The sequence below is a fragment of the Parus major genome, chromosome 10, assembly GCF_001522545.3.
Source record: "Parus major isolate Abel chromosome 10, Parus_major1.1, whole genome shotgun sequence".
Classification (NCBI taxonomy): domain Eukaryota; kingdom Metazoa; phylum Chordata; class Aves; order Passeriformes; family Paridae; genus Parus; species Parus major.
The window spans coordinates 11,818,035-11,952,538 of NC_031779.1; the positions used below are offsets into that span (position 1 = coordinate 11,818,035).

Genomic DNA, 134,504 nt, shown 5'->3' on the forward strand with positions numbered 1-134,504 from the left:
GGAATTCAAGCAGACAAACTGGATGCAGCATTTTTTCCATGCAGAAGCATCAGTGTAGCTCAGGCAGCAATTTGAGTCTCCAACAGAAAAGAGACAAGAGAGCAGAAAGGCAGGATGGAGAGCAAGAATGGAAGAGAGGTCCTGATACAAAAGTGATCCATGACAGCAAACTGGTCCAATGTTCCTAAAAAGAATCAACAGCAGATGAAAGCATCTGTCCCCAGAACAGGAGTCTTCCAGCAGCCAGCACTGTATGAAGATGACTCAGCTGGCAGGAGGATTTCTCTCCTTTAAAAACTTACATTAATATGCTCAAGCATTGCAGAAGAACCAAGTTACTAGGTAAGAATGAGCTCATCTGAAAAAAATGCAGTATCTCATAAACACTGAAGGGCTCTATAGAGAAGTCATGGCGTTATCCAGGAGGCCATACATCCCACTTGGATAGTCCTCCTTCAATTCCCTGGAAACATTTCAGGTTTTTCTGAGTTACTCTAACCATTTCCACAGACTTGAAGAAAGACAGTATTTTCTTTTGATTTAAGAATCAAAACAATAGGCTCTGCCTCTGCAATGATATGTCTCGTGAATCATAAATAGGAAAAAATCCTACTTGGATAAACGACACTGTAACCTCTGTTTTTCCCCACCCCACAATAAGTGGAGAAAACACATACCAATTTTTTATTTGCTCAAAACACTGAGCTTTGTCACAGTGTGAATCTGCATATGTTTAAACATCTGCTTTCAAAAAGTGCCAAATTCACAGCTTTACAGAGAAACACAACTCTCCTGATGAATCTCCTCTCAATTATCCATTTTCAAGTGGATTCATCAAATATTCCAGCAAATACCAAGAATGATAAGTGGCAAATGGAAGATGACAGTCATTTCATGAAAGCAATTTATTACCTGAAAAGATTCATCCAGTATCTTTTCAGAGACAAGAAAACCTCAGTGTTCTGGCTTTTTTCTGTGCCTTTTTTATATTGGCACTCTTGACTTTTAAATCAGACTCATCTATTCCTTTCTTCCTAAGCATCCTCATCTTGCACATGTTCCTTTAATGAACTTTTAGCACAATCAATGTTCAACCCCCAGTAACAGTCAATATAAACCTAAGATGATTAAAAAAATATATAGCAATCACCAGGATTAACAGTACCATATGCTTTAGATCAGCAGACCACAGATAACTAGTTCAGAGCTTAAAAATCAAATTTCCTAGCCACAGCCTTTATCACCACAAACCCAGGGGCTAAATCCCTCTTCCCTTCTCCTAGTAAATACTACTTAGAATTCTGTACAATAAAATTTAGCACAGAGTCAAAGTTTCTTCTGTGTACTTCTGTTTGGTTGAAGTGCTTATAAAACCTGCCCTGTGCTAAGAAACTGAAAAGATAGCACAAAAAAAAGGTAATTTATTACAGAAATATCTATCTGCATTTAATGATTAGTAGAAACATTAAGCATCAGTAAACCTGTCTTAAAGCAACAAATGTCATCCTAAAAAATGGGAAGAGTATGTGTGTACATCTAGAAAAGTACTAACTTTCTGAAACTTAGATGAGAAAATTTAATCCTGAAACCAGGTCATGTATACTTGTTCAGCTCATCCAGATGTCTTATCTGGGATCATCAGAGTCTATGTGGTAAAAGACATTTTGACCAGACTGTGTGAATCAAGAGGTTTCAACAATGATCTAACAGCACACTTGGAGACTCCATTTTCTGCCAACACACCTTGTTAACAGGGCCAATTGCTTCTGTAGATTTTTTTAGTGAAAGACTTCTTTTTCCTCTCAAAAAAGGATGCTTACCAAGCAATTACCAGCTATGCCACAAGAAGCAGAAGTACCACAAAGTGGATCAAGGACAACTGTTAATGCCATCACTTAAGGTCATTATTTCAGCTGATGCTAAAGGTAGAAACTGACCTGCAGCTACATCTTAGCAATTTAAAAAATAAAAATAAGAAGAAAAGCAGCTTCCAGATGTTATTCACACCCCTGTTTGCCTCTGTCTCTGATGCAGTCCTTGTAAAGCATGTAGGCTCACCCTGCATGCAGTATCACCAGAGAACAACTGGTTATGCAGGAAAAAATGTTCACAATTCCAGCCCATGCCACACTGGCACTTAACTGCCTCCCAATAAACCAGCACAGCATAAAGAAGTCTTGTACTGCTGGAGTTTCTATTTTTGAAATAACAGATAACAGCACAGGGCTGGAAAAGAAGTGTATTAATGTCTATGTTACTACCCAAGTTGGCATTTGGCCATGTAGGTTTTCTGCAGTTTGCCATTTCACACATGGACACTTTCAGCTACAAGCTACTACTCTTTACTCCCCCAACACACATTTTTCATATTTCACTCTGCACAGCTCCATTTTACAGTTCCAATGGATGCACTGTTTCCCTTTCTCCTAATACCATAAAGCTTCCAACAGAGAGGCAAAAGAGAAATATAAAATGAGAATTTTAAAAATTTTTAAGGAGGAAGCCTGGCCAGTTCTACAGTGAAGAACAAGAAAGAACATAATTCACCAGAAACACCAGGAATAGTGGAAAGATGAAAAACAGAGTAACAGACAACAAACAATGCCTTCTAAATCCTCTGCACCTCAAAATTTCAGTAATTAAATGAGCTAAGTTTAAGCTAACACTGCTACCTTTGTTTCAAATTAACATGCAAATTAATGTACTAAAAAAAAAGAAAAATAGAAAATTGTTCTGAAAGTCAACCACAGAGAATAATAATCCTTAGTGCAGTTTCTTCTTCTGCTGAAATGCAACAAATTTAGAACTATATCCAGGTAAGAAATATCCACAATAATTAGGTTTTATGCTCTTTATTATGAATATTACAGTAGATTTTTGGATGGAAAGAGTAATTTCCTGAAATAATTGGAAGGTGCTAGATCCTATTTGTGTCAATAGTGTCTGTCTACACAAAATGATCTAGAGATCTTAGATGAGCTTTGACAGAAGGACATCCAATTTGAAAAGGTGGGATATTTGGCACCAGATTACTTCATCTCAGGATAGAAAAGAACTCAATAAATTAAGGTGAATTACAACCCACTCGCTCTCTACAAAACTCTGTGAACCTCTGGGATTTATGATGTTATTATCTTTCCAGATCTATCAAAAATTCAGATCCAAATTATCTTCAAGTACATCTTCCATCATCTTCATTTTTTATTAATGTAAATACAAATCAGAACAATTTCTTTTTCTAAAAGCCAGCTTTGTGCCTGTATTCCTTTACAGACAGTCATTTCTGCGTTATCAGATTGATCCTTAGTACAAATTTCAAAGAGAGGATAAAGAACTAATTGTAGTGGGCCTATGCACAGCAGTCTTTAGAAGTGAACACCACATTACATGAATAATTAGCGAGAGTTCAGGGGAGAGGGCAGAGGGTTTTGCTATCAGAGAAACAGAAGGTTGGAAGCTGGCAGAGATACAGCAAGTCAAAACCTTTTAGGCACATTGGACAGGCTTAGGGTTGAAACCCACTTAATATCTTAAACTGCTGTACTGACTCCTGAAAGGGTGCTGCTTCTTGCATCAGAAAGTGCTGCCTGCAACACATGGTCAACTCCCAGGGTATTTATTAACCAGTGTGAGCAAAGGTTACACGTTCATAAACCCCTATGCATAAAAATAGCAAAACTGTAGCTGAAACATTACCCCGCCTCTTCCCACAACTCTGGTACTTTTATAGTTTGTTCAGCTTGATAAGATGCTCTTACCCTGACTGAAACAGCCACATTTTCTGTAACATTAACAGACATTAAAGCCCATGCTTTACCAGAAAAAGACAAGCTTTTTGCAGTAGGGAGCTACAACAAAATATACTACAAACAAAATGTGTAATACAACTTAAAGATGGAAATTGAGGTGCATTTCAGTCTTAGCAGAAGGAGGAAACTGACTGGCTCTGGAGTAGCTGCCTCAAGGTAAGGATAGGGAACACCTCCAATGTAAATATTATACAAAATTAGCTACTTCTTCCAAAAACAATCCAAAACTACACTTAAACATACAAACACCTTTATGAGAAATGAAGTTCTAAGCAACAAATAGAATGCTGTAGAAGACTTTTGTAAATTGGCCCTGGAGAACATACTTCAAAACCAAGAGCATTTTCTTGAAAGATGCCACTTTCTCCAGGCTGTCCTACAGCTAAAATCCTACTTAAACAAATTCATCAGATGTTGGGGAAGACTAGACAGATTTGGGAAAATCATTAAGTTCTGTCCAAACTGGTCCAATGCTTAAGGCAGCAAGCTGACTTCTCAGAATTTCCTTTAAAGTATAAATGGATTTTGGTTACAAAGTGCTCAACAGAAGTTCACTTTGTATTGTTGTTGGCTTTTTTATTTTGTAGATTATTAAGGTTTGCAATATATTGTATATTGTAAGAGTTAACACAAAGTGTTTTGTTTAATTTGTTATAAAGAACTATTAAAATGCATGGAATAATGCTAAAATAATCTGAACTTAATCTCAGTTTATCTGCACACCAGGGGGGAAAAAAAAAAAAAAAGAAAAAACAGCTGGTTTTGCTTTTTTGCTGATGCTGAACACCATTTTTCCAGCTCTGTAAGGACATTCACAGCAAAGCTAACTAAAAGTTAGGAGCAATGTTTAGAAAGATTCTCTAATCTGACCAAAATCCACTATAAACAACCTTATTAAAGGAGAAACATTTCAAGTCATACTATTTTAAAGGGTGTTTTCCTGAGAAATGTGTTGAAGTTGGCCTTAGACTTCTCAGATTTGTTGGCTCCCATTATCCATTACTCCACAGTTGTTCTGCTGCACACAGAAAGAAATGGCCATGCACATTTGTGCCATGCACAAAGTTAAAATTAACTGGTCTTACATACTGGGATCTTGAGAAATGTGGCAGTATCCTGTAAGAAAATAATAATAAAATAATAATAAAAAAGAGTATCTTAGAGCTTCTAGCTGGCACTGGATGACTTGAGAAGGGTCATTTGCCAGACACTGAGCTATGTAGCTCATTTAGCAGCATGCCTTGGCTGATAAATAAGGCTCCCATGAGTCAATATTTCTATATGCAAGCAGCCTTTTTTAATAAGGCACAGTAACACTAATCTTCCTAAAAACATAGCCAAAACTATCCAACGTGACAATCAATTCCTAATCAAGAGCCAAAAATAGAATTTTCATCTTGAAGGTACACCTAGAAAGAACTTCAAGAGACTGTACCAATAAATAATATTACTGTCAGAAAAGCATATGTGACGTTTTTCTAACAAATTTGCAATACAAAATAAAAACCAGAGGCAATACTTTGAGATTACTTCTCATTTAAATTTTTCCCTCTAGACTTTGAGGCAAGTGTACTAACTTAAAACCTCATCTTCCACGTCAACATCATTCTTCATTTGTTAACCCCCATGGAATTCCCCTTTCTGAAAGTTGAGAGGTTTATTTCATGGTTATAGGGATTTTCCCAAAGACATACATGTGCTTATCAGGAGACATGAAACCAAGGGTGGGAAGGTGGGTGGGCATTGAGCCAGGTCCTGCTGTTTAGCCCAATTTTGTGCATTTGTATTATTTGGTTTCACAGTCAGCAAATCCAACCACAATGTTTAATTCTAACAGGAGAACCTTTGTTCTGTAAAGCTAACAGAGTGATTAAAAACATAAAGATATGGATAGAGATAATGCCATATAACTCTGTCATTATACAACTGACCTATGCCTGCACCTTTCTGTGATTGTTTGCAGGCAGCAGAGCTTAATGTGCAAATAACAGTAACGCATTTTTCTCAAATTAGCCCTTGGAATAAAGAATGCAAAGATGTTCCTCTGTCCTTAAGCTGACACTGTGCACTATTCATCCATCCCATTTTACATTCTTAGCCTCCTGTTAAAAGCATCTTTATTCTGCTGTGTTTATACAGCATTTCCTGGGTTTACAATCCCACATTTCCCATTGCTCCCAAAACCTGACACACTGAAAAATACCACTGCCAACAAAACACTCAGTTTTAGTCAGGAATGAAATTGAGCTTCATCATCAGATGTCAGGCTGAGCATGCAAGCCCAGTGTAAGTCATTCATCTAAAAACTGGAAAGCAGGGCAGTCAAGATGAAGCAGTAGCAAATGGGTCACTGCAACTGCTTATTCAATTCACCAGTGCTCGTCTGCAGCAATCTCAATTATCCACCACCAACTGACACAGGAGATACAGGGAGATACTGTCTATCACAGTTGGTTTGGTTTTGTATTTTAGGCCATACAAACCCAAGCTTTAAGAGTCAGACAAAAACCATTTCTTAATCATTTCATTTCAGACACCTAAGAGTCACCAGCATTCAAAAACTGTAAAATGATTTTTTTCCCTAGATTCAGGAAAATACAAAGAACCCCTCATCTTGTACACAGGTGGCTTTAATTCCTCTCAAGTTCAGTGTCAACTGAAGCTATATCCTAATCCACAGGAAAATATTTCTGATCTTCTTAGGGGCTACTTGGCAAAAACAAGCCTGTATGTACACAAGCATGTTAGCTACAACACATCTGCACCTTGTTTTATGACTCATTTCAACTGCTTCCAATGCAGCCTTGTAATTGATCTACATTTGTGAAGGAGGCCAGAAAGGGTTCTTAAGTTATTCATTAAAATTATTATCAGCTTTGGGAAAAAAAAAAACAAACCCTTATGTTATTTGTTCATTTTCCTTGCTAGTGCTGCATAATCTTGAGACTGTTTGCCTTAAAACCAACAGAGAATACAAGTAAAGTGTGGGACTTAAAAGTGGGTTTGGGGCAGGGATGAAAAGTCAGCATCACCACATTGGCACATCATATGAAAAGGAAATAGGAAATTCAGACCTTAGTCCAGGCAGTCAGGTTCCAAACAGCCAATACTTGGCATTGCCCTGGTACTAGTCTGTCTCCAAGTGAGGAAACATCACAGGACTGAAAAACCCCAGAAAACTGAAAAGGACCTGTTTTCTTCATGCAGTATGGAAAGAGAAATATCCATTTGCTGACTGTCAGTTTTTCCCACAAAGCCAGGTGCTGGCAGATAACAACTTGCATACCATGAAGTGGTTTCCACCTATGCATTCCCACAGCTATCTACAGTCCTGAATAGTGCTGCTGCTTTTTTTTCTTGCTCTTTTTACTTATGTTCACAAGTAATGAACCAATGTAAACTAAGCCCAGCACTTCAGAATGTTTCTAAGTAGCAGAGTAATATAAAGGATGAATTTTGGAGGGGTTTTTTGGTTTTGAGATTGTGATGGACTGGAGACTGACCCTTCAGAGCAAAGCCATTGAGGTTCACACAGTCCAGCTCAAATTCCCCTGTCAAGAACAAACTGAACAAATCTAAGAGCTACCAGCAACATGTACAGGTCAAACAGCCACAGCAGAGAAACCATCAGCTGAGCCTCAAAAGGTGACACTTCTCTATCTAAAGAGAAAGAACAAGCTGCCTTTCCTGAGCACCTCATGTAATTTAGTGCTAAAAAGCAGACAGTTACTTCAGCACGGAGGGTTAAACAATATGTTCCTCTAGGAATCTGTCATGTTCAATGCTCTGATGATGTTGAGAACCAGGTCCTACAACCTTGGTACATCAGGGTAAACCAATATCTCCAGTTCAGGCAGTTGAATTTCAGGATTATCCACACTCAGGAGAGCATGAACTGTTAGCCAAAGGCTTTTTGGCAGCTTATTTTTCTTCCCAAATAACACCAGTTGCAAAACATTCTTGACAGTGAAAAGTTTCCTTTTTTCCCTTTTTAAACAAGCTTTGATCTTGTAGTCCTGACAGAAACAGGGAAGTATTTAACAAAACTACTTTTGCTTCAGTGACTAAAAGACAAAATACAACACCAAAGCTCAGTGAACATTTTGAATAACTTTGAACATCAGAGCACCTGTTTTCAACAGTTGTTGGTATTTGTCCCAAGGACGCTCATCATCTGAATTAATCTCTGCTCATTGCATAGGCAACAACAGCAGAGCATTGTGTACGTGTCTATTTTTGCTCAAATTTATATGCAGCCTCTCTTCAAGTATTGACTATGGAAGGTAGAATAAGTTGAGTTTTAGAGGATAATAGCTTTAAACAATCCTTTGGAGACATTGTAAAAACGCTAGTGAAAAGCTGGTATGACTGAACAATGTACCAGGTGATGGCTCATGAAGGAAGGAAACCCTATTACTCCAGGACTATTAATTGTCACTCTGCCAAGCACTGCCTTTCATCATGTCAGGATTTAGTTGGTAACTTTTGATAAAAACCTTTAAGCATCCAATCTAAAGAACCCGACTTAGATCACACACAAAATATGGTGATGGTGAAAGAAGATTCTGTTGCAAAGAAAATTAAAGAAGAAATTGACTATTTTGATTAGGCAAGGTAAGAAAAACCTGAAGCTGTTATTCCCCTAGAAAGTTGTAAGCGCCTCATCACATCAGAATGGAGAGGAACTAAACTGACACAACCTCAGAAGATTAGTTATCACTCTGGCCTAATCCAATTAGGTGTGTTTCCTGATTTTACTCAATGTAAAACTTCTCCACCAGCTCCTACACAGGAAACAGCAATAATCTCCTGATAATCAGCACCACAAATAATAAATTTCCTGCATAATGAAAGGTTTGGTGTGCATTGTTTTAACATAAAATTTGGCAAAACAGTTAAGAAAACTATTTAAACATTCTATCTGCTACTCAGTGATCAAAAGCCCATGGATTTTACGACACCATTTCACAATTCAGTTCTTTCCATCATACTGTATTGACCCAGAAGCATAAAGAAAATTAAAAGTGAACCAATGCTCTCCTGTGGATTGAAAGACAAATTCAAATGCACCCTTTTTGAGAGTTAAGGATTTAAAAATTACAAAAATATCTATAATTTATTAAAAGCTTAAAAAAAACCCCTAGTTTATATTGTGCACCATGAAAAACAAATTAAGCTGTATCTTGTTAAATGCAACAAGAGCAGTTCTTCTGAGCTATTTATTAATTACATTTTCTTTCCCTCCTTTCAGGATCCCAAAGATGGACTAACAGGTTCTCCTCTTTGATACATTACTACAGAAGCAGAGGGAGTGGGGCAGAAGTGCCTTCCTTCTTTTGGCTGGGATTTTAAAACACTTCATCTACCTTCTCCAAATTTTCAGGGAACATACAAATTGATTTTAATATAAATAGCATGTGATTGACAAAGCAGCCATGGTTTTGTGCTTAAGCACTGAACTCAAGCCCTACATGTGCATCCTGTTTTTAAGTACTGTACATTGTCTTAATGTAAAAGTGTTAGAAAGTTCAACCTTCCCATGTGGGATTCAGGAAAGGGGGGAAGAGGAGGACAATCAAGTCATTTTGCACAGATGTTGCATTAAGACAATCAGATATTAGGATAAGAGACATCTGAGCAAAAAGCAGCAACTTAAAACCACACAGACAATGAGAGAAGACAGTCTGATATACATTCTCTTCAATTTGTTTCTAATTTTGAAATAAACAGAACAAAATCAACCCAACCTTCCTAAAATAAAACACAAAAAATATGATCTGTAGCAAGATGACAGAAAATTCCTTTTGAGAAGCATTGAGATACCAGATGGAAATTTGTTAATCAAGTGGAAAAAAATACATATAAAAGACCAAATTAATCACTGATCAATACTTGATACCGGAATGAAAACAACCAATGCTACAATTACAGCCTGTGAAGAAAAATCTATAAAAATTCAATTTAAGGGAACAAAATTGTATGTCAACATCTTTATTGGGCTGAAAAACAGAATTCAAAATTAGTAAAATTATCCTTTGAGATACAGTTTATTCATGAGAAGAAATATTAAATACCTTTAAATTGAGGAAAACAGTTTCCTTTACAAAGACTAAAAGAATGGGGAATACTTGAGACTGATTTTGCAAAGACAGGCTGACAATTGAAAATGAACAAAAGAATTTGATGATATTTTTTCATCCACTGTTTTCAGATAGTTTTATAATAATTTGTTATGTAAGGTTTGATTCCTAAACATGTATGTGATGGCAAGATCCTTGTTTCAGGACCTTGAAAAAATATAGTCAGAATCTACATCCATGATGGTAACTCCTGCCAGCTCACCATCGTTTCTAAAATTTGACAGCTTTCCCCAAGCACAGGGTTAATTCCCACCTTCCTCAAGGCAACTTGCAAAAACACACTAATAAATTAATGATTGCTAAGTATCAGTGGTACTTCAGAGTCACATCTTAAAAGGAAAAGAGTCTCAGACTTCCAACATTTTAATGATTCCTTTCTGCTGCCAGGTGGAAAGTCTGGTGGATTCAGAAGAGCAACAGCTTCCCACGGAACTTAGCACAGATGACTAAATGCTTTTGATGGCACAGTGAACCTCTATTTTAAGACTTCATTTTTAACTTTGCATTACAGTTCACTACCATATGACTGGAGGCCAAACGCCAGGAATTTGCATTAAGAATGAAAGCATACACAGTCTCCTGGAGCTACAGAGGAACTGCTGCAGCAGGAATGCTATAACATGACATTTTACCTCAAGAGGCATACTTGTATTTCTGCTGCAGAATATTTTTCTTAATTGTGAGCCACTTGGATTGAGGCTCAAATGATCAGTCTTCTAAAGTTCACACTGTTATTTGGAGAATTCATCAAAAGAAAGACTAAGGTTTTAGCTCGTACCTGTTACAGTCATCTGTAAATAGAATTGATTAACTTTCTATTGAAGCTTACACTTTACAGTGATCAACTTTTTTATTGGGCACCTAAAATACTGTAATCATAGACTCACAAAATGGATAGCACTGGAAAAGACCTGAAAGAGCATTGAGTCCAACCACTAACCCAGCATCACTGTGTTCACTACTAAACCATACCCCCAAGTGCCACATTCACATGAATATGAATGAACTTTGAACTATTCCAAGGGTGGTGATGCCATCACTTCCCTGGGCACCCAGTTCCAATGGGTTTTGGCTCCTAAAAACCAAACCAATGCTAACTACTCTAACTGTACTCTCAAGGTACACTAAAATGTGGGATTGACAAACATGGCAAAGTAGGAGTCGGGAAATTTCAAACCTCAGTTTAAGCTGGAAAGCAGAGCCTATATCTTGTATAAACCACTGAAAGGACATTAATGGAAAACTACAAACCTGACCAGTCACACTTCTATTGAAGAAGCCAAACTCTCTCAGAGCAAGCTGGGCATGTGCTGGCATCATCTACTGGGTCAGGCTTCTTAAAAGACTTAAGTGAAAGAACGCCTTGTTTCTGGACCAAGGTAGAACTTAACCATGTACTAAATGCCTGTCAGCAGATGTGTAAGTGCTTTTTCAGAGCTTGAGAAGGTTTAAATTAAAGGTTGCAGGTTTAAATAAAACAGTATCACCAACTAAACCATCAAGTAAAACAGACAGAAAACACAGCAACTGAAGGACAAACATTAACTAGGCTTGGTTTAGACATAGCACTTTTCCTCCCATTAATCTTATTTACATGACCCATATGTGTTGTACTGGCACTTAATAATTCATTATGCATACAGCATATCAAAATTACTTCTTTACATAAGACCATATTATTTATATTCAAGGAAACAAATATTTTTTTAAAGTCCTGGAAAATAAGCCCAAAATCTGGCTTGCTCACCAAGCAGCCAGAACACAGGCTATGGAAGGGTAACTTCTCCCTACACCTTTTTCCCCCCGCTCTTTGCTTGACTTAGGCAGAGCAATGTCAAAAGGCATTTGGACTCCACAACTAACCAATCCCTGGATTCTTGCAAAGCCAATTATCTAAATTAGTAACAACTCCTGTCACTATTTCTGAAACTGGCACGTATCCCCAAGATAGACATTAAATACGCATTTCATGCAAGCCAAGTTTGTCTATGCAACACCAGAGCCAAGAACTGAAAACGTTCATCACTCTTTTCTCTCGGCCTACTACAATTTAAGCTTTTTAAAGCTCTTTCTTTCAGGACATGTTCTGTGAGGTCATACTTTAAGAACCACTTATGCAACAGCAAAAGGAGCTCATGGTTTCTGTGGACAGAAGTGGGAGGCCCAGGGATGGCCATCAGTTGTAGCGAGGAGGTAGAACCAGCAGCTCTTCTCAGGATTTTCTAGAAGCCAAGGGCTCACTGTTTCCACTCACCGTGCTGCCTCTTGCCAGAGCCTTCTCACTGTTGCTCCAGCCCTTTTGATGCCGCATACTTTGGCATCTCCTGGCAGAAACCCCAGCTCTATTTCAAGATGTCAACACTATGTCCTTCCAGCCCACTACCACACGAATTGGATAACAGTTGTTGGGAGGCCAAAAGAGAAAGACATCTGTGTTGCAGGAGCTTGGATGAAACCCCAAGCATGTCATGCAACACCAGCAGTTTCCTGGTAAGCCCTAGCCAAGGCCACTGCCAAATTCAGTCAGAGCTTTGGCTCACCTGGGTTACCTCTAAGTGTAGACAGTGGCAGGCAAGTCTCGAACAACAGGTTTATTGCAGTCTGCAAGCTTAAACTGCAACCAGTGCAATATGTCCTACTCAAGATGGAGATTTTCAACGGTGAAGCAGTGGCTAACACAAATTACAGCTGAATAATCCTCTAAATCTAGAAAAAGCTAAAAGATGAAGGTTTGCCCATCATTTTAGCAAATGAAGTCATCCAGTAAATCACACTGTAGCTGTTCATAGAACATCTGGTGAGGCCACCAAAGTAATTGAAACCGTTTACAAACCCTTCCCTTCCACTCACCAAGGTTAACCGTGCAGACTTACTAGGATTAAAGGGAGATACAGAAATACCTCGTCCCCAATATCCATTTACCTTGTCCTGAGGGCCTGCCAGGCTGCATCAATGTCTGCATACAGGTTTTTCTCAGAGGGCTTGCCGGTGCTCACCCCGTAGCCGGAGTAGTCGTAGGAGAAGACGTTGCAGTTGATGCGGGAGCCAAGGCCAATGTAGAAGCTGCACATCTGGCCCAGGTCCACAGCATTACCGTGAGAGAAGAGCAGCGTGTACCGGCCAGTGGGGGCACAGCGAACGAACATGCAGCCCAGCCTGTTATCTCGGGCCGTGCGGGAGAAGAACACTTCCACGGCATCCAGTTCCCGCTGGGAATACTGCCAGTCGGCCCGCTCGCTCAGGTGCAGGCTGCAGGTGCCCGATCCCGTGGGGGTGCCCGCCCCGGCCGCCGCCCCGGGCTCCTGCTGCTGCTCGGGCTGCAGCACGGTGTACGTGGGCTCCGGGGGCAGGAAGGCCAGCTTGGCAGCGATGCGGCTGGGGCAGGGCGGGCAGCAGAACAGCCAGCACAGCTCGCCCAGAGAGAAACCGTTCATTCTGGGGCCTTGTTCTGGCATCAGAGACGCCGGAGAAAAGCTAAACCTCGCCTGGAAAGAAGTCACACGGAACCGACCCGGAGCCCTCCTCCGACGCGACCTGCCGCCTTCCTGCGAGGCCACCAGCTGCCCTCCCAGAACGCAAACAATGGCAACCTTGGAAGAACTACAGTTCAGCAACAGCAATGCAGCTCTTCAAAGCCTGGAAACTGCTTATACAAACCAAAAACACAACCCCACGAAATACAGAGGGACTACAACCAGCCCTCAACCCCTCCTCCCCAACTAACCCTACAGCAGATGTAACTCTCTAAAACACGACCCCCCTCACAGCACATGAGCCACACGTACACATTTACAAAATTAATTCCCCGATGCCACGGCTCAGTGCGGCGCTCCAGCCCCGGAGCCGGCCTCCCGCAGGGAACATGCAGGACGCAGGGAAGCACCTTCCCGCACACACCGCACCACGCGCGGCTCCACCCGCTCCGCCCCGGCCCCCGGGACGCCCCGCAAGGCAGCGAGGGGCCCCCGCAGCGCCACCGCCCCCGGCCCGGCCCCGGCAGCGTCCGAAGCAGGAGGAAGATGAGAAGGAAGAAGAGCACGAGGAGCAGGATGAGGAGGGTCCAGGAGGAAGGGGAAGGCAAGGTCGAGGCTCAGCCGCGCGCGGCCGCGGGCAGGGCCATGCCGGCTGCGGCGCGCAGGCAGGAGCGGGCAGCGGCCATGTCCCGGCTCCCCCTCCGCGCCGCCGCAGCGCTTCCGGGTTACGGGCGCGGAGCGGCGCCGCCGCAGGTGCCGGGGCGGGTGCGGGGCTGTGCCGGGCCCCGTCCGCAGCGCCGCCGCCTGGGCGGGGCGCCGGGAGGTGCGGAGGTGCGGGAGCGGGTCCCGCAGCAGCGGCCGGGACGCGGGAGCCGCCGCCGGGCTCTTTAAGGGACCCCCCCAAGCCCTCCGCCGGCCGCCCACCCTCGCGCGTGCGCGGCGGGGCCGGGGGCGAGCGGCGGCGCGCGCAGGGGCCATTTCGCGCCCTCTGAGGGGTCCGTGAGGGGAGCCCCGGCTCGGCTCACCCTGGGCGGTCACACCTGCGGCAGTGGCTGCCCTCGTGAGGGGCTCCCCGTGGCCCTGAGCATCGCTCCTCGAATCGCCCGAGTTGTGCGGCAGTGCCAATGGAGCTGCTCCTCCGCAGTGCCCAGCGCTCCGCTCCCCGGCTGCCCAGAGAGCTGCTGGCTCAAAAGCGCTGAAGTATCTCTGAATTGTCTCTGAATTTGCCACTGGTTTCAAGAGATACCACGGAAAACTTAAAATAGTGCAATTGCAAAAGCCTCATTTCCTTAGAAAATCAGGGTAATGATCCGTATCCCAAATAATTCGTTGAATAAACTAGCAAATTGTGTAGAGTGTATGGCAGACCCCATGGATAAGTGGTACTGTATCTAAAGCGTGCTTCGACCCTAAGAGCAGAGAGCAAAGATTGTAGCAAATTACGTTTATGTGTAACATTCTCTTGGTAACACAGGGTATACCTGCACCCCTTAATTAACCCGCTTTGCATGCTTACTGAAAAAGTCACATAGCCCAAGTGAAAATATAAGGAATATTACACCTCTGCCTTTACCCTGCAATTCTTACCAGTGTCCTGACTTTAAACATGGTGAGCAACCTTTGTATTGCTCTCCCATGGTTTGGCCATTTCCCTATGTGCTACCTATGAGGAACAAAGTTTCAAAAACTCCTGAATGGGGATGATTTCATAAGTTACAAACCTGAGGTGCCCTTCCCTTTCATGTTCGTTGGGTAACACTTGCCAACTCTAAGAAAGCTCAGTTCAAAACCTGCGTACAAGAAGTTGGTCATGTGTGATACTCCTTTGTCTTTGGAACTAGAACGTCAAAAATGAGTTCAGCCCCTATCCACAGCACTCTTTAGTTTTGCTAACAATGGGAATTTTAGAAATGCTAAAATCAGCCAGCAATAATTGTGTCTATGCTGACTGTTGAGGGATGAAATGAAAGGAAGAAATGCAGGGTGGGAGTGTTATCTCCATACAGCTTGAACTTGTGGCCTCTGGCATGGACAGACTGTTCCTCTAGAGAACAGAGAATACCCAGTTAATTACACGTGTCTCAGGCATGTCCCACTGAGAGGGCGACGGGGTCCAGAGATCGGGCAGGCTAATGAAACGTGTCCCACCTACTTGGTGCTGGGTTCCTTTGGGTAGCAGAGACAGCCAACGCACCCACACCCGTGTGTGGGTCAGGAAACGATGAAAGGGCCTCCTACTCCACAGACTGTGATAGGAAAACACAGAATACATAAATGAGGGACCCTGTGAAATTCCTTGAGGATGACAAACACCCTCAAGCTCCACCTCAGCTGTTACACAAAACACTATTGATAATCTGTGGGAAGAATGATACAACCCTGAGAAAACCCCGAATATACCCTGAGAAGTGATTTGGCTGAGGAGAGGTGAGAAGAGCCTGTCTAGTGCTGCTGCTATGCATCCCTCTCCCTGCACATACACTGAAATTAAGATAAGAGCTGGAATCTGGGCATCAGCACTAAATGAAACTAGTGTTTCTCAGAACCCTTTCGAAGGTTATATGACTTGCCCAGAGCCAGACAGCAGAAGTTGTTATATTGTAAATAGATTGATACTCCAAAGAACAGGGAATTAAAAGGACAATATTTCCCGTGCACCACCCTGGCCCTTCCTTAGGTCATGTTTGCAGTAGTGAACTAAAGAATTAAAATGTCCTCCTTCAAACAAAGGGGAAGTGTTATGAATTTTCTCCTTGAGCTAATAAAGCTGTGTAAACCACATTTACTATCAGCCTTTAAGTCATTTTTGATGGACCTAGAAAGATGCCTCAGGTGAGCAGGGAAGATCTTCAAATAGCTACCAAAAAGGCAAATACAGTAAACAGAATACACTGTAGCTGGTTATGTCTTGATTATTTCCATGTCCTGTAGTCTCACCATGCCTGTTGCAAGGGCAGAGCACTTCATACCACACTTCCTTTTCCTGAACACTGGATAGACAAAAGAATAGGCCAGAAGACATTAGACTGAAGCCAAAGAAGACAACACCTGGCAGCAGCTCTGTGAAGATTATGTATCCTAAACATTAACCATGCCTGACTTCCTGCTGCCGCTGGCCGACTGTGTGGCTGTCACAGCTGGATAAACACTCCACATCTCACACCTGCACACCTGCAACTGTCGTCTGCTTCACGACTGGTTACAAACACCAGACTCAGACCAGGAAGTTCCTCAAAGCATTTTTGCTTATTTTCTGGACAAATAGTGCATGAAGAGTGCAAGAATTATTTCTTACTGCTCATGTAATTTAGTAGCTGTGTATCCCAGGCCTGTTCTAGGATATGTTAAAGCAGTAGCAGCACTGACAAGCAATGGCTCTGTCAGCTGAAACACAAAGCAAGAGATCACACTGGAATCTACCAAGCTCAGGTGCAGGGCAAATAATGAAGCACTATTAATGAGCATACGTGGCTGTGTTCTCATCAGCCATGTCACTGTCAAGTTCTTTGCAGTCTCTGGACAAATGTATGCTTGAAGGAAGTATTTAAAATTGAAAAATTAGTTTGCTTTGGGAATGGAAGAAGACCCTCTCAAACACAAGAGAACCAAATGTAGTGGGAGGTGGTGTGTCTGGAAAAGAACACATGGGCAACAGAGGGTGGCATCAAGAGCTTACTGGAGACATACCCCTCTGGTGCTAGTGAGAAGATCATAGAGTCATAGTCATTTAGGCTGGAAAAGACCTTTAATATCACAGAGTCCAACCATAACCCCAGGACTGTCATGTCTGTCCCTAAAACATGTCTCTTAATGCCACGTCTACACATCTTCTAAATAAATACTTGCAAGGATGGTGATTGAACCACTTCTCTGGGCAGTCTGTCCAGTGCTTGACAACCCAACCCCAGGGAATAAATTTTTTCTAATATCCAATCTGAACCTCTCCCGATGCAACTTGAGGCTGTTTCCTCTTGTACTATTACGTGTTAGTTGGAAGAATAGGCCAACCCCCACCTGGCTGCAACTTCCTGTCAGATAGTTGTAGAGAACAATAAGGTCTCTCCTGAGCCTCCTTTTCTCCAGGCTCTGCTCCCTGTATAGTCCAAACTTGAAGATGTAACACCTAAATTAATCACCCAGGGTAAGCAAGCTAAATACAGCCTTCGGTAGATGGCCCATACTTCTGTTTTTAATGTTGGGTGTATCCTTCCCTACATTGTGCCAGCAGAAAGAACTTGGATTACTTATTTCTCTTTCTGCAGCTGAGCAAGACTGTAGCAATTTTCTGCCACATAAACCCATGTAGCAATAAACTTATGGGTCTATATGGATAAAAATGTATCAATTACTTTACCAGAATGAATAAAATAAAGGGAAAATAGAAAACTCATGGAGCTTGAATGATCAATTTCTTCAGAAGTGTGAGTCTGAGACAAAAAACCACTTCAGAGTTTAAAACAGCTTTCTTCTAGGTCTGCAGGGTTTTAGTCAAGACTCAGCTATCCTCAGATTTGCTGTGAATACAGTATGAGAAGAATGTGGAAAGGAAAACAAAGATGTACAAGCATCAAAACTTATGGGAGGGGTGGCGGGGGGAGGGTGAAGTGGCAGCTATGTGATAATATACAATGAGGGTTTAGAGTCTTGATTTTCAGTGACTGCACTTCATGCCTGTCACTGGCAAATTGACATTTTAAAGATATGTTCTTGACTGCTTTTTCTTGTCAGTATCTTTGTTCAGGCTATATCTAGGCTGATGAAAGGAAATTCAATTAAGGATGAAATCTTTTCCATACTGTATTGAAATGCACAGGGTGGGAGCAGAGGGAGAATGGAGCAATGAAAGCTCTATAGAGAGTTCTTTAAGGCATCTTGCTGACACAGGACAAGATAGTTTAAGAATGCCTGGGGCAGTGCACTCTGTAGTGGTTTACTGTGCCTTTACAAAGAAACAGTGTGCATTCACCTTGGTGCCTACTGCCTGAGGCCACATATAATTCAAACAGGGGGCTAAGGGTTTAATAAATCCCAATCCTCAAGGGAGTAGCAGTCTGGAGTCATTCAGGAGTGGCAGGGAGGGTGGCCACATAACCTGTCAGGAAAAGGCTGATTTTCACCCTCTGTGTGTAAGCAGGATCCTGGGAAATGAAAGGGGTTATAAATCTGCATAGTTAAAGCCTTAGGGAAAAGAAATGTGAAAAACAGTAAGACATGGATATGAAGACAGCTCATGAGAGAGAGAGAGAGAGAGAGAGAGAGAGAGAGAGAGAGAGAGAGAGAGGAAAAAAGAGAAAGACAATAGAAAACTGAGAGCAGGGGGAAAAAAGGAATACTAATTGCAGAAAACCACATCAAACCCACTTTACCCACCTACGTTGCAATCGCCTAATATTTGGGGTGAAAAACAAATTAGCTCCCACTGAGCACTTTCACAGAGACGTATTTCTCTTTGCATGCTTGTCCTTGTCCATCATTTTCAAATCCTATGTCATGGTGAGAATTTTTAGTTTGCTGATATATCCAGAATGCTCACCCAGCCCTTCCAGCTGGGCTCCAGCTGTCATGGTGACCTCCAGAGAGCAGCTGATCCACACTCCACTCCCACCCGTGCATTCAGAGTGGGTGTAACAAGGGCACTCCAAAGGCTCCTTAGAACCTCTGCGTGCACCTGTCAGCCTTCATTCAGGTCTGAAGCTGGGCATTGAGGTGTTACTGCTCAAAAACATCTGGACAGAGGCAGAGCTCTGTGTCACTGTAGCTAGACCCATAATCAAGCTATCAATTAAAAGTCAATTTGTGTATGTCTACAGCACTACAGAGTCATTAATGTGACTGAGGCATAGACCTACATTTCATTCACTACAATAATTCATCTATTAAGATGATCTGATTGATCAGCAAGAGCCAGAATGACTGTACACATGGTTTACACATGTCCAGTTTTTCAGGGCTGAGGCTGTCATTTATGAAATCTTGATCTGAGCATTTGTGTACAGCTATCAAATCCCATATATGTTACAGGAACTGAAGTGGAAAACTGCCAAATTCTCCTGCAATAATGTGGGAGCTCTGATGGTGTATCACACTGTTCCCTGAAAAAAATTAAAACCAACTGTTTTCTGTGTTTCCCCACTTTCCAGAAATCATCAGAAAACATATGCTTCATTTCATCATAAACCTCCAAGGCATTTTCAAGGTCAGTGGAGATGGAGTTCAGGCTCCCATTCATGAGTACTGGTCATGTAATTAAAATAGAAAAATGTATTTTGGCTTCTGCATGCTACTGTGTGCCAGAAATCAGCAATGCTTTCTTGAAGCATGTGAACTCTTCCAACTGAGTGTCAGTCTTCACATCCAAAGTCTGAACCATATTCTTCAGCTGGAATAAACCTATGATAATCAACTTGAATTTAATTTTTAAAAGCACAAGCACAGAAGGGCCAATGGTGATTATTTAAAATCTATGGAGATCTATTAGTTTGGGTTTATTTCAACATCACTTAAACTTGGTTTTCAGAAATCATACAAACCAAAACCACCATTAGTCTGAGACCATCCTTCCACTCTCTGAGAGATGTAAACTTGAAAAGCAGGTCACATGTTTTCACCTGAAACATGCATTTGAGACTGAAAACCAGACAGCCCAGCTCTCAAGCATTACCTATTCCTCCCTTCCTTCTCTTTAAGTTCTTATCTCCCCTATTCTCCATAGAAATCCTGGATAATGCCTGTTGTTCTGTTAACATGCTTTTATCAGTGTATGAGGAAGCAGAAAACTGAACTGGGGAATATATTCTCTCTTTGGTGCTGCTGGGCATTACTTTACCAGTCACTGGATGCTGGTAGAACTTTTTGCCTCCTGTGGCAACAAAGCTGCCTGTCCCAAGCATGATCTTTGATTTTGTAGTGCTCATCTGGAATTCTCCACCCTGATGTTTTGAAAGCAAAAAGGGAAAACTTTGAAGAGACACCCTGTCACAACAAATCTGGAGGGAAGAGGTGAAGCGACCAAAACTGCTGCAGTAAACCAGCATATACTTCACATGCAGCACTGGCTGTGTGGACTGGGTATGTGGGGCCAGTGGAAGAAGTAGGGTTTGAGACAGATGAGCAGAGATGCTCCTTTCTGTGAAAAGAGTGGTAGGAGACAGCAGAAATGATACATTCTGGCTTCGGTCCTCACCAACTGCCTACAACTATTACCATTACTTAAAATCAATTATTGTTCCTTTTAGCTCAAAGACAAATTCTGAGAACAGAAGAAGATGAAACAGTGAGCTGAGAGTCCTCTGTGCTGTCTCAGAGTCATTTTGCGGAGAAACTCAATTTCTCCACATTGCCTTTTAGTCATTGTGGTTTCCAAAAGGTCAGACTCTGATGTTCCTAGTCTAAGGGAAATTTCCTAGAGAAGAATTCTGTTTGGTCCCTAATGTCTAAAAAAGCAGTACAATTGCATCAAAGCACAGAAGCCCACCACTACTTTTCCTACAATTAGAATATTTTCTTTTCCTCTTTACTGCAGTTATTTAAATATTAATCATTGCCCCTATTCTGTAATTTCTTCAGATTTTTGCAGTTCCTTCTACTTTTTCCTTCTTCAGTTTCTGAGTCATTCTTGTTCTCTCTCAAGCTGACCCACAACTATTCTCAAATGCTGCAGGCTGGATATGGTACCCAACTGTGGCCTTACTCATGGTGAGCAGAATAGTAGGATGAGCTCACAGCTTGTAGACTGCACTTTCACTGATCTACCCCAGTATGATGTTTGCCTTTTTTTTTTCTTTTTTCTGTTTTAAGTAAGAGCTGCATGACACTGCTGGCTCCCATCAAGCCTGCATTCTCTCTCTCCCTTGCCTTTTCAGCTAACTCCTGCTTGCTCTATTGGCTCTTTACTCCATTTCTTTGCAATCGATTTATCTTACCAACACACAGACCATGACTGTTGTCCTTATCAGGTTGCAGTTCCCACTTCTAACACAACACACTCGGCACCTGCAGAGCTGCAAACAAACACTGAGCACAGATCCTTGGTCAAGTCAGCCCGGCCTTTTTAGGAAGCACTTAATATTCTTACTTTCAGACCCCTTCTTGTCTACAGAGGACAAGTGCTGCCATGGCTGTTGGCCAGCCAGGATGACTGAGAAGGTTTCCCTGGGAGCCCCTCATGCTGCCATGGGTGGGTAACTCCTGTGGGGCAAAGTGCCAGCCTTAGCCCAACCCATATCCTGTGAGCCAGCCCTCTGCTCCCGAGCTTTAAAACATGACAGGCAGAAACAAATCTTACATTTCTCCAAAGAGAACAAACATTTATTTTCTTTTTGACTCACAGGACATGAAAATAAAAAACAAACCATAGCAACTATTTACCATCTGATGAAAAAAACCCAACTATTTTTCAATTTTTTTGCTGAACCTGTGATTCAGCATCTGCTGATATATATGGGGTACTTCAGGTCATATGTGCTTACTCAAAAAATTATTTTTTCTGATGTGTATAAAGCTTTCCACAGATTTGTCCCCCATCTTCCAAAATCTCACACTGTTTTGTATGTGTGCACACATGTGAGGGCTGGCAATACAGAACATGCCTCATTGTTCTTCATACGTTTGTGTGACAGGGGTGTTTCAAGAGATGTGCTGCAGGAGTCTGGGTATGGAAGTACAAAGAGACTCATTACTTACTGGTGAAGCAGCAGCAATGAAATCCTGTGACAGTGACGTGGAGGCTAGACCCAAAAAGAGAATAATCCAAGCTACTGTGATAGCAGATTGATGTTAAGTATGTAATTAGAGAAGGAAAATGAATGAAAAAGGAAACAGATGTAAACCAGCTTAATAGTTATTTTGCATCTTCTTGCCAAACATATCTTATTAGGCTTCTGTTACTGCTGTTTTTAAATCTCTGCTGAACAAAATGTATCAGATATGGAGAGCTATGACATTTTCCTTCAGGGTTACAACCCTGGCTGTTCTGCCAAGCTCAGCTCCTTGCAAGAACCTGCCAGGATGCTAAATAGTTAATGAGGCAACAGAAACTACATTTATAAGAAAGAAAAAATGGTAGATGGTCAGTTCCTTTTGGTTGGAGTCTTCAGGTTTTAAAAATTAACACCAAGGTACTGATAAAATACATGGTAATTTCCTGAGGAAAGATTAGAGGCTTGTGCCAAAGATAAAACCCCCAAAGCATATGTTTCCCTGCCTGGGCTTTCATGTACTAATCCTACCTATATGGATTGATGATATAATTAGAACAATTCTGTGACAGTCACAATTTGATGAGCACCATCCTATAGCTAAGTACATATTCCTTATTCTCCCAAGACCACAGGTATCTGAATATCTCAGTGCTCTCACTTCATCCAGTATTAAAAGGGAGTTTGGTGCTCATGTCTGTCAGCAGGTAATAAAGACTGGTATCCACAAATGCCGTAAGAGATGATGCCTCACAACCCTCCAGAGCTGTGACCAGGCTGACAGATCTGCACTGGTAATCATGAGATGACCCTTCTTTCCCATAGCTCTCAGCCTGATTCACATCAGCAAGGCTTTCAGTGACTGCACTAATGACAGAGCTGCATCCTAGACCAGCCTCGATCAGCTCTGAAGTGATTTCTGCACTGTCAGGAGATGGTCCAAGACTGGCTCATTGCTCTGTGCATTTGCTGGTCCAACTGCACCATCTCTTTTCAGTCTGACCAAGGCCAGTCTTGGCTGGCAGGACAAGTATTGTAGAGCTGGAAAGCAGAGGAGGAAGGTCTGACAAGTTCAGTAAGATACAGGAAAACTTCCCTTGTGAAACAGAGCGTTTGCCTCTTCCTGCACATTGGTCACTCAGGGAGAACAGAGGAAAAAAACCCTTTGTCTGAGTCATTCACACTATACTAAGAAAAGCACTTGGAACTCTACTCCAGAGAGTGGCATTACACTAGGATAACATAGTACTTGGGTGAAGTCAGGTTCCTTCATTTTACAGCAAATATCACTACCTGAATGCTGCTGTTCATTTCCAGGCATTCTGGTGATTCAGCCAGGGAGGTGTCTCTGTTCACAAATTGCAATAATTTGCTATATTTCAAAAGGGAAACTGATACAATGCAGTGCTTTAGTTGCACTGAAATGGGATTAGTTTTTTTCTTTCAGAAATTGGATGAATTTTAGCTCTGATTAAGTACTTAATCTGGTGCTTAACTTGAAACAGTTCAGTACTTCCACTGGCATGAATAAAATTGTCCACATCCAGTTAAGTAACTTTCCTGTTTTTCTTGACTGTGTTCTTCTAGAACTGAATAGTTAGCTTAGTAAATACTAGTCTAAGCATAACAGTAGTCTAATCTAAAAAGAAAGGGTGTTTAAAGGGTAGATCCTCTGGCTTCTGTAATTTTTGGTTTTTTTAAAAGAAAGCTTTCTGCTTTCCACTTTGGGCCAAAATGTAATTGTTCAAAGCATGGAATTTCTCTCTCAGGTTTTATATTTCAACAGTGATGGCAACATTTGCAGTTTTGTTTGCAGTGATTTCTAACAGAAGGATTACTTCTCCCTCTTGGATCCATTTGTTTCTTGTAACACTTGATGTAGTGCATCCATTTGGCAATAAACCCCTCATTGGGGAATTACAATCTGTTGGGTTTCATTCTGTCTGAAGTTTCTCAAACAGAGTAAGTCCCAAGTTAAATTTATCTGAACCAACATTAGCATCATTTGCACAGATGTTAAGTCACCAGACCCTCCTTTTCCTCACAGCACCTCCTAGGTGTTCCTCCTACAGAAACCAATCATAAGTCTGCTGAAATTGGGGTGGAAATTCAGCTTCACATGTCAGCAAAAAGGCTCCTCTGTTAAGAGAGAGCTGAGGTAACCTCCCGCTGAAGCCTCAGTGTACATGATGGACGGTGACCCACTTCTCCAGCTTGGGAGGCTTGGCCAGTCTTCACAGAAATCAGTGAAACCAGGTCAATTAACCGCCCTGAAAGAACTGGCTAAAGGACCAAACAGGATGGAAAAGGGATAAAGTGATAAAGGAGCTAAACACAGCTTGAGCTGAAGTGTTCAGGGACCACAATTCATGTGGCCAGGGGATAAAGGTGAAGTTCAATGACAAGGTTCCCTGGATCCTCTCTTTCCCCATCTGCGCACTCTTTAGTGTGACCCAGTTTCCCCTTGGCTGTTGGCACTGGGTCCATTCTGATCAGGATTTTATTTCTTACCCCACTGCACTGAAAGGAGTCCCAATTTACACTGACAAGGTAACTGGGCCCTTGGGGTTAGATGGGGGCTCAACACCCCCTTTCTCTTCCCAGCAGCAGATAGCTCAGCAGGAAAATGGTAAAACAATTGGCTGGGCTGACAGATGTTCAGTCTGACTTCAGATGATGTACGAAAGCCTGGATCTGCAGATGTTGATAGTTTTCTGATTAAAAATCCTCTACTGACATACAGATAGATTAAAAAAAAATAATTCTTTAAAAGCACAGCAAAACATTGATTTATATATGCACACAGGAAAGTTGTCACCAGCTTTGATAGGCATTTCCTTCCCCAGAATCCCACCAACTGTGCAGGGCAGAGATCCAGCCTGTCCTCCACATCAGGGAAATGCTGGGATCTCATTACAGCCTCTCAGGTCGGGGCACTGGGCATTGCCTGTCAGTCCCTGCTTCAGCACCCTGACAGGAACTGCTCTGTTGAAACCCAAAGATGATTGAAATGTTAATTGCTTCCAGAACAGTGTCAGCAGCCTTGCCTGGCTGAAAGAAAAGCCCCAGGGCATTTACCTGAAGGTAGCCGAGGATCCTCCTTATGCCAGGTCAAAGCAGACCAACTCCATTAATTTCAGCCAAGTTTGGGCTTTTTCCCCTGGAAGAGTGAGAGCTCAGAATCTGTTCTGAGTTCATTAGTACAGCCTAACATGGAGAAACCAACTCCACAAGATGGGAAGTTAGCCATGAAATACACTGATAATATAAGTAAGGGAGCAGTGGCAGACATCAGAACTACTCTGCTATGCTTATGTTCTGGGAGATGCAAAATCCCAGCAGATCATTAGCAGGGGGCAATGAAGAAGTCCTTGAGCAAAATTTTGCCATTGCTCCCAGTAATTGCCTTTTAAGCAACTGGGAGTTTTTAGGTGAAAGGTCTTGTACAACCAGAATGAGCAGTTTATGACTAAATTTTTCTGACTGTAAATCAGAAGCACTGAGACCCCAAACACTCATGGTTTTGCTAATGCTAACAGAGCAACACGGTCCTTCAGGGGCTGCTTACCGTCATTTTGGTTTATGTTGTACAGCCAATAGACAGATCACACCAGCTTACTGAAAAAATATATTTTCATATACACAGATGGTATTAGAAAACAACTCTGTATATAAATTCTCCAAGTACACAATGAATTAGTGATCTGATACACAATAAATTAGTTTTCTGTGCAATCCTCCCAACAGGAAGCAACGTATGTCCAGTGACTAAAACCAATATTATTACTTGCTTAAATAGAGCAATGCATCCTGTTGTTGTGAAGGATAAGCTTTGATTGAAAAGGGCTGTTTTTGCAGCTTCAAATAATTCAAAACACTTTTTTTTGTTTTAAAAAAGAATAAAAAAGTAAAAAAAAAAAAGTTTTATTCACTTCTAAGCAGCAACTCTTGGCATATTTCCTTAGAGAAGACACTGTTGTGTCCGGCTATTACTCAACCACTAACATTAGAGACATTAAAGCTGCAGGAAACACAGTTCATCTTTTGCATAGTTAGAAAGGAGTTGGCTTCCCAATTACCCTGGAAACTGGACATGCTGCTGGGCAGAAAACCACAATTCACAGCGGAAAATAATAGTTGATATATGAATATCTACCTAAAGGCTAATCAGCAAAACCAACAATGCATGAGGAAGATGACCCACATGACGTTGTTTGGAGGAAATTAGTCATCAGTATTCTCTAGCTTCTTTTGTTTTAAAACATTTAATCCTCACCAGTTTAGATAAGAATGGGTTAATACAATCTGTTGAGGATAAGAAATCAAGCTGTTTTCAAGGGCCAGGCTGTATTTTACAATCGCCTGCTGTTGGCCATGTGCCTGTTGACTTCCAAGGGTCAGTGCTCCAGGCTAGTCTGTAATTCCAGATGTTACTGCACATCATGTGGTGCTAAGGGTCCCAGCAAGCATCTCCACCATGAAAGAAAGACAGGAGAAACTGAGGGTAGTAGAGTTGGATCAAGTTGGTGCATGGTCCCAACATATCTTCTGTGGTTTCCTGCTGAGCATACCTTTAAAAGTTTTCTTTTCTCCCACTTCCAGCTTCACTGCACACTATTTAGGGAAGATAACCAGGTAAAGAGCGCAGTGAGATAAACCTCTCTGGATCGGAGGTAACTGCAGTGACTCTGACTTCCAGCTTGATTACACCAATGCTCAACCAAGAGCAACAGTCCCTCTGCAGCCAGCTGTGTGATGTACAGGCAATAACTCTGAAAGGATATGTTTGCTTCCTTCTCCATCAAGAGACTACGCACAAAACATTCCAGAAATCAAGTACTAAAGGACATGTTTACCAAACAAACAAAGAATGCCAGGAGTCCAGGACCCACTGATGTCAATGGAGGTTTTTGCTGCTCATTTCACCTTGGCCAGTGGTTTTCCTGTCCCCAGTCCACACGGAAAGACAGGACAGAATGAAGCTGATGCTTGGGCCTGCTGGATGATGTGCCTTCTCCTTCAAGGTGGTTAACGCCTGTTTATTTTCAAAAGCCAGTGCATCCCTAAGTTGTCAATGCAGGCTGGTAGCCCCTTTGCCACTTACATTTTAATTAGGCTCTAAGTTCTATCAAATAAGCTTGATTGCAGATGTCCACTTAAGATTTAACTAACACATTGTTACAGCTTTCTGGCCAAAAAAAAAAATTTAAAAAAAATCCAGACTCTAGGCTTCCCCAGATCAACACATAAGCTCTGGTAGCTTCAGGTAGCTTTGTCCTATGCCCACAGTGCAAAGGCATGTGGCTCAGACTGAACTGGAAACTGCTGCCAAAACAGTCCATTTTGATGTGTAAACCAGAAGAAAGGTCACTGTTCTGAGGAGTAGACAGGCACCAATACCAGTGACGTGTGCAGGAGCTGGAAAAAGCATCAAGCTCTGTGGGTGAACAGGATGACAGGACAGTCTGGAGCAGGGCCGCTTTGGCCAGTCTCACCCACCAGCCCTACACTGCTTTGGGCTACCTGGTATGGACAGTCTGAGCAAAGAGCAGCTCTGGAACAAGTCTGGGGGTTGTCAGCCACTGGCTTTTGTTATCATGCTTTTTAATACGTAACTGTTTCAGTGAGAGAAAGAGAATATCCAAACAAAGAAAGAATCCTCAATCTAAATGTTAAAACTCTGTTTTAAAACTTTGAGAAAAATGCTACTTTCTTCCCCCCCGCAGGAAGTGACTCAGTTCTAGAGAAACATCCCAAAAAAATCAGCTTGTCTGTTAGTGTAAAAATCAATTAAAAAACCCCAGAACATGATATGAGCAGCTGGCTTGGCTGAATGTGTCTCCCAGCAGTGGTCTTCCCTTGTCTTGCCTGTTTCTCCTTTGGCCTCCTACCCCACAGCTGTATCTGCTCTGCTCCCTCTCCTTCCAACTGCTACTTCTTCGAACAAGTCGGTGCTACTGAGTCATGAAAAGGCCAGGCTCCTTTCTCTCTCACTCTTTCACCTCATCTCCTGGTGTCAGAAGCTCCTGTGGAGCTGCCTCTCTGAGCTCGTCTCCTCCTTCCTCTGCCACATCCCCCAGCACTGGAACCACAGTCATTTCAGTCCTGCAGGAGCTCAGGACAGAGTCAGGGCTGCTGCCAGCAGACCTACTGGGAACAGGACCTTCCCAGTTTGTCCTCAGGCCATGATTTGCCTGTTCCAGCAGCAGGCTGTCTTAAGCAACTACTTGCTGGTTGTACTCCATGAATATATCCTTTAAACCCCATGATTTTCATGGCCTGATAAACAATGCAAATATTTCCTGTGATCACAACCCACCCAACATTTTCAGCCTCAGCCATCCACCAGCCCCACACAAGGCTGGGCAGGATGACAGCAGTCCCCATGGGTCACGGTGCTCCCACACCGTGCTGTGGCTGGCTGTGCAGGGATAGCTGTGTGTGACCCGTGCAGCCACCACTGCTCCACACGGGGCCCTGGGGAAGGGATGCTCTGCCCCAAAAGAGACCTCTGGGAACGGGCCAGGTCCTTGCCAAGTTTGGCAGCTCCCCCAGCAGCTGTAGCTGCAGACCAGGACAGCACATCACGGGGTAATGAGCTTGTAGCAAAGTGTGAGTGTGCATCTGGTGTGGATCACAGGCCTGACTTCATTTCCTTCCTCCTGGCTCCCTTGTCGTGCTCTGCCCGGCCATTTGGCCCAGGCCTGGCTGTTATCCAGCCGGTACCGAGTTTCATCAGGGCAGAGCCACAGATAGCACTGGCTTCCCAAGGTGTGGGACAGCTAGTAATCTCTCCAGTGAGCCTTCATAAGCATATTTTCTTTCTCAGGAGCCACCAGGTCTCCCCAATGGCATCTGGAGAACATCCAGAGCTGATGGAGCAGTGAACAGGCGCTTCCCTGTTATACCTGCCTGAACTGGAGACTGCAACCAATACAACAGGGAGGAAGATTTCCAGTCCCTTGGCCCATGAGGCTCTCTTAAAAGCTGGAGACAGGAAACATTATCTGTTAGGCACTGATCAGTATTTGTACTGCAGGGGCTCTGGAGGCTCCCACTGACATCCTGCTCCTGTTATTCTGGGCACAGTCACCAGATTGAAAACAGCCCTGGCTGCAAAGCCTTTGCAGCTGAACTCACCTATGGGTATAAATCAGACCTACCCTACCAACAGACCTGCAGCTAAGGGCTTGGCTCTTCCTTTATAGCCAGGATCACCAGGGATCTGTGGAACCTGCCCAGCCTATTCCAAGCCCAATGTACCCATCCCCAACCTGGAGGATGCTACCGAGTACCTGGAAGGACAGCAACAAAGCTGAAGAAAATGCAGCCTCTTTCAGCCCTCATTTTCCTCCCCAGCAGCTCCTCATTTGATGGATGTTTTTTACTCTTAACCCCACCAGCTTTAGCAATTCCCACAGGTAACAATGTGAGACAAACACCAGGGATGGGAGAGAGACAAGGACCTTAGCTCGAGGTCACAGTGTCCACAGCACAGCCAAGGGCTGTACCCAGGTCATCTGAAACTCAACCCTGTGCCCAGCCAGCTGAGCAACACCACTTCTCATGCTTATTATTCTTGTGTTTAAATGACTGAAAAACTGTTTCACCAAAGTAGTTTTCTGGGGTTTTCAACTTGGAATAAGAAGCTTCCAAACTTGCAGACCTGCCTATATGGAACAGAGTGCTTCTTGTGCTTGAATGGTAAAGATCAAGTTAATTGCCAGGAAGTGGAAACTGTGCTATAATATCTTGGCAAAAGCATTTATGATGAAGAGAGTTTGCTCTGCTGGACTTGCAGTGTTAATAACACACATGTGTCTGCTGGACTCTGTGCCATCAGGAGTCAGCAGGAACTGGATGACCTGCATGGTATTGGATCAATCATTAATCAAAACCTGGCAACCGAGCCTGGGCTGGTGCAGTGAGGAGTCGGCTGGGACAGGCAGAGGGATGTACAGAGGGATGTGCAGAGGAATATCCAGAGGGATATCCAGAGGGATATCCAGAGGGATGTGCAGAGGCTCTCCACAAACCAAACACTGCCTGTGCTGATCTATCCCTGCAGGCAGCAGCAGTGTGAGACAGATCCTGTGCACACACAGACCTGGGACTGCCTGGATCTGGCATCCTTCTCTGGACTGAACAAGGACACCAGGGCAGAAATACCTCACCTTGGGATCAGTCAAGTACATGCATCTTAATTAATAAACTGTAACAAAGTGCTTATCAGTCCCTCATTAGTAAAGATTATTCTCCAATGTCTGCACCACTTGCAAAACCTGGAACTGGCTGGGTTTGTTCCTCCCTTATTCTTCCCAGGAGCTATACGTGCAGTCAGCACTATTTAACCATTCCCAGGAAGAGATGAGCTTTCCTGAAAGGAAATCAGCGTTTCATCTCCACCCAGAAAAATCAGCAGGACTGGATAAAATTCACAGTCCTGTAAGTAAGCCCAGGGGCACAGCTAGCGAGCAAGGCTTGTACAAGCACTTTTGGTCCAGATGAAAGGTTCATGAAAAAAGACTTAAGCCTCTGAGTTTCCGTACTTCCAGTGTGAAACAGAGGATGCCCAGCCTGGTTCTACTCCCCTTGATCTCTTTCATTCTCCTTGGCTTCCTGCCATTGTCTTTGGCAGAGCTAGGATGGCTGTGGGAGCGCAGGGAATGGGGGCATTTTCTTCTCTTGCCCATCACAGCAATTATTTGTAGCCCTTTTAGGTATTTTTCAGCTCAAGGGGAGCTCAAGTGTCCATATAAACACAGACATATGTATACACATTTATACATGCACACACACCTACTTTAGATATATATTCCTGCACACATTTTTATGGTGACCTTGGTCCATCAGAAAGTGTGGCAGACTCATTTCTGCCATGCTCATGTAATTCCATCAGCAGGCATTCAACTCCCAACGTTTTTCCTGCAAAATGATGACACAGAAGGACAGGATGAACACACCGTGGGAGTGTAGCCAGCCCAGTGCTGCCTTACACACTGACACAACAAGAAACTGGGGGGAAATGGGTGGCCAGACTGGTTTGATGGTTGTGAAACACAGCTTGTCACAGCTTAGCTCCTAATTGCTGTCCCCATCCAGGAAGGACTTGGAACACCTACATGACTTTTGCAACAGCTGGCCTTTAGGCCAGGCTCTGGGCTCATCGGGGCTTTGCTGAGCGCACCTGAGGGCCCTGAAGCAGCTTTCAGCACCCTCCTTCCCCTTTGGCAAATCCTGGAAGCACTTCAGCTCCTGGATGCTGTTTTATTTTGTGGCAGTAGCTCCAGTCCCCTCCACTGCCTGTACATTCCATGTTTTGGTGTCACAAACGTATGTCCTTTCTGGGCTTTTCTATTGCTTGGGAGATGCTGGGTGCTGGAGCAGGTTCCTGTAACTGTGGATTTTCAGGCAGCTGAGGTTGGTTTTTCCTCCCTTTCCCATTCCTGGGACAGGCCAAAGCACCTGGCTTTCATTAGTTTTGGTGCTCTGCTCTAGGAAGCAAATTCCAGTTTGAGAAGGACTTCTTGCTTTTCACATCTTGCTTTGAAAAAACTACTGTTTAAAGAAAAATGTTTTCTCATCCAATGTCATCACCGATAATGCTGAAAGGCTGCTTTCAGCCTGCCGGAAACTGGCCTCAGGGAGACCTCAACACCTGCTAAAATCCTGCCCTGAGCTGAGGCCTCTACAAAACTCCTCCACCACAGTCCTCGTCAGCAGAATTCAGAGCCAGTCCATCACCTCAGACAGCTTACAAGGCATCTCTTCCTCCAGCCTCAGCATCAGGGAGAGTGGAGGAGCCCCATGTGAGAAAGTCGGGACAGAGGGACCCACCTGCAGCCTCACCCAGCTGCCAACAGCTGCCTGCTCAGGACAGGGCTGGGGAAGCACCTCCTGTGAGCCAGGCAGGACTCCCCAGCCTGCCCGCTCCATGCACAGCTCATCCTCACTCCTGCACAGTGGGGAGACCCAGACTGCCCTCCCAGAGAGCAGAACACCTCTGTGGGTGCACCGGGGCCAGGAAAGAGGTTAATCCACCTCCCTGCTATCGCTGTCAGCTCCGAATCTCTGTTACAGAGGCAGGTACCACACTCAACACATGCACAGAGGCATTTTCTCACCCACCGGGTGGGGTCATACCCTGGAGACAAATCCAGCCCAGGGAGGGCTGGGGATGGGAAAGGGAAGGGCAAGGAGGAAGGGGAGAATCGTGGAAGCAATGGTCCCAGCAGGAAACACAGATAAGAAATAAGTAATGAGAACTCCCTACACATGATTTGCTCTGTGAGAAATATCCGCTCTCAGCACTGCCAACCCGGGCGTTTTCTGTAACATCCAATACTCAAACTTTCTTCCTGCCTGTACCAGGCATTCCTGCTTCATTAGAACACCTGGAATTTCTGAATCATCTGTGATTTCTTTCACTGTGAGAGTGCCTTTTGATTTCTATTATCCACTGCCCAACATGATAGCATGAGTGGGGATTGCAGGCTCCAACACGATCCCTTTGAACAAAGGATAAAATAATTCCTTATCAATGCTCAGAGCCCCAGCCTGAGTTGAGCTGTGCTTTTTGCAGTGCTTGGCTCATTACTTACTGCTGTCATTCAGTCTCCAGCCCCAGAAAACCTCTGTAGACCTTGAAGATTGTCAGACAAGTTTTCTGCAGGTGACACAGCAGGTGAATGTTTCTCTTTCCTGCTGTCACTGTGCAGTCAGCAGCAGAGGAACAGCGCTGGATCTCCAGCCCTGCATGGGTCCACCTCCCTGGGGAACCTGGCTCTGCATGTAACTGCTGGAGAGGAACAGAGAAAGTTCTACTGATAAGCACTGCAGAAACAACATGATACATATGTTAAGAGCAAAGCTGAGAGCTCCTGTGGTGAAAGCATTCCTGTGCTGTAGAGCGGAGTGTTGGGCCGTGGGATCAGGGAAATGCTGTCACTTAGCAACTGCATTAACACCAGAACCAGGACCAAACTGTCTGAAATGAGAAATGGCACTATTTCTCAGTGCAGCTGTGCCCACATGCTGGAGCAAAGGGAAGTGATTTGAGTCCTGGGATGCTGGTGCCACCTACACAGCCAAGAGAAGGGCCCATAACAGGGGCCCAAGGCAGGGACTGCAGCAGTAGTTTTCCTTTTAAGATGCGAATCCCACTACAAACTGAAACATTTTGTCAGAGGAATCACCCCATGCAAGTTCTGAGGCACTTTACTTATCCAAACCCACAGATTTTATCCTTTTATCCTCAGAGTGGTAGTAAATGGCAACCCATCCTCTGTTTTTTTATAACAAAACCCAGCAAAAATTCATTGTATTAAATGCTGCTACAAATGTGTTTGGGAGAATGGGTCACATTAGTGTTAAATGCATCCCTTGTTCCTCTGCATCCTGCAATGCACAGACAGAAAAGAGGCATTTTAATAAAAGAATAAAGATTGCTTGTTGGCTGTGTCCTACAGCAGCCAAAGTTTTGTCTTGTCAAAATAACAGGCAGAACAAGAAAACACAACACTGAGCATTGAGAGTGCTCAGACTCATTAACTGATAGCTCTGATTCTTACAGCAATATATTTTTAAGCAGGGGTGGTCATCAACTGAGGAAATCTCGTAAGGTGGAAAGAGGTGCCTTTACTACCCAGCCCATCTGTCCCCAAAACCAGCTCTCAAATCAGGAACCAGGCTGGAAAGCAGAGGTTGGTAGAGAGGAAGAGGCTCACTGCTCCAGAGGAAATTAACTTGGTCATGTCACCCATAGCCCCAAACATCAACATTTTCTGTAATGCTTTTGTTTTTCATTTCCTTACTTTTTGTTTGTGAAAATATCATCCTAGAGGAGGGATTTGGGATTTGTGCTTACAAATAAAACAGACTATAACTTGCCTAACGGGAGCAGTTCAGTTTTACATGGTTGTCTCTTGACATGTTTACACAGCTGGCCAGATACCATTAAAACATATTTTCTCAGGAGGCAGTGTGGTCTAGTGGAATGAGCACGGGCCTAGCAGTCAGGAACTCCCACGTTGTAATTTTGGGTCACCAGTGGTTTGGTTTGGTGCACAGTCATCTAACCCCTGTGTACATCAGTGTCCCAAAATGACAGCTCCTCATCACATGCTGAAGTGTTAGTTCTGGGGTGGGAGAGATCAGAGCCCTGATGTGGCACCCAGGGTCAGAAACACACAAATAAAGCCTGTAGAGGGATGGATTGGAGATGCTCCTCCATCTTCACCTCTGGTGGGTATGGCTTAGGCAGTCCCTGAATTGGAAATGATGTATCTAACATGATCCTGTGCAGGTTGTCCTGATCCAAACTGAGTCCATCCATGAGCACTCTGTAGAAGTTTGTCCCTCTGCCCTGCAATGAGCAAAACCTTCTTGGAAAGACCCCCAGAGCTTTGCAGATCTGTGCAGAACTGAAGTGAAAAAGTCAACAAACACCAGTGCTAACTTTTAGTTCAGGAATATTAATGGCTAAAACCCATCAGTTTCCAAAAAGCTGATGAACCTATCAAATATTACACCTGAAAAGGAGCTTGTACAGCAATAGGATTTTAAGTACCATAGAATGACTGGCTGTAGTTCTAGCTCAGGTGGTTAAAAATCAAATAAAACCTAAATTGATATAATTGATAGTTCAGTGATACTGAAGTAGGGCCTACACTGTGACACCACTGAAGGTACAGCCTTCCTTCTTACATTCCTTCAATCCAGGATACTTCTGCCACAGCATCAAGGTTACAGAGTAGCCTTCACATTTGTCCCACAAACTGCATGGACACCAATCCACAGCTCTGGGTGATGATCATGGAATTAATCCTACAGGAAAACATTTTATCTGGTAGCTAAATTGTGTTCTTACCCATTAAAGATCCTCCTTGTTTACTTCTCCCACTGGTCACCTGTGTTTGTGTTTGACTGCTGTTAAAAAGGGTTTTATTTGATGGGATATTGGAGATTCTCCAGCAAAACAACATTCCAAATCAGGCAACAGTCATTGTGCTACATCAAGATGATGTTTCCTTTCCCAGTGTCTAAGGGCCTGGAATAAAATGTTGCAGAATTCAGGGGCTGGCTATGCTGAGAGACTGCCTGGGCTTCTGTCAACAACTTGAGTCACTTTAGAGAGCTGGTCTGCTCTTTAAAGAAGGATGGGTGTGAGAACAGCTCAGCAGCGGAACATAAGACAGGTGGTGTGGTACAGAGAACTTTCTCAGGGCTTCTGGATATGAGGAAAGGACGAGCCAGTGGGTGAGGAGGCGGTGGCAGCCCGACTCTTGTAGCTGTGGATGTTCAGTCCTGGGGCAGCTCTGCCTGGCTGAAGAGGCCATGGGGACCTTTTAACTGGCTCAGGGTCAGTGACCATGTCAGGGTCATCCTGCTTCTCTGGCACTGTGGCTGTGCTGAGGGCTGGAGCTGACCCCACTGAATCCCAGGCACACAAAGTACAGCACATGGACCTCCTGGGAAAGCAGGGCTCTCCCCAGCCTGAGACCTGGTCAGCCAGGGCTCTGTCCAGCCAAGGATGGAGACAGTGGGACTTCTGGGTGCCTCTTCCCACAAACTCTGATAGAAGTCGTCCAAACTGCACCTCCTGCATGCTCAGGGCTGTGGCTGCAAAGCCCTGCTGTGACCTGCAGCTCAGCAATCAGACCTCCTCCTCCTCCTCCTCCACTGCCCAGCCCCGTGTCAGGTGAGGAAACAGCTCCAGTGTTTGAAATGGCTGTGAAACATGCTCCTGATGGGAGAACAAGCACAAAACCAAGAGGAAAACAGCAATCTGTTATCTAGTATTCCCACCTCTGCTAATAAAGTTCTCTTTCTTAATGCTGGAGTCTCGGCTGGTGTTAAAAAGAGTCTTGTAGAACTGGCTTGACACCTTATCAACATTAGGACAAAAATCCACCCACCCTTCACCATGGTGCAAGGGACAAAATGGGGATTTTACAAACCTGTCAAAGGAAATCTGTTGCCTGAGCTCAACAGTTCTGTGATGAAGTGTTGTGTATCTATAGTGATCTATAAATATCAAATGTTACCTTTCACTGAATTATGTAGCCATATTTATATAATCAACACTTGCTTCAGTGGTTTGCTCCAGTATTTCATTACCAGCTGATATATCCAGGTCAGCCTTGGCAGGTTAGTGCAGAACCCCACTCCCTCAGCAGGATCTGAAAATTTAGGTCAATTCGCATAACTTTGATGAACCTTTAAAACTAAAATTATTAAAGTGACAACTTCCATTGACTCCCTGCTGAGGTCTCTGACCTTAAATCACAGAGGTCACAAAAAATATGTGAAGAATCTAAACTCCAATTCAGAACTCCATTAGATTAAGCATCTCTGTGCAGAGCCATCAATATGGTTTAAAAGAAGTGCACAATGCTTTATAGTTTCTCAATAATTAAAACTTTTCATAGGAATTTCACAAATTTCAATGAATGCTTCTTTTTCTCAACCCCACCAAATGCAGTTTTTAAACAGACAAAGATAAGCACTTCAAGCTACCAAAGTATGGATTCTGCAGATTTTTCACAGAACTGCAACCATCTACTTTCAGGGTTTCACAGATTAAAATCCAAACATTATTCAGTCAGAGGGCTTGTTAGTTCTGTGTGCCATTTGTAAATGGATGTAAACATTCAGTGTTTGAGTTTTGTGGGTACAATGACAAAGATCCCTTCCTACATCACCAAATAAATCATCAGGCAGGAACTTTTCCTGACTCCACAAGGCAACCACGATGACACACGGGCCTGGTATTGAAGAGGCCACGGCTCCTTGACACTGCACAAAATCACTGTCCAAAGCCAGACTTTCACTACAGCATCATTTTTTCCATTTTGGAACAGGAGCCGTGCAGGAGCTCTGGTGGGCTGAGCAGTCACATCCTGGAGAGCAGAGGGGGGAGGTCCAGGAGTGCAATCCCACCTCTGCAGGCTGTGCCAAGGGGATGCTGTGGGGATGTCATGAGCTGGTATTTCCAGGTACCTTGTATGTAAGGTGTGCTCCATGCCACTCCCATTTCCCAGAGCTGACTCCATCTGTCCCTCACATCCAGGAATCAGACTGAATTACCTCAACCAGCTCTAAATTTTCAGAGTACTCTGCACTCTCTTGGTGGCTGGAGAAGGCAGCAGCAGGTAACAGAAGGATGGGACACATTCATCAACAGTCCCATTTTAAAATGAAATATAATTTAACTCAGCAGCAGCACTGTACAGTGTTGCCTACTGATGACTTTTGCTCTGAATTATGTGAACCAGAAACAATGTAACATTTGTTTAAGTGTGATTTACATGAAGGAAGGAATCCCACAATTTACAATCCTCTGTGAGTCAGGTTTTGGTATTCCTGGTCTGTCACATCCAGGAGGAGCTGAAATGACATTCAGGGAGAGGAGGGCTGCTTCTGAGACAATTCCACTGGACAAACTCCTGCACTGAGTGGCAAGTATCATTATCCAGTCTTTGTCCCCTGCCTCATGCACTGCAGTGAAGGCAGTGGGCTGTGTTTACAAGTGCCAGGGCAGTGTCTTCTCTTGTCTGTTCATTTAGCAAATTGAAGGCCTCAAACAACAAAGCAACGGCAACTCAGGTCGTCAAAATCCATCCTCCTCAGGCCAGTAATTCCAGTGCTAAATGGAAAATAACTACCCTGTGGTTTTATTTTGTAGACTGAACCCATCAGGGCCACACACAGAACCGCACTGAGCTCCAAGGAAGGGTCATTAGCCACAGCACAGCCAGGGATGGGCAGCGACTGGGGGGAGGCTCTGAGAGCCACCCAAAACACATTTGGGATGACAGAGTGCACCAAAGGAGTTCAACCTCGCACTGCTTCTTGTTTTTATAAACGTTCCAAGAATTTAAAACCTCACCTTCCTCACCTTAACTGAACAGAGGTACTTGCTATTTTTAACAGGCAGCAGGACACTGAAGTGTTGGGGGAACTCTAACAAGGGGTGTGAGTACTGGGGAAAGCTCCAAAGTTGGGGCTGTTTCTGTCCCCAGGCCCCATCTGCACAGTTGTCATTGCAGGGGTGTGGGTACAGCCCTTACACTTTGGTCTGCAGAAGCCATGGCAATGCACTTCTGCATTGTCCAGGGTGAGACCAGCAGCGACATTTTTTTCAACTGGGTCCCAAATGGCACATTTTGTATATTAGTGCCAGTCTATAATTAGAAGATAATTTTTTCCAGAGCTAATGAAAAGATGCCCTACCAACCCCTGGATATGATCCCAGATCCACTAATACAGCTCAAGCAATTCCATTTCATTTTATGTGGGACAGACCATGAAGTTTGAAGAAAGATGCTGCCAAGTATTTTCAACCAGGAATATGCTGAAACTTGGTAAAAAATGATGGAAGAATTCATCCTGTATCTATCCCTGTTATATACAGCTTGGAGAGAAACTGGGAAAATTAAATGAGTAATACTTCCTGAACAATGACGGTATTTTGACAGAAATGTGGCTAAGAAATAGCTCCCATGGAAAAATAAATAAAAATGTGTTTCTATCACCATAATGAAGACTTGACCTGTTGTTCTGATTCATTAGTGCCAGTGGGTAGAGGCAAAGACAGTGAGTGTAGTGACCCAGTGAGCCACAGCTGCATTTTCACCCTGCCTGACAGCCTGGATGGATTTCTACCACGGTGTCCTGCTGAGACCATCAGTGACCATCAGTCACCAAACACCTGGCTCCATTCCACATCCAGCATCTCCAAACCCAGATTCCACACCAAAATCGGTATCCCCCAGCACTCCCACACCCAGCTGTCACCACGGTGCCCAGAAGGACTCTTGATTTAGCACGTGAGAGCACAGCTAACGATGACCCACATGAAAGGAGCGCTAGGAGGGATCTTAGAACAGCCCAACCACACTGTACCCTGCTTGGCATGGGTGCAACACCCATTCTCTGTGTGCTTTTCAGTTTGGATAATGTTCTTCAAAAGCAACTATGACCCTATTAAAATGCACCGGAAAAGCAGCAAAGAGCTGCCAGGATGGAAGTGGCAGCACTTCCAAATGGGGCTCAAGGTCTGGCACGTGCCATTCATCCAAGATGCCCACCAGCACCTGAGAAAATGCCAGAAGAACATCACGTCACTGAAAACACAATTTTCACAGCACAACAGCACAAAAGGCCCATTTTCAGTGACCAGCCTGTGTCTCTGGGGTGAGCACAGGGTGAGCGGGGCAGAGCAGAGGGTGCTGCTGGCTGCATCTGATTAATCCCATCCCAGTTCCCAGCAGAGCCCACACCTGTTCTCCACTGGCAGAGCCCAATAAATGGAGTATGAGCTGTGGAAACACCACCTACCCTGTGCCAGGAATGCAGGCCCTGGAGCACAGTGTCTGTCCTCAGCTCCTGCCATGGCACAGTCACCAGCTTTTTGGGTTTATGAGCAAGGAAAATCCTGCTCACAAAGTATCAAGAAGACAAAGAAATAAAGACAAATATATGCAATGAAAATCCACAGTGAAAGGCAAATGTGCCTTACATAGGCAATCTGAAAAGGTCACCAGAATGTTTGTGGCAAGGATACAAGAATTTTTAACTTCGAACAGTGAGACCAAAAGGTAGACAAGGAAACCACTGAGATACCACCCCAGGGAGTGAATAAATACTGCCCCAGACCATGAATTAACTCTAAACCAATTGTGTTCTAATGAAACCCTCTACAATACAGACACCACTGCACACACCTCGGCATCATCAGTAGAACAGGCTGTTAATTAATGCTTTTCTGGAGCACTTTTAAAAGTTGAGCTCTCAAACTATCATTCCTCACCTGCTCCCTCTGGACAGCCTTTACAAGACAGATTAAAAGGGGAACATACTGTCCCCAACCACACAGAACTGGAGGAGATTTCAAAGACAAAGATCAATGCCTCATCTTCTGATTTTTGGCATGGATCTTACAATTCAGGGTTATTTCTTACCTGACAATTCCCAACAGCATATTTTACTTATTTACAGAAAGACAGGAATTAACAACAGCTCATGACATTTTTATTTTAATGAAATTTAAAAAGGCAGTTATTAGTTATACATACACACAACTGATTCTGTACTTGTTAGTCATAAATATAGAACATTCAAAAGTACAAAATACACTTTATCCACAGCACAATTTCACATCAATATGAAGAGTTTAAACAGATACGTAACCAAGTGCCTAACAATGACAGAAGCCCATTTTTTGAGTTGTTTTCTTTTTATTTTTCTTCTTTCTCTTTCTTTTTTAAAGACCATTAATCTACACAGAGTAATCAGTGCCCACAGTTGTCAGTTTCATGAAATGCACTCTGGTTTAGAGTAGGAAAAGACTGACCTTTAAAAGACAATTAGATGCCATCACCTTTTCTTTGCTCCATTAACAGCAACAACCCCAAGCCCACATTCTCTTCTCACAGTTAACTGTGAAAAATGGGGCTCTGGCAAAAATCACCTGAAGCCAAACTTGAGCACTGCCAGGAAAAGTGAAAACATCTGAACTAGAAGTTAGTCCACTCGATACCTTGCAAACAAAGAGCAACAGCAGTATGACACCGATAAGGCATTAATGACAAAATGGCTGTATTATTCTCGAAAAAAGAGTACACCTATGTATAAAAATATATGTCATAGCAATTGGGTAAATCCAACACTATTTAACACTGTGCCAAAAGTAATTAAGAGTTAAAAAGGCAGTTCTGCAAGAAGTATTTACAGTTTCATACTGTACTTCGAAAGAAAAGGCAACAAAGCTACAAATGGAACTATCTGGTTAAAGCATCACTGTAGGTACTGCCAGTAGCACTTGTACAAGTAATGTGATGGAGTCTTGGACTGTTTGACTAAATAAATGAATATAAATATTTTAGTATTTAAAACTGTCTCAGTCTACATGTCTGCTCCTTGAAATAACTCACCCAGACCATCACTATTTGCAGTTTCTTGCTCCATCAGTTTAAAACCCAAAAGATTCAGTTTCAAGAAACACTGTGTCCAACAGTTTGATCAGAAATCACAGCTTTATTTCCAGCTTAGAAAAAAAAACACAAAAGGAATGAGAAATCCACCACCTATGAAATTCTGGAAATTGGAAGCCAAAGTGCCAACAAAGCTACACTGACAGCACGTAATAAAAACATCAGCATTCCCAATGCACCTTATAACTGCAGCTATAGGATAAGTTAAGTGGCTTTAGTAACCAAACACAAGATACAGCACAGCCAAGGCTACACAGCTCTGTCAGCCACAGGACTGGGGCTGTTTGGGAGGAGCAGGCACGGACACAGCAGGGCAAGGGCAGCACCAGCAAAGCCTCACCTGCAGCATCTGCTTGCTCAGAAACACAAAGTTGCCAAACTCATTAACTGCTGCCTCTCTGCTGGCTCTGGAATGGCAGCCCAAGGCCTCCCACCCGGGCTGGGGAGATGGGATGGGCAGGAATGGGAGAGGAGCAGGGCAAGGCTGGAAATGCCAAGAATAAAGCGCTGGCTTGGGATGGCACAAGAGAAACGGCTGACAGGGAAAACCCAAACTGGCACTATCAGACTGCCCTCAACAGAGCAGCCATCACCTTCCCCAACCAGAAAAGCAGGGAGTCCACAAGCTGAGAGAGAAGCAGTCCATGCTCTGATCCCTCAGATGTACTGACTTCAAAAAAACAACAAGAAAAAGAGACATGTGCTTGAATTTCTTCTAACAGTGCACTTTGAACTGCACGACCAAAATCTGTACATGGGAAGCCTTCTCCAGTAGTAAAAAACCCACAACACACTGAGGAAGTTACCATTGCTGATGTCAGGAGAAAGAAGATGACTTTAAAAACCTTATTTTAAAATTTAATTCAGGAAGTAAAATAAACTATAAATATACTTAGAGCAGTTTGTTGGGTAAAATAAAACAGGAGAACAGTACTTTTTTGCTGAATTCATTATTCATTTTATGAAAAAATTTATAAAAATTTAAGAAGAATTGACATTTATCATGTCAAGCATCTTCTGTGCAGAGACACAAACTGCTCACCTACTGCTCCCCTGCTCATAAGCAGCCCCTTTCAAAACCCTGCACAGACACTGAGCACTGAGCACTGATGCAGCATCCAGGCACCTCTTAGAGACACCAGTGAACTTTTCTCTGAGGCAGCAGAGCTTTGCCTCTCCAATTCCATGAGTAGTCATTCATTTGAGCAGAGTGAGGGGAAAGGGAGATGGCTCCAAGAGAATAAATATCCATGTATTTAAAAGAAAAGTGTGTAAGCACATGGCTTGCTCGCTTAAGATGGTATTTTCCTGATCTCTGGGGGAGAAGAGATAGGAGATTTTTTGTTTGTTCTCAGTGTGATTTGGTGAGGCAAGTGCAGACCAGGAGATCTGAGGCCTCTCTAATACCACATCTAGAGATATACAAAACTGTCCTAAAAAAAAGACTCCCTAGCCCCATTTGCACATAGGGTAAAGGATTGGTCCCAGGTTTAGTAAGAGAAATAGTAAGAAGGACTTTTCCTGGCTACTGAACACCACATGCTGATCTGGGAGAAGGCTGGGACAGCAGTGTCAGATGAGCACAGCCCCATCTGTGTCCCTGGGCCATGCTCACCTGGGCCTGCCTGCTCTCCAGGATGTAATCCCAGAAATATGGACTGTGGTGATGTGCACCGTGTCCCCACTCAGAGACACCCCAGAACTTGACAGGGGCTATGAGAAGACAGAGCTTAATCCTGTGAAGTCTAAGAATTGTTGCACACACTGAGATCTCCTGTGGATGGGGCTGTGCCCTGGGGCTGCTCTTTTGAGGTCTGTGATGGCCCCAGAATGTCCAGAGCTGAGGGAAGCTGCCCCCTCCTCCTCTGCAGAGGCTGCCTACCAACACCCAACCTCAAAGGTTATCAACAACCTGCAGGCAGGAACCTGGGGCTTTGTGAGTGATTCCAGAAGAAATGAGCAGGATAAAATCCTTACAATCCAACCTCTGTAACTCATCATGCATATGAAATACTGAACAAAAAGATTCCTGCCACATCTCTGATGAAGACACAGGGCAGGTGATTTGCCCAAGAGGAAGGTGATTAACTTACCTCTGTGGAAAAGCATATGGCATTCAGAGCAGTCGAGAGTCCTCAACAAACTTGGTAAGCTGAAAATCCCATATTTAACAGAACAGGATTAACAGGGTTTAACAGAAGCATTTGCTTGGGAATCCAAGCAAAAATTCAAGTTATCACTGTGTATGCAGCGGACAATAGTCCAATCAGTATCTGTTACCAACTCACTCTAAAAAAATTATACACTACAAAACCATCTCAATGCTTGCAGCAAATGAGCTTGAAAGATTCCCTAGTAACAGGCCACCACCTTGCACTGTTAAAATGTGAGGTTTCACAGTATAAAAAACTACTTCACAGACAAGAAATGCAGCTAATATAGAAAATGCAATCTTGATGTGTTCACAGTAATTTTTTTAGAGGCAATATTTTTGGGAAAGCAACAATAATAATTAAAGCAGCCAGTGAGAAATGTACAAGGTTATAGGCCTCAATTCAGTGCAAAACCAGACTAATAGCTTACGTAAGTAAATGTTTGTTCTGAATAGAGAACCACCTGAATTAAAAGTAAGAACACCTATGTGAAGTGATGGAGACTCCCACGATACTCAAATCCTTCACATACATCATCAACCTTTTCAGTACACTCCAGAATGGACCCTTTGTAAAGGCAAAAGAAACCAGTACAGGATATCACTTCATACAGCACAAGATATACATAAAGTACCAAAATGTACACACATTCAAGTTTAAGTTAGAAAAGGCAGAGCTGAATCTTCTGGTGAGAGAGGCCTACATTATGTTGCTTAATCTCAACATTCAAAGTGACCTAAAACCTACAAGAATCAAAGAAAACAGAATACTGTGTGTCTGCTTTCAGAAACTTAAGCTTAAAGCAAGGCATCGAAATTGAGCGGTAGGCACTGTAACAAGACATGACCTTACCTTTTCTGTTAGTCTTTGTTACTTTGTTATCTACTGAAAAATTACCATTCAAAGGAAATATTATGTATCATTCACATTCAAATATTTGAGACTCAGAGATTTTTTTTTTTTCAAAAACAAGCAAAATTTTTATCTCTGAGGTAGATGACAATAAAATAAAACAAAAAAAAACAAAAAAAAACAATGGAGCTGTCAATGAACACTAACAAGTGCTGGAGCTCCTCTGTTGGCACTGACGCACCCCAAAGAGGAGAGAGCAAGCCCTACACCACTATCTGAAATGTGAGAAATGTGTCTTCTGGTTTAGTTGCTTCTACAGAAATGCAACACAGAAAAAGCAGCGCCAAAATTACACTGAAATGGCCTTGGAGAAGAAGAACTTCCATTTCTGCTTCACAAGCTACTCGGAAAATGGTGGAAACATGCCCAGGTCAGCAAAATCCTCAATGTTGTAATTGCCAGTACCCTGTGTCGGATCCCCCGGCATCGGCAGCATGTCCTGCACGATAAGGAAAAATCAAAGTCAAGTCTCACTTGCCAACACATTATCCAGACACAAACTGTTTCCTGCTCATCTCTGCAGTGTAAAACCAGGAAAAGACAAGTTTAGATAATTAAGGTGAAAGGCAGACCTGTGCAGAGGGCTGGGCTAAGGTTTATGTGTTACTTATGTTTTGCTGGAGTGTTTCTGAACAAGAGGTGGGACTTAAGGAGAGCAGAAGTTTTGGATTGCTCCTCTGAAGTAAAACACACTTGAGCTGCCTCCTACTCCTCCCAGACTGAAACAACTCCCCTTGGAGCAGGAGCTACACATGGACAGAAGCAAACTCCTTGGTTTCACTGCATGGGGAGGATACAACATCTCACACACCGGAGCTCCAGCTGGGTCAGGATGGGTTTGGGCAAAGTCTCACTTCCCTCCCAGCACTCTCTAGGTGAACACTGCTCTGTGGAACAGTCAAGACTGGACATTCACCCCAGCTAACGAGGTGCCCAAGCAGCCTTCATGAATGCACAGAGGCAGAGGAGTTAGCAGGAACTTCTCAGGAGAAATGGGATTTCGTGGTAATTGTTCTCATGTGTCTTGAGCCAAGTGAGGTCTCTGCAGGAGGCTTCAAAAAACACTCAACCTTTCCTCTCAGCTGGTGACTGAAGCCACAGGGAAAAGATATCCCTTGCTGGGAAAACCAGAGTTTATGCTTGCTTTTCCTGTCGGTCCTTACAATAACAAGCTCCTACCACAAAGCCAAGTCTTGCCAGGGATGGCTCGTTATCCTCACAATAAAACAAAACCAAAAAAACAAATAAGAAAGCTCATGGGATCTGCTCTGTGAAAGAACTGGGAGCTGCTGCATACTGGGAAGTTCCTCCAAAACAAAGACAGATTAAAACCCATCTGAAATCTTCACAGCATCCTTGTCAATGTGCTGAGAGAGACTGTGAACACAACTGGCAGTGTCTGAGCTGCCAGGGTCACCCTTCATTTTCTGACCAAAACTTGGACTTATCTGATGTTTTCCCACATTCTCTCCCAGCCAAAGTGAAGCTGTAGCTGCCCCCTCCTGTCTACATTTCCATCTCTGAAGGCATTTCTGCTGCTGGGGCCTCTGAGGCGAAGTCTCCTAAGGCACAGATCCAGCAAGTTCTCCTCTTGACTTTGCCTCTCTCTCCTTAAGCCCAGCTAACCCAGGGCTGACTTTGGGCACAATCCAAGCAACTTCTTAGAGGACTTTAAACTCACCCAAGTTTCTTATCCCATCTAGCTGTTATCCTAATTCCCTCCAAAGGCATGCTCAACTCCAAGAGCTCTGCAGATGAGCCCAGCTCTCCTTTAATCCCATGGTCCTCCTTTCCACTAACTTCATGAGAAGTTTGTTAAGAAACAAGCAAGACAGTGCTTGTAGCCCCATGTCTGTGCTGGCCATCAAAGCATGCTGTCACCAGCTCCACTGGAGTATTACCCTGAATATGCCCTTGGACAGCGATTAACCTTTGCTAACACAAAGAGATGCAACAGACCAATCTTGCCTGGGCCATGGGCTAAGAGCACACAGACAGGCATTTATTCCAGATGAAGTGCTGTTGTTTGATCTTGTGTGAAAGCAATGGTTCATCCACACAGGAATATTCCCATGCTCACAGCTCTTCTGCAGCGTTCCTGTGAGCAGCCACACACGAGCCCAGTCTTGCAGGTGAATTTACTTTCCAAAAGACAAGGAGGTGCCCCACTTCTAAACCTTGCTTGGGGCTTGAACTGTCTTTCCTGCATTTATCTGCACTGTTTTCTTGTAAACTGTCTTCTTCATCTCATTTAAAAACCAGTTATACAAGGACAGATATGTTATTAGTCAACTTATGAAGTCCTACTCTATAGCAGGACTTTGCTATCTGCAGTCAAGACTCAGAATTATAGTTAATTAAGTAGCTGAAGACAATTGTTTTCCATCTATCTGATATCTGACTGGGTTTAACCTTAAAAAATTATGGTCCACTATCTTCTATGCAGGATGAGACTCCTTTCCTGCTTGAACTGTCAAAGAGAATGACATTGATATCTAATTGAACTTGAGATGTCAGAGGCCAGCACCAGGGTAAGAAAGACATTCCACTTGGGAATGAATACTTCATGGGTTCTCTGCAAAAGATGAAAGCCCTAAGTACAGGGTGCAGAGAGAAGGGTAAACAGCATTCTACATCAGCAAAGACAGTGTTGTGTGGCAGAAACCCAAACCACCTCCGTAGCTAAGGGCAGCTAAGAGCAGTGCAGAGAAGTGCTCCAGGCTCTGCTGCACCCTGTTCCTCCAGGGCCACGGCTCTAACTCAGAACTGAGGGGTCATCAGAGGGACTCTGTGCTCCCTGAGCACTCCTCACCTGGAACACCTCGGTCTGGTTTGGCTGTGGGTGCGAGTGCTGGTCACCACTCTGCTGGTTGTGGTGTTGGCTCTGCCACTGCGACCACACCTCGGAAGGTCTCCCCTGGAACTGCCCACTGCTCTGGCCACCTTCAGCTGGATGGGGAAGAAAAGGTACAAGTCAGAGAGCAGCTCCTCCAAAACATCTGTCTGCTCTGGGGTGACACCCATCAGTGCCTGGGTTTGCAAAGAAGCCTTGGAGAAAGCCCTGAGTGACAGCAGCCCTGGGAGAGAGGAGGAAGCTGGAGGGAGTCTGAGCCCCAGAGCAAGAGCCATCAACTGCCCAGAGCAAAACGCACCGTGACACTGTGAGCAAGCACTGGAAGACAATTCTCAAGCATCCCCCCATCATTTTTTAATCAATAATAAGGAGTATTTTTCATTTCACTTAAAAACTGAACTTCATCATCTGAATGCTGTTTCTCTTCAAAACACTGAATTCTTGCAGAGCAGTGGGTGCACAGTTTGCTGCTCATCTAAGAAGCATGTAAGCAGATCCAGGACTTCTTAAAGCAGATGTTGAAACAGTATGATCAACAGACAACAGCCTAATTAAATACAGGCACTGCAGGACTGTCTTGTCCTCCAGTGATACATCTGAAAAGTGAGTTATTTAATATGCAGTTTTCATAACAAATTATTATCCTGTGAGTATGGTGATACTTTCCTGAAAGTTTAAGGCCATTTACATTTGACAGAGTAACTCAAATAGCAAGGCTTTATTGTAAATACACTTAAAATTATGATTTCAAGGATATTAATTTCTTCTGAATGGTCTACCAGAAAAAAAATCATGTTGTCACACATTAATTTGGTTACCTACAACACATATATTTTTCATGAGTACACTAACAGATAACACTTCAGCAGGACTCATTTCACCCTGGATTTCTACAGACTGCCACTGAATTAAAATATTTTTGGATACTTTTCCATTAATTAGTTAATTAATTAGTTCACATCTCCTTCTAAGAACTATCATTTTAGAAAGCTTGCTACCAGGCTTATGCTTTTCCTCCAAGTGTTTTTTCCTCTTTTTTCTTGTTAATATTTTTCTCTATAACTGCTCCAGCTATTTTTGCCTGTTTCTCACAGCAGAGGATCAAGCTGTGCATGTCTGGTTCTTCCTGATCACCAGCATCCTCTGCCAAAGGTGCCAAATTTCCTGTGCCAAACTTCCTCACCTGTGCTGTGCCAAGTCTCTGACAGCCAGACTCAGTCATGTCAAATCAGCCACTACTTACAGTCATGACTTCAGAAAATACAGACACAAATACTTGGCCCAATACCTTTGGCTACCAGCTAAGCCATGTGAAACAGATAAAGGCAAGGTTTTACAGGAAAGTAAACAGGCTGTAGTGATGCATTCCTATCACATCCAAAGCAGATGATTACAGTTCTTCCCTTACTGACATTACTACTACCAGTAATTCCACTAACTCAAAAACCCCGCAGACATTTTAAGAGCCAAAATAAAACTCATCTGAATTACCCCTTAAAAGCAAGCTGCAAGTTTGTTTTGGTTTGTTTCCCCCCTCAGAACAACACATTGAAATTAACTGAGTGAAGCAAATGATGCCTCTTTTCAGCAGAACAGCTCTGGCCAGCCGGCGGTGGAAGCCGCTCGTCTCCGTCAAGGCTGGGTTATTAATAGCACCCAAACTGATGTAGGTCAGGAGATGTTTCTCATTAAGTGAAAGGGCTCTTGCCAAGTAGCTTAAGCCTGAAATACAAGGCTGTCTCATAAACAAATGTACAATGCCTGGTGGAAATGGAGGGAGGAATAAGCAGTGTGGGAAGAGCTCCATCTCAATGCCCTTTTTTTAGGCGCGGGTCTGTGCCAGACCTGCTCCCCAGGGATGGGAGCAAACAACACACATTATCACACTGCTACCCCTGCTTTTTGGGATTGCACATTACCATCACCCAGTGACATTTTTCATGGACTCCATTATGTTTTTTACTCTTGAATATTATTCTTCTGGTGGAGCGCAGAAAACTTGCCAAGGGGTTACCCACTGGGTCACGGTCTGAAAGCCACCAAATTACCATGAAATAGGAAAAGAAAACCATTTCAAAACATGGTACCTACTCTGATTAGGTTAGTAGCACTGGGGATACAAAATAAATCCTGTTCTCAGTCAAACTCCAACATGCAATCTCAGTGCAAGAGGACACCACCATGAAGAAAAAAATAAAAAAATGGAAAAAAAAATGCAAATTTGTGCCTTTTAAGTATTCTCCTGAGAAGTAAAAATAAATTGAACCAGCTGACCACAATTTGGGAGGATGGTTACTAGTGATATAAGTAAATTTCGAATCTTTCAGTACACCATTTACTGGGAAAATATAAAATAGTTCCCTCATACTATAAAATGACAATATTCTGAAGTGTGTTGGATGTGGAGGATATGCAGCATGGAGGGGAACAGGTCAGTTCTGCCCTCTCTACTCAGCAGCAGAAAGCAAAAAACCCTTTTACTACCTGGACTTCATAACTGACCCACCAAAAGAACAGTGAAATTTTTACTGATTAAATGCTGGAAGATTTTTAATGAAGTTGATGCTGAAGAGGTTAATTTCTACATTCATTTCTGTGTGCCACCATGTAAAACTCACCAAAGCCTGCACTGCGGTTGGCTAAGCTGGAGTAGGCATTCCCACTTGGAGAAGAGGTGGCTGGGCTGGACAGGGGGCTGTATGATGATGGATCAGCTGGGTAGGTGTGACTTGTTCCAATGCCAAAGGGAGACGACTGAGCCTTGCCAGACTGAGATGGAATTTGCTGACAAATTAAGCATAAGAGAAAGAAAAGGTTTTATTATTGGGGAACAGCATAGCAGAATCACTTTTTACAACACAAAACAAAGACTAAATAAATTCTGTGGATGCTAACAGGCACGTTTCTCCTGTCTCAGCCATATTTCATTTCTGTCCAAGCCAGGTTACTACTGCAGAAGGAATACAACACACTATAAACCATCACTTACAGCTCTCCTCTGATTAGCTCACATGTACTCTGTATCAGAGCTATTTGGAAAACCAGGATTTCCTTCACCACTATTATGAGGATTCATCTTAAACGCCACAGGTATGAAGGATTCATCTTTATTTTTCAGGTGTATTGATTTCACAGGGTCACAGTAAAATCAGTTCTCTGAATGTCTTGCAGGACACATGAAGGTCTCAGATGACCAGAGGCTCCAGTGCTTGGGATTAAATGGCTAAAGATGTTTCAAAGGTAATGAGCTGCTTTCTCTCCCTGCCTATGAAATATAGGCAGCAGTTCTTTTACCTTCTAAATGGCTTAGAAGGGTGAATCACCAAGTCCTGGCAGAAGGGAAGAAACAGTCTAACATTGCTTTAACTGGGCAGCTGAGTTAATTCAAAGGTACTAAAATCCAGCTTGCTGTCATTTCACCTACATAATGTCCCTGTCACAGGATCTCCCAGAACATTACACAAACGATTAAACACTGCAGTGGCTGCTTTGAGACATGTACAACTGGTACACTGAGACTGAAGGGAGTGAAGTGTTCCATCCAAAGTCATGTGCTAATGTATGGTGCACAGACAGAATCTGATTATAAACCATTTCCCACATTATGAGTAAGTCCAGCAGTCCTAAGAAAAACCCACCCCACAAACAGAAATTGAAGGTGATGTGCACTGTTACAGGCAATCAATGCATGCAAAGGAAGCTGTTCCTCCCTGGAAGAGAGGGACAGGGAGCAGAACAAAGTCCCCACAATCCAAGGGGAAAAAGGTCAAACCTGCTCCACCACTCAGACACACTCAAGTGCATGGGCTGGGCAGGATCCACCCAAGGGCACTGAGGCAGCTGGCACAAGTGCTCACTGAGCCACTTCCCATCATTTCTCAGCAGGAAAAATCCCTTCACCAAAAGTGTTGTCAAGAACAGGAAGAGGCTGCCCAGGGAAGAGACTGAGTCATCATCCCTGGAGGTGTTTAAAAGCCCTGTAAATGTGGCACCTGGGGATGTGGCTTAGTGGTGAAATTGGCAGCACTGGGTTAATGGTTGGATTTGATGACCATAAAGGTCTTTTCCAAACTTAATGATTCTATGATTTCTGGGCAAATGCAAGGGAGCTGGGGGAGGAAAACAGATCCCAACAGGCATATAATATGTGGAAGATGCTATTAAGTCTTCAGTTCAGTTCCAAGCTAAGAAATTTTACATTTCTGAAGGTTTCCACAATGGAAGTGGGAGCTTGGCATGTCACTTTTGCAAGGTTTAGCTCCATTTTACTTTATTAAGATGGAAGAAATAGTTCCAATTTCCTTACACTCACATACAAACTCGGTTGACTTGGACAGAATTTGTGCAGTAAGAGGGATGAGTAATTTGTTTTAGTCATTTTCAGCACCTTTCATATCATTTGAAGAAATGAGATAATGTTGTGACTGGATTTCATTAACCAGGTGTGACAGATAACCATGACACTCTGAGGGTTGGGAATTATCAGTGATTAATGTGGGAACAATTCACTTATTGAAAATTTATTTAGTGACCACCCCAACACACCATTTCAGCCTGCCAAACAATGGTAACTCAGAAGGGATTAAGAGCAGCATTATTAAGATTGAACTTGATTATTTCATATTATTTGTCTTTTAATAGAGTTTTAAACCGTTTTTCAACTGTTACATAGAACAAGAGGTGATTTCTGGGCTAACACTGACAAGCACAGTGCAGCTGATGGAGGTATGTGCTGTTTCCTCCAGCACACAACAGTGTGAGCTACACTGGGCAGTGCTAATGGAGGGGCAACAGGCTGAGCAGCCTCTGCTCTCAATCCGTGCCTGGATTTGTACGTGCCCCTCCTGCCCACCCTGGTAAAGGTGGCTAACACTGCTGGGTGTAAGGTCCTGCTCCAAGAAAGATTTAATTCACAGGCTTAATACTAAAGCAGAAGATGTGTCTTTTTTCCTTCATCCAGTGCACACACAGAAGAAATGCAGGACAAGAGCTTCCAGTGGGGTTTGGGTCAGTGCAGCTGCTGCCACCTCAAAGGCCACCATCGCACACCAAGTGCAGTTACACACAGGGCAGCTGCTCACGCTGTCACAGCTCCATCCCAACCACACAATAATTACACTGAAATGATAAATGGCTTTACTAACACTTTTGTGAAAAGCACTCAAGAGTGCAAATCTTCAATGACCACGAAAACAAAGCACTTGAAATCAATACCTGTCCTGGAAATGGTGGGCGGTTTCCTGTCCAGGCCACCTGGCTCTGGTTGAGCTGCCGGGATATTTGTGTCAGGTTCTGGCCTGTTGAGGAGGAAGACTGGATGTCGTTGACACCAGGAACATGCACCACAGATGAACTAAGGGTTCAGAACAGACACAGACTCGTTTGTAGGGCTTATTCTCAATGCACAAATCCCAGATAAAGAAATATTGACAATACATTAAAACTAATTGTTCAATCTGTCTTGACTGAAAACCATCACAAAAGTATGAAACACACTGGTGTTCTAAATGTCAGTACTAATAGACACAGTAGGCAAAATTATTTTGAATTAGCTTCAGTAATCTCTTGGAAAGAGTTTCTAAGAATAAAAACCATCTCACACATGGTGCATACACACTTAACCCCACACCAGTTTAACATTTAATGCATTAAAAATCCAGAGTGAAGAGAGTATTTAAGTAGGTACTTCCTCACAATTTGTGCTTAAAGTCAACAGTATTTAAGCATTTGCTTAAATGCCATTCTAAATGAAGATGGGCAAAAAGATGATACTTGTAAGCACTTCCTTATTTGTTTCCTGCCTGGGAAATGGAAGAATTACATGCTACAGATTAAAAGTAAGGGCTTTTAAATCCTTTTTTCACCAACTGATGCTTAAGAAGAGCAGGCAGTTATATACCCAGGCAAAAGAATAATCAAGACAGGAACTTAAACTCATGGAACACTAATAATAATAAAAAATAGTATATTTAAGGAACTTTTTTTATATGTTAGCTGTTTGCTACTTACTGAATTTCACTACAGAGAAATACCCAGAAATTCCTAATAATAAGAAATTATAAGAATTATAATAAGAATATAAGAATTATAATAAGAATTATATGAAAAATTTTATGAAGGAACTGCTCCACTTCACCATTTTATTCTCATGGAAGTCTTGAGCAATGGAATCTACACAACCACACATTGTGACTGTACTTTTATATATAAAACCGTATTTTTTCCATGTCATGCATAAGTTAATAGAAATTAAGACAGCACACAAAACCACTTTTGTGGATCCACTGAGACAGCTTGTTCACTTCTCTAATCCCTTCTCTATTGTTTATTTTCACAATCTTACAGAGAGAAGAGAGCAGATTGGGAAAAGAAGTAAACAAGGCTGAGCAGAGAGAAAGCAGGAATCTGAATCCTCAGAGAAGGCTGACAAAACCCCTCCCAGAGAGTAAGCAAAATGTGGCAGCCATTTGAATACAGAAGTTGTTACTCTGCATTTCTTACTGCCTAAAAGCAAAGTGTATGTTTACAAATTCTCTGTAGAGCTTTCTAATTTTTTTTTTAAATCTGTTTTATTTTTATTTTATACTATTATAGAGTCTCCAAAGAGGGAAATGTAGACCAGAAAGTCCATGTAAATCTGTCTGGAGGACACAGCAGCTGCTGGGGAGGGCTGGCCCTACTGCCAACACCTTCTCAGCTGGACTGGCAAGTCCCATCACCTAAGGAGCTTGGACTGTATCTGGAACTGCACTTTGAAAGCAGGATTCTGCAGAACAGTGCCTAGAGACTGCCCAGCCTCAGTGACTGAATGGGCCAGGCTGGAGATTATACAGAGGACAGTTCACTGAGAGTGGAAGTGCTGGCAGAAATACAAGCCATTACTAGATGTAACAGAACAGCAGAGGGAAAAAAGCTGTAGTTAAACATCAGGAATTAGCAAAGGAAATGAATAGAACACAAGCCAAACCCCCAGATGGCAAGTCAGTCACCCAGTAGTACACAATATCCAATTAAAAGACATTTCAAGTTACTGTCATATCTCCCCAAGTTATACTTGGTTTTAATTTGACAAAACACATTCACATGGATCTTATTTCTCTTCACTGAGATTATTAGCAATTAGGACTTTAAGAGCACATTGGTTTAAATAAAATCAGTGTTTGCCAATGTTTTCCAGTTCGAGGAACTGACTGAGTGGCTGTTCCCTCACTTTCACAGCCTTGGCTGGTTGCAACAGGATAATGAAACTCCAGTAAGACAGTGGTGATATCACAAGGCACTGAGGTAACCACGACTGCTGTTATCACACTCTGCAAAAGTAACTGGAACCTGTAGTGGCAGCTGGTAGGCAATGACACACACTTAAAATGTTTTGCATTTGCACCTTTCAGAGTTATTTCCCTTCAGAAATTGTCACTGCTTCTTAGCTTTTTTCCAATTATAATATCCCAGCAAAAAGTACCTACTTACCAGCCAAGATTTTTAAGAGAGACCCCCAAATCATCTCAGCCTGTCCAGCATAAGTGCTGAAACACCACCAGCACTGAAGTGTACACAAAGTAAAACCCATTCATGGAAAGAAAGCTCTTACACCTTGGGTTGGTTTTGTTTCCACTGTATTGAAGGGAGACAGACTCCCCATCTCAGACAGAAACTGATCCATTCAAGATCTGCATTAAATACCTGAAAGTCTTTCCCGAGTGTCCTGGCTGGAATGGGCTTCCCTGGGAGTAAAGCTGCTGGTTTCCTGCTGTGGATGCAGAGGCCATCATTTTTTTATCTGCTGCAAGAGAAAAACAAATCACAGAAAAAGAATTAATTGAGGGGATGAGATAATGAAGGAAAATTATTTAAAGACAATTGCAATGTATGACCTCTTCCCTTCATTAAGCTTCATGAAGAGGCCCTGTGGAACACATTAAGAATGACACAAAATGACAATTCAGTGTGAAACCAGAGGCACAGCTGGTTTGTGTCTCCTTAATGCCATTGTTTGCATGGAACACTGTGCTGGTCGTGCCCTCTGGCCACACAGCCCAGACCTGCTGGAAGCTGCTCCTGACTGGACAGAGCACCAGCCCAGGTGGGAAGTGAGGGGTGTCCCCAGGCACAGACTGGAGAGGGGAACAAAGCTTTTCTGGAAGGAAGGTGTGAGGGTCTGCCCAGGGGGATGGAGGGATGGCACACAAAACAAGCCTGCTCTGATGGGTGTGATGCACGTGCAGTCTTGTGGCTCAGGTGAGGGGGCATTTCTGGCACCAGGAGAAGTCCTCCAGCCCCACTGCTGTCACCACAGACTGTCTGCACTGAGGTGGCAGCTGAGGGCCCCCACCCTGCTGGCTAAGAGAAGCCAAGGAAGGGTGTCCCAGAGCCCTCTCCTAACCAGCTGACACTGCCTCCCTGGACAGCCCAAGGAACACCACCTCCCCAGAGACATTGCCTGCTCATCTTGGGGTGACAACCTGCAGCCCCACCTGCATCACAGGTGCCTGGAGGCACTTTGCTTCTGAGTGTCTTAGACCCACATCTGAGCTGTGGCAAGGCAAAACACAGGTCTGTTGTGGAATTTGCTGTCCTTGTGTGGCTTGGGGGAGCCACATGAAATAGGATGGAAGCACCCCAGAAGGGTGGAAGACCAATGAGTATAGCAAATAACTTGCACAAAGAGATGCCATTAACTTTTATAGTCTACAGGCAACTGGAGATTGATCTCTCATTGAACAAAATGAGACTGGGTGAACAGCACCATTTGGTCCCTTAATTCAATTTTCTGGTACTGGATTATTCCAAAGCCCAGCGAAATCTCACTACTACTACTCTTAGAATAATTTACAGGTCTGCTACACCACCCTTTATTCACTTTCTCCATCTCTCTTCCAAGTGCAAAACACCCCACAACTCACTGATGGTTTTGCAACCATTTGTTGCTATGTACCTGACAGGCCTGGAAATCCAGTCTGACCCCTCATTCTCCCCTTTGCCCTTTTCAGATTCCCACTCATTTCACAAGATGCTCTCTTGGACAAAAGGCCCACTCAACTCACAAGTAACAGAAGTATTTTTTAGGTGTTTAAAATATATTTAGCTTTCCCTAGAAAGACACCTCCTGAGTGTGACTCACCAAAGGCCTCCAACACACACCAGCTCTTCTCTGTTACCTAAGTTGTTCCTACATTATGCTCCTAACAAGAACCTAAGCTTGCCTCTCTAAAGAAAAAAATCACCTCAAATTCCCTCACAGGAGCCTCAGAGGCAGAGTGTGGATGCCACTGATGCAAACTGGCATTGCTTGTCCCTTGTAATGCAGAAATTTGTAGGAATTGCTCCCTGGCTACCTACAGACAAGGCTGTAAAAAACTATGCTCTCATATTTAAAAAAAAGCAACATGGAGAAAAGGGGACAAGGTATAGAGAAGGCTGTGTATACAGTAGGAAGAATAGAGAATGGGTTGGCATATCTCTGAGAAGAGGAACAGATGAATATGTTTTTTTCTGCAGTAATGTCATTCTTGCATGAGATGCCCCATTTTCTAAGGCCACCTTTTGCAGGGACACCACACTCTCAGGGCTGGAAGAGACTGAGCCAAAATCCTGTGGGTGCTTTAGATATTGGAGAACAACTCACAGAAAAATTGAGAGTGCCCCAAATGAACTGGAATTCCTCAAGTGCAGCAGAGTTGCCATGGCAGCTACCAGGCTGTGCCACAGGATGAGGCCAAGACAAAGGGAGCAGCTAAACTAATAGCAAGCAGCTAATTCTCCTTCCTGAGTTACCCTGAATGCTCTTTAGCCTCTGAATCTGGCCCACATCTCTCCCAGCTGTATTCCTACTCAGGATTTTTCACACAATTCTCTGCTCTCACCTTTGGCACAGCACTGTTTTTTGGGGGTTTTTTTTTGGTGAATTTTTGTACATGACTGTACTGGTCAATGATGGATTTCCAATATTTCTGCCTCTTGACTGACTCTCAGAATTTCAGCATCCCATGTTCCAAATCATTTGCATGAACCAGTTAAGTCAGGCTTCCTCTCCCAATTTTTGGGGTTTTAATTAAGTGTGGCCACTACATGCACCACCAGCAGCAATCTCCCTGTGTCAGCCCATGTTCTTACGGAATGAGATCGGCTATCAACAACGCAAATGTCTGGCAGGCAGCACGCAGCCTTGTCAATATTGGTTTTGGACAGGGCAACTCATCCCTAACTGGGAACCATCCTTTATCATTCAGAGGAGACCTTGATCACAGCTCCCATGAGAAATCCAGAGAGGGAGAATGTCCCAAAAAACCCCACAGCCTGTAAATTGATAAGAATGAAAAGAGAAATGGCATTTCCAAGAACATAACCTCCCAGCTACCTCACAGCTTGCAACACCCTTAACCCTAACCCCTTCCCACAAACAGCTGAGAGCTGCCTGAAAGCAAGCCAGTAAGGCAGCCAAAAAGCAAGATGTTCTTGCTTGGAAAAACACATTCTGGTGTTTAGGGTTGGAGTCTTGCTACCTTCTAATGGACCCCTTTTATGGCCTCAGCTGTTGACTCCACTGTTCATGTAAACAGACAAGGATGAACAGGGATAGCAGAGAAGTCCTAGCAACAGGAGGACAGAATATCAAGTATATATTGCAGTCACAATGTCTTCTCCAATTGAAAAAGCCAATCCAGACATAAGAAACCAACAGTGAGGTCACCTTCCAACACCCCCGGAGTCAAACCCTGGGGGTTGTTTCCTCCCTGCACTGCATGACACTTGAACATTGATTTATTTAAAACAAATGTAAGAATTCCTCTTTTTTAGTGAGGACAGCTAAGAACAATAAACAATCAATGAGCTCTTCCACAAGCCATGGCATTAAGGAGCCTGGTTTCCTACAGATTTATTTCAGATGATCCCTTCAGCTGCCAGTCTTAGTGGTTCTGTTAGGGCAACAGGCAGCACAGGCCAGGGCTACTTTGAGACAGCTCCATCTGTCTGACTGACAAATTGGCTGCTACCTCTTAGAACAGGGCTGGGAAATCCTTTGGAGAGGGCATCACTGAAGATGTCCAGGAAGACTCTCTCCTCACAGTAATTTCCAAGGAATATAGAACAACATATTGTTTCTGAGACTCCTATCACCCTTAAAACAACTTGCTAAAAAGTTTAAAAGTTGTGGGAAAAAAAGCAAGGACTCCTCACAACCAGGTAACATGACTGGAAATGCCTCAACTGACCAGAGAACAAGTATATTGTTGGCAGCATATGACTCTGAAAGTATCAATACAAAAGCTGGTGATTTGATAAAAAAATGCAGCCCATCTTAAGACTATATGGTCACTTTCCTGACCTCTTTTAGAGAAATATGTCCCTATTTAGAGAAATAAATGTACATATGCTTTTTAAGAAAGAAAACACACGCTTAGAAATGGAATGCTCTGCTGAGTATATTTAATATGTAGGAGCACTGCCTAAGGCATCCCTGTGAATTAAAAGAGAATCAAAACCAGGCAGCTCTGGTGACACAAAAGCCATCCTTCCCTCTTTGAATTTACTCCTATCATATTTAGGGGAAACACCAACTAATGGCAAATGCTAGGAAATGTCCCAAAGACTGATGCTTAGAAAATTCTCAGCCACACAGCAGTTTCTCTTCATTCTCTTGAAGCTGTGCTCTACATCATGTAACCAAGCTTAACACAGTATTATAAATTAAACATCAGGGACATTCACTTACAAGCAGTTATTCCAGCAAACATCTCAGCAAATCTAGGATCTCTCTCTTGGGAGAAGATAGCATCAGGCTTTTCCACAGACTTTCCACCCTCGTGAACATTAGCTGGTATACTTGGAACAGGCACCTGTTGAGATACACAGAGGAAGGCAATTCCCTCTACTGTATTTGATAAAAAGGAGTACAGGGACAGTCACAATGTACTTTCAGTTTTGCTGAAATCTGCTGTTGTTTTACATCTTAAATGATCAGAGGCACAAAAAGAAAAATCTGAGAAATTTCACCTGAGACAAGTCATAGGATGACAGCCCATCTCTTTGATGTACTTCGAGTTCTGCTTGCTGTTGCTGAAGTTGTCTGCAAGGGAGACAAAATGACTTTCTTACACAAAACCAATTAAGATACAAAAAGGAATAGTCACGGTCTCCTATTTTACACTCCCAGTGAAACGTGTCTCAGATGATTTCCTAAATCCTTTCCTGTGAGATCCATCTGTTTTTACAGCTTTCTCACTGAGAAAACCTGCACCACAGGAATGCAACAGGGCACAGGAAGAATTCTGCTGTGATAGCACAGAAGTGTAGGTGGGTAAGTAATGGAGGATGGAACACAATCTCTTTATAAAGGATTTAAAAATCAACTTTTCCTAATTCATTGTCTTCCTCATGTTATTGATGAACACCCCAGGCCCCCTCTCTGATTCTGCTGAAGGAAACAATAAGCTTTCCCTCCAGGAAGATACCTAATGACAGAACACCTCAGCAGCTGGAAGGTCATCCAGATGTTTTACACCTCTGATCAACAATCACTTTCTGTTGCTTGGTCTCAAGAAGCAAGAAAATTTCTGGCCTGGAGATGCATGGGTAGAACACTCATCTTTGTGGGGCTCTTAGCTCAGTTAGCAAAGATAAACCCCCACAAATGAGAGCTCAAAGATTAGGACAGGATTGGAGTTGAACTTAAAAAATACTTGGATTTGATACTTGTTAATGATCCTTGACAGTACTCACAGTTTGTGAATGTTTCTAGCTTCTTTCTGAAGGAAAAACCACACAAAAGATGGGAATTACACACCATGTGTGTCTTTCCCCAGAGAAATGGTACTTGGACAGGCAGGAATAGATGACATTTTTGCAAAACAGTAAGATCATGGATTTAAAACTCTGGAAAACGACAATGTATTTTTAGCCACAGGCTTAAATTTTAGATTTTCATCCAAATATTTTTTTAAGTTTTGAAATAGAGTCAAATGCCAAGGGACTGAGAGACAAACTTGCAGACAAAGTCAAATGACAAAGTAGACACAAACTGCTGGAAATGTGAGGAATCACTCATGCAAACTACTGGAGGAAGTAACAGATTTGGCTATCCCTTGAAGCCTTTTCAGAAGTCACTTTGGTGAGTTATTATGCTCCGTGGCAAAAATCTGTGTCCTGCAACAAACAGCAGGTTGGAGTAAGTGGCCAAAAGCCTTGTGCAAGCCTTGTGGTATGAGAACACCTAATGCAGGGAATAACTTTTGTCCTAGCAGTGCAAAAAAGGCAGTCCCCCAAGCCATTAGAGCCATGGATTTTCCCTATTATTTTAGCAAACAGAAAATTCCTAAAAATTACCTCTGGAATGAAAAGACATTCTTTGCTCACAAGCATAAAATGCAAACTTTTCCAACAGAACTACAGGAGGCAATTTAATCGTGGGGAATCTATGGGGAAGTTTCTCAATACCACCCCATGGACAATAAACACCCATTAAATCCCGTTGTTAACGTGAAAGCTAATTACACTGTTTCATTTGTTTTTATTACCACCGGCTTGGTGCGTGTGTCAATAAACAGCACATTAGGTTCTCCTCTGTTCCTTATAAAGAATGTTTTCTTGATCCAGCCATATACATACAAATGAGCCAAACCAAACAGCACACTCACTCGTTATTTGTTTTGTAGGCACTTCTCTAACTTAGTGCTCCTTCGCCCCTCTCTATCTTTCATCTCTAATACTCATTAAGCTGCAGTACAATATAAACATCACATTGTGTTAACAGCACTGAACTTTGGGAACAACCTCCCAAAATCCATTTCCTATAAAAACCAAATAGTTGCGTGTATCTTTACTGAACTCTGTGCAAGTTGTGCTGCACTTAATTAAGACTGAAATGCAAAGCCAGGGTAGCATCTCCTGTTGTTGTTGGCTGTTACAGCATAAATGGCTTAAATGGTGTTTGAAAGCTGAAAGAAACTGTGCAGCAATTCATGGAGCAGCCAAGCAGGGAGAGCTCAGTGCTGCTGCTGTGGCTGCTCCAGACCCTGCCATCTCACCAGCCCTTCTGACAGCCAACACAGGCAGGTCCCTTCAGTCACCCAACTGCTGACAGTAAAAATGAAACAGAACACAGGGTTATCATCAGTTTAGGCTGCTCAAAGCTGCTTTCTAACTTTGAACCCAAAAATTGTCCTAGGTTTCACTTTCAGTTTCAGGGGTTCAAGGAGTAAATGAATAATTTCTTGGCTCCACAGGATACCCAACACAACAAGTGAGGCATTGTCTGGGTCAACAGTGGATTCTGTCTGTACTCACCCACAGGTTAAGTATGAAGCTGGGAAAGGCCTTGGCTTGGACAAGGAATGGTTCAGCAAATCTGAAGGCTTTGACAGTTACTTCAAATTTAGAGGGGAATAAGGAAGATAGTGTGGAAGTTCTGACATTTGAGAAGGATGTTAAGCTCTCTCTATGAAAACTGAAGTCACTGGTTCCCTTTCCAAGCATCAGAGTAAACAAAAAATAATTTGAAGTTTAAATTAACAGGCACTTTGGTAGGAGAGAAATAACAGTACTTTATCCCTACCAAGCTATTTTTATATAATACAGGCACATGTGTTTCCTGTGTCTGGTTTGGACCAAAGCAGAGTAGTAAAAGCCTGAGGGCTGTGGTTGTAAAATTCTCTCTCAGAAATTTTCAGTATCTCCCTCTTTTAGCCTAGAGCTTCAACTCACCCCTGCAAAAGGGTCTGTTTAACACCAGTGTCAGACAGACCACAGACAACACGAGAGCACGAGAAAGTCTTTACTTCACTACCACCAACTGGAATTTCATCAGGAGAGTTGACCTCTTTGGTATTTTGGCCCACAAGAATCCAGAGCAGAAAGCATCTCTCCCACAGGCTGATTCATGCAGCAGGCTGCTTCCAGCAGTGACCTGTGCCAGCTCACTCCAACACAAAAAGTCTCGAGACTCAGGACAACCACAGGACTCATAAATTCACACAGTGCAGCACAGGATTTGCAGCTTCCAAAAATGAAACATCAGATATTCCACACATGTCAGAAAAATACATCTCTTCTTTATTTTGGTGTATATACATATAAATATATATACATATAGGACCTTTATATAACCTGTCACCACAACATTATTTTATTCAAACACTGCTCTATCTGTATAATAAATAAACATTGATAATGATATTTTTTCTCTTTGGAACTCAAGCAGACCCAACTACACAGGAAGACGTGGTCAAACAGGGGACTCTTCTTTCCAGCCCAACACAGCACAAATGTGAAATGTTAAATGCTTCATTTCTCCAGGAAGTTTCTCTTGGATGACTACACACAAGTGAAACTGAGAGAAGTTTTTTTTTTTTTGCAAAGAACTAAGTGAACATTTGAACCTAATGTTTCCTTATCCTTCTGTACCAAAAGCAAGTTTGGACATTTGACTGTTTGAAGCTCCAAAGGAGTATCTTTATTTAAAAAAAGAAAAAAAAAAGAGAAGAAAAGAGAAGAAAGAAAAAAGAAACACAAAAAGAAACAGAACAACCAAACCAAGCCAACAAATAACAGTAAAAATCAATTAATCCCTCCACAACTGAAATCATCACTGCCCTCTACAGTCTTTTGGAAAAATGCTGTTCACTGCCCAACTTGAGCCTTCCACTAACAGATGCACACAGATGTAGGTACTGTGGCTTTAAACTATCCTCAGTTAAAAACTGATTTAAACCCAGCTTTTTTTGGCTACATTGCCCTTAAAATTTCATGCTTAAGTTTTAACTACTTCAAGCCTGTCTTTTATGGGGCTGCCTAGGTTACCACAGTGAAAGGCAGAAGAAATCTGTCTGTGCCTTCAGCTGGGCAGAGCCAGGCATCCCTGCCTGGTCTCCATGGGAATCACCTTGCTGGACCCAGAGCACCTTCCAGGAACACGTAAGGATGGCCACACACACCAGGGCTGGTGCCAAACCACCAGTCCCAGCAGCAGCTTAATGAGGAGTTGGAAATCACCATGATGTACAACTCTTCAGGGCAGCCAGGAAATCAGAAGTAAAAACATGACCCCAAATATGTGTGTGGGGGAAAAAGATAAAAAAAAAGCCAGAAACAGGCAGGAACTGCAGTATTTTACAGTAAGTCCTCTTTGGAAATCTGAGAACTGGGAGAGAATAAGAGGAAAAACAAAACCAGTCTGAATAATGCATTCTTTCTACTATTCAAAAGCAGGAGTATAATGGGCTGTATCTTGCCCATTTCAGAACATTTTCAACATGACAGAAAAGAGGGAACATCCTCTGTCAAAGTAGCAGCAGGCAACTTCCATATTAGGTCAGCATTTCTGGGTTGTTATTCAAAGCTAGCAAGAGAGATGGAAGCAGAGCCAGGAGCTGGCACAGTCCTATTCATCACAGTGAGAGCTGTGGTGCCAAGCTGAACTCTACAGAGCAAGCTCAGAAAAAAGCATTCCCAGAGTCAACACAACATGAGCCTCCAGCCCCAGTTTTTCATCTGTGGCCTCTTGGGAACAAAGAACAATTAAGCCAGCCTGGGACAAACCTCAGAAGATGTTTTTTACTTTGCAGGCCTGCTTTTGCATATACAAATTATTTGGAAAAGTGTTATTGGACAGCAGAAATGTGGAAATAGCTATTTTGATGCACAGTGTAGACAAGCTGTCTGATTTCAAGACACATTTGCCTGTTTTCAATGAGCTTGACTATACAGTTTAAGCCCAACTTTTTGGGTATGCAGAAACAAAAGAGGAAAACAACTATGATGCTGGGTTTCATGAAAGTGAATGCACAGCCCTTGCAGTCCAGGTATGTGCTGTGTCAGAAGGAGCAAGACAAGGAATGCCCAGAGGCACTTCCAAACTCCAATGCCAAAGCCCCAGGAGTTTGGTTTTGCAGAGGAGTTCTCAGCAGGCACCTCCAGCAGCAGACTGCTTGTTCAGCATTTCCAATATATGGTCTAACAGGCTGAGATCTCAAACCCAGCAATTTCCTCTCAGCTAAAGACTTGGCAAAAAATCTCTGGTCAGACCAGAAGCAGATTTGGTTTTAAGAATAGATTAAGTTTATATTGGAAAGAAGAAACATTTATTGAAAAAGCTCACAATATAAAGCAATCAAGGCCAGATTAGGTTCTGCGGTTACTGGCTGAGAACTCAGCAGGTCCTAAAGCATCTCTGCTCAGTCCACAGAGATCAACCTCCACCATACTCTGAGTGTGACCTACTCCTAAGAAGCCAAATGAAAGATTTTTGAAAATACTAATTCCAAGACAAGATGAATTAATTTTCCTCTTAAGATAAGGAGTTGGATCACCCCCATACTTGGGGATATTCTATCAAATCTAAACTATCAGGAACCCTTCCCAATCAAACCAGCTAGAAAATAATTCTGCCAGCTTCATTAGGTCCTAAGAATAGACACAGCTCAAGCAGAAGAGCCCAGAACTACAGAATGGTATGACCACAATGAACATGGAAATAGAATTTTCTTTTGGCTCAGGAGTCAGGCTAACCTTCCTCCAGTATCAGGACAGCTGCTGTGCTGCTGGAAGCTCTGCATTAGTTCAAGGCAGCCTGGACTGAGATCAATGGCCTTGTCTAATGACATAACAGATAAGTGACGTTTCCCCCCAGTGCAGCCAGGCCCTGGAAGCATCACAGGATAATGACACAGAGAAACAGCTGCACTGGGAGATCTCCTGATGCAGCAAAACCCTGTTACAGCCTTCACTGTTAGAGAGAAACACAAGATATCTGTTAAAAAACTGGGATGTGCTTTACAGTGAAAAAGAATGGTTACAGTTTCTTGAGAACCACAAGCACAGAGATGATCACCCAGAAAGGCACATACTTTACATTAGTGTTGGTGCAGATGATGTATTCGATCTCATCAGAGTAAGGATTCTGAAATGTGAAGCTGCTGGTTCTGATCAGCATCCACTCCCGGTTTTTGGTGCGAAAACGATACATCACAGACAGGACTTGACCTTTCAGCTTCACCACCTGCAAAGCCATTTGGAAAGGTTAATAACAGGAGATTGCTGTCTGCAGCGCAAATGAACAGTCAACAGCAGCAACTGGTGCATTTTAAACTTGAATTCCAGAAAACTACGGGCACAGCAGAGAAATTTTTAGTTTGGAGAGAATATGCAAAATCCTATCCATGTTTACAGCTATCTCCTTCAGAATTAAATCCTCATATAAATCCTCATTGTCATATAAAATGCCAATTTCTAGCCTGTTTACAGAAAGAATATAGACTCAGGACAATCATCAGGTTGTGCTGTTATCCCAGCACAGAAACTTTAAGAATGTTTTAATGTGAAACACTTATCAAGAGATTGACAGAAACCAAACTGAGGATCTTTTAAATGTTTATATGGAAACCATAAACCAATCACTGCAGCTAAAGAAAGCCATTTTGAGGTTGACTGCTTTTCTGCTTGGGCACCCAGCTATACAATTAATATATGTGATAAATCAGCATCAAAATTTAGGGCATTGCTTAAACACAACAGTGTTTATTTTGTGTTTTTTTAGAAACCACCAGAGGTTGGTTCCCCAAACATACTAAAAGACTCTCTAGGATGGCAAACTGCTAACAAGAGACTCTTGCTTCTGGCTTTCAGAAGAAAGAAGAGTGAGCCAGTGTTTGAATAGAAAGAACACCGATAAGCCACTGTCCATTTTAATAGTATATATTCCTTGCTTGCACAGGCTATTTGTAACTAAAAATTCAGATGTCTGGGTTTGGTAGCTGAAGTTTTGTTCAAGTCAATAGTTGGGCACCAAGTGAGGATTAAGAAGCAGCCATCTAAAGTACATTCAAAGCAATCTTCTCACACTGGCCCTGCAACTGCATTTCATGTGTTATCCAACAATCTGGGGTTAAGCCAGAAAAAAGCTTTCATGGTTTTAAGTCATTCAGCTGGCACTTACCTGCCTATCTCTGTTTATATTTTACTGCTTTTCCACCAGGCTATCTCAGAGTTGCCTCAAGGAAGGAAAGGGAAGGTCTACTGCAAATAAACGCCACATCTTGTGGATTCTTAATCATTAACATCTGGAATTTACTTTTTATTAGCTATCTGCAGCATGTATTCTCTAGAAGTCCCACTATTTACCCTCTGTCTTTATTGACAAGCAATTAGATTAAGAAAAATGTCCCAGTCCTGTTTTTTTTCAGAGGTTTGCACTTCAAATTAATCAACTGGCTATAGGACGAAATGGAAAGAATGCAAATAGAAAACAATGCAAATAGAAGACACAATAAGCTTTAGCAAAGCCCAGGACATCATACTGAAGTAAATGACTTTTGGTTGGTTTTGTTTGGAGTTTTTTAATGCTTTTACAGGGTTTTTCTGAGCTCACTGAGCAACATTCTTTTATCAGCAATTTTCTACTACCACACCCAGGGTAGAAACCACAGAGCTGGTGTAGAGTGCACAATCTGAATCTACTGGGTATCCAATAGCTGTATACTGGACACTTTGATATTAACCTGTATTTGTTGGTCTTAGCCTTGAAACTATCTTATGCTGGCCTGATTTTTCCCACCCTGATGAATGAATTTATCTTCCCAAGGAAATAAAGCTCCGAGATAGATACTGGCAATTGACCAAAAATTGCAAAACCCACCCTCCTCTGTTATGCACCAGCCTGGTTCTGATACTGTCAGCAAATCAAAAGTGTTAAGTTCTCAGGTTTTAGGAAAAAAAGAAAAAAGAGTTCATTTGAAATCACAGTTACCTTTTTAATTAAGAGATTTCTAACTCTGAATTAACAATAATAACACAAATGGCAGTGATCTATTACCCTGAAACCCTGATTAAGCAAACAGTAATTCTGTAATAATATATAAAGCAGAGAGATTGCTGGTGGGAAAATCCTGAACTGTCTTAAGACAGAGCACACAAACAAACCAGCACAAAAAAAAATTCAAAGCTAATGATTAAACTTTACTTTCTTATATTCTTTGGAAATAAAAACCACCTGGTGCAAAGCTTGACTGTTTACTTCAGTCTTTTACTGTGTGATGGGAATAGCAGCCCCAATCACACTGCTACTGTACTGAACAAAAATACACCCAAGAAGGCATTGCCTGCTAAGGAAACAACACAGTATTTTCACAGACTGGACATAGATTGAGTGAGCAGGAACTTTCACTTCTAATTGTATTTTTTCCTGCTGTCTTTCTCTATGACCTTAAGCAAACCATGATCAGCAAATCACTTGTGCACATGCAGTGAGTGGTGAGTGAATCCCGAGCTCAGGGACACGCTGGCAGCCTCCCCCAGCCCGATCTCCCTGGCAGGACCAAGTCATTAACTGCTCCTTAGTCAGCCCTGCTGAGACCCAGGCAAGCCCTGGATGGATTCACTGCAGATGGATGTTTGATGGGCCATTATCCAGCAGCTCTCTGTCACTGTCTCTTGGACAGATGAGTGGAATCAATCATTTGGGCAGCACTGAAAAACAGCATATGTGTTCTCACTGCTCCTGCGCTGCTGACGCCATCAGGCACCAGTTCAGGGAGCTGGAACAGCCCAAAGCTGGAAGTTCCATGCAAAGCATTTAGTGCCTCAGGTCTCCCAGCAGGGCCAGGGCAGCTGGTGGGTGGGGAGGAGGGCAGGCAGCAGAGGAGAGGGGAAGCAGAACTGACTCCTGGTGACAGACCCTTATCATATCAGGAGGGTTCAGCTGCAGCATCACACCCCCAGCCAAGGTGGGGCAGAGATGTTCTGGCTGTGGTGACCTGTTTAAAGCATTGAACTCTCACAGATCAATACCTTGAATTTAAAAAGGCTGCTGCTTTCACTCAGTCTGTGCAAGGGAACTGAAGGCACAGCTGGCCAAGGGGCTGGCAGTCCCTCTTGAAGGGGGGCATGGTGAGAAACAGCTCAGGACTAATATCTTACACTATCTCCAACGCTTCTGCAGAGACCATAACCTCAGTTTCACAATCTGTTCTAGGGACAGCATTTAGTTGTTTTTCCCCAAGAGGCTCTGTCTGTGCATGCCACGCCTGAACAAACAGTTGGTTACACGAATTATTAAGAAGTCACTTCATATCCACATTTTACAGCTGAAAATACATCTCAGCATCCAATGCAAGACAGATCAACACAACTTGGTTGAGCTATTGGCTGTTGTCAGAAAATCTGGAACCACTTAGGTCAGCTGAACCTCAGCAATCAGGTTAAACATCCTGTGCTGGGTGTTCTGGTGCAGCAGGAAAGGCACTGAAAAGCCCACAATAAGAAGGCATCTTAGAGAGAGACCTGCTGATGCATGTCCCAGACCAAGCTGAAACAGTAAGCTCTGCAATGGAATAAATGTCACTGATTCAGCTGATGTAAATGTGGCCCACAGTAAAAATGAAAAAAGTAAGTCTTCCTGTATGTTGTATTTCTTTTGTTACTTCTCTGTACATTTCAATTTCTAATAGAGAAAAATGGCCAAATTACCTGCTGATGTACAGTGGGGTAACTCCACTAAAGTACATGAAAAAGCAAATCATCTATGCTAGCAGAGAACTCAGTTACAAACAACCCAATGGCACAGAGGGATGTAACTAATTCCAAATCAACAGCCCATCTTGGAAATCATTTTGGTTACCACTTAACAGAGTGGGATCAATGCAGACATCTCCAAAACAGTTCACTCTGTGCAGTAAAAAAACAAATATATAACTAGAAGATTTATTTCTAAAAATGCTGTCAATCCATACTGCAGTTTAAGCTACCATTTATTATACAGCTTAACCAACTGATAACTGACCAACAAATTATTTTGTATCTTGCCACTCCTTCTCCTCCATAGCAGAAAAAAGTATCTTGAACTATAAAATAAAAACTACTTCTCTGGTCAAAATAATAACAAAAAATAAAGTGTGGAACAAAAGGAGCAGGACACAGCACCTGTTGGAAACTCTCTCGCAAATGGCTTTGATCTTCAGGATGGCAGAATTCTAAAATATCTTTTCCCAGAAGATCCTAGAATAAAACATAAAGCTGTGTAAAAAGCCCAAACCACAACACAAATCCATGTGCAGACCTGCAAGTAATTCTTGCAAACACAAGATCTGTAACACTTAATGGGACTATTAATCAGGGAGAAACCACACAAACAAGATTTGTAGGCATCATGTCCCATGTTTTTACAAAAAAGTTTAAGTAATTTTCTAATACCTTTAAAAATGTGTCTTGTAAAAACTAACATCTGCTACTACAGTTCATTTTATAGCACTAATTTTTGTAAAAACACTTATTATAAAGCAATTTAAAATAAAAAAATACAAATAAGAAAGTGAATAAGGAACCACTTCTGCCTCTAAATTGCAACTGTTGGGAGTTATCTGAGGGAGAGCTGTGGTTCATTTACTATTCTACTCAGTTCTGTACTAGCCTCCTGCTCAGAGGAGCAGATGTAAGCCTAAAGGAAAATAGATGCCGTAAATTATATTTGCTTACTGTTCAAGAGATTGGCAGAATCAAAGGTCTACAGGACTAAAACTCTCTCCAAGCACTGTTAACTTTCTATCACAGAAATGTCTTCACTGGAAAGCTGTGCAAGGTTCAGAGCACTCTGCTGTTAGAATTTTAATCAGATCTAAAGGTATAAAAAGATACCCCACACAGGGGCGTGGACAGCAAAGAAAAACAAACAGCATTTAGTACACGATGTAGGAATTGTCAGCTACAAATACTTCATGTTTGCAAATGGGATTTTCTGCATTAGCTCAGCCCATTCTCCACATTCCCAGTGGGCACAGACCTGGGGCTGGTAGCCAATGACGCTGATGCACCTTGGGTCCACGAAGGTGATGACCCCATCAGAGTTGTGCCTGGACAGGAACTCCGTGGGGACCGACATGCCGTTCATGTCCATGCACACGGGAGAGCTGGTCACCTAGGGCCAAGCAAGTGCACACAACTGTCACCTGACGCCAAAGCTGAGCCCACAGCTAAACAACAGTCTGCCAGGAGACTGCTAACAACTGGAGGAAGTAAAATGAAACAGCACAGATAAATGACAGAACGGCCTTTAGTCCAGTTTGCAGGGCAAACATCTCACCCCATGGCATCTATTGAGGCTTAACACAGCACTGCAGAGAAACAAACACACCAGAAGTTCCCAAGAAAGGGGGATATAGTGAGGATATAAGTCCAGCTGGATTCATCTCACTTTGCAGCACATCAGGCATCGTGGTTCCTATCTCTGTCAACCAATGACTTGCAGTCCACTCATTTTAGGATAGGACAGGAAACCAACCCATTATCTGTAGACCTAACCAACAGGACTGCTCAGACTAAACATTCATGTTTCAGGTGACAGGAGCCTCACCTGAAACACCTACAGAACCTGAACCAAATCCTCCAGAGGCTGAGGTATGGGATATTAGACCAGCAAGCGGCTCCTCATAATGAGAAACACAGTTCTCTAAATACTTCTCAAATCTCACCAGAGAGAACTATGTGTTTTCAGCTCTCTGCCTGAAATCTGTGCTATCAGGCCACTTCATATCCATTCTTTCCCACTGGAGGTACAAAGGAGACCATGGATTTTCTTACAACTTCCACAGCTATCTCTGCTAACAATGCAAAATGAGCAAAATGTCATTTTATTGCTAACTTGGAGCTGATTAGCCAGTTAACTGTATGCAAGATTTCAATCTGCTGTTACAGAACGAGAGTTTTTAATTTGTACACCCTGACTCCATTCTGACTTAACCCACCACAGAACTTCCTCCTGCCCTCACTCACATACCACAATGGCTCCTCTAAAGGAGCAGATGTTTTGACATTACTTGGAAATCATCTTTCTTTGGAAGCTGTAACACATGAACCCCCTTAACTTCTTTCTTTTTATTATTGGAATATATTACTACAGATTATGAAAATATGACTAACCTAAAACCCATCCTGCAGTAGTTCTGTAGCCCTGCCATGGCCCTGGAGAGCCCCTCTGCAGACCTGCTAACACTTGCAGGCTGTTCACCTTGGGTAAGATGGGTTTGGCACCTGTGAGAGGGTCACTCCACCTTGTCAGGAGGAGTGATCCCCTCCTAGCAGATGGCAGCGAGTGCAGGGGATCACACAAGAGGCTCAAACATGTTCACCCATGGCACAATTCCCAGACAAGGAAGATAAAAACTGTCCTCCCTGCTGTGGTGAAGGAGATTCACCATGACTGCTTTAGCTCAGAGCTCTGCTCAGCAATGCACAAAGGAGGAAATGCACTACAACAATTGTAACCGCCTACACAAAAAAGAAGGAAAATTTTATTCTCCCAGTTCCTTCAGCTCACATCTCATCTGAATGCATAACACAACACACACTGAGAATAAAGCTATGATTTCTGAAGTGCCTCTTGACTACTTTATCTTTACCATTTTCAGAATAACTCCTGCAATCACAGTTTTTCAAGGAGTTGATTAGTCAGAGAGTGAATGATGGGGAAGATGGCAGGGAATGCATCACTGCCTTTGGGGGTCACTTTAACCCAGCACCTGCACTGCCACGTTTCTCACTACCCCCAACACAGGCTAGAGAATGGCAGCTCTGTGCACACTCATCTTCAGGAGCTTCTCTGCTGTTGTTACTGGATTAAGTACACATATGCACCAAAATCACAGTTTCATTTGGCTCTGCTGACAAGTTCTAGACAAGTCACTGACTGCACAGACACCAAGGCACTTTATAAACTGAAGGCATGTTAAAAGTTACAGTCTAGTAGCAAAACAGTGTGCAAATCTTTGACAACCACACAGAACAATGATCATGCTTTCAGAAATAGTTTGTATATGGAAAAACTGGCATTACCTGAAGCCTTCCTATTGCCACGAGGCAGTATTTACTACCTTGTCCCACATCAGCATCTTCTTCTGGTATAGTCATTCCTGGAGTAAATGATAACAAATACTGTTATAATCAGAAAACTGGGATAAACAGAGATGTTGTTGTCCTGGCTCTGTACTTTTCTAGATTTTCTAAATGTTACAAAATAACTTCCTTTTCTTCTCTAAGATTCAGTCATTATTTCTGGGTTCAGATCAGAAGATCCTTCTCATTTGTACTCAATCCCACATACTTCACAGGTATACACAGTACCCATAGTAGCAATTTTGGCTGCTGAAGACAAAGGAGATACTAAAATTCCATTATACACCAAGATAGACAGTAACATTTCCATGAGTGCTGCTCCACCAGCACGTTATGGAACCATGGGGTCACTTCATATGGTCAGTGAATGCACATTGTGTTCAGTTTGTCAATAATATTTTATAATGAGCCTTAAAAACAAGGCACAGCATAAATTAATCACTAAATCTGTGCTCATATTTAACAGCTGGTTTTACTTTTTTCTGTAATGGACTAAACCTGTGTTGTTACGTTGAAAGGCTGAAAAAAATGCAGATGCTTTGCTAACACTGCTCGTTCCAGTTGTGTAACAGGAGTAACTACCATAAACACAGGAATAGTTTCAAAACATACATGTGTACTATTTTCCATCTCAGTGTTTCACAAATAGGAACATTCAGATTAGCACTCTTTACTTGCTTGTTGGCTAAGCCTTGAGTTAAGGCTATTTCCCAACTCCAGCACTGAGACACCAAGTTCGTATAAAACACTGGAAAATACGTCTTCCAGGAGTGACACCACTGACCTATTTTAAGTGATCTGTAAACTCTTTCACAAGGACTTTTAAGGAATTCAATCATAACAGGCAGTGAATCATGTAAGAGGCACTTAAAAGCATTAATGAAATTAATTGCAAAGCAGCTACCATTTCTGAAACAACAGCCACTTTATTTTTTACATTTATAATCCCCAATGTAAGTCAATTTTTGGACAGCCCAGAGGATGACAGCACATCACTTTCTTAAATGACACCTCTGAAAAACAACTAAAAATGCTGTTGAATGAACTGGAGTCAACTTTAAGGATGCTATTTTGTATCAAAATAGTTGAATCTTTTCTGAAAATCAGCTTCCAAACAGCACTTTACAGCTATTTTTTGGTCCTCACTGAACAATACAATAAAATGAAATACATCACATATGAAAGAACCTCTTCCCCATATTTTTGTATAATATATTGAAACTTGTTCTGCAATAATTTTACAATATGGGGTGTACAACATTGATACCCTATTGATAACTAGAATTTTATCAATGGGTCTGAAGAGCTTAACAAAGGAGGAGCATTATTGTCTCATCTAACAAGTGCTGTTTTAAGGACATAACTCCAAGCATTCTAGTTGGATAACCTTAACCAAAAGATCCCTTTAAAATGGAGTTGTTATTGGAGAAGGGCACATTTAAAGTATATTCCTTTGACTTCAAAAGCTTTTCCAATCATTGCCTTAGTGGCACAGAGTATTGCAAAGGACAGCAAAGATATAGCTGGACAGCTTCCACTTTGCATAATCTTTTTCTCTGTAGCTTTCAATGCTTTCCTTTTTAGGAACTTGGTCCATGCTTGCTACTGCTCAAATAAAATCAAAGTAACATAAACATCCTCCAAAATTAAACCTAGCTAAGAAACATTCCTGATGCCACTGTTGACAAAGGGAGGCTGTTCTAATTTTCATCTTTTTTTTTCCCCTTTTACCCAAGATGGATTACATTTGGTCTGTATACCACAATAGTATACAGACCAAATATAATCTATATAACCCTTAGCTGGGTTATGCCACAAGACACTCTAGGAATAAAAACCAATCTGCTTGGAAGTAATCAATACACGACCCAGTGGATTGTTAACTCCTTCCCAAAGTGCCTAGAGAAAAAATATGACAAAAAGATTGTCTGCTTCTCTGCAGTGTAGATGCTACTACTGGCAGCATTCCATAGAGAGAAATTATTTTCTTTATTCTTCAGCTGATATTTCCAAAGATCCAACTCTGGGTGTCTTTATATGGGAGGGTGCATTTGGAGCTGACATTTAATTTTGTTTTAGCACATTTCCTCTTGAATGCACTCCAGTATGGACAGGTAAATAAAGATGTGCAATGCACATTCTCCCAGTTTGTCCAGCTCTATCTCTAAAAAAAGTTGTAAGAGCTTGGAGGTAAGAAGCCATGAAATTCATCTTTAGGGGGCATCAACAAAATAAACATACTTCAGTCATCCACATTCTTTATGTGTAACCCTGGTAGAGGGTTTATTTCCCAACACCAAATATACACCCCTCTCAAATAATAAATACAGTTTTTCACTGGCCTGAGTTCATATCAACAATTGGCACAGCTAAGCTGCAACTGAGCATCACAAATAGAATGCTGTGCCATCAGAGGTTATATTTAATTTCCAAGTGTCCTTTATACCAGCAAACAGTTTCCCACAGGGCAACAGCATGTGTTGGTGTGGACATAAGGAACTTTTTAGTTTTCCCAATGAGCTTCCAGTTGGCTCTAACAACAGAAAAGCTTCATTTTCTGCTTTCTTTCTCTATCCTGCTGCCTCACATTTTCTGCAAGGCACACAACAACATTAGTGGATTTATGGTTTTATTCCACTACACTAAAAAAGAAATTATTTGTAATTCTTTAGAAAGATGGAATTTAAGTGTCCAGTGGTCACTAGCAATCCCCTGATAATGCCTGTCTCCATTAGAACCATTTCTGGTAAGTACTTGCCAGGGAAGGAACTACATTGTGTGACTATCTTTCATCTCATCCAAAATGATGGAATAAGGCTTTCACAAACAAGGCTGTGGATAGCATACTATGGATAAAAATCTCGTGAAAAATCCCAATAAAAATGAAATTAACCATTCCTTAAAAAAAATAAATAAAGCCTTTAAAATGACAGCACTGCAAGGAATATTCAAGCAACTATTTTGTTTTGTATTGGAAGAGGGAGTACTTTGCACAAACGTCCTGATTCTGGCCAAAACTTTAAAATAACCTAACAGCTTTGGCATGCTGTGGTTAAGACGTTACCGTAAGTCTGACTTGGAAGACTAAAATGTTTCTTTTTTAACTAAAGAGAAAAAAAAAAAATCAACATTATCTGAATTTGACATTATTCTGTGACTTTTTATTTGAAGTTTTCAAAACATGTATCTGTCTCTTTTCTTCACTATATGCTTTTCTGCTGATCCTGGCTTTGATTTACAGAAAACTACCAACATCCTGATAGACTTCATCTTCTCTCTCCACCAAATCTTATGGCATGAAAAAAAAGCAAAACAAACCTATTAGGAAAATATCACATGGGCCACAGAAGACTCATTTCCTTCCAGGAATGAGATATTCAGAGGGGAAAAGAAATAGAAGAAAAGCAAATCTTGCTTAAGTTAAAAATGGGGAAATAACCCAGGAGAAGGTCAGCACTTCTCAGCTTTATGAACTTTGAACTTGAAGCACTGTCTAGGCTGAGGATCACAAGCTCCATCTGTGCTGCTTCGCTGGGAAGAGAGGGACAAAGGCTGGGATTGCTGCTCAGCCACTTTCAAACAAGGGGTCCTTTCACCTCATTCAAAACAACCCAACACCACACTCTCATTATTTAACCAAACATACAACATGACTGGCTGGAGCATCCATCTGAAATATCTGACTCCTTCTTCCTTTGACTTCCACACCAAGTTTACATTTATACCCTGATTACCTGAGGCCAGCAAATAACCCACAGGGATAGAAGTGTGTAGGTATCATATGCCTGGTTTTGCACTTAATTTTTTCCCTTTCTCAGTGAAGAAGGGGCTGAAGACAGACTGCCAGCACATGAGCCTTGCTGCTCCACACAGGTGAGAAAAACCACAAAGCTAGGCTGGAAGTGTTTTCATGCTGAACACAGACCTGAACAACAAACCCAGTCCTTAAAATATGCCACCAGCTGTCTGTAGCTTATGCATTTTCACCTGTTTGAAGTACTCAGACTGCTTGATTTGCACACACTCCTCCCTGCAGCAGCACTGTCAAATAGTCTATCATACAATAATGATCACAAAGTAATTCTTCTCTTGATGCTTCTCTATCAACACTGATTGTTTTATTCAGTGTGGGACTAAAAAAAATGAACTCTGGCCACAGACAGTGCAATTCAACCCAGAAAGAGAAAGCACCAAGTGCTAAACAAATGAGACCAAGTACAGATTAAGGGCATTTGATAATATTGGTTCTTTTGCTTATGAAAGTACACTTTGTATTGTATATTAGCTATATATTGCACATGCTGAAATAAAAGGATCTGGAGTTTATACTAGTGTCCATTTGCCAACTGAAGAATAAATGAAAATTATCTTTTTGATTGCTGAATTTTTAAACAGCTGTGATTTAGCACAAGCCCATTTATTCCCAAGAATCCAGAGACCATGCAGGGCTTGCTGATTTGAACAAAGTAATTTTATTACAGGGTAGAGAAGCCTTGGCAAATTCCATTACTGCTGTAGTTATCTCATTTGCTTTGCAGATTATGGTTGGATTACCACTGGAAATGAGAACAAATGCAGTGATGTTGTCACTAATTTACTCAAACATATAGGGGAACAATTCAGCCCATGGATATTCCCATTCAACTCTGAAAGTCAATGGATACATGACAATCACCAACACAAAGTGGAGAAGACTGGGAGGGCATGTAAACACTCATGAAAAAGGCCCTGATTCAGTTCTGTGTGCCCTGAAAAAGGCACTCAGACATGACTAATAGGAGTAACAATCTGGATGGTAACATAAAAGACCAATGGAATTCCACATAAGGCTGTCAAAATCAAAAACATCCCTTAGGATTGTGCTATAGTTTGGAGGCATTAACACTGTGGAGGAGCACTGGGATATCATAAGGGAGCACCATGTGATTTTGAGGAGTGGAGTAATAGAAATGGGATGATATCCAACATTACTAAATGCACAAGCATGCACTTGGGGAACAGTAACAGTCATAAGCCAAAGCAACAGAAATAGGATGGAACTTGATATTACTAATTGAAACATCACACAATTCAAAGCAAGATTTGCAGCTGACAGAAGAGAAAAAGGCAACCTGGAAGACATACAAATTTATATTAGATTTCTCAGGATGCCTGCAGGACACACCACACAAATAAGAAGGATGCTGTATCCTACACTGCCAGGCAAGACAAGAAATACTGTTTGTGTTATCCATCACTACAAACTCATCTGAAACAACAATGTGTCATGCCAGTGACCTACATGTTGAGAAGTGAAGTGAAAACAGGAACAATTGCAGAGAAAAGTCACAAGGGTAAAGAGAATGCATTCTGAGAACGAAAAGCAGAAGTAGGCTGGATTGTCTTTGTGAAGTCCAGGCTGTCAGGATACAACCTCCTTCTGGAAACACACCAGAACACTGGAGAGACATACAGGCACAAGGCAGAAAAACTCCCATTTGACCTTCAGTGAAGCAAAAACTTCCCATAAAGTAATAAGGACTGAAAATTAAACAGGTTTCTAGGCACGAGAAAGCAGCAAGGTTTTGGAAGAGTTGAGATGGGGAAAAGACCTCACTAATGCCAACTGGGATTTGCAATGATTGATACCTGGCCACTGGGTACAAAGACCCAGAAGATCCTTTTAATCCAATGCTGCTGTCTTGCAGAACTGGTGGCTGAAGGGCACACACTGCCAACATCAGGAGCTAGTGCTGATCTGAGTTCATGCATCTGCAGCTCTGCATTAGCAACATACACCCTGAGAAGTCAGATCTCTTTAAACATCCCATTACATGCAGCAAGATTCTCATTCAAACTAAACAAAATATTATTTGACCTACACCTTCTTGAGAAGGCATCCCGTATTTCAAGGTCGAATTCAATCACATTTAGAATTACCAACAGAAAAGCAAATCTTTTTGTAGAAGAAAACAAAATAGAAAAAAACATCTATTTTCAGAGCACTTTACAGATACTGTGGTCTTACACTTTTGAGACAGAAGCAAAATTGAAACATCCTGACTCCTATTAAATCCTATTAGCAACAAGAGGGGCAGTTTTCCTCTGCTTCCGAAACCGCATTTCAGCAGAAAACCAACAAGAAATTCACATCTGCATGTGTGTCTGCACACCACTGCACACATTTGGTACAAACCACCTCTTAGGACTCATAATCCCTGGATAATGTGATTTATGGCCGTGGTGTACAACCACAAAAGGGCAGGACAGCTCCTGGTTTGATTTGTGCCAGCAGGCACTGTCACATTGCAAACAACATCTTCAATTCCTGCAAACGCCAAGGTCACGTAACCCTGCTCATAATGAGGTCTGGATGAGCTCCACTGTCTCCTCTTGGAATTTTTCAAAGGTAAATACTCCCATATGTAATACTGAGTTCCAGCAGGTAAATGTTTTTCTCCGTAGATCAAAGCCGTATGCCAAGACTTGATTCCCAGAAAAACAGCCTCAAAACAGAATTGATCACAAATACTGAACCTTCTCACATAACACCATTACTGACACATCCATGTGTCTAAACTGAAATTACACATTTCCTACATAGGCACTCACAATTCAGTACTTAAGTATAAAAGCATTAATTGGTGTTTTCTAGAGATACACAATCCCTTGCATCCACCTTCTTAAAATGAGACCGTTTTTATGTTGGTTTATCAATGTAAGTTGAAATCTTTTGGCCCCTGTTTATGGACTCCTGCATTACTGGCAATTCCTACAGGTCCCCTGTGACAATGGAATTGAGAAGGGTGTCATGGAAAACAGGCATGCTTTGAGTGAGTAACAACAGCTGATTTTTTCTGATCTAAAGCTTCTCAAGGTGAGCTTTAATCAGTTACCCCACCAAAATTCTCCCTGTTTTTCTAGCTGCAAGGAAACCTGAGCCAGGTATTCAGCTGTCCCAAGGACAGATTGGTGCACACCACCCTCCACAAGGGATACAAACCTGCTGGTGGCCAAGCCTTGATATAGCCAGTGCAATGGACAACTGCATATTGTGCTTCACCTTCTTTCACTGGGCCCAGGCCGTTCCTGAATGAACGAGGAACACAAAAACATTACATTGATCAACATGCAGAACAGCTTTATGCCTTCAGACTATGACTACTAATGATTTATCAGTATTTGTGAACTATGCTGGAAACAGGCAAGAATCAACCCAGGGTTCTGTACCCTGCCAGCTCTGTTATGTTGCTATTCAAGCTGTACCTGTTTTCTGTAATATTTCTCTAAAAAAGATAATGAAGATTGATTCAGAGATGGAGCTGGTATAAGATAAAGAAGCTGAGTGACACATGCAAAGAGATTTTGTTTGCAAAGGATCCAGTGTATGCAGGACCAGGTGGGGCATTAACCCAGTGGCAAATGAGAGGGCTTAGGGCAAGTACAGCAATAGTACCTGTATCTTTTTCTCATGGTGGTTATTCTGTTCAGAGGTAAATGATCCAGAGGAGCATTTCCACACCTAAAAGTAAATTAATATTTTGAAGGGCTCAAAAATGAATATAAATACATGATGAAAATGCATTTTGAGATCTTTATTACCATCTATAAGTAGCTAATAATGGATATTTGTTTTTGGAAAAAAAATGCATATTTGTATTTATTTAGAACATGCTGCTTCCATAGGCTGAGCTTTTTAGGTGTGCTATAAAAATGTTCTTTATTTTAGAAAAATAAAAGAGACTAAAAAAGATTCCATTCCACATTCCCCCAGCATAAAGACTATTTGAAATTGATATCCCAAGGGTGGCTAAAGAAAAGACACACTTCAAAATTCCATAAAACAGAAGTGAAAACTAGAGAAAAATACATGTCAGGCCCACAAATATCCACACAAACCAATCTCTGCTCCTATAGCTTTCCTGGACAGAAAAATTCCACTGCCATACATCAGCTACAATGTCTGTAGACATTAAGATAATGTTTGCAAGTTCAAACTATTTACACTGTCAAATAACTTTGTTTAACACTTGTTCATGTGATATTTACACTTGTATTTTGTGATATTTATAAGTATGCCTAACTGTAAAATTTCAACAATCCATCTGAAGCTGAGTAAATAGTTTGAAGGGTAAAAGCAGTTCATTTTTAATGGAAAAATAATAACAACAATGAAAGAAGCAACCACAAGGAAAGTTCACATTATCTGAGGTTCATCCTTCCCAGAAGGTTTTCTTTTTATTCCTTTAATTTTTTTTTCTTATCAGTCACTGCCAAGGAGAAGAAATGAATAACTAAAATAAGATTTAGAAATACAAAAACAGTGGGGTTACTGGAATGTGTAAAATCACTCTCATGTACTGGAGTTTACAGAATCATGGTGCTAGGAAATATCTGCAATCTGAACTGTTTTGAAAGCTGGGAAACAACCACAAGCAGGACACTAGACCTGGTTTTCTTTGCACAAACAAGTCCTCCTAACATAATGTGCATCTTGAGAGGAAGAAGCAGCAGTGCTCTCAGTGCTCTGCTGGGCTCTATTTCTTCCATCCCAGTTAAGAGGTAAAAAGGTTCTATAGCTCTGAAGTCTGATCTTGCAGGTATAAAGTCTATAAGCACCTTCCAAAGGCACCCAAGAGCCACACATTCAGCACCCTCACAGGACAGGAAAAAATCCACCACATTACCAAAGGACAGGTATCTCTAGTATGTCAGAAACTGTGCTTTGTGTGTTTCATTCTGTAATGAATTTTGCAGTACTGTTATCAGCATTTATAGTGGACAGAGCCTACAGATGCAATTTTGTACTTTCCCCTCCTATCAAAAGACAAAAATTTATTGCAATAGCAACAGGCCTTTTAGCCTGTTAGCACTAAAACAAGAGAAGTGATCACAAGCCCCTAAAAAACGCTCTGGGCAGACAAATCTCTGAAGAAGCCCAAACAACGCAGGAGAAGTTGGAAAATGGCAAATCAAAAACTCTCTAACAATTACTCATTTATCTAGCATCAGCCAGCTGACATCTGGTTAATTCATACCAGGCTTAGGTTAATTCCTACGTAGCTGGCAGGTTTGCAACTGAATTCCTGTTTATTTTCAAGATTCTTTTAATATTCTTGCTTCACTGAAAAAATACACAGAGCTGGGTGTTCATTAGACTTGAGAAAGCTTTGTTCCCAAAGTATCAATTTGAGCAACTTTACTAGAATAGAGAGTGGCTAAAATTCCATTTAAATTCCATTCCATTCACAGAAGTGAAGCTGTAATGAAGTTCTCTGGAAAAAGGAACCTATACCCCAACTGGTAAGAATATCTACAACAGAAATGAGATGCTGGTTTGTCATTATCTGTTAAGGAAGACTGGTTTCAGTTTTCAGTAGAGCAAGGATTCTAGAAATACTTTGTGTGAATGTGTCATTACCACTTTAGTTTGTAATCAATGTCAATTAGTGCAACAAAACATCTGAAGTCTAAACTGAGACAGGACTGAACTGTGATGGGAATACAGGATAAATGCATACCTCATCCTGCAAATGAAAGAGCGCCTGGATCCCATGCACATTCTCATTGAGGACTGCTGGCCTTCTTTCTTTACTGTCCCCGTCTTCAAGTCCAGGATTCGTCCTAGAAATGCCAGGGAGAGCAACTGGTGTTCAGTACATACATTTAATTCCATTTACTAGAAACTAAATAACAAGAAATTCACGGGCTGAATGCCATTAGCCCAGTTAGGGGGAAAAAATACCAAGATAAAAAATCTTGATCCTGGTCTCACAGGGGAGGATCAGTTATGTGCTGGTTTAACTGATTTCAGCAAAGCTGACCGAGTCACAGGAGTGATGGCTCTTTTCTTGGCTGGCCCAAGACCAACTTCCAGGGCCGAGTCAAATGCCTGGAGGCAAACAAGGCAATGACAGCAGACACAGCTTTTGACTTGATCAGCCTGCTCCACTCTTTACCAGAACTGTGGATAAAGCAACATTTATCAGTGCCCTGACAGCTGCTCCTCTTTCCCTGAGCTTGTGCCTATCCAGAGCACTCTCACCACAGTCAGAACTGTCAGGATGGTGAGATGCACAAAGACCAAACTTTCTCCTTGAAGATGGGATACAGGATTTGTCACAACAGCCCTTGTGCTGGGGTTCTTTTAAAGTTGCTAAGAAACTGCCACATCAAGAGCATTTCTAAAGTTTATTTTCAGACACATCAGTGAGATGATCCAATTCACCACACAGCAACACAAGCCTGTGCAAGGTCCAGGGCCAGACGCTGCTCCCTACAGCCCTCAGAATCACACACCACAGACACAGCTTGGAAAAGGAATGACAGCCACCAAGTCAGCTCAAGAGAGGACAGGACAGAGGGAATGGAATGCATGCAAAGGGAGGAAGTGAGTGACACTAATTCTTTCGTTTAAAACAGAAGACTTGTTACTACAGACAGGTTCAGATCAGGGATTTCAGGACACTGGGTATCACTCAGAATCCTTCTGTTTATCACCAAAGAACTCACAGAATGGATTTTTACACCTAAAGCTCAAGTGCTGACTACAAAACCTAGCACAGACTAGAAATGAATCACTGGAGCAGACCCACAATGCTCAAGGGCTGGATGCAGCCACAAAAGTGACAGTGGGCCAGAGAAATGCAGTGGAACAGCTGCCAGGCAATTAAATGACAGCCACCAGTGCTCACAACACATGGCCATGAGCAAACCCAAATGTTTAATGTGGGTATCTTTCAGTAACTGAAACTATACAAGCCTAAGTCTTCACTGTGGTATAAGCAGCCAGGTTTACAGCAATGTAAGGCACCTGTTCTGGATGTACTGAATTGAAAAAAACATGCAAAATTCAAAATCTGCCTCACCAGACTGACCTAAAAGTCACTGTCCAAAAATTAAGTTCTGAAATAAACCTACTGCCAAACACTAAGATCAGAGTTACTCTAAATATTTACTTCCATCCATGAATGAGAACAAAATCATTACAAAACAGTTTTAAGATAAAAAACTCAGCAACATTTTACTTTTAAGGTATACTCCAGATAACTCCTGGAGGAAAGCCACCCCTGCCAACAGAAGGTCAGATGTCATTTGGTGTTATCTCCAAGGTTTATCTCAGATGGTTAAGAAGGCAGCAAGCCTGGGGAACAACTCCTAAAGGTGCTTCAATTTCAAGCCCTGAGCTCTGTATTAATCCTGGGCTATGACTCAGGTGTGAGCTGGGAAGAAATCACACCACATGTCCCAGCCCAGCCGTGCTGACCCCATGATGCAGGATGGATTGGCAGTTCTACCACACTTCCCTCCCTGCACTGGACAGTCTGTTGCATTTTCTATAGCCAAAGTCACAGTCTATTTCCCCATCCCCACAACCAATCAGACAATTTGGAGAAATAAAACAACATCAGGCAGGAGGCAAACTCATTCACAAATGAAGGCATTATACAATAAAGCACATAAAGACAGGATATAAGTGCAGGATCCAATGGCTGTCCATGTCAACAGTCATGGCCAGTCAAATCAAACCACTAAAAGCAATTTTCTCTTAGGTCAATAACTTTGCCATTCACACAAACAAAAAAAAAAGTTGTTTTCTGTGCACTTTCTTTTTTCATTACAATACAAATTCTTGAGGAGACACCAATATTAATCAAAAAAGCACTGACAGTGAATGTTACTCACACAGCTAATAGAAATTTCTTGTTTTTATCATCCAAGAGCATCTATCACAAAAAAACCACAAAGGATATTTCACAATTACATGGCCACTAAGTCTAAAATTGCTGACACATGTTCCTTTGGCATGTCTGGTACCCCCAACAACAAAATTCAGAGTTTTTAAATTTAGCTTTTTGTTTGGCAATGTCTTTAAAATATGTACCAGATAACAAATAGAGTTCTAAATTTTGCCTTGACTTACAAAATCACTGCAGGGGGTATGTGAATCAGAGAAATGTTTGCTGTGCTGATACAATGACAAAGATCTCTCAGCAGCTTGTTTCAATAGTCCAGTGTGCATATGTCAGCCTTGTAGAGCTCTAACAATATACTGCAGATTTTGAAATAAAACAAGCAGCTTGTGTCTCATCTGTTATTAGAATCTTATGATCAAATTATTTTAAAAGGAGGAAAAATTATAGATTAATCATAGCTAAATACAGATATATAGAACTGTAATTAACTATGGATTATTAGACTAAATCAAGCAAACTAAATAAATTGCACCTTAGTCACACTGGCAGCTCAGTTCAAGGAGGTGGCATGCCCTGATGACAGTATTACTATCTCTGTTTGTTCCAGCATCCTCAGTGATAAATCCTCATTTAGGTTTCTCCATGGGACAAACACAAAGCACATCTGATGCTAAACTTGGAAATTACATTCTTATTAATAAGAAATATTCCAGGATACTCTGACAACTTCTGTTAACTGAACAGTGCATGTGTGTATTTTTCTTTAATTTCTCCTTCTAGTTTCTTCAGAGGAGCCATTTAACAGCCCAGTGCCACCACCAGCTGGATCCCTTACCAGCTTCCCCATAAACTGTTAATTGCATGTAGCTCATTTTCCTGTTAAACTTCTCCCCTCTCCAGCTCCAGACACAACTCTGGGATGCAGAAAGTGCAGGAGCACTGCTGTGGCTGACACTGCTGTCTTATTGCCCTTTACAGCAGCTGCTCAACTCAGAGGAAACCACAGTGTGCTCTGCTGAGAAGGAGAAAGCGAACAAATCAGCACAATGCTGATTAAAATGGGCACATAAATCCCTCTGGCTGGTCTGGGTATAATTGACAATTTGGTGTAATCTCCCCACTACAGTCCCCATCCAGAAGGCAGTATTGCTTCAACCTGTAATAAACCAGTTGTTCTCTGAGCAGGAAACCACTGTGTGCTCCAGGAACCTGATGTCAGCTGTTGTGACAGGAAAGGGCTGGCAAACAGAGGTGAGGACAATGGGCAAGTTCATTATCTGGGTAGAATTAGAGAAGCCACATAAAGCTCTTACCAGTAAAGAGATAACAGATTCAAGCATTGAGGACACATGCCAGAAACACTTCCTGCAGGGTGTTCTCAAAGATGCTCTAAAAACATTCACATGATGATCAATGGGGAAAATGTTCATGTTGGCACTGCTGTGCCCCTTGTGTGGGCAAACAGTGACTGGATTATGCACAAACCTTCCCCTTTTGGATCTCCAATTGCAACTGAGAATGTTCAAACTTGTGTTCTGTGCTTGCAATGTTTTGAGATGAACCTAAGCCAAGGACTGCTCTGGGCCTACTGAAGTTCATGGGGTTTCAAATCTGGGAATTTGGCTCAAATCCACTTTCACACAATAGCACCAGCCTGTTAGAAAATGCTCCTCCATGTTTATGCTAAGGTTTATAGCCTCGTAATCAAACACAGTCTGTTCTTTTTACTTTTTTTGAGTTTGGTGTTTTGTTGTTTTTTTTTAATTCAAGACTCCATAAACTTCAACACCTAATTCTATCACAAATGCTTCCTCTGCTGGTCTCCCAGCTCCCAAGAATGCTGCAGTCTGTAACTAGAAAGAAGGGCTGTTACATAAGGGCATTCTTCTGCAAAAATTTCAGTGCAAGCTGAAAGGGTTTGGCCTGAAACAACCATACAGTGCCCACATCCAGTCTGCAACATGGAAAAACCCAGCTCTTAGATCTCAGAAGAAATTAAACTTGGCCTCATGCTCACAAAAATTCTGCTGGCAAAGTACATGATACAATTTTCCATTTCCCTCTAACTCATCAGTAGATGGGCTCCTGTCCTGCACAGAATCATGGACCTGATAGGGAAACAGTCTGAATTAATACATGGATTCTCACCTTGACCTCCATACCTTTAGCAACCCAGCAAGCTTCACCTTTTAGATGATAATGTCTGGTCTTACAAAGACAAAGCTAAATATTTCATAATTATTCTCAGCCACTGATTGTCCACATATTTCCTTCCAGGCAAAATAAAATAAAGGATAAACTAAGTTTGGTTTGGACAAGATAACAAAAGATGACTTTGTGCTCATCAAAAATACTCCACAGGCTGCTCAAGGAAGACAAACAGAACACAGGAATACTGCACCCAAAAATCCTTATGAAAACTAAAACCATCTTTATCTTACTTCAAAACCGGAAAAAGCAAGACCAGGATGGAGGAAAACAAGAGGAAATAATTAAAAATGAAAACAAAGTGATGGTCAAGGTACTGTTGCTGCTGAATACAGCTCCAAATGTAAGCTCACCCTCAAACTGAAGGGTCAGAGAACAAAGGATTTCTGTGGTGATGTTCTGTATTAGTACATTAAGTCTTTAGAAATTAGCAGAAAAGATCAGCTTAAAGATCTTTGAGTGTTCTACAGTTTGTAGAGAATCAAGATCCAGGTCACTGTTTGGGATAAACAGTCAAGTTGAAGAAAACAAGGTGAAACTTGAAACTGCCATTTATCAGTTTACACATTTGCACTGACTACAGCTGAGCAGCCAGCTTTACATCGAGGTGCTCAGCTGACAGGGTTCCTCTTCAAAACAACAGATGTGTTACAAATGCATAAACAAAATGTCTCTAATAAGACTAAATAGCCTAAGCTTGATCAATTTATATTAAATTACTCTTGGTAAGCTTATGCCAGAGCAATTATTCTGCATTAATTCAACAATTAAAACAAAATAAAAAAGTTTTACGATGTATGCCTCACAACTGTAAGGGATACAATTTTATCTCATGTTTAGTGCAGCTCAGTAAGTGCTTTAAGCTCTATTAAGTGTAGTAAATATACATCCACATCTGTGGATTCCAATAGAGAAAAAAAATTACAGGACACATTAAGAATCCCAACTGCCTTGCAAACACAGTATTTGAAGAATCTCCTTCCAGGACATAAACCAGAAGTTTGCAATATACAAATAGAACAATATAAAAATTTAAAAAGAAAACCAAAACATGGGCAGCCTTTTTTTAGCATTCTGGGGTTTATTATTTACATAAAGGCAAGGCTCATAAAAGCAAAGACTTACCTGCCATGCATATACCCATATCAGAGTACACACCAAACAACAAAATCCTAATAAAACTCTACTGACAAAAATTGCATCCCTCTGCCCCCTCCTCAAGAGGAGAGCAAACACAAGAGCAATAGGAACAGCATCAATACTCAAAACACAGGTGAACTTAACATCATCCTGACTTAAAATTACAACCTAAGGGCAGAACCACAAGACTGGCATCAGTTCCCCAGCATACCCAGAACCAGGGCTGATTTTTACAGCCTGCCTGTCTCACATCAAGGTTACAGTGCAGATCCCAAAGGCAATGCCCACTGATTAACAGTAATGCTGGTTACTATAACACTCCTTCTTCTCATCTGTCAAAGAGTGAATGGTCTGCTCTCCAGCCTGTCTCCCCAGTGGTGCAGGAGCCCCTGGTTCTGCCTGGAAGGTGTCTGGTGGCACAGGTCATCCCTTACTGTACACAGCCTTTATGGACCACAATCACCACCTCCATCCCTGCCTTACGGGAAACTGAGGACACGGCAGGGCTGAGGTGCAGGAACAGCGACAAAAATGGACACGTTCCTATCACGTGGAGATGGTTGGTGCAATCTACATCTTCCATGATATTACAATCATCCTTTCAGAAGTTTCAAGGACCAAGAAGCACTGCAGGTGGAAATAAGGTCTGTCCACGTATACTTGCACTCTTGCTTTCCAGCTGATGAGGATGGGACCTGCCCACATGGGACTGCACCCTACAGCCTGCTCTACACCTCTCCTCTGCCACACAGGATTTTGTGCCTGTTCTCCACAAGAACGAAGCCAAGGGGACACTGGTATACAAATACCCCTTGAGAATACAGTAGAACTTTAAAATCAGCCAGCTCACAGAGCTTGGAACAACATCAGGGACCACACAGGGCTTCCCAGCTGTGATTATACTGCACACATACCAGCCAAGAAATCTGTGGGATGGCAGGGATAAAATGCAGTTGTTCCTGCTCCAAAGCTGGCACTGCCTTCCACCCAAATATTATGAGACTGCTTTAGATCTCCCAGGCTGGGGCTTCCCTGGCCTCACATGCTTATTTTATCCTGCAGCAGGAAGCAGCCCCATAACCCTACCCCACTGCACACACCACTACATTGCAAATACACTGATAAATAAATGTATCAACATACAAATTAAATAACTGGCAAATAAATGTATCAACATACAAATTAAATAACTGGCTTGAAACACGTATTTGCTGTTAGCAGACATCTCAGCAACTTCCAGGACTTCCACACCTGTACTGTTACTTTAGAGGCGAGGACACTGAACTCAAGGAGTGATTTCTCCTGCCTGCAGTCAGTCAGCAGCAGAGGTGCAGCTAGGAATAGGGTCCAAGCTCACTAACACAAGTTCTCAACATGCTGTAGCTCAAGAATACAATGCACAGTGATCCTCAGTAAGTCCATATAAATTTCATGACACCTGTATGCTTAACAGGGTGCAATCAGCTTAAATTTATGTTTCCAAGAGAAGGCTACAGGGTGAGTGTCCTATTTATATGCAGTGGTAACCTCTGGATACATCAGTATAAAACCTGAAAACAATTAGCCGAAAGAAGATGCTCAGAGGGTGGGAGCACCTTTGCTATAGAGACAGCCTGGGAGAGCTGGATCGTTCAGCCTGCACAAGAGAAGGCTCTGGTGTGGCCTTAGAGCCCCTTCCAGTACCTAAAGGGAGCCTCCAAGACAGATGGAGAGAGATTTTTCACTAGGGAATGCAGTAAAAGGACAAAGACTATTTGCCTTAAACCAAAGAAGGGCAGGTTTAGATCAGACATGTGGAAGAAATTCTTCCTTCTGAGGGTGGCAAGGCTTGGCACACTCTGCCCAGAGAAGCTGGGGATGCCCCTTCCCTGGAAGTGTTCAAGGCCAGGTTGGATGGAGCTCTGAGAAACTTGGTCTAGTGGAATATGTCCCTGCCCACAGCAGGGGGGGAGCGTGGAACGAGATGATCCTTAAGGTCCTTTCCAAGCAAAACTATTCCGTGATTATAAATATAAACCATCAAAGCTCACTCTCCTCACTAGCCTAACTTCTCAGGGGGATTACTTGAACCTCTCTAAATATGTTAAGGTTTACATCATCTAATTGCAAAAGGCGTTGTATAAGCATTAGAGTCAAGTTGTGACATTCCTACAATAGAATGAAGAGTTGATCCAATCAACAGCAAAGTTAAAAAAAATAAAAAAAGAAGTAATGCAATTGAAATGTACCTATTTTTAAATATCTGTCTGTTCCCTACTTACCAACTGGAGACATTGGCCCACAAGGGGGAAATTGAAAAGCTTTCTCACCCCTCTTGTTTTTCAGTAAGAAACCCCTCATGTTACACAGTTGTTTGCTTAATACAAGTTGTTATTATAAAAGCTCATGAGGCCAAAAGGTCCCTGCTGTGCCTGCCTTCATGTCTGAGTAACCCGTCTGCATCATGTCATTCTCCACAGTGCTGGGCAAATATGCATCATTTTAATTAAATTAAAAAGGAAACTATGTGGGCTTTTGAGCCTTGCTATTCAGTTAATTTTAAGGGACTATCTGAAGGGATAGTGTTACAGATCACATGCAAGTCTCTCTGCTGATAGACCTGGAAAAACTGGACTTGAAACTGGAGCAAATAATTCAAAGCATATGTTGAAAGTTAAGTTATAACACAAAAAAAAAAAGCCTCAAAAATCAACCCATAAAACACTTCAACAAAACGTATTTTGAACTCTCAAGAATGGCTACTCAAAATATGGGGCACATTCAGAATATTAATTAAAACAGCTTATTGAAGCCCATACAGATGTGTAAGCTCTCTGTAGACATAGATACACAGCATCTATCTGTGAACTCTGCAGGTGCTTCCATTCCCAAAACAAGTACCTATGACAAAGTTCATGGCCCCATGATTTGGGCAGTTGGGGAAGCCCTTCTGTCACAAGTATCAGATGTACCTGAAGGAAAGACTGAGCTGTAGAAAACTATCATAGTAACACCTGCCAGTGACCCAAGGTACAAACAGCTCCTCAAAAGACAGACTTTCTAGAAAAAGGGATGGAAACCCCAGAAACTCTAAAGCACCTTCAGCAGATATTCCCAGGATAGAACAGCTATCCAAAATAACACTAGAATACATAATTTATTCTTTTACCATTCACAGCTGCATAATAAATCAATACATAAAGCCTGTAAGTAGCTTCTAAACTAACCTATTTGTTTCACTTGGATGCTCAGTAGGAAGCTTTACTGAAAAGCTCTTTTGCCAAAAAAGCTTCAGCTCCTGGCATTCTATATTATTCATACTTCATTATCAAACTCAAGTAACCGAAATTTATGCTTTGTTAGTAAATACTGGTATTGTCTGGTTCTGAAATCTGGCTGTGGTGACACCACGGAATAGTTCATTAGAGAAAATAATGACCACAAGATGACCTTGTAGGATAATTTGCTGTGGACAGAATTAAATTTAAACACATGAGAAGGAAGAGAGAGGAGAAAAAGGCTCAAGGATGCAGCTCGGTTGTTTTTACAGGCTACTTCTTTAGTGCAATTAAATAAGGTGTGTGGGACAAAACATTCATTATAGGTTTTAATTCTCTTTTTAAAGACTCAAGACACTTAAAAACCACACACAAAAGTCCCCACAGTATGAAAACAGAAAGAAGAATGTCTGAAGACTTAAGTTCACATCCCAGGGACTGCAATAAAACAGATGCAACCTCCTCCCCACGCCTCCCTAGGCTGCTACTACAACTCATCACGAATAATAAAATATTTTAGTGCCTGGTATTGACTCCATTGAGACAACACAACATTCAAAGTTTCTGTTCCACAAGGCAGATGCTAAGGCTGCATTCTCCCAGCATCCTGCTTCCATCAAAGCACTGAAGCACCTGGGAGGGTTTGCAAGTTTGCCAGTGCCAAAACCCTCCAGGCACACTTGGACAGCTTTATTGCCAATGTGTTAACCAAAGAAGTTTGTAAAATACCAGTATTTTTGAAAGGGAGGAAAACCCCACTAACTATATATCTCATGGTGTTTAACAAAACAGAGGAGGTTGAACAAATATTGAACATTAAAGAAGTACCCACCACCCTTGAAACCCAGCAAGTGAAAGTGATCCAGTCCAACATCTGGGATAACAGACCCAAGAATGCAGCAGTTTCCAAGTGGGAAACTCAAGGTGAAGACTGAATAGGAACAGCAACCACAAAACCTACTTGCATGTGCATGTCCAAACACCTGAAAATTCACCCTAAAAGCACTCCCTAATGCTAATCAGGTGTAGCAAGTTTGTCTCAGGAGTACTAGGCTAAAGTTGTTTCCTTGGTAAAAGCATGTACTGACCTCTTCAAACCATCATTATAATTACCAAAGTAATTTTTAAAAAATGCAATTTATTATCACTGGTTTTCCTTCCAGTACTATCCACCCCTAATGGAATGTGTCAGCAGCAGGGAGACCACTGGGTCACTGTGTTTGTGTAGGAGTTGCTTTTGAATTGCTTTATACATAGTTGGCTTCTCCCAACATTTGGGGATTTCTTCCCCCCCCAGAAGCAGTCCTAGAGACCAAAGAAAAACAAAATTCTCTTGGAATGTTTGAGAGATTAAATGTACCATACATTTAAAATATAGTAACTTGAAAGTACCAATTTTTTGAGAGCAGACTGTGCTTTTTCTTATTTCTGTATCTAGTGTGTCAAAGGGCAGGAATGGCACTCCAGGATGTCCTACAGTCACAGGTTCCTTGTTTCCTGCACTAATTCATTTACTTTCAGACAAAATGGGGATGGAAGAAGCAGGACATTAATTTCCTCCATCCTGCATTTAAAAATCCTGCAGACTAAACAGACTAAAGCTGAAAATCCAGATTCCCATGCTTGGCACTGCCCAAGTTCTAAGGCCATCTCTGGCTGGCACAGTGACCTTCCTGCTATGAGAACAAGCAGTCCACAAAAATGTGGGCAGGTCTTTTTCTCTGGAACAACGGCACAGCAATGGGCTGGTGTGGATGGAAAGTCTCACATCTGAAACATCCTCTTCACTCTCCACAATGCCAGTGGGACCACATAACTCTACTGAAAAACAGGTATCACATGATGATTTGGTAGTTGTCAACAACAAGGCAAATCTCTTTCCAGATTTCACACTTAAAAGACAAAAAGATGCCTTGCCAAAATGGGCTTTTTCTACAGTCAAAATAGACTGAAATATGCTGTTCACATCACTCATTCATATACATTCTATACATAGCAGTATGTTTCAAGAATTGTTCCTTCTTTTTCAGGGCAACCAAAGTGTCAAAGTATCTGTTTTCAGAAATCTCTGTTACCTTCCATTGCAGGTACAATAATCCTGACACAGCTGTCTCCAGCCTCCAACCCTCCAAGGGATAAAGTGGGGGCTGTGTGGGTATGTATGGGTGGGTGGAAAATCCCATTAAAAATTGAGTCAAGTCTTGGACAGTTCTACAGAGACATAAAAGAATTCAGGACATGTCATGTCTATGGAAACTTCCCTCCCCATCCTACCAGCTTTGCTGTATGTTGTTTACTGGGTGCCTGCTTCTCTTCACTCTACAGGTTGTGATGGTTTGTGGATATCCAGTGAAAACCTCTGTTTTATCCTGGGATAAAAAGCACAAGTAGCTATTAACTCTATAAACAAAATATCATACAACTCATTCCCTACCTGCCCACAGACAACAGTCTTTCTACTAGGTCAGTCATCCTGTATGAGATGTTAAAATCAAAAATGCTGGGATCTGGTTTTAATTCTCTGTTCTCTCACTTCCTAATCTGCTGGGCTGGGCACGTTTCAGAGACAGATGGTTCTTCAGGGTTCATGTACTTAAAAGAGCTCACAGACAGAAGTAAAAAAAAAAATATAATAATAAAGAAATCAAGTGCTGTCAGTTGAAACAGCCCTTCACACGCAGAGTACCTTTCTGATGCATAAACCTCTGACAAATGTGCTCTTCAGAACCAAAGGCTACAGAACAAAGTCCCAAAGGAGCTCTACGACAGCTTCTTCTTTAGTCAACTGTCTCAGCAAAAATCTATTTCCCTGAAAAAAGAGATTTCATTTATTTTTTTTTTTTGCCAGGGAGTGTTAAGAACTCTGAGTAGAAAAGTATCAGTCTTTGACAAGTATCTTAATGTCTACAAAAGGCAGAAGAAATACAGACCTTCTGACAATATATTTTTGGTATAGAACTTCTGGCACAAATACCTGCAATAGACTTTTTTACCCCCCTTTTTTTTTATAAATAGGATAATCCAATTTTTAAGTGGATGTGGAGAACTAACACAGTGGTTTGCCAATCAAGTGCAGAACTCAAGTCATATATTGCTTTGATAATATATTACTTTTCCATTAGACATGAGTTTCACTATTACTGATGATGACGTTTAAGGCAGAACAGGATTGTATTTGCCAAGACTGTGTTTCTTGTCATGCCTCAACTCAGTCTTTGAATTTCTTTGGATAATTTTATATATGAAGCCAAAAAGGAGTCTCATCCAGCTCTTCTCAGTATTAGCTGGAGTTCTAAATAATTCATAGAAAGTCAGAGTTCAAAACACATTTGCATTCACTTGGCTGGTTGTCAATATGAGAACCACCCCCTTCCTTCTAAGAAAGACCATGCAGAAATCAGAGCTGGAAAACAGACATGGCAGTATAAGGCAGCTCACAGCACAAAAAATCCTGTGCTGATTTTCAGAAAAAATCCTGTTGAAGAGAAAAGTTATCCCCATTCTTCTCTTTCACATGGTTATTTATCATCTGCTCAGTGCTGTGAATGCCTTACTCTGCTTCTCCACTGGCCAGCCCCTGCTCTCTGGCACGTCCCTCTTTAAAGCTGAACACTAGTTTCCTCATTTTTACAATTTGACTCTATCTATAACATCTGGATTTTGTGGCTGTGTCTACAAACTGCTTGGTAACAACGGTTTGCAGCTGGACAGAAAACTGCCTAAGCTGAAATCATCACTGCAAGACAACATGTCATTAGAAGGTTTTGTGGGACAGGTTCCCCAGCCCAAATCTATGCTTGTATAACATGGAGTGATGCTTCCATAACATACATGAACCACAGGAAATTGTCACATAATTCTCTCTTCTTCTCAAGGGATATCTATTAGCCCAACTTTTGCTGTGGTCAGTCACCATTTCCATCATAAAGTTCTACTTTGTTGCACTTAGAAAATATGGCAATAAAAGATCATGCCAAGATTAAACTTGGCACACAAATTCTGTCCAGAAGTAACCTCAACTAATCTTTGTCAGCTAGCAAGTGAAGTGACTTAGTCATTTTAAAATCACTTGAAAATGAAAGCTGTAGAGGTTCTGGTTCTCATAATTTTCTTGCAGTCACTGCTCAGCACTTTCAGCACTCCTTAACTGTTCAGCTGAAGAGTTTGCAAGGACTCCTGGAGAACCCAAATGTCCTGAGGAACCTTTGTGTCATGGGTGGGGTGTCATATGCTGCTCCCTGCCTCAGCTAAGCAGAGAGGTTGAGGCCAAAGGGAGATGTTACAGCTGATTTTTATGTGCCCTGCTGCCTGCAGCCCAGGATTGAAAATAACAAACCTGGGTGTTTCCCATCTGCACCACTGGAGATGCTGGGTGCAGGAACAGGGATCTTACAGTCCTTACAAGCACATCTCAGACACATCATGGAACCACTGGGAGTATTTCCATACAGAGGTGTCTGTATTCATCACTCTATTCTTTCATTAACTACTTATGGAGAATTAGATTTGTAGAAATCAGTCTTGCAAAGTGCTCTGGAACACTGTATTTTAACAGAAGGACAGTCTACAATACTTGTTCAATCATTTTTTGAAAGCTAATGTAGCAGAGGAATTCTTCAAAAGTGTCTTTTCTCTGCACTTAAATCTAAGTTGTCTGTTCCCTGTACCATTAGAGGTTTGCTGTCTGCAGCAGAGAGGCTCTCACTTGCACTGGGACTGAGCCTGCACCTGAACCTGACATCCACCAAGTTCCACCAGTGCTCTCTAAGCACAAAGAGGTCTTTGCTAATGGATCCTCCCATGGGATCTGATCTCCATCCATATTTGAAGTGATTTATTTTGACATCTGCAGATTTTCAAGAACAAAGAGGGAAAATGAATTATCACTCTGAATATCTGCCCCATTCTGATTAATCATGAACATGACACACATAAAGACTTGTTGGGAGCTCAATTTTTTGCTATCATCACGGCTCAGCTGCTTTTCTCTAGGTCATTTCTAACTGTTCATACACTTCACAGTTCAGCTTCCCTGTTGCTACAATGTGTTAGCAATTAATGCACAATAAACAAGCAGACAATTGTTCCATTTCCAGGGAATAAAATCTCCAAGGACACAAAATTAAACAGAAACTATCTGTCCTTCCCCATATCCTAAGACTTCAAGGAAGAGCAAGCAATTTACTCCCCAAACACACCATGTAGCTGAGCCCATGGTTAACAGGCACTTCAATTTGACATACATTTTACAGCTCCTGAAAACCTGTCTCCTCCTAACTATTCACTTCCTGCTTCTGTTTGGTGTTAGAACTCAGAAGACTTCGAGAAATCCCATGATAAGGTGGGCCAAAGAGCTGTCTCTACCAAAACCAAAGGGTTTTAGCTTAGTTTAGCTTTCAGCAGGTCAACCCCTTGATGTGACTCATATGTAGTACCACAGAAATGCCAGAGGAGGAGAGGGTGAAATGAGGTGAGGATTGCATAAGCTGTGTGACTGCCAAAGAAATGCTCATGTGAGCACAGCCCCAGTCCCAGCCTTATTCCTGGGGGCAGAAATGTGAGCGGGAGCCTGCTTCCTCCACTGGCTTGCTCTGTCCCTCCCCATTGGCAGTGGCAGCCTCCCAAGTTCTCAGGGTCTGAAGCAGCATCTCTGGGTAGCAGGACTGCTAAGAGGTGCTGGGAAAATCCCAGCAATACTGCACTAATGAGCAGCACTTGTAACAAGATAATTACAACTGAAGGACACTGCTCGGATCTGCTGCAGGAAAAGTGAAGTTTCTCCTCAGATAAAATGCTGTCACTGCTTTACCAGTGCAAGGGCTGGAGGGGGAGGTTATAGCATTGAGAAAATGGACCCTGAGAAAATGAGGAAGAGAGCAAAATTAAAAATCATAATATACTGTTACACTTTCACTTGTAAATCTCTTCCCTAAGCTGATCCTGTGCTCAACAGCCAGACACCACTAACAGATGAGGATGTTTCTATAGCCTGAAGTGAACTTCACTTGGAGCAAAAAATATTTTAGATGCAGCTGACCAGCTTGTGGTTTCCATCACTTTCAAACTCCTCATTGCCCTTTGTTCTGCATGAAACATGCCTTTGTAAAGCCAAGGAAAACTCGGTTTAATAAACACCAAATTAGAGGAAATGCATTTGCCTCCTTGACATCTTTTAATATGTCACTAAGACACACATTATTTCAGGCCACTGCAAGATTTCATTCAGTACTTGTTACAAAGCTGCTGTTCTCAACATGGCCTGTGTTACAGCAAGGGAAGTGTAGCTGGCTGAATGGACTCCAGAATCACCTTTCTCCTAGAAAGGTATCCCAAAGGAGCAAGAGTTGTGGTGCTGAAGTTCTGCTCCCTGCTGTTTATAAATGAATTGAGGCAGGACTGACAGTCCTTATAGAAGATTCCTATTTAATGGTACCTTGTGGAGTCGAGGAAATACAAGTTTAAAGTAACAAATATAGAACTTTCTGGTTATCTATATGCTCCACAAACTGACAGAGCTACTTGCATACAAAATTGATGTACTTCACCAGCCACACCTTCAAAACAAAAGCACTCAAAAAGCTGAGCAGGAGACCCTGCTTTCCTCATGATGGGAAAATGTTCAGCTGTCCATGTACACCAGATTTACAGGCCTTCTGTGTCAATCTGACAACTCCAAAAGATTCAGGCAAGGAAAAGATTTAGCTCTATAAATACTATTGAACTTCTCTTTCCACTGGCTACAGATCATTTCACTGCAGAAGAAAAGCCCATAGCTAAGGCTGGAAAAAATACAGAGTTGGGCTTTCAGAAGTGCTCTGCATTTGTCTAGTCCAGCTCCAGTTTGAGCAGGTTAAGTCCCATAACTGAGCACTTCTGGAAGTCAAAACATGACTGTTCACTGAGGCTCTGGAGTAATTGCTTCTTGGACAAGACAATACGTATGTTAAAATGTATTACAGGCTACATAATAAAAACAGAGGTTGTGCTCTTTTGTAAGTCTCATGGTATGAAACTCAGCTGTTTTGCCCTGCACAGGTTCCCCTAACTGTTCACTTGGTTTCTATCCATCTGGATTTTCACCACAGAACTTTGCTTTGAGCTTCCAATTTGAATACATGAAAGCACTGCCAAAACCACATCACATTCAAACCACAGGAAATCATGAATTTGGCACTGTTTTGACATGGAAGCTGTAAACAGTGTGCAGGTTCACTCAAAACTGGATCACTGTCCTTTGAGTTATGAAACACAACAAAACTTCCAACAAACCAGGTCAGAAATCTTAACTACTAAAGCAGAGAAAAATTATGTGACTTTTGCAAGGGTCAGGGTTTTTTTTTTAATATTATCCCCTATATATTTTCCTTCAGCTAAAAACATAATATGTGAAGAATAAAAAGAGAAGTTAAATTTCTATCTTTCCATGTTTGAGTTACAACAGGATTTAGCTAATTCTCACAGTTCTAACATACACATATCCTATTATAGACAAGGCTGTTTCCTACTGGCAGCTTTGAGCATGAGAAACTGTAAAAGCCAGAGTTGTAGAGGAGATATGAGTATGGTTCAGTTTTACATGATAGGTAATCAGCTTACAGGTAACTTACACTACTGCACAGGAGCCTCATGATTAAAATCCAGTATATTTTCAGTTGCCAAACACTGGATTTCTTCCCCTCGATATTCCAATTAGCAAAGCATGAGGAAGTTGTATGAAAACAGAAAAGTTTAAACTATGATATCTGACTTCAAATTAAACACTGCTCTAAAGAAACACATACTTGTAAAGAAGTCACAAGTTCATTGAGGATGAAATGAATTCAACCTAGCTTTCCAGGCTGAGCCTGAGAACAATCCAGATTCCAAACCAGAGTATGAATGCAGAGCTACATAAAGGTAGCTTGACTGAAGTCAAATGAATAGGAAGCAAAATGCAGTCACTCAGAAGATTTATATCACTGTACTGCCTGCAAGAAAACACAGTTTCATCTTGCTGAGTTTCAGTTTAACCAGATTTTTACACCAGGCATTCTGAATGTCAGGAAAAGCTCTCCAGGGATCCTGAACACACAGAACAATATATCAGCTATATCTGACCTGTCATAGAGTTTTCAGATGTACACAGTTGCTCTCGCAGCTTTTCCACATCGTCTGGATGAACCTGCTCGTACAAAGTGCTGCCAAACCACTCAGACTGAGGCTGGTTCAGCACAGGAGTCACAGAGTCCGATACATAGATCACTCTTCCCGTCTCAGCTGCAACTACGAACAGGAACCCATCTGCAGCCTCCAGGATAAGGTGTTTCAGCTCCTTCCAAAGAAAGAATTTTATTAGAATGCCAGCAAGGAAAGAGAATTAAATATAACATCTGTCCCCATCAAGAATATTGTTTTCTTGTGATCTTTGTAGCTGAACAAAACCTAGACAGAAATTTTCACTGATGTAGCAATACAACCAAACTTGCAGCAAGGTATAAATTGTCCATCTCAATAACAACATTTCATTTTCCATTACTGCCTTTCATCTGGTGATCTCCATGCACCTTAGGAAAACAAACAGCTAATACTCACTGCATATTCTGTGATAAGCATCTAGCATTAAAAAATAAAAAGATACTTCAGAGTACAAACAGAGGAAATGAACAGCTCTAACTCATGGCAAACTCATCCCTTAATTAAACATTCTGAATAATTTAACTGGAAAGAAACCAATAAGACTTTCTAGTTTGGTTCTCCCTGGCCCTGCTCAGGATGAGCTCTGTTTGTAAATTAAACAGTCACTGGATAAAAGGCAGAAAGTGTAATGGGAATGAGGAAAGAATCCCCAACCTCTTCTTCCATTAGGGGCCCTGAGACACTACAAGAAGATTCTATTGCTTTTTGCCTTCTTTTTCCACCCTGTGAGTTTGAAGCCTCAGCATCACTCAGAAGTATTTCCTTTCCTTAACAGAGCTTGAAAACCTCTCACAGCAAAGATGACAACTACCACTCCAATTCCTGGAAAAGAAGCTTGAACAGCCTTTGGTGGCTCCAGTGACCACCAGAGCTTGTTAAGATACTGCACTCAAAGACAGAGCTCTGAACAACCTGAGTCCCATTCCAGGTGAGACAGCTCAGCAGGGTTAGTGTGCAAGTGGTAGGTATTAGCTGATAAGGTGAGGATAAAAATCTGGTGAACTGTTAAGAAACAGATAATCCATCTCAAGAAACACTCAACAGACTGTCGACTTCTGCTGCTTTGTTATAGAGAAAGCACATTGATCCTAAATTACTGACAAAACAAAACAGCTCATAGCACAGCTGGCCACACTATACTGAGGAAAATATAACCAGTTTTGCACATTATTAAAAAAGACGAAAACAAACTCTGTAATTCAGCAAAATTTTAAAAAAAAAAAATTGCATTGAGAAGTGACTAGGGTGTGCCACCAGCAGAAAGGCACAGTCCCTCCAGAAACACACTCCAGGAGAGCTGGAATAAGCAGTCATGAGCACTGAGGGGTCACCAGCAGCTGCTGTTTATCTAAGAGAAAGAAGTATTGCCTCCAGCCATAACTTCCATGTGTAAGTGCTTAAATCACTTCAGACCACAAAAATGAACATTACACCCATAGGACTTCAAAAACAATGGAGGTGGTAGGAATTTTCAATGTGCTCAGTAAACACAGTTTTCCTTCAAGCATTGGGTGCATCCTCCTTCTTCTATCAAAAACGTAACCAAGGAAGTACCTCAGCCAGTACAGATGGCATTCATCTCTGCCCAGTTCAGCTGCTGGGAACTCCAGCATTAAGACTAAATGATGTTTTTAACCTTCCTCTAATCCCAGGAGAGAGAGGCAGGTCTTTCCAGACTCATTTTTACTTATTTTAGAGTATCTTTGCTAGGATGGGAAGAACCCAGATCTGGAGGTGAAAATTCCTTTCTGCGAGGCAGTGAGTGACTTGTTTTTCAGGCAGACAAACCTCAATTTTAAGAATGCAAATTTGCTTCTCCAAAAAGAAAGATCTGTCATAGTGTTAAGATCAAGTCCAAACAGTCACAAAAAAACTGTCTGCATTCACACCTTGACTGGTACCAGCTGCTGCACCACAGTGAAGGATCAAGCTGAGGCTCTACTCCTCTCAGTATTTCCTCATACCTTTTAAGACCAAACAAAGAGGGAAAACCAACATTTTTGTAAATTCTACCTGTTCTGTAAGAAAGGAAGGCTTGTAAGCTCCATCAGTAGATTTGTTTCCAGTGCCCCTCATGGATTTCATGTGGGAAACAGCCATACGAAGAATGGTCAGCTTGTCGGGTTTACGAGCCAGGGCGCTGCACGTGGGCACCATGTCCGACAGCTCAGTGATGTACTGGGTCATCTTATTCCTCCTGCGCCTCTCAATCTCACTGTGATTCTCCCTGAGCATTTAAAGAAACACCAAAGCAACAGAAGAGAGATGTGAGCAGTGTAAGAATCTGAACTGGAGGTAATGTATTGTAATACTTTGCACTTGTTCTGCTGTTTGCACCCCAGAAGAGTAAAGCGCTTTACAAAGCCAACCACTGTTATCCCTCAGTTTACAGACAGAAAATCCAGGCCACAGACAGATAAATATGATTTGCCCATAGTTGTGAAAAGAACCTGTATTTCTATTTATTGGCTTGTGGCCTTAATCTCTTAACCAGTTTAATCTCCTTTGGTTTAAGGATCAAAATGAAGTAGAAATATGTGAAGAGCTAACATCTGCCAACTCCAGTCAAACTCCCAAATTTGCTGTGATGCATCTCTCAGCTGTTTATAAAAGGTGTCCTTTAGAGGAAACCTCTCACTAACAACTGCATCAGGTCAGCAGGAAATGTCAACACTGACTTATGAAGAAAACCCACTTAGTGACAACACAGATCCCAAACAATGCTCCTCTGGAACACCCCACATTCCTGCAGGGAGTCACTACCTGCCTGCAGGACAAGACTGCAGCACTGGGACCAGATATGGGATAACAGTACATACAAAAAAAAAAATCCCAATAAATAAATAAAATGAGTATGAAAGACAGCAAGTAAACATCTGGCTTGTCAGACGTAGACTGGAATTTATGTTCAGGGACAATTTAGCACAGCAGGGAAGCAACAATGACAGTACTTGATGCTGCCCCAAGTTGGGCTAGGTTGAAATGTTCTCATCCTTTAGAGGAATTATATGGCTGAGGTGGTGAGTCTAATTTGAGAAATCCCAAAATGGACACCCACCAGAATCTTTCAGAAATAAACATCTCAGAGTTCAGTTTTCCCCTTCTGGAAATCACAACTGCTCAATCAGCATTAAGGAATCACACCAATATATACATCTGAAATGGTCCAAATGGACCTAGAATGCTTCAGTGCCCAGCACTTATTCTTCTCATACTGTACCTGTCAGGTGGCAGCTAAATACAAGTACACGACAGGTAGATGATGCTTCAGTTGTCAAAGCAGCATCTTCCACTGATTTCAATGAGCTGTGCATGGCATTGTCTTGTGGGATCGCTGGCTGATCCAACAAGATGTGAGAGCTGATCACTTGGAGAGTCCACCAGCATTGACTGATGTGATAACACAACATTAAAAGAAACTGCAACATTCTTTGGAGCTGACTGCTATGAAGACTGACCATGGAAGCAGAAGCTAGGCTTGGCACACTTTTTGGATATTTTTAGATATTAAGCCTTTTCTTAAAATGCAGGAAAGAATTGTATGCTGTTTGCTGAAACAGGGGGATGCAAGGGCTTGCCCTGCTTTGGGTATCCTGCCCCTGCACATACAGGAGTTACATGCATGAGGCACTGCCTGCAGAAACACCACCTGTTAGGGTTACATGCAGAGTTACTATTCCTGTGCTTACTGTGTGATATGCAGAAAATCCAGCTATGACAACCCGTGGCTGCTCAGTAAATTCCAGCCAAGCCCTGCCTGAGGTCACGGTCTAGGACACTGTAACAGTGACCCTTTCATTTCACCTGGCTGAGGAACAGCCCTTGTGTGGGTGTGCAGGAGGAACAGGGGGGGCTGGATCATACACACACCGAGCACAACAGCTGGTGTGACAGTGCACATGTACACAGAGCACAGTGTGTACATGCCAGCTGCTACATGCAGATAAATATGGACACAGGGAAGATAAAAGCACTTTTACATCATGAAAGCTTGCTCTAAGTTCAGCATTTTCACAGAAGCGGTGGTTAAGAGAAAAGAGAGAGAGACAAAGAACAGACATATTCAACATACATTTCACACTTGTAAGTACATAATACATTGTCTATCACACAAGTATTTTGGTACTTCTGAACATTGAAACCAACCATTATAGAAACTAAACAGACTGTAAAACTTTCTGAGAGAAAAAGAGTATCCCAGCAGTCCATTTCATTTATGATCTTACAAGCTAGACAGTAACAGCACATTATTCTGCTGGCTTTGGAATTGTTCAAGCAGACAATACCCCAAAAGTTTCCTGAAACTAGTTGAAATTTAAATCCTTAAAAGTGTGTTCTAGGAACCCACCATGTGAACTGGCATTCACAAACTTGTACAGAATGATGTCCTAATTCTGTCATTTCTAACTTTGTTTTTATACAGAAATTATGAAGGGACATTAAATTTTGTGATACAGGGGGAGCTGGTCCAAAACCACTCAGGGTTTGTATTTCTGAATTCACACAATTTTGGAACAGCCAAAAGATCAGTATGAACAGCGTAACATAAATGAAAAATGGGGGCAAGCCATATTTGACTTTCCTTTTTCCTACCATTCCCTTCTGTGCCAGCAGTACTTTGATCATCATCCCACCTAAAACAAATTAACCATCTCACTAAGCTAAGGCACACGTACTGAGATTCTTTGGGCACGAACATCCCCCTCTTTTCTCTCAGCAGAAGAGCTCTACAGGACACGCCTACCTTGCAAACTTTTCCTTATCACCAGTGATTTGATCACCATCATACCTAGAAACAAAAGATAGTACATCAATCAACAGGGGTTACACATTGCGTGATAGCCAACACACAGCAGAAAGCAAAAAAATTCACAACTGCAAACCATTACAAATAACAGCAAGAAAAACAAGGGAATGAGAATGATACAGCAAAGAAAACACAGAGTCTGATGATACTTCCAAGCCATGCCGATTCAGAAACTTCATTTGTATATTTAAAAAAATAGAAGACACATTTCAGTGGATTTAAGCAAACACTTTGACATACACTGATTTCTTGGGAAACTTAACAAGCAGCACCAGTACAGAAAACACCAGTGAGCTTTTATCCACAGCAGGCCATGAAATATTCATTGCTGTGCTGGAAGTGAATGGGCTGTATCTGTTCCAGCTTGCAACCACAGCTCCCTCCATTCAGCAGAGGGCACTGATGGTCCACAGATAACACAGGAGGGCAGAGACACGGCTGAAGGGTGATGCCTTGTGTAAGGGAGCCTTCAGGAAAAAGTTGTGTAGGTTCAAACACTGTACTGACTGTCATGGAGGCTGGCAAAAGGCAGGCAGGCAGGTGAAACTGCTGGGTAAATAGAAGTGAAATTTAAACTGGCTCAATTCCCTAGAAGTAAACAGGTACCTCATTCCTACTCAAACCAACAGAAGTTGGATGCCCAGCAAGGTATGTGTGGTGTTTGAGCAGCACCTTTATGGAGGAAATCCAGACCAATGGGACTTTTGTGGGACTAAAGCTTCACGGCTTCTGAAGCATTGTCCCAAAGACATGCAGCAATGTGACATTTCAGTAAAAATTACATGCTGCTCCTCTTTCTCTTTCCTAAAAAAAGCATCAATCATTTGAAATTGCATTTTGCTAGCATAGTTATGGAAAGACTCATTTGTTTGAAACCAAACTGCTAGTTCCAAAACACAAAACGTTTGTTTTAGAAAACACAAAAATAATGTCTTTTCTAGACATGAAGACTATGACTGCTCAAGAAGAGTTAAATAAGATTTTGTTTTAGAACTACACCTTTCCAAGATCATGTAATTTATTACAACAGAAAGCCTATGAAGGTCCCATGCATTAGCTAAAAAATAATACAGCCTAAATAAGCCTGTTCTTCCTCTTCTAACAAATCAATAATGAACTTTTTCTTCTTTTTTTTTTTTTGTCTGAAATTAATTAAAACTAGTTTTAGGTAATGCACCTATTCAAGCTCCTCATTCAAACAGTGAAGATAAAGCTTAAGCAAGTCTTGAGCTGTATTTTTTTATGATGTGTTCAACACCAGCAAAAAACATTCAGGTGACACCACTTTAGTCCCTTGACTCTGCCAGGAGAACAGACTGAGTCCACATAATTTTCAGCAAAAAGACTGATTCAATGAGGAATGGGCACATTACAGGGGAAGCACATGCACAGGCCCCATGGGAGGATGAGGTGTCATGCAGGGATACCTGAGCTGAGCTGGAAGCCCTGAGAAGCAGAGTGTGTTACCTGCCATGGAGCACTGTGCTAACACCACTACTCCTGTGCTCCCACCAGCCTGGGGCTCTGCTACTCATCCTTCTCTGCTTGACTGGGCTGAAGATGTTACTGCCTCCAACTACTGGTTTTTCCCTTCCAGTCTCCCAGCTGACTCTGCACACATGCTCCTTCAGGCACTTCAGTCAAAGGCAGCTGGGTTAGCTTCAACATTGAAACAGCAGCTCTTTGATAACTAAATACTTTTGACTGAAACAAGCTAGGAGTAAGTCATGAGAGAAACCTGGAACAACTAGAAGACTTCTGAACATAGCCCTGGGTGTCTCTGCATGGTTTTTCTGTACTCTAAAAACAGAACAATCTATACAGCATTTAAGACTTAAATATCAGATTTTGATCTGACACCTAAAATCAACTGAGTCTAAGCACAGGACAGCATACCTCTCTGTTAAAAGCCATGGAATTATTGGCTCAACCCAGCCCCAAACTTTGAAAGGCCAAAACCAGAATGGGGAAAGACCAACACACGTGCATCAGTGTGCCCAGTAACCCTGATGCTTGTGCAGGCACAAATCATGCCCCATTCCTCACAAATCTTGTTCCCTTAATGTGTGTCTTCTAGTAAATATTAGGACCAAGCCCTCAAATCACCAGTTTTAACCCCAAGGACTGGTTCTCTAAATGACATCAAGCAAACAGGAGTGCTGCTGGTCTTGTCCAGTAAATTATGATATGGTGCCACAGTGTATCTTCAGCACACTTCTCTTTCCACTGACTGGAATAACCCTGTTAAACCTTCCAGTGACAGCTGTGTTTCAACGTGGCTGCTGCCACAGAGCTGCAATTACAATTTGGATAATCAGCAGTTACCCACAGGCCTCAAAGTATCTACACCCCTCACTGCAGCTGCTTGGTTTCTAATGAAAAAATGCAAACAGTGTGACCAGAAAAAAAAAGGAAAAGTGAAAAAATGGCAATGAGGCTTTACTGTTTATTTCTAGCTTTGAGTATTCCATGTTAATTAACATTTTTGTCAATTTTTACTATTCAGTTACACCTAATGGTACATAATGTAAAGCTCATTAACTTTAAAAAAAAATCCACCTCTAGTATCTGTCAAATTGTCTTAACAAGCAATTAACATCTGAAATAAATTAGAAATGAAATAGCATTTTCAGTGGCTGAAAGACAACTTCAGCAATGTCAAATAACTGAAGTTTCATCTACAGCAGTTGAAATAATAAGCTAAAAATCACAAGTTTTCTCATTTGATATAGCTGCAGAGTGAAATTGTAACACACACGCTGTCAGCTTTATAAGCCAAAAACTACATTAGGCAGATTTCTGCTATAAAGCTGATAAAAAGAGTAATTAATATTTGGGTCGAGTTGTTGGCAAGTTCTTCACCCATATTTATACTGATTTTAAAACATCAGCAACAAGACAGCTGTCTTTCCCCACTGAAAGAAGTCAGGGATTTGGCCAACTCTTTTGTAAATGCTCACCTTGAAAATTTGCTGGGCCCCTCCCCATCTTCATCATCAAAGTCCATTCTGTAAAAGCAAGATTTCCAGATCAGCAATCAAGGTGTTGGCAGTGGTGGCACGAACATTCAAGCCAGCTGTTCTCAATGTTGTCAGATTTGTGTTTTACCTAGAGGTGTTAATGACTGAGGATTCCAGTCTTGCTCACCCTCCCCAGGCCTAGAGCTCAGCAGCTGATTTACATCCCAGACCTTCTTAGGGCTGTGGAGGAGCTGAGTTCTTCCTTGGGCCAAATCCCAGCCCACCAGTTTGGCTCCTCCAGGGAGCAAGAACATCTTTCTTCACTTCTTACACAGACAAACTAGGAAGATTATCTTCCTAATTTAGACATCTAAATTAGATTCCTGTATTAGGCAGTGTGATTGTATCATAGATATTATCACTACAAAGTTATACAATAGCATAATTTACAAAGCATTTTAGACATTTTTATACCTCTAGATATTTATATCCCAATTATAAGTATGCAACTCTGCCATTAGACAATCAAGCTGATATAAAACTATCATTTACAATTATTGCACTAGTGTGTTTATTTTAATAAAGAAATACAATAGTATGATATACAAACCCTGATCAATCACTTTTAATTTGCATAGATAGGAAACTACAGCTTTGTTTTGCAAACATTTTTCCGTATTTCTTTAACATTCTAAGCTTTCTAACTTTTCAGTGTAGTAAAACTTCATACAACTACAGATTCCATGTCTCTAACACATTTTCATATTAACAGGTCTAAATCCTATTAAAGGCAAAAACCTTTCAAAGTGACAAGGATATTTATTTCAGTATTAAAAGGATGATTTAAAATCATTAAACCAATGACAAGTTGAGATTTGTATGTCCATATTGTGGGAACAAAGATACAAAAACAGTCTCTAAAACTACATCAGTATAGAGAAGTAGAAGTGCCAGTCAGGCACTGCCTTCCTTCTTAAATTCAGACAACCAAGGCAGACTGGCCCATAAAAGATGTGTCTGAGCCACAGACACAACTGGAATGAGGGCAGCAAGTGAGCACAGGAATTGGACATGGCATCTGAAAAGTTACAATAATATTTTCCAGATGTTAACAGTGGTTATTCATTTCTAGAGGAAGCAAAGAGAAAAGCATTTTCCCCAAAGAGCTTTAAGAAAAGCTGTGTATTTAACTTGCTTAACTTTGATGCAATCGTCGTTTTCACTATGAATTACATCTCTGCTCACCTAATTACCACCAAATGCGGTTCCAGAGTCTGTGATCCCTCACACAGAACACCACCGACCCCCAGTGGCCTGTGTCCTCACCTGTGTTGAGACAGGAGCCAGCTGCTGCTGGCACCCCAAATGTGGCCTCCAGGGCTGGCAGCAACAGCCTGAATCCTCCTGACCTGCAGCACTCCCAGAAATTTAACATTTACACACCCTGCTATAGCCCAGGGTCTCCTCTCTCCTACCTGCTCCCTCCCCACGTGTAGTAACGTGCCTGCAGGTGACATTCCAGAAAACCCTTCCCAGTTATTAGAATTGGAATGTTTCTACCTGCACTGAAAATGCAAAATTCAATGTTAGAAGAGAGCTGTTTGTTTAAAAGTGGATGGCTCCACCTGAAGCCACTCACAAAAGCATCACATCAGGCATATCCTTACTTGGTTTCACTGGCAGCTGAAACACATCTGAAACACCCAGTTTCAAACTGGGGGAAAAGGGCTGCAGAAAAAATTATACACCTGTGAGGAAAAGCCTTTTCTTCAGGGATTTTATGAGACACTGCTTTATTCTGGGACAGATTAATTTTGTAACTCTTTTCCTTCCTCTCCAGTACACGGAGATCACATGCCTTGGTGGATATAATTCTAGGATTTATTTAGCTTCCAGCCAAATACTCCAGCTGAGTGCTAAGGGATGGGTTTTCCCTAAAATCAAATATTAGCTGTACTGCATTTAATCTAGTTTAGTATTACTGGAATGCAATGCAGAGAATTAGAGATGATGATAACAGTTTAAGGCTTGATCCTGCTGCCTGCACTGTATGAGGGAGTAAGGGGGACTAACACACCTATTTATTTAGATGGTTGGATATCAGCTTAACTTTAGGAGAGTCTTGATGGGTTAATATCCACAAGTAACACCTCCCATATTTACAGTGGGCTCATCACAGCAGAATCTGAATGCATAGGGTAAAACATCAGTGCACCAGACTGTCTTTAAATAATGCTTTTGCTTTGTTAAACTACCCCAACCCCTTTATTTCATATGGAAATGAAACACAAATTTCATTTAAAATATCAATACTTTTAAAAAATGCGACAGCAAATATATCTCTGTTCCACCTTTGTTAGTAACACATTGCCTAATTTCACTCTGCAAAATGAAAAAAAACCCTTTGAAACATTAAATAAAAACCCCTCAGGGATAAAGTCATTGATTCCAGTGTCCTGCCTGATCCACCGTGTCTGCTTTACAGCGAGGCAAAGACAGTGAATCAGCTGTAACCTTTAGTAGAACACAGCAGAAGATGTAAAAATAATATTCCATCAACCTCCTCATACCCTGACAGATAAGATCTCCTGTTTAGATAGAATATACTGCACATTAGCAAAACAGTAGAAGCAGCCTCCCAGAAGACAAATGACATCATTTCAGAAGATTCAGAAAGACTATCTTTTATCTTCATTTAAAATTCCCATTAAAAAGAGGCTTTAAAAAAGAGCTGCACTCTGCTCTTTTGTTTTGAAGAGACAGCATAAATCTTGTTTTCCTCGTTCATACTGTTCACATCAATCGTGAAAAGGCCTGATGCATGAGGTACTTATTAAAATGTATTTTCCTTAGAAGATGTGGGGCTACCATAAATACAGTGATAAAAATACCTTTTAAAATTTAATTATTCTCAACTAGAAACATTTTCATAAGAAAAATTAACAAACCAAAACACCTCCAACAAGGTGGACCTGCACAGGTTAAGAAAATTGACACGTGAGAGGATTTCAACACTGCAACAAAAATTACTATGTAAAATTCTCAAGAAATGTCAAAAGATGCTTGCCATGATTACACAGTGTAAGAAGAGAGCAGGCAGGAATGGTCAGGAGCAAATGCAGCTGAGAAGCAGATGGGGATCTGTTCTAGAGCCCTTCACTGAGAGCAATATTGGGGGGTAGAATGCTGGGATGAGGTCTCTTTTCCCCAGATTTTGACAGTTCTGGTTCAGAGAAAAGGCAAGACTATACTGTGAACCAAAACAAAACCAATGCAGTTGAAACCAGCTCATCAAAAAACCCCCAACCCTCCCTGCCCAGGTACAGATAGCCCAGGAAGGTGAAAGAGCCCCTTATCCTCTAATACAGCAAAGCCTAAATTAAAACCACATTAAATAAAGAACTAAGGGTGAATTAATCTGAGGTAGCTATTGACCACTGCAGTGCATTATCTTATGCTGTCACTTTTTTCTATGAAATAGTTGATATAATTTATGGAAAGGAAAAATATTTTTCCAAGCTGTCAATGAAGGCAAATGCCAACACGGCAGAAACACCTTCTGTATAGCCAATGACTTTAAACTGATCTACATTCAAGTCCACACAGCAATTATTCTGCCAGCTTGCCTCAGCAATTATGAAAAAAGAAACAATTTTCAGAGATAACCAAAACTAGGAAAGCTGGCTGTGTATGCTAGCTCCACTCCTTTATGTTTGACACAAAATTCACTTCTAAAATGCCCAAGGATTGAGGTGTAGGAAGATGTATCAACAGAACAGCAGTGAAAGGGCCAAGTGTTAGCTGCAACTTTGTTCAAAGAGAAGCTCAGAGGAATTAGACACAGCAGGCATTCTTCCCTCAAGGTCTGAATACACACACAGCGAATATTAAAAAAAAAGAAAAAAAAAAAAAGAAGTACTTTCAGCTCAGGCTTGGAGAAAGGCCATTAGTTCACAGCTATGGTGCACAGATGGAATACCATGATCCAGGTATAAAAGTGACTCTGTACTAATTTACTTATTGAATTAACATGTTAAAGACATTTAAAATAATTTGATTTTATGTTCCTCCCACCCTCCCCTCACTTCACTTTCTCAAAAATAGATGACAATACTTAAAATGCAACAGTTAAAGCATTTCAATTAATATCAAGTCAGTATTTAATATCAGAATATTTCACAGTCAGCAGCATCAAACCTTGGCAACAGTAAATTGCAAACTGATATTCAGAGCTGACATGGTTTATGATCAAAAAAGAGATCAAATATCCTGCAACTCAAGTACAAAACCTTATCCATGTTAGGTAGCAATGAAAAGATGTTAATGCTTTGTCTTTTCTTTTGAGTGCAAGTCTAATAAGGATTTCTCATTGAGCAGCTTGAAAATAAAAATGTGATGCTTGTCAAAGCTAGATTTTAGGAGTTTCTGAAACCAATTTCATACAGTTAGATCAGCATAAGAAGAGTACTCAGTGGGGAGAGGTATTAAAACTGTTCTGTTCAAAGAACACCCCTCAAAACAACCACCCAGAGTGTTCACATCACACCAACCTCGCCCCGCGGTCAAGGCAAGGTCAACCTCCTCCCTTCTTAATTCAGTCCAAGACTGAGACTCCAGCACTGTCACTGGAGCAGACACACAAAACTGGCAACCCACCTTGGTGAGCAATCCCTAGAGTAACTCTTGCAAGGAATAATGTCTTCCTTAGGCAGAGATTTTACTCAGGCTGTCAATCCTGTTAAGCCCCACCATTGCCTTATTTAGGACTAAATATAAGACTAATCAATCTCCTTTGAAGAGACTCTCAGATCAGTTATCTCTGAGAAAGCATCACCCAAATACCATTACTATTTGTGATCAACCTTTGATAAAAGCAGGAGGGAGCTGTCAAGGCTAGAGAGTAGTTTTCTGTTCTTCTCAAGCTCTTGCTACACTTTTGTTCTAACAGAGAATTACTATGAGCTGCCACAGAGCAATCTGATGTGGGCAACTACCCCTATACCACATCTGCCTCTGATGCTTGTTAAAACAACTTTTCTTCTTTAGCAGAGCCCTCGAGCTTGTGCAAGGGCTGAATTTGATTCAGGTCCTTCTCCCAGAAGAAGACTGTGCTGCGCTTCCAGTGAGACCTAGAATATCGTGGTCCACAATCTCTGAAGAGTGAGCCCTCATGCTATTTCTGTACCTGGAACTATAAAGAAAACATCTTTAACAGGCCTCCCTCTATGAGATTCCAAGTGTAAACTGCATATGAAATTGAGTAAGTCTGCATGTGCAATCTTGCTACCTTTATACACTCGATAAATCACTGTAAGATTAAACAGATATAGGCAATACGCATTCATTATATCAAAAACAGCCACAGGATCCAAACTCCTTTCTGGATATCTTGTCAAACCTGAAAATCTTTTGAAACAAGCAAAACAACAAGCCATATGCTTATCAGCAAGTTTGATCTTGCAGTAAGAACAGATGCAGTGAATAGAAAAACAAAACATTAGTGACCAATGTTGTAATGCAGGTTACATAAATATAACGTTACATAATAAACACACACATATATACAGGTGCATTTACAATACAAGTGATTTCCAGTTTCAGCCCTGAAAAAAAAGGACATGGCTTACCCAGAGCGACGCTTTCCTCCTCTGGAAGGCATGGATCCTGCCATCCTCACTTGTCCACTCGCCATTGGAGCCACTGGCAGGGCCACCGAGCCAGGAATATCTGATGCCATTTCTGGAAGGCAGAGGTAGGGGGAGAGGTGGGGGAAATCCCTTAATCCATTACCTTCAATGAGAAAACTCTGCTGATTAGAGACAGGCCCTTCCCAAAACAAACAGAGAAAGCTTTCCTTTTTATTTCTAAGGAAAAGCAAAGCTCTCCTAATAAAACCCAACAGATTCCCAGATCCTTTAGAAAAAGCCCAGCTAGGTCAATAGACATTACAGTGCCTGGGAGACAGGGAGAATTGCAGGTAGGTACCTCTGTAATTTCACTGACCTAATGTTTCTCATTCTAAGTCTCAAAGAGGCTGTCAGATGAAGGCCAACAACCTTCTACAACAGTTAAAGTGCCTTGTACAAAACACAGAGCTGAATTCCCAAGGCAAAGGAAGCTGCAGATCATGATACCAGGGCACCAAGAAAAAGAAAGTTCAAAAACTCAGTTTGCTCGAGAGACCAAGAGTTGAGAGCAGAGACGAATTATCAGGTGATGCTGGTTTTTATTATTGATATTCTGGAGGCATTCCGAGGGCCAGACTGAACTGGTGTCTGTGTGGTGTCATGCAGAGCAGAAGTGAGCCCAAAATCCAAGCTGATATATTCACCCCTCTGCCATGGCTCAAGGTATAGCCACAGGTTAATGAGATCCTCAAACCTCAAAACTTTGATGTGAGAAACTGCAAAAGCTCACCTTATGGAATTGCTTTCAGACCACTAATGGCAAGTACTTCAATATCTATTAATAAACAGTTCATTACACTTCAAAAAAGAAAAGTGGAATATAACATATTTATATCCTTTTCTTCTATCCCATTATTAAGCATGAGTTTAAGAATGTTTTTCCTCTGTATAACTCTTCTAAACTATATGAGCAATTAAAACTTTTTTCTAATGCAAGTATACTTTATTCACTCTGGAGGCAAAATCTACAGTCAAAACATTTAATTATCTTGAAAGAAAATGCATCTTCCTTCCAACTTTAAAAAAAAAAAAACTTGGCAAGGTATCTGGAGCTATAGCTAAATATAATTACTAATGGAAAGAAAATCTGTTTAAAAAATCCTTCTATTTTTTCCCCAACAGATAAGTATGAAATAACTTCAATTATGGAGACAGGAATCCACGTTCTTTCATTATGTCTGGAGAGCACTTCCATCTCTGCCACACTTTATACACATCCATTATGCAACATTATGCATTTCAAATAATAACATTTTATCTGTTCACTGATTTCATGAATTTCTTCTAGTACATTTAGTTTTATTAACTCCTTTTCAACTAAAAAGCAACAGAGCAATCCAATATTTTTTAACAAAGTCCGCAAGGCCAAACAGTGAGACCTCTGCCTACACCCCCACACCACAGAAAGTTCCACAGTGGCTAAAGCTGCAGCTATGTGGAAACACAGCTTTAATGCACATTAGCATGCCTCCAGACAAATAAAAGCATCAGCATGCAAACAACTGGTAAACCACTATTTCCAGAATAAATATCCTTAGCTGTCTAATGCCCATAATTCACTCAGAACATTCAAACTCATCTCTCATGGATAGAACCGAAGGTCATTTTGAAATGCTCTGCTCACTCATTTATTAAAGCAGATGGTAAAAACCATAATAAATCTACCTGCAAAGTGTCCCCGTCACTCAGAAACACATTTCAGTATAGATCATCAAGGAGATCAGATTTTTTTAAGTAGTAACTGTAATACAATTTCAGATCATCTCTGAGCAGTATTTTAAGAGTAAGAACATACTGTATTGTGATGAGAAACTCCTGTAACCTTATTTTCCACAATCTAAACCAAAGATGATGAAAAAGACACCAAGGGTTGTGTTCATCTACTTTTAAAAGTCCAAAAGCCGACACTAATTGCTCAAGGTAACTTTACAGCTCACCAAAAAAAAAGGCAACAAAACCCCCTTGCTCTCCTTTATGCATTCCATGCTTTGAGGTGCATCCAAAACAGGTTGGGCAAACCTCTTTCTGTAGAGCCCTTCCTCTCACCACTGACAAAAAAATAAAAAGACATGCTGGGTCAACAATCATAAAGATCATGTTTTCAGGTTTATCTAAACCCATGTCCAGATACACATTAACAGTGCTGTTCACAGTAGTGTTTCAGCAGCAAGTGCTGGGAAACAAGGTGTTCTCTTCCTGAGATTGAATGTTCAAAGAGTGGACTTCCCTTCTGCCAATGGAAATAATACAAGTGTTGCTTACTCTACCCAAAATTAAAATACACAAACGTAATGGTAAAATTCTCAGGAAGTGAAACAACATCAAGCTGAACATTCACAGAAATCATCTGTAACCATCAAGGCAGAGTTATGAACAAATTTCTTTAAAATCTTTAAAAGGTGTAGCTTAGTGTCAAATAGGAATAATTTTTTTGCTGAAAAAATGCATGCACTCTTTCATTTGGAGCTTAGAGAGTTCCTAGAGATCTGCCAAAGAACACAGAAATGTTATTAGAACAAAACCCAGCACAACATGCACAACCTTTAGTGAACATTCCTCCAGTTAGATCACAGTTAACAACTCTTGTTATCACTGTCATGTCTGGGAGCAGGCCAGATCCTGCCAGTAATATTTATGTTCATCTTGGGGATCCCTGAGGAGCCACATTAACCCAGGAACGATGTAAAAGCAGAATTAGTCCCTCCATTTCTATCCAGACTTAATTTCACTACTGAGCATTCAAAGTTTGGACATTACACTTTACTTCAGTGCCACATTTAGGTCAACCCCAAAATATTCATGCATGTTTCTGAAATAAAAGTTTATCTGCAAACGCACATTAAAATACTGGGATAAAATACAGAGATTTATTCCTCCAAAAATTCACATTCATCTCAAGCTGTTACATAGATCTGCAAAAGAAATAGCTGCTGTGCACTTCACAAAGCAAAGCACAAAGAGCAAGCTAAATGCTGCACAAGGATGCCATGAAAGTCCACGAGAACCCAAAACAGAGCAAGAATTACAGAAAAGTGCAGCATGCCAAGATGAACCTGGACTTCTCTTTTTCGCTAGGGAATTACTAAAACATGGCTCTCAAGCCCAAACTTTAAATCTTGAGCCCCACCCCAGATCCACTGCCTGAAATGCAGCTCTATCTTGCCTCTGACACAAATTTGTGACTTGCTGAGGTATCCCCCAGAGAAGGGCAGCTCTTTGGCCAGGTATCCTCACAGGGAGCATCACACAGCTCTGGAGGTGCTGGCCCCTGCTCTGCTCCTCCCCACAAACCACAGCCATGAATCCTGCTGCGAAGCTTTGAAATGCTGTGCATGACAAGACTTTCTAAGTCCATCTTACAAAGGTCCTGTTAACTACACCATTTTCAGCCATTTGAACCATACTCCCCTCACCTAAAATACAGCAACACAGACAGGGCCAGGTTATAACCCAAAGTCTACTGGAGAAATGGTTTTACTGACTCCCAAAGACTCTGAATTCCTGACTTTAGCTGTGAGGACCAGTCCCAGGTTTGCTATTCCATGCCAGGTACCACTGAGCATGCTCTCCACATGGCTCCTTTATCCTTCAGCATCTACTGTAATAATAAACACAACTAAAGTCAGATACCAACATCTGACTAAACAAGTGGAAATTCTACTTTTATCAATACAAATGCGACAGATTTCCAGCCACTAATCCATAGAACTGCTGAGATGTCAATCGCCTCCAATTAAATGTGAATCTAAGGCTAAACACAGAATTGCAAACATGCCCAATCCCATCAACAGCACTGTACACAATGATTTCAAAATGTTCTTTGAAATATTCTAAGAAAGGAGATTTCAAAAACTTCTTTAGAAACTGCATTTTTCATTACCCTGAAGTGATACGGGAGTTAGATGCATCTCAGCTAAATGGTTTTGATTGCAGTCAATTGCAAGGGGGATTTTCTGCTTAGCACAGAGACATTTAAGAATAAACTATATCATAGCTCTTACTTTAGAATATGCCAACAAAAATACGAAGCCATCATGTAGTCAAAAATATTTCACAGAAATATTAACGCTAAAAATCTAGCTGTATACTTAGTCATTGCTTTTATGTGTTAACTACAGAGATTATAAAACAGAGCTCACTCTCAAAGAATATAAAAAATCCCCGTTTTTCATTGTTCCTGATAACTCTATTAATACTGTTTTACTTGCATTCCGTTGCCAGACACTTTAAATAGACTCCACATCAAAAACATCTACTGTACAGAGAGGATATGCAGAAAAGCAAAAACATTCCTTGCCATGCTCTCGACAGAATTACGATTGCAAATAAATCACAAAACATAAGAAATCCCACCTTTAAGGAAGACTCTTACAAAGATGCTATTTCTTTCCTGCGAACAAAACCTTCTTGGAGAGAAATTTTATCCGCATATAAGAAGAGTCAGAAACCTCTGGGAAGAAATGTAGCAGCATTGGTATTCTGCTCAGAAAATGTCATCACAGATCTGTTTACCTTAACTGTGGACCATGATTCAGCCGGTGACAACCGTCTTGCATACTGATCAATTTATTTGCAGCAAAATTACTAACATTTTCTACTTTAACCATTTAGGTTCTGGAAAGAGCTACTAAGACAGGAATAATATAAAAAACCTAATTAAATAAAAACTTTCCCCTCCACCACAATGCTCTGTGCTTTGGGGTGTGTGCAGGGGGCCCACCCCTAATCCTGAAGATAAATTAGGGCATGCGGTGAGCAGTTACTAGAGAAACGCTCTCTTTTTCAAAATGAAGATCAGAGCTTTATCCTCTGCCTGCATCACAGGTGAATGCTAAGCATACTCAGAGAGGGGGGAGATGATGAGATTGAGCTGCTCAGTTGAAGGGGCACTGCCTGTTCAGCAGAGACTGGGACCAAGCATTTAAAGAGGGGCCTAGCTGGTGTTCCAGAGGCCAAACCCAGTTACCTCACTCCCTGCCTTCCCTGCTGGGACTCTGGAGGAGATGCTAGAGTCAGTGACACACATAAGAGATATCTACCATATGCTCCCCCAGCAGACTGGAAGAGCAAGTTTTGAAATCAGAGGTGAAACCCTCTACGGTGCCTCCACACTTGACTTGTGTTCACAGAAGCCATCCATGTGGGATTCCCTGGGATCTCACTGCAATCCACACCCTTTTGTGCGCCCCACAGTTCAACTACACCACCTGGATGTGCAAAAGAAGGTGGGATGCAGACAAAGAATTGGAAATAAACTGTGACAAAAGAGAATTTCTGTCTACTTGAGGGGAATTCTTGCTGCAAGTACTCAGCTTGAGGGACAATGTGAGACCAATCTCACATTGGAAACATGAATCACTACAGGATTAGCAGACAATGCTAAAAACCACGATCCTCTAAAGCACCCAAAATTAAACATGGCATGCAGAAACCACAGTACCCAAAAACCCCAATGTGGAAACATCAATCTTCTAATCTGTAAAACCAAGGAATTATTTCATACATTACTATGTGATTTCGAATGTTATTTTCACAGTACTTCTTATTTTAATTTCCAGTTTTCATGTTAATCACCTTATTCATTCCAGTCATGTTGGTAATTCCATTCATCCATATCCACACATACCCTGTGGTCAACGCACAAAAATTTCCAGAGACATCATGGAGCAAGGAAAGGATGTGGACCACATTCATATTTACTGCCTAAATAGCCAATACCACCCATATACGACTGAATAAACTCAGATTGCTCTTTAGCACAATTCAGAAGACAGGAGTCACAACTCTGCACCTACCGCAGAGAATGGTACAGACTAAAAATTAAACTTGAAGCACAGACAGAAGATGCACTTGGCTACTTAAAGTTAGGCTGGGAAGAAGGGAAAGGGTAGCTGCTTCTTCCTTCCTCCTATCTTCCTGACAAATGGCATGGCACCTTATGCCCCTGCATTTTTCCCTGGCTATTTTTCTGCTTCTTATTCATAATTCCTTGTTACCACTTCTTGACCTATTCAGCCTCTGACTGAGGTGAACTATTTCTTGTACTCTCTTTAATAAGCCAATGCATCCAACTGCTGACAAGTCCTGCCAAACTATGACCATTTCCCTCAAAAGAGGTTGCTGAAAATCAAAACAGGGAGCAAAGGTGAAAAAAGAAGCCTTAATGGCTTCTGTTCTGAAAGCATGTCTCTAGTCATGGAAAACAATAAACCCTCTAGGAATTAAAACAAGGCTTGTATCTGCACTGCAGAATGAATGTGAAAACTGACCTGAACCTGAGCACTCGGCCTACCTCTAAAATTTGATAATCTTTCCCCCTGCAGAAGTGGGGGCTATAACTCAGTCAGAAGAGCACCCAGGTCTCCAGCATTATGATGGACTGATGCATTAGAAGAAAAGTACTTCTCACATCCAAAGTCTGGAAGTGCATGAAGGAGTGAGCCAGAAGCAAATCCAAGGGCCTGGGGTAGATTCACACTGAAAACACAACCTGAGCCTCCAACACTTGGCAAATGTCTCAGATATAAATAGTTACAAGTGGGAAAGTGCACATGCAAATCGGGCAGGGAAGTAGGGCAGCTACTGTAAAAGGCCAGTTTACAGAGAGGATGAAAATCTGACTTTGAAAGGCTGTCTCAGGATTGATGTAAACATTATTAAAAAAAGAGAGGCAGGTGCTTAGTTTACATGAAGGGTCACAGTAAAACAGCAGACAACAGCAGCAGGACCAGTTAAGGTGTTCGAATGTGACCCTACCCAGTCTTCGGCCACTACAGACATGATAATGCAATCATACAACATAATTCCACACTTAATTGTCTCTGAATTAATTTGCCCTGGTTTTACTGACATTATTTTGGCTGATATTACTGACATGTGGCAAAAGTGCCAAGCAAATCACCAAAAAAAACAAGGCTCCCCAAACTATGCATCATTTCCATTTGAAATGAATGGTGATTCTCCCTCCTTCTCTGACATTTTGTATTTGCCAAAAGTAACTGCATAATTATAAGTTATGTGTGAGAAACAGAAGGTAACATTCAGTGTTATTTTCCATACTTTTTACTGAGCATCAGACCTAGCAAACAGCATATATGGCTGTTCTCTTATGTACAACCACTCACAGCTGACCCATTAATGAACTCACAAACCTGTGCAAGCACACACCCAGCCTGGGCAAACAAACATGAGAAAAAAATAATAAACTCTAAGGTCTTTCTTTCCAGTTTCTCAGAGACAGATCATGCTCAGTTCATTAATTCTTCATTTAACAAGTCTGTTTCATTTAGCTTGTTTTGGTTGGCATTCAATTAGAAACTCATGTACAGGACAATTTTTTCCCTTTTTAAAACAGAACACTTGCTGTATTTCATCCAATAAAACATCAGGAGGTAAAGTGGTAGCTGCAACACCAGCTAAAGCCAGGCACAATAATCCTGAATCAGGCAAAACACCTGTATATGGCCCTGATTTAAGATTTATTGAGATCAGACTTCTGTCTACACAGAAAGAAAAGCCCTCCCATCCAACCACTCCTCATCTCCTGCCTTGCACACCATCCAATTTTTGCTGGCAGCTCTCAAGACTACATATCAATACATATGTACATATATACATATACACACACACACACATATATATATATATGCACACACAGGTATAAATAAATGTACACACATATATAAACGTGTATACACACATATATGCAAACCAGAAGACTTAAGCCTGGATTCCTTCTCCCACTGCACTGCTTGTTGCCTCTTGGGAGTCTCTCCAAGCCAGTCCACTCCTCAAAGGAACTGGGAATGTATTTCAGCCACTGTCTCACTATCCCAGAACTCGCCCCTTCTCACACCCTTAATATTTTTGCCTGCCCAATCACAACTATCTGTGGATACCCCAAACTCCCTACAATGGGAATCTGGGGATGCAAAAAAAAACTATATAGGCTTTATTTAGAACCTACTGAAAAGTGTGGAAAAGAAATTCATTGAGCTTTATGAATCAAAGATCATGCCTGGCTCAAGAAGCCTCTGAGTCCCACATGGCTGGAGGGTGGGACAGTAGCCAGGGGAAGCACAACACATGCTTACTCTGATTTTCTACTCCTTCAAGCACCTGCTTTTGGCCAGTGCAAGAAAATATATGTGGGTTTGAAAAAATTTACTTTTTGGACAATACAGCATGTTTTTACATCAGGAGCAGCAGATGTAGCATTTCTTTAGTGTATTTCTTCTGCAAAGTTAAGTAAGATAGGAAATTAACCAATTACTGCTATTACTTTATTTCATTAACAATGAAATCAAGCATTTTCCATGGTATGCCCTTGCTCTGGATCACTGATTATTAGTTTTATACCATCACTGCTATTTGTTCTTTCCTAAATACATTTTGTTTCCATTCCCTCTTCTATAATTGTCAAGAAAACATTTGCAAGCAAATTTCTTTTTACAAATTCCTACATAACTGTTTTATAATAAAAAGATAATAACAGTAACTGCTCAATAGTTTATCTGCACTATGTCATCATTTGAGGCTTCTTTTTTGTTCATTCATCGTCAAACTATTTCTTTTAAAATAATATTTCCACAATCTTCTATCAAGCAGTCTGGCTTTTTACTGTCTATCTAGCAATTATTTTCCAGCAATAGAAGCTGGTTTAGATTTCAAGCATTTTCAGCACCTGATAACAAATCTATTTTCTTCATGTACAAGTTCAACTGCCAATTTGTGGAAATTATTTTGAAGCTGCTATTAAAATACTTGCAGTGGTATACAGAAGGATGAAATTCACTGAGATCAATACTGTGGCTCTCCAGAGTTTACATCATAACAAGATGACAGCGCTCTAAACTCCTATCAACTACATAAAACTTAGTCAATAGCTGTATAAATGCAAAGAAATAAAGCTAATTAGCAATAAATCTGTCCAGAGCATTCACTAAAATGGATTTTAACTAAATGTAGATCAGGGGCAGCCTAACTCTCCCAGAAATCCAACGTCTTCCTCAATTATTTCATTTTCTCCTCTACCCAAAAATGCACAGAATTCACATGAAAGTCATTGCCAACATCACTTGTCCATATTTTTTGTTAATTATAGAAGTAATCAGCTATCAGATTTCAAGGGCATGAGAGGCAGTATTTATGACTGTAACTTTTGGTTCACATTTGAAGAAATTTGACAATATATTTCTTAAGTAATGAGCAGAAGTGTTCAAGTGAATTAATAAATTCTTGGTCTCCTCTTATAATTATTTCATAAAAATGTTCTTATAATGCACTTGCAGTGAGAAAGCATTGTTCTAAGTTCACAGGTGCAAGCAGTTATATAATTTATTCTAAATGTAAAAATTTGAAAATGCATGGAGCCAGACCAAAACAGATTACCCTGCCCCAGCAGGAGGAATCTCTAGAGTCACTTTACTGAGCCAAGTCACCCAGGGGCTGGCAAGGAAGACCACGAAGGCTTTGTACATCCTCTTTCTGAGGATGTGGTGATGGCCAAACTCCATCCCCCCAAACCCAGCACCACTGCCCCAGTGGTGGCCCACGAGCTGCCCTGCAAGCCACAGACCACACTGGGGTCACAGACTGGGGTATTTGTGGGGTTCCCACCACACCAGACCGACACATTCACTCCCCATCAGCTGCGGAAAGCTCGGGAGCAGCACAGTCCAGTGACAAAGATGTAAAATGTGGACCACTCTAATTCAAATTATTCACTGAAAATTACTGACTCGTGTCCTTCAAATGCCTTTATTATTTATTACAAAGATTTTTAAGTGTGCCTCAGAAGGGTATGTTAATTTTAAATTTCATTCAGAACAGCAACTTGCATTACCAAATACTTAATTATCAGTAAATTTACAGTGTCCTTGGGCACTGTTGGGTAATCAGAATGCTATTGTTTTCATTAAACAGCATTCTATTGATAGCACTAATGACTTCAGTTCTGCTTGATCAACAAGCAAATGATGCTTATTTGATGTTATGATAATTAATTGGCCTTTCAGGTGTTTTCACACCCCAATTCATTACTAAGAATTAGAATTTTTATGTTAAACACCTTAAAAAGAATATCACTACTCCTCAAAAACACATTCTAAAAATAGGGTGTGGTTAGTACTTCTTTCTTTTCTCATGATTTCTAATACAACATTCTCTGCCTAAAAACTGCAGGGAAAAAACCCCACATTTAACTCCCTTTGAAAAACCCAGCCTGAGCATTGTAAATACTCAGTTTATTTTATGTCTATCTGAAATTCCTGTAAGTCAAAGGAGATTTTCTGATTAAAATTTCTTTTTTTTTTCTCTATAGATAGAAGAAAACAGCCAACCTCACTTTCCCATAGTAGCAAAAAGGATCAAAAAATATGACTCCAACAGGGTGTACAAGCGAACAAGCTCCAGCCATTAATTCTCAAAGTCCCTGCCCAGTTGATGAAATACTGTACTCCAGCCTTCAGACCATGGAAGAGGGCTATGAGTAAGAAAATTCCAGATTCAAATTGAAGTGAACCTTGAAAAGCCACCTGAAAGGAGTGCACCAGTCTTCCCACAATGTTCACCTGGCACCAACCTGGACGTGCTCAGTTCAACCTCCCAACAAGGACAACCTTCAGAACACCTTCTGATGTCTTCACTAATGTGATACACCAGCCCACATCAGCAGCTACCCTCCTCTCTGCAGATGAGTTTCCCAAACCCTGAATTTTTCTGCAAGCAAAAACCCCCCAACATTTCAAATAAAGGTCTTAATGGTTTTTCTACTTTTCATTGCCCCTTCATTTCATTAAATGATATTTAGAACATTCTTCCTTTGAGGAATTTCACATATTAAATATTTCATGTCTGCAAATAACAAAAAAAAAAATAATAGACATTCACAAGCTTTTGGGTGCTCAAAGGTAACAGTATTTGCTGCTGTTGTTGTTACTTTATAGAATTTTTTGTTCCCACAAATGTTCTAAATGGCACACCCCAATGTTACGGCATAAGGGAAACCTTCATAGGCATGTAGAAAATATAAAATACTAAAAATGTTCTGCTGCAGAATATTTCTTAGTGTTACTTTTAAGTTTCCTACACTCCCAACAATTTGTCATGAATTTTGGAACACCTTTTTTCTGTAACTTCTTCCCAGAGCTGCTTCCTAAACACATTTTTAAAAACTGAATCTCATGCCTTCTTTTTAAAATTACCAGTTTCAAAGTAAGAGAAAATGCTGTTTCCAGGTAGGCTGTGCCAGAGTTTCTGAAGTGATCAGCAGTAATAGCCATGCTCTTACTTGCTTTTTCAGAATTACAGAATACAAGATTTGCTGGATGTTCTACCAGTGAACCACTAAACAAAAAAAAAGCATATGACAACAAAGCATTATTTTTCTATGTCCCCATATTCACATTAAACACGATTTGACATCCATTACAAGCCACTTGTTCCCAAAAGCATACAGACAGTCCTGTGTATATATCAAATGCAGAAGTGAAGAATGATACAGAAAAAACCCTCACTGTAAACAAACTGGATGTTTGTCAAAAAACAAGCTGATTGTTTGTCTGTAAATATTGACCAAAGTAAGGTTTTAGCTTTGCTATTTGCTGACTGAAGAGCAGCACAGGCAAGTACACAGGACATACAAGATTAGTCTGAATTTCAAACTTGGCAATCAGGTTCCAGCTACTACAGGGACTCCACACAATAAAGCAAACAACCAGTGGCAGCCACACGCATTTACCACAAAATCACTACAAATACTTTATCCTTACATTTCAACATTAGAAAGAATCATGATTTCATTTCTGAAAATGTATTTACTTCCAGGGATAGTTCACTGATTTGATTTAAAGAGCAGTTTGAGTTAACCCACTAACCAAATAACCCCATATAATACATTTTCCTACTTTTTAAATTTAACTTGCAAATGCACAACAAACACTTGAAAACTATCTCATAATTTTCACTCAGTGCAACTGTGTTTCTTATATAGTTTGATCATCTCTGGTGTATGAAGCAATGTACATTTTGCTATCAATCTTAATACAAACTGTAGTTGGATGAGAATAAACTAATGCATTTTCAAAGGCAAATTTAAGTGCCATAAGCAAACATAAGACAAGATATAAGTAGTAAAATCTATATTAATACTTTAAAGCCAGGTCAATTTTTGCTAGTTCAGCACTGAAATAACTATCATGTATATTCTGCCAAGACATTAAAAAAGCACATTATCCATATATCCTAAAAGTCTGTAAAGAAAATACAAATTAATGGTTATTCATGTGCCTGGAATAAATAACAAGTGCTGCTTCCAGAGAGATAGAAGCTGTATATTTTCCTTTTCTCTCTCTGCTTCTTCCCTAAAGGGGAAATTTTTTTGCTAATCCAACATAAACGCAGTTGAAATAAAAATCTATTAATAAACATTATCAATTAGTACATCACAATGAAACACATTCTTTGCTTGTCCCAGCATAGGCATCTTACAAATATGTAATTTTTACAACTGACACATATGAAAAAAGCATCTCAAGTATGCAGTCTTATGAACAGGACTTGCAAACTGGTGGTAAGATAAATGAAAACAAAAATCAGATGACTTAATTGTGGCATGTGAATGTTATTTGTCAGTGATTCAGTAGAAAGCCTGTAGAAAACTTGAACCCTGTCCAGGGCCTGTACCACAAGCCTGCCTTCTTGCCCTGGTCGATTCTCAGATGAGGCAGTCAGCCAGTGATATGTGCAAAATGTGCAGCCAGCGTGCAACAGCCGGGAATTTTCCTGCACAGTGACAATTCACTGCTCTCTGAAATTCTTATTCATAATTACCACTTTCATGTTAAATTTAGCAATGACGAAAGAGTATTTTGTCCTTAGGACCATCCTGAAAAAGCACGAGAGGGGTGTAGGTGGAGACACAATGAACCCTGGAGCCAATCTCAGATGCACCATCATTAACCTCCACACGTACCACTCAGAGATGGAGCCAAGGCTCCTCAAACCCTGAACTGTTCACCACACACACACCCTTCCTAGAGCAAAGTGAGGATTGGCATGCTGCCTGTGTCTCACTCAGCTCTGCCAAGGGCAGAAAGGCTTTTGCACATCAGTAGATGAGGCAGAACCAATTCCTTAATGTCATATCAACCTTTTCATCAAAGTCGTCAGATACTACTTTAGAGAAGGAATAAAGAGGCATGTGCCAGCTATGAGACTAATGAACAGCTTTCCTCCAGCAAAACATAATTCAGCATGAACTCCACGTTACTGTTCTTTCCACCTACTCACACATCTCCAGCTGATAGTACTCAACCAAAATGCCGACAAGTAAAACCACACACCTTTTAATTCAGCTATTGCACACCAGCACTAAGATTTCATTTTACAGCACCATCCTACAGCTGCCCAACCTCAAACATTATTTACATATTTACACACTTCCATTTTTTTAAAACATGCATGGAACCTGGAGGGAGCAATGCAGGTGACAAAAGGGAACACTTTGGAGAGCAAAGATGTTGAGACTGGCAGCTTCCCCTAAAACATTAAATACCAAGCCTCAGTCCCATTTAGAGTTCAGAACCAAAGAGTTCTGGAGGACACCATTAAAACAAAATATGATTAAGTCTTGAGTCAGGAATCAGTTTGGAAATGTATAATGTTAGCGTGTCTGAAGAGCGAAAGAGCATCAGGATATATTTAAGCAAAAGACTAATAGATCTCAGAAAGGCACATGTTCACTGAGTGCATCAGAAACAGATCAGAGAGTACAGAAAGTCCAGGAACACTCAGGTTTTATTTAGAAGAAAAACAACCCAACATCTGTGATCATTCAAGAATCAAGTCTCAAGTAAGAATAAACTACAAGGAGCCCAAAGACTCAGATACATCCAAGTACTTCATCAAGTACATCACCCAAGTAATCATCAACAACAAAGAAGGAAGAAAACTTCCCCTACTGCTGTCTTATTCTTTAAGTATCCATAATGGAAAATTTATACTTAATTTTAAAGTTCTGTAATGGGTTATTTTTGGTAAGGGTTCCATGTAGTCTGATCTAGAGCTGTTCTTAGTGAGAATCCAGTTCCAGAGAAATAGTTTCACTTGGACCAACCCTAACTCACAGATGCAGAGAATCCACAGAGACATTACACATGTTTAAGAACATGTTTCAAAAAACTGGGAGATTTGGATTCTGTAGGCCTCAACACTTTGTTGTTATGTTCACTTAAGACATTCTTAATTCCAGTAGTACACTGTCCCCTTTACTGGAGATGCAGCTAGAAAGCATCCTTATTTTCCAGTCCTAATAAAAGAGTTTGAAAATGCCCCTATACTTTTCTTAGTGATGGTTCATTTACTTTAATTTCAACAATGAAAATGCATATTTCAAACCTTCACTGGTAAGCAAAAAAAAAACACTGCAACTGCTGTTCCCACAAACCTTCTTGCATGCCAAATAAATTTACTTTTTTTTCCCTTAAACCAGAAATATTGCCAGTTTTAGATGAAAATATAAAAAATTTAGCAGAGAAACTCTTATCTCTGAAACACTGAAATCTTGACATTGCTCCAATGATTTGCCATTATATTCCTACACTGAAAATCTCATTACAATAAAAGGAAATTTTAATTATACAGCCTCATTTTCTACTGGTCAAATCACTGCTAATTACAGAAGGTGCAAAATATTTTCAGAGTGAGACATCTATATGCAGAGGGCCAGGGTATCTCTTAAAGGTACTTAAAAATAAAATAAATCCGAGAAAAACACTGGTGTCCCATATATTGACATGAATATGACTCACAGGAGTAGCCAACAGACCGACCACTCTTTTCCCAAACTCTCACAGGGCAGCCTCCATGGATGGCTTCTAAATGAGCCACCTCTCAGTGACTGGGAACACAAGAATTTATCATTTCAAACTAAGCTTTTCTAGCTATCACTACTTTAAGTGTTTAAAGCTGGGCTCAAAATTGAGCTAGGAACTTTGGTAGCAGCTTCACCAGACACAACACAATGGAAATCCAGCTCAGCCACAGCCTGGCAACAGCAACACAATTTTTCGTCCATGAAAGGCTGAGACATGAGGCAGAGGGCAGTGATACGGTGGCCAGTGCCTTTTAGTAATTAATTTTATGGCTATAATCCACTTTGCACAGCTACTTTACAATCAGCACCTCATTTCAGGGGCTGACTTTTGCCAGGTGTTGAGGGCACTGTGTTGGGCTGATTTAACACTTTCCATGTGGCAGAGGCTCAGCAAATTAAAATACCAGCCTCACACTCACAGGCTGATCACAGCAAACCTGCCACATGGCTTTAGCAGCCTGGTCCTCTTCAGGACACTGCTGGATGCAGATATACCAGACACAACCTGGTTTTCCTTATTGCAATAGTATGTGGAGACTGGGGAAGGAACCCTGCAAAGCACAGTCCAGAAAACAGGAGACCATCTCCATTCTCAAAAGAATTAAACAGTCAATTGAAAAAGATCTGAGACTACTGCTGTGATCTATTCATAAGTTACTTAAACTCTTCTTGAATTCAAAGTAAGCAGTTCCATCCCAAGTTCTAAAAGCATTTCCAGTTCAGTTTGAATTTTCCATCCAGATATTACAAGCAATGCAGTTTTAAAATATATGCATTTCAAGGACATTTAACAGCACCCAGATGTCCACCTACCTTCACTAATAGAGCCAGCAGTAACAAGTTCCTAAAAATTACCTACTTACATGGAATGGTGTTGTGGGTTACTACTGGGAAAGTATTAGAGACCATTTTTCAACATCAGGTCTGCAGGTTCCTCAGAAACAGGTTTTGCTTTTACCTCTGAGGAATACAAATATGCAGTGTTTTTGTTCTTTGCAGCTCAGTGATTTACTGGCATGCCTCTTCCCATAAAATATTTGCATATATCTGAGAGTCAAACTGTTCTGATACATTCTGTGTTTGCCAGGAAGTGAACGCTTCAGTTCAGTGTAACCGAACATTTAAAGAACGACAGGCACCAGGACAAATGGCAGCATAATTAACATACCAATGAAGAGCCAGTTGTTAATTACTATCCATTTTAGGCATTTTGTATGAGCAACTTACCTGAAAAGCCTTTCCATCTGCATGCTGGCAAAGCCAGTAATTAAACAATTCAACACTCCTTTTGCTTGATTAGAGAAAAAATTACAATTATTTTATATTATTCTACTTGTCACATGCAGTTGACATTTAGATGAGAAAAACCTGCAGCAGCCCAGATCTAAGCATTTGAAATGAATACTATGAGCTGCCCTTGAACAAAACAACAACACACACACACACCCAGGGCAGATGCAAGCTAACAGAGGCTTCCAATTTGACCCAGCTGATTACACTTCACAGTACCTGCTGGGCTGCAGGGAAGGCAGCACAGTTGCTACTCGCAACAGAAAAAGTACCACTTTTCTCTAAGGGGGACTTCAGATGCTCCCTGCAGAACAAATCTGAATTTATAAGCTGTTGAAAGACTTGGGAGTAACACCAGTACAATGCCAGGATTCATTTACATTTCAACAACACTGAGAAGTCAATACAAAGCTCAGCACAGAGAAAATACAGTAGTTACAGGAGTTGTGAGAAAGGTAGAGACACCTAAGTGTGAAAAGCAGGATTGAAACCACAGGACAGGAATACCAAAGATAAGCAAAATGGAAACAAATGCTGACAAAAAAAGACAGAGGAAGCAGAAAGTTTAGAAACATTCATCAATATGTAGAGTGTCCAAAAGAAAGGATTTCTCTTTCTCCCTGTGCAGATGGCTTCGCTCAAGGAAGACCGGAGTGCTCTGGGTACGAAAAAAAAAGGAAATTACATCTATCTTGAAAAAGCTTCTAATTCATTACACATCGCATGACTACGGCCACTAATCCGTGCCAACAATAAAACTGAGAACCATTTGAAATTTTGACTATCCAAAATAAACTCTGAATCAGCTCTTGCTAAAAAATTGTCATTCGCAATTTCATCCTGCACTTTCAAACCATGTAATTTCTGCACATTAAAGGCCAGATCTTGCCAAAATCCTGTAACATTTTGTGACAAAGTAGTTCTTCCCTGAACAGACAGAAAGTGCATGGTCCGTGGGGGTTTATTCCATCTATTCATTTTCATGTGGGTTTTTATTTGAAACAATGGAAGATGACGAAGGATTATTTTTCTGAGGTTTCTTCATTGCATCTATCTTACTTGGATTATAATCAAAAGTCAAATAAAATGTACAAATTCAGCCTCATAAAATTTTTCTTTTCCTCAAATGACAGAATGATTGATACAGATGAGGTGACAGGAAATGCTTAAGAGCTGAACAAAGAAAACACTGTTAGCAAGAAGTAAACTGTACCAATGGTTTCTAGAGCAAGCATCCACCCACGATCCCTGGAATGTCACATTTTTGCCTCTGTCGTCCAGCAAATGTAATGTTTTGCATGAAATACGTTGCAGAATGGTGAAGGAGCACCTCTGACTTTGGAGATTTCCTTCCCACACAACCTCTATTAGCACAGCCCTAGTCAGAGAAGCTGGGGTTGGTATCTGCACACTTCTGCACCCAGGGGAGCATCTCTGCTCTCCCCAGAGCTGGCGAGACAGAACAGCTCATCCTGAGCTGATTCATCCATCTCAGAACTCTGCTGGCCAGCCAAAGACACTTTCCTATAGATAGACTGGAAAATCTGCCAGAGATCTACAAGAGCCGCGATCTCAATTCCCATCTCTTAAACTCAAGACCCCTCTTTCTCTTTTCTCCTGTAAATTTTAATAACATTGTAATTTCTGCAGGTAGCACTGAATTAATACATTTTCCCTTCTTGCTTGTCAGTTATGAAGCAGTAAGACCCCCAAAATTACTCTGAACGACACACATATCTGATCTTCACTACCATTTAAGCATAATCTCTGAATACATCTTCATAATGACAGCCCCATTTCTGTCCTCTTAATAACAATAATCACTACATCAACAGGGTTATTTTGCCTTGACTATTTTGAAAAGGCTATTTTTTTTTCTTTTCTACCTAATCTCTATTGCAATTTTCCTTACTGCTAAGAAATATCAGCAACACCATATGGCATTACAGAAATCAGCAATATCTCTTTTGTTTTGCATTTTTATTACAGGAATGGGGAAACATTATTCTATTGAAAAAATATTTAGAACTAACCACAAGCTACATATGCAAATTTTCAATAACTATTTTGTGATAGAAGAGATGAAATCTTTTGTATGCCCTATACCTCTATATTAGAAATATAAAAATAGTGGCATTTCTTCAATGCCAGTTACTGTTCAGTACACAGTCCTGAAGGACAAAACATTATCACAGAACAATTCAAGAGGCATTGGGATCTCATACCATAGCTTGACTGAATTAAGGTCCAATTCTGCAGTACAAGAGCTACAAAAACACTGGAAGAATAAGATCTGAAATGTAAACCACCCATCAGCTAATGAGTGTTATCATTTTGAAACCCTTTTTTTTTTAACTTTATCTTAGAATGATGACTACTTTTTTGCATACCAGAAACATCAGAGCTCATTATAACCTCCATCACTACAACACTCCAGGATGCTGTTAAATTGATTTTTTTTTTACTGGGTAGTCTGTATTGTAATGAAGGGCAGAGCAGCAGCAATAAAACACAACTTTTGGGCTTTGAGTTGAATGACTTTGAAATCTAAACACTGAAGTAGATTCTTTTTTTTAATCATCAATTTCAAAGCTGTTTGAAATCTAAAGAAAAGAATGGCCAGATTGTCAGAAAGCCAGTTCCTTTCGGGAACATGAACTGCACAGCATCAAAAAAATTTTTTCACAAAACTTAATATCTTGGTAGCTTCAGCCCAAATGTAGGACTGGGTAACAAATTATTTGGTTCTCAGAATATCTAGTTCAAATAGAAGAATAATTTATCTCCACTTAACTCCCAAGTCAAACAAACACATAAAAACCAAAACCAGAACCCACTGCACTTACCTAAACCAAGAGCCCAGATGCAGGGCTGAGTTACAAGTCCTCATGAATATGACAGAAAATTTGCTGTTAACTCATTACAAACTGAAAGCAAAGAGAGCTTATTTAATAATCTTTAAGTTAGAATGGCATTTTTTTGTATTTTGGATTAGCCATAGGCTGAAAGTACCCTCATGAGCTGCTGTGGTTGCAGCAGTGATGTCCCTAAGCCCCAGCAACTCCTTCTCTCATGTCACAACACATTTCTACACATGTTCTCTCTACACACTTCTAGTAGATGTCCTTTTGAAGACATGCTGTTCTCCAAACCTTTGTACTTGAGGCTCTCTGCTTAAAAATAAATCACTAAAAGGAGCTTTAGGGCTTACATGGACAACTCAAGTTACTTTATTTTTTTTTTCAATGAAATATAAAAATACAACCCTAAGGATTAGTAAAATCGTAAAACATAGCCAAAAATACATCCTGTGGGATCTTCCCTCTAAAGTAATTCTCAGTAAACTCCAAAATTTCATGATTTTACTTGACTTGACTTATGATTTTGTGGCATTTTTGGCAATACAACTGTGTACTACCTTCCATTTGGGGTACCTCACTTGGGAGAATTAAAAGGATGCCTTTCAGTTCATTCCTCATCACCTGACCACAGCAGAAAGCTGCTGCTCACCCATCAGATTGAGCCAGACTGGAACTCATCACCCCAAACCAGGTGATGCTTCAGGAAAAGAAAATTCTTAAACTCATGAAGAGTTTTATGTTTTCATCCCACCCTGGCTAATACAAGAATCACCACTTCAGGTATTGCACTCAAGTAAAATCTGAACCCAAAGTAGCAACAGTTACGGACAAAGTTTGCATTCCAAAAATAATACATGTAAAACAGACATGGCACTAAGTAACTTTGCTGCAAGCAGTAATTTACGAAATGCTTGTTACACCTCCACAGTTTTTTTGTTCTTAAATCCCATTTAATATGCCAATCTTATTTCAGGAGGAAATAAATTAACTGTGATGCTTTGTGCCAATGCAGATGAGCTTCCCACACACCTGTATTGTTTCACACTTCAGTTCGTCATCCAGAGTACGAGAAACCAACAAAGCACTCCCAACCAGCCCCGTTCCAAGGCTGAGCGTGCAGCGAGAGGAAGCAGCTTATCCCACACAGCTTATCCTTCAGCTGTGTCAGGGTGATGTCCAGCTGCAGCTAGCACAAACACCTTCACCAAAAAGAACTACCAGTGCACATCTAGCACAGCCCAGGAAGCCCACAGAGCCAGCCTTACTCCCATCACAAATCTGGTTCCTGACACTGCAGCTCCTGTGAGCCTCAGACGGGAAACGATGCAAACTGCTCTTGCACCTATGAACTTCCCTAACTGAAGTTCTCCATTAAAAAAAATCAGTGGAAAAGAGGATAAATCTGCACCAGACACACGAGAGAAGATGCTGCCACAGAGTACTGCATGGTTCTGTAGCAGAAGATCCCACACTGAAAGACCTTCACATGGTTAGAGAACACCCAGCTTTTCTCTCTCCGCTAATCCCCATTCCACTATCTAGAATATGACTAAAACCACACGTATTTGTATTGTGGTAGCTGCAAGTTAATGTCCTGCCTAAATTACCCACTGTTATTAGAACCCCAGACAATTGCTTAATAAAAATTTAATCATATTGTAATTTCTAATCATCATTAAAGATGCTTAACAAGTTAATCTTCTATTGTGCTCCCCTAACATCGCAGATCAGAAAGTCAACTGGTGCAAGGTGGCACAGCTTCACCAATACTAATAGGGCTATTCTCATGTTATTCCAGCTGAGGATCTGTCCCCAAGAGAAAGCAACAGGATTAAAATCATTTTGCTACAGATTTTGACTGTTTCTCTGCACTGCTTTGCAGTTACTTATTTAAAAAAAAAAAAAAAAACCAACGAAAAATTATTATTTTAAAAAGCCACAGTACAAGTTCAGCATTTCACAGCTCTATCTTCTGCTGTCCGTGGTAGAGCAGAGGAAGCACTCTCTGCTACAGATCGAGGGTCTCCTTTCCTCACAGCTCCCCATTTCAACTTCTCCCCGGTGTCTGACAACACTCATGCACAGAAAACGTGGGAGGATCATTAACAGGCAGCGAGTTTGTCTTTCAGCTCAGATCTGCTCCAGCCACCCAGACAGGAGCGGAATGATGCTCTGCAACCTCAGCCTTGCAGAAAGTCATCTCGGTTCACTTCAGGAAACCAACACGTTTCCTTATCCTTCCCAGGGACCGGCAATCTGTGCTTCGGAGAGTTTGAGAACCACACTGCAAGTCAACTTTCACCGTGTCACATGAAATGCCCACAGACACATTTGGCTCCTCTCTCCTTTTTTCTTTTATGTTTCCTCAATTCCATTTCACTCCAATTCCCGAGGTGGTGGCAGGAGAACAGCAGTGCAGCCCTGCTCAGAGTTAGGAACAGTCCATGCATGCCGTACCCTCCTGCAAACACCGCTTTTTGTGGGTTCAGCCACAGGCAGGTGGGTACAGAAAGTGGAAAAGGTGTGGAAGGGGCACTGGGCTCTGCTGAAACTCAGCAGTTTCAGCACTGACCTCTAAGTGGACAGGGCTGCTCCTTCAGTGTGGAGCCTGGAGAGTAGAGGGAGAATGGCAAACCAAACCCAAGTGAAAAAATGCTGTCTGTATCCTCCTCTGCCTGCAAAACTGATTGTAGCTGTGAGTGCACACAGGGAAACTCTCTGTTATGATGCACAACAGGGTACCCTGGAAGCTAAATGGTTTTAATTTCATAACCTTCCTTTAAGTATTGATTTTCATTTAATATGTAGAATTCTGATATTAAAACCTAATCTGACTGACAAATATCAGTTTCTGCTTACTGTGTTGGCACTTACTGTACCAAATTCATTGTTTATATCATAATATTTACTTTTAGCATGACAACTACACTACCAACTACAGCAGGATTTAATCTAATGAACAAGTTTTAACATTAGCTGGCATTTACTCAAGCAAGCCTTTAATTGTAAGAACTCAACCTGACTCTACAAAAAAATGACACAATGCAAGCACGTATTAAAAAAAGTAAAACTGGAAATGACCTTTAATAGCAATATTCTTCCTTAGTATTCTTCTTTCCCAGTGCAAGATCCGTTGTCCCGCTTGTTTTTAATGTCAGATACTTGTTGATCCACACCAAGTTGACCCAAGTACATCTCCAAAATACTACTCTGCCCTTTCATGGAAACTCACTTTATTCCATCACGCACTGAACAAAATAGATGTCACATCTCACAGCCAGGTAACAAAACGTCGGGGAATGTCTTCCCTCACGAAAAAATTCATGGGAAAATGTTTGTAAGTTTCTTTTGTCAATAACTCTAGTATTAACAGCAAATATTTACTGCATCCTTTGGAAAGGAAACAAACACAGGGCACCTGCCGAGGTGCCCTTGGTCAGTTTCAACACCCTGTTTTGGCTTCACGAGCCGACAATAAAGCTGACAAACGTAGAGGCGGGGAAAGCCAATGTTGCTACTCGTCCCCAGGGCAGGCACGGCTCTGCCCGTCCCCGCTGCTCCGCTGCCCCGTGCCCGCCAATGCTTATGCACAACTCTTCATTTCTGCGGGGCTGCGGGAGCGCCGGCAGCCGGGCCGCGAGGGGCGGCGTGTCCCGAGCAACCC

General features: G+C 41.5%; 2 protein-coding genes across 4 annotated transcripts in view; both read right to left on the reverse strand.

The window, feature by feature from the left end:
• ABHD17C (abhydrolase domain containing 17C, depalmitoylase) overlaps positions 1-14,130 on the reverse strand; it is a 28,840-nt gene extending 14,710 nt beyond the window's left edge. Inside the window, exon 1 of the mRNA XM_015639296.3 lies at positions 12,872-14,130. Within this exon, the coding sequence (XP_015494782.1) occupies positions 12,872-13,404 (533 nt within the window). The 5' untranslated portion in view covers positions 13,405-14,130. The remainder of the gene's footprint in view (positions 1-12,871) is intronic.
• Positions 14,131-40,129: 25,999 nt separating this feature from the next.
• Positions 40,130-116,464, reverse strand: ARNT2 (aryl hydrocarbon receptor nuclear translocator 2). 3 transcript variants are annotated; one of them, XM_015639319.3, is made up of 20 exons: positions 116,168-116,464; positions 111,755-111,866; positions 106,128-106,175; positions 103,105-103,149; positions 100,374-100,587; positions 98,283-98,496; positions 81,406-81,508; positions 79,341-79,406; positions 78,888-78,973; positions 71,846-71,922; positions 69,798-69,932; positions 68,942-69,016; positions 64,873-65,024; positions 59,027-59,099; positions 58,746-58,869; positions 54,716-54,812; positions 52,247-52,385; positions 49,651-49,816; positions 46,991-47,127; positions 40,130-44,617 (listed from the first exon to the last, which is right to left on the reverse strand). In XM_015639319.3, exons 2-20 carry the CDS (start codon positions 111,862-111,864, stop codon positions 44,519-44,521), a joined length of 2,160 nt encoding a protein of 719 aa, XP_015494805.1. In that variant the 5' UTR covers positions 111,865-111,866; positions 116,168-116,464; the 3' UTR covers positions 40,130-44,518. The 3 variants fall into 3 exon arrangements, with proteins under 3 accessions (XP_015494805.1, XP_015494804.1, XP_015494806.1); XM_015639318.2 differs by having other exon boundaries at positions 54,716-54,815; positions 116,168-116,461; XM_015639320.2 differs by lacking the exon at positions 103,105-103,149 and having other exon boundaries at positions 54,716-54,815; positions 116,168-116,460.
• Between the last annotated feature and the right edge of the window lie 18,040 nt (positions 116,465-134,504).

Excerpts from the sequence above, each read along its gene's own strand:
- ARNT2 (XM_015639318.2), bottom strand. The coding sequence starts at position 111,864 with ATGGCATCAGATATTCCTGGCTCGGTGGCCCTGCCAGTGGCTCCAATG. Across the intron at positions 54,816-58,745 it reads GTTTGCTGGAATAACTGCTT|CAGATAAAAAAATGATGGCC; the intron begins GTAAGTGAATGT and ends TTTCTCTTGCAG. Across the intron at positions 49,817-52,246 it reads GCCCACCATTTCCAGGACAG|CAAATTCCATCTCAGTCTGG; the intron begins GTATTGATTTCA and ends TTAATTTGTCAG.